At 44.8% G+C, this 144,179-nt stretch overlaps 2 protein-coding genes and 1 long non-coding RNA gene across 3 annotated transcripts in view; 1 reads left to right on the forward strand and 2 right to left on the reverse strand.

The window, feature by feature from the left end:
• itih2 (inter-alpha-trypsin inhibitor heavy chain 2) overlaps nt 1-5,634 on the reverse strand; it is a 73,372-nt gene extending 67,738 nt beyond the window's left edge. The window contains exons 1-2 of the mRNA XM_078234767.1: nt 5,620-5,634; nt 4,771-4,943 (exon numbers count right to left, since the gene is read on the reverse strand). Coding sequence (XP_078090893.1) covers nt 4,771-4,943; nt 5,620-5,634 — 188 coding nt within the window. The remainder of the gene's footprint in view (nt 1-4,770; nt 4,944-5,619) is intronic.
• A 977-nt stretch (nt 5,635-6,611) lies between these two features.
• On the reverse strand, nt 6,612-21,495 carry LOC144507592 (uncharacterized). Its single transcript, XR_013500121.1, has 3 exons — nt 21,293-21,495; nt 19,968-20,045; nt 6,612-6,650 (listed from the first exon to the last, which is right to left on the reverse strand). It is a non-coding gene; the product is annotated as an uncharacterized LOC144507592 (long non-coding RNA).
• A 27,336-nt stretch (nt 21,496-48,831) lies between these two features.
• Nucleotides 48,832-116,154, forward strand: itih5 (inter-alpha-trypsin inhibitor heavy chain 5). The gene is made up of 13 exons (XM_078235916.1): nt 48,832-48,956; nt 49,245-49,289; nt 59,844-60,007; nt 66,938-67,030; nt 71,238-71,485; nt 79,303-79,472; nt 80,999-81,115; nt 92,753-92,924; nt 95,940-96,785; nt 98,716-98,769; nt 104,506-104,622; nt 111,071-111,448; nt 114,490-116,154. Exons 1-13 carry the CDS (start codon nt 48,858-48,860, stop codon nt 114,846-114,848), a joined length of 2,862 nt encoding a protein of 953 aa, XP_078092042.1. The 5' UTR covers nt 48,832-48,857; the 3' UTR covers nt 114,849-116,154.
• The last annotated feature ends 28,025 nt before the right edge of the window (nt 116,155-144,179 follow it).

Here is a 144,179-nt window from a genome sequence, read left to right on the forward strand (position 1 = left end):
AGCCCACTTGCCCAATTGATCAAGACCCCGTTGCAATCGGAGATAACTTTCTTCCCTGTCCACTTTTCCACCAATCTTGGTGTCATCTGCAAACTTACTAACTATGCCTCCTATATTCTCATCCAAATCATTAATATAAATGACAAATAACAGTGGACCCAGCACTGATCGCTGAGTAGATCATTAATTCCAGATTTTTTTATTGAATTCAAATTCCACCATCTACTGTGGCGGGATTCGAACCCAGGTCCCCAAAACATTAGCTGAGTTTCTGGGTTAATAGTGTAGCAATAACACCACTAGGCCATCACCTCCCCAAAATAGTGCCAATGGGAATTTATACATTCTCCTGGGAAGTCAGGCAGGGTCTCAGGTTAATGTCTCATCTGAAAGATGACAGCCACACTTCATTTACTCACGAGCCACTGAGAAAATGGCCTTCTTACTTTCCACCTCTTACCGTGGGAAGCATTTGGTTTGTGCTTAACATCTTTCTATGACAACATGGTTAAAATTGAGAACTCGTGGAATGGTAAAGCATGGTTGCAAATCTACATATGGTGCAAAGAATTTGAAATAAATTGATCTATGCGTGGCTGGTTTGCCTCTGATAGGCAGTGCTTTATATGGCTTTCAAAGGCACAATTTACACAGAAACTTAAATCTGAGCATTGGTTTCAGCTATAGCATGCTGACAGCTTTTCCTGCAGCTGTAGAATATGTAGCTTCTCATACAGGGCAGATGGTGATATAGCGGTAACATCACAGGACTAGTAATCCAGAGGACCAGGCTAATGCTCGAGGGACAAGGGTTCAAATCCCACCATGGCAGCTGATTGAATTTAAATTCAATTCATAAATCTGGAATAAAGTCTCAGTAATAGCAACCATGAAACTATCATTGGTTGTCGGAAAAATCCATCTGGCGGCACGGTGGCACAGTGATTAGCACTGCTGCCTCACAGCTCCAGGGACCCGGATTCGATTCCCGCCTTGGGTCACTGTCTGTGCGGAGTTTGCACATTCTCCCCGTGTCTGCGTGGGTTTCCTCCGGGTGCTCCGGTTTCCTCCCACAGTCCAAAGATGTGCGGGTTAGGTGGATTGGCCATGCTAAATTGCCCCTTAGTGTCCCGGGATGCGTGGGTTAGAGGGATTAGTGGGGTAAATATGTGGGATTGCAGGGATAGTGCCTGGGTGGGATTACTGTTGATGCTGACTCAATGGGCCGAATGGTCTCCTCCTGCACTGTGGGGATTCTATGATTCTATGGCCCATTAATGTCCTTTCAGGAAGGAACTCTGTCATCCTTACCTGGTCTGGCCAACATGTGAATTCCGATCCACAGTAATGCCTAACCAGCCTCAGGTTAAGAGCAATTAGGGACGGGAAACAAATGCCGTCTTATCAGCAATGCCCACATCCCATAAAATAATATTAAAACGTTTCCATTTGTTGATTTCCCTGACATTGGTATGCGTGCCAATGTCCTGATGAGTGCAAGATGAAAAGCTTCAACAAAGAAGGCCTTGCTTTTCAACAATATCAAGAAATAATTTTAGTTTGAAATTTCATTTAAAAATGCACTTCTATTAACTTAATAGCATTTAAAACTTTAAAAACGGGACATATTGAGCAGTCAAACACGAAAGTCAACAATGTAAAGAGCAACAACTCACATGAGCCAATAAGTACAAAAAGATGAAAGATGCAAAGTCCAGCCAATTCACAGAATACATCATTCCTTCTCAGTAAAATGCTCTTCACTGATCAAGGGCGCGATCTTACCGGCCGTTCACACCCCAGTGCCGCTGCGAGCGAGGGAGGTCAGAGAATTTGGCGCTCAGCCACATCGTCGTTCACTGCAGCGGGACTGGAAAATCCCACCGGCGTGAACAGCTGGAAAGTTCCATTCCAGATCTTTTTCAATAAATCATTACTTAAAAAACTTATTTTTAACTGAAGCTTTAATATATTACGGCTGCGGTTTATGATTAAATTGCCAACCGATATTAGATACACAGAGGGGTGAATTTGGTCATCACTGGTGAGGAATGGGCTCACAGTGAATCAGCCCTCTCTCTATTCGGCATTGCATTCAATTCTCTTTTCCAAATTTCCAACAATGCTGCCCACAGGTGGTTAAAGACTTTGGCTGGAATTGTACTCGCCCGCCCGCCATGGGAATCGGAGCAGGCGAGGGGAGGACCGTGGGAAGGTCCGTTGATCTCGGGCGAGATTTTACAGTTTCGCAACGAACGAGGCTGCAAAATCCCACCTTTTGATTTCTGAGCAGGCCTCAAAATGGGTGAGAACGGAGCCTTGCTTAACTATTAGGATTGGATTCTACGCTCATTGTAAGAACATAAGAACATAAGAAATAGGAGCAGGAGTAGGCCATCTGGCCCTTCGAGCCTGCCCCGCCATTCAACAAGATCATGGCTGATCTGAAGCGAATCAGTTCCACTTACCCGCCTGCTCCCCATAACCCCTAATTCCCTTATCGATCAGAAAACTATCTACCCGTGATTTAAACATATTCAACGAGGAAGCCTCCACCACTTCAATGGGCAGAGAATTCCAGAGATTCACAACCCTCTGAGAGAAGTTCCCCCTCAACTCTGTTCTGAACCGGCCCCCCTTATTTTGAGGCTGTGCCCTCTAGTTCTGGTTTCCCTTCTAAGTGGAAAGAATCTCTCCACCTCTACCCTATCCAGCCCCTTCATTATCTTATATGTCTCTATAAGATCACCCCTCATCCTTCTAAACTCCGAGTACAGACCCAATCTGTTTAATCTCTCCTCATAAGCCACACCCCTCATCTCCGGTATCAACCTGGTGAACCTTCTCTGCACTCCCTCCAAGGCCAATATATCCTTTCGCAAATAAGGGGACCAAAACTGCACACAGTACTCCAGTTGCGGCCTCACCAGTGCATTGTACAGTTGCAGCAAGACCTCCCTGCTTTTATATTCTATCCCCCTCGCGATAAAGGCCAACATTCCATTCGCCTTCTTGATCACCTGCTGCACCTGCAGACTGAGTTTTTGCGATTCGTGCACAAGGATCCCCAGGTCCCTCTGCACAGTCGCACGATGTAATTTTTCTCCATTTAAATAATATTCCAATTTACTATTATTTCTTCCAAAGTGGATAACCTCACATTTGCTAACGTTATATTCCATCTGCCAGATCCTCGCCCACTCGCTCAGCCTATCCAAATCTCTCTGCCCGGACATGATTTTCGTGGGCCAATAGCTGGGTGTGTGCAGCCGCTGCCGAGTGCGAAAGTGTCCTCAGAACCATTTTGTAGTTCTATTCATAAACGGCAAAACATTCGGGCATAATATCCCCACAAAGGCACCCAGCTACTGATGGCCACTGCAGGGACCTCCACTTCCTTTCCTCGTAGGATTACCTTTCTCCCCCCACCTGATCCACCATCCTGATCCAGGGATTGGACGTGAGCCAAAGGAAAAGTGGCCAGGCAAGAGGGAAAAGGGGACATGTCCTCTCTGTGTCCGATCCCACAAACCATACTGTCAGCTGACTCAGCCTGGTCACTGGCCGATTTTCTGCCCTCCCAAAGTGCTCAGGCTGTTTCAGAACTCTTGTGGGACCACATAGCAACACTGGCTTCTGCTGTCACTCTTGGGGTGACAACTAACTTCAGCCACTTGATCATCAGAGCAGTTTATAATTGGCCCCATGGACTCTCATGGGTCGATCTATCACATTCCTCCATGGCTGCATCAGCACAGGCTCCACACAGGGCTGCAATAATCCACATTAACTGCGGACCCCACATTTGAACCATAGATTCTAGTTGAGATGACAGTAGCAATGATACCTTTTTCCACACCACTATTTGGGTAGGGAGAGGAATATCCGATAATCCTATTTCTATTCAGTGACCCTCATGAAACATGTAGACATGCGGACTTTGGAAACAGTTGGGGCAAAGTTTGATCAGATTTCCAGCCAACCCCCCCTTTGTTCAGTCTTGCACATGAAGATAAATCATGGGCATTCATTTTAAGACTTGGGGAGCGTGCCTTTGTCAATCGATATCCCAGTGAGAAACTGTCAAGGAACATTGGGATAAAGTCCCCCTGAAGCATTTTTTATTCATGGGAAGCCCATCCCCAGTTTGCCTGTGGGCTGAGTGGCTTGCTCAGTCATTTCAAAGCCAACCACATTGCTGTGTAGGCCAGACCTGGTAGATTGGAATTGTAGATACGTGAAGCAGATGGATTTTTACAACAATCGACAATGGTTTCATAGTTATCATTACGTTTTTAATTCCAGCTTTTGTTGAATTCAAATTTCACTATCTGCCCAATCACTATCACTGTTTCACTATAGTCCAAAGGTGTGCGGGTGAGGTTGGTTGGCCATGCTAAATTGCCCCTTAGTGTCCCAAGATGTGTAGATTAGGGATTAGCAAGGTAAATACATGGGATTACAGGGATAGGGGCTGGGTGGGATTGTTGCTGGTGCAGACTCGATGGGCCAAATGGCCTTCTTCTGCACAGTAGGGATTCTATGATTCTATGGTGGTATTCGAACTTGGGTCCTTAGACCATTACCTTGGTGCCTGGATGACTAGTCCAGAAATAGAAACAGGTTGAAGAGCATCTGACAGAGAAAGGTTGAATACAGCTGAAGGATCTTACCCTGAGATTCTGAACATTTTGTGCACTAAGATCTGTTTGTGAAAGTAACCACCAGGAGCTGTTAAAATGGACAGTTTTTCTTGCTGTGAGTACTCACATTGTGAAATTTGAGATGTAGGCTCCATGTGGGATCTGTACGTTGAACGCCACATTCTGGGCACTCGATTCCTTGTTCACTACTTTAGTGCTGAAGACTGTTTCAGCAAAGCGTGAGGTGATAATGGACTTAACTTTATAACTGTGTATAGTGACATGCTCATCAATGGGATCCTGTTTGACAAAGCAAAGGGTTTTAACATTTGTCTGCAACTGGGGGCATTCATTTGTAAAATAAAGTAAGTGATTGCTGCCCAGAAACTTGTTGCCCAGGGTCAGTGATAGCACAAAGAAGATTAAGTGTAAAGCTTTTACATTTCTGGACAGTTCCCCTTGAGTGATATTATCTCTTCTCAGACCCGCTTTCCATGCATACTTTCTGAATGATTTGAACAACTAAAGCCAAATGTGGGCGTTTTTAGTGTTGTGGACTTCTACCTCATGGGCTAAAGTTGTCAAATCTTTTTGGCATCGGCTTACTGCTGTTGGCCACGGCAAGAGCTTTTCAACTCAACTGTCTGGCCTAGACTTGGAACTTGGTCTCAAAGGTCAAATAATAATCTGGTTTTTAAATGCCAGTGGATTTCTGGCTGATAATTTACACCAGTGAGTCAATTTCCTGTCAGTGCCAGAATGAGACTAAGCCTAAATTAACACCCTGCTTAACTTCCACATCCAGCTTCCTAATATTCCATGTGGAATCTGGGCAGGTAATGTTGGAAAATTGCATGAGCTGGATGGATGGGAAAGCCAGAGGGATCAGCTGCAGGCCACTTCCATGAGGTTCTGTGATTGAGGGCGTGGAGATAAGGCCACAGTGGGCGAGGTCTCAGATTGCCCAGAGCAATACTTCTCCTGGATCCATGACTGAAATGAAACATTAAAAAGAAATCTTCTGTGGCCCCTTCCAGCCCAAATACTCTTCGTTAAGTTACCCTAATGGGAAACTCACGCAAGCCTGTGCTGTAATTTCCTTTGTTCTTTCCAGAAGGATAGGGGGTTTTAGTTCAGATGGGCAGCATGGTCGATGCAGGCTTGGAGGGTTGAAGGGTCTGTTCCTGTGCTGTAATTTTCTTTGTTCTTTTGTTCACCCAGGGAAAATTGCAGTCAATTCCCAGTGCTGTGACCGAGACCAATTGCTTTTAGTTTGACCCAGTTTAACAGGGTAAAAAATGAACCTGTCAGGCCCTGTGCCTGCCTGGGTTTCCTCCGGCTGCTCCGGTTTCCTCCCACAGTCCGAAAGACGTGCTGGTTAGGTGACATTGGCCATGCTAAATTCTCTCTCGGTGTAAAAACAGGCACCGGAGTGTGGCGACTAGGGAATTTTCACAGTAACTTCATTGCAGTGTTAATGTAAGCCTACTTGTGACAATAATAAATAAACTTTAAACTGAGGGTGGGTAGATAAATTGGATAATTTTAACTGCCCACATGCTGGGTTTCCACATTCACCCAACCCTCTACTCATTTCTTCATCCATCAGAAATCTCCTCTGACCTCTGAAAGAGGCACATGGTATTTACAATGGAAATAATCAGTTACACTTACACAATTGGGGAGAAAATTATCTCAAAGAGCTATTTCATCTTATTCAATGGCTAATCAACCTTTCAATAAAGGACATGGGTGCACTGTAGGGATTCTACGATTCTGCGACAAATGATAGATGAGAGACAAGAAAATTTGTGAAATTTGTACATATAAATTATTTACAAAAGTGAAGTACCAGTAAAAGGAAAAATGTCAATAACCGACTAGTCATGCAAACATCACGATCAGTAGATAGATAATGGTTAAACTGGTCAGCAAATTCAAACACGACAGGATAACAAGAAAAGGTAATCCCACCTCCTCCTCCTCTTTACTGCTGCCATCGCTCCTCTGTAAAAATACAAAAGTAAAATGGTAAAACAATATTTGCCACACGTTTAGCAAATGTAACTCATTGATGCCATTATAGAATGCTGCCTAGAGCTGAAGCATGTATTAATTAATGGAAAAGGTACTTCATTAATTTGTTAACATTAGCAATGCTCAAAGTTAGGGAGCTATTACGATGTTTCAGTAATATTGCTGATGCAACTCTATGAATTAAAATGTGCAACTTTGAGCTCTTGATTCAAAGATCAAAGTTGACATTTGTATTCAGGCTCAGCTCAGTGGTGGGCCTTCAGCATCTTGGCCAGGCTCAGTTGTCAGAGGTCTCCTTTTCTGAAGCAGTTAAGTTAACCTCTCCGTTCATTTACCAGGACACGACTGTAGCAATGTATAAATATGTAACTGCTGGGTTGGGATGTATCATTTCTCAGCTAGTCTGTTGTTATATATTTAAGTGGTTGTGTGATTGCTTTAAGAGATGATCACATGATTTGATGGTGATGTCATTAGGGTGTTTCTTAGGCAGTTATTTAATTTCTGTTGGTATTCTGTGCAGAGAACAACATTTCAATAAAAAGCGTTACATTGAATTTACATGTGCAAACCACAGCTTTTTCTTTTTGCTTAAAACCCACAACCCCTAGAATAGTTAGAACATTATGATAAGAACATTGGCGACAAGGATAGGATTTTGTTTCATATAAGAACCTCGAGAAAAGATCCTCAGTAGAAGAGAAAACATTGATGGCGGAATCTTATGAGAATTTGGCAGAATATCAGTTCTGGTGAGGAAATTGGCATGGAGTTCTCCAGCTCCACAGGCCAGCTTTCTCTCCAGATCTTGAAACTTTGACTGCCTCAAGAAGAGCGGGCATAGTTAGTGCTGTCAGTCTGGCCAGGCGGGGACTCTTAGAGCCACAAAGCAGCTCCATCTTTTAAAAAAGATGCCCGATCATTGAAACAAAAATTAATCTCCCCTCCCTCCACCACGGAGGTATCTCCAGCCTTCTTCTGTGTCCCACCCTCGAGGTCATCCCTCGCATCCCCATCCCCTTCACCTGCCCAATCATCTCCAGCATCCCCCTCCCAATCATCCCCTCCATTTCCCCCCCTACCCCACCATCATCACAGGCATTCCCATCACTCTCTGAGTCTGCTCCCTACCGCCATGAATAAATGAGTCCCTGCACGTGTAGCTTCCCCTAGGGTCCACTCCTGGCACTGCCCCCGGCACAGGTTGGCACATTTAGTTTGGCACTGCCAAGTTTTGGCAGTGCCAACCTGGAAGTACCAACCCATGCCAGGGGCAGCGCCAAGGGCATTGCCAGAGCACTGCCCAGCCATGTCCCTCTCGCCCCTGTGGGCTATAGTGATCTTTGGGGAGGGGGGATCCGCTCAACAGGTTCACCTCAGTGAGGTATGAAAATCTCCTGAGGAGGAAAACTCTGGTGATGGGGGTGTTTAATTAGATATAAATTGATTTAAATATGCTAAAATCAGAATCTTGCCCATTATGGGCATAAACTTGGTTACGTTGTTGAGAAGTGGTATCAACAATCAGAAATTGCAATCTTCCCAGCGAGATTCCCGATTTCCGGGTTTCACCAGATCTTGAGCCGCCTCCAGCGATCTCTCAGACAGAGAGTGCGGGCTCAAGATCCCGCCCTGTGGGTTCTCACACGTTCATAGAATCATACAGTGCAGAAAGAGGCCATTAGGCCCATCGAGTCTGCATCGACCACAACCCCACCCAGACCCATTCCCCCATAACCCCAACATTTCAATAAAAAGCGTTACCTTGAATTTACATGTGCAAACCACAGCTTTTTCTTTTTGCTTAAAACCCACAACCCCTAGAATAGTTAGAACATTATGATAAGAACATTGGCGACAAGGATAGGGTTTTGTTTCATATAAGAACCTCGAGAAAAGATCCTCGGTAGAAGAGAAAACATTGATGGCGGAATCTTATGAGAATTTGGCAGAATATCAGTTCTGGTGAGGAAATTGGCATGGAATTCTCCAGCTCCACAGGTCAGCTTTCTCTCCGGATCTTGAAACTTTGACTGCCTCAAGAAGAGCGGGCATAGTTAGTGCTGTCAGTCTGGCCAGGTGGGGACTCTTAGAGCCACAAAGCAGCTCCATCTTTTAAAAAAGATGCCCGATCATTGAAACATTGAGACATTAAGGGCAATTTTAGCATGGCCAATTCACCTAACCCACACATCTTTGGACTGTGGGAAGAAACCGGAGCACCCGGAGGAAACCCACACAGACGCAGGGAGAACGTGCAAACTCCACACAGACAGTGACTCGAGGCCGGAATTGAACTCTGGTCCCTGGCGTTGTGAGGCAGCAGTGCTAACCACTGTGCCACCGTGCCGCCTTAATATTGAATGTTAAAAAGCAGGGGAAACATAGTAAGAGGATTAAAGATTTAAGTACCAGTGAAGGAAGACAAGAAAGAAAAAATAATTCTGTGTGGTTTTAGAGGGGAGTTTGTTCTGATCAGGGAAGGGTGAGATTCCAGGCAGTCTCTGGCATATTTGAAAAGAAGGGATGCTTTGGTGTACATTTAGGGCCATTAAAACAAAATACATCAAGTCAACGGTCTCTAGGGAAGACTGCAAAATATATACACTGAGCAGTCTTGAGTCCCTATCACCTTCAAGAGAAATAACAGGTCAATTAGGATCCACTTGTCCTTTCAAAGGAGAAAATGAATCACAGAGTTCCTTTGCCAAGCATTTTCAGTACTTTGTACAAGCGAACAACATTGCAAAGAATTGCTCATATCAACTTTTCTCTGTACAATAGGAAGTAAAACCTACAATTTGCTCCAGAACTTGATTCCTCCAGCAAAGCCAGGAACCACAACTTACAATGACTTGTCTGCACAATCCTATGACATACAATATCATCAATCAGAGTGCTATGCTAATGCTGATGCATTATCATACTTGCCTTTACCTATTGAGCAGCTGCCACCAATTAGTTTTGCTAATATTCTTTACTTTTCACAGTAGATGATTTGCCTGTGATGGCTTCTCAAGTTCAGAGACATACCTGAATTGATCCTGTGATGGGGAAGGTAATGGATTTGGTATTGAAGTGAACAATAGCTGGGATGAATCGTACACATCCTGATTTGAAACTGTGCCAAAAAAGCTTGAGTTGACCGTCCAAGGTGGATGTCTATTGTGGGGAATCTGAGTGATCAGTCCTCTGAGTCTGGGTGGAAGATTTCTTGAATAACTACATGAAGGACATCCTTGTGTAGTCCAGATGAAGGAATTAGAACTTAGTTATTTTTGGTGGCTGGGTCTGGATGCTCAGATTAAAGAAAAAATGGTACAATGTCCATCCGGTGCATGAATAAGAAATGCACTGCCGTTGCCCCCTCTACACCCTTGGGTGTGGTCTAAAATGCCATGGCAATGATTGCATGTAGACTTTGCTGGTCTATTTGAGGATTACATGTTCTTAGTCATAACTGATGGACACTCAAAGTGACCAAAAGTTGTTATCATGAGATCTACTACAACTGAACAAAAGTTTTGCAAGATTTGGTAAACTTGAACAGATTGTTAGCGATAATAATTCACAGTTTACTTCACAAGAGTTTGAGGATTATCTCAAAGTAAATGGTATTCAGCACAGAAAATCCACATCTGATCATCCGTTAACCAATAGAAATATTTGTACAATCCTTGAAACATTCTTTAAAAGCTTCAGGAGAGCAAGGTTCGTTATCACACCATGTGAGTATCTTTATGGCACACTACGACTAGCCAAGGTTCACTCGCATTACTACTCTTAAAGAGAAAGCTGAGAACTATATTTGATTTGTTATTACCTCTGAAAAATTCAGAGATAATAGAGCATCAACAATAATTTCATGTTGTGAGATGAGAGATGTAGGCAAAGCAATGCTCATTTCAACAAGGAGATCGAGTGTTCGTGTGTAATTACGCCACGAGTGAAAAATGGGTGCCAGCCATAATTTTAGCAAAAACAGGTCCAAATTCTTACATGGTTCAAATCGAAGATGAACTAATTTGGTGACGCCCTGCTGACCAGTTGTTGTCATCTTAAAATTATTTCTCAGAAACATCTTCAGAAGTACCAATTTCATTAATCCCTACTGTAGTGAATGCTGCTACGGGAGACTTAGATCTGAGTTGGCTGATGATTGTGTCTTAGTTGCTATGTCACGTGAGAGTGATGCAGGATTAGTTTCAAGAGACAAAGTGTCTACTAAAGTTCCAAATTATACTTCCAGACTCTAGGACAGACAATTCTAGAACGTCGTATACAACCAAAGAGAAATACACATCTTCCTGATTGGCTTTCTTATTGATTGTGTATAGTGAGTAATGACTGCATCTAGAATATTATTGATCCTACTGAGAACATCATAGTAATTTGTTGTCTTGACAACAGAAGTAAAGGGGGAGGGATATTATGTATTGAAGTAGTTGTTTGATTGCTTTAAGAGTTGATTTGATGGTGATGTCATTAGGATATTTCACAGGCTGATGTTTAGTTTCAGTTTGTATTCCGTGCAGAGAACAGCTTTTCAATAAACCTGTTGTGTGTTACTTTGAATCTATGTGCACAACCCACAGAATCCTTTTGTTTAAAACCCACAACACCTAAAATGGTTAGGGTATTATTGTTAAGCCTTTCAGTCGAGTAATAAAAGATGATGCAAGTCCAGCTTCTTCACAATTATATTCATCATGAAGAATCATATAATCATAAAATCCCTACAGTGCAGAAGGAGGCCATTTGGCCCATTGAGTCTGCACTGACTACAATCCCACCCAGGCCCTACCCCTAGAACCCTATGCATTTACCCTAGCTAGTCCCCATAACACTAAGGGGCAATTTTAGCATGGCCAATCCACCTAATCCACACATCTTTGGACTGTGGGAGGAAACTGGAGCACCCGGAGGAAACCAACGCAGACACGGGGAGAACGTGCAGATTCTGCACAGACAGTGACCCAAGCCGGGAATTGAACCCGGCTTCCTGGCGCTGTGAGGCAGCAGTGCTAACCACTGTGCCACTGTGCCGCACTGTGCCAACCTCTGGTTCGACAATAGACCATCAACAATCAACAATGCAGTTGATGTTGTCTACATGGACTTTAGCAAGGCCTTTGACAAGGTACCGCATGGTAGGTTGTTGCATAAGGTTAAATCTCACGAGATCCAGGATGAGGTATCTAAATGGATACAAAATTGACTTCTTGACAGAAGCCAGAGGGTGGTTGTAGAGGGTTGTTTTTCAAACTGGAGGTCTGTGACCAGCGGTGTGCCTCAAATACTGACTGAAATTTCTCAATATACTCAAACATGGCAATCTCTCTGGCCCACATAGGAAACAATTTAAGCCACTGTGCCTCACTCCTGGAACAGTATGTAGATAGCCCGACTAGAGAGGGGGCTATACTGGACCTAGTTCTGGGAAATGAGCCCGGTCAGGTCGTCAAAGTTTCGGTAGGAGAACATGTGGCAAATAGTGACCACAACTCTGTTAACTTTAGGATAGTAATGGACAAGGATGAGTGCTGTCCCACAGGCAGGGTGCTAAATTGGGGGAAGGCTAACTATAGCCGGATTAGGCAGGAATTGGTGGGCGTTGATTGGGAGAGGATGTTCGAGGGTAAGTCCGCGTCTGGCACGTGGGAGTCTTTTAAGGAACAATTGATAAGGCTGCAGGATAGGCATGTGCCTGTAAAAAGGAAAGATAGGAAAGGTAGGATTTGAGAGCCGTGGCTAACCAGGGAAATTGAGGATCTGATTAAAATGAAAAGGGAGGCGTACGTTCAGTCCAGGCAACAGAAAACAGATGGAGCTCTGGAGGAATACAGAGAGAGTAGGAAATAACTCAAATGGGGAGTTACAAGGGCAAAAAGAGGTCACGAGATGTTCTTGGCAGGCAGGATTAAGGAGAATCCTAGGGCATTCTATTCATACGTCAGGAACAAAAGAGTTGTCAGGGAGAAAATCGGACCTCTCAGGGACAAAGGAGGGGAATTATGCTTAGAACCCAAGGGAATAGGGGAGATCCTAAATGAATACTTTGCATCGGTATTCACGAAGGAGAGGGACGGGAGTGTCTCGGAGGGAGGTGTTGACCCGTTAGAGAAAATCTCCATTACAAGGGAGGAAGTGTTAGGTTTTTTAGGGAACATTAAAACTGACAAAGCCCCAGGGCCTGATGGTATCTATCCTAGGCTGCTCAGGGAGACGAGAGATGAAATTGTTGGGCCTCTGACGGAAATCTTTGTCGCTTCTTTAGACACAGGTGAGGTCCCTGAGGATTGGAGGAGAGCGAATGTGGTCCCGTTGTTTAAGAAGGGTAGCAGGGATAACCCGGAAAATTATAGGCCGGTGAGCTTGACGTCCGTGGTAGGGAAGTTGCTGGAGAGGATTCTTAGAGACAGGATGTATGCGCATTTAAAACGGAACAATCTCATTAGTGACAGACAGCATGGTTTTGTAGGCGGGAAGTCGTGCCTTACAAATTTGGGGGAGTTTTTGGAGGAAGTGACAAAAACGATCGACGAAGGAAGGGCCGTGGATGTCGTCTATATGGATTTCAGTAAGGCATTTGACAAAGTCCCACATGGCAGGTTGGTTAAGAAGGTTAAGGCTCAGGGGATACAAGGAGGAGTGGCTAGATGGGTGGAGTACTGGCTTGGCCATAGGAGACAGAGGGTAATGGTCGAAGAGTCTTTTTCCGGCTGGAGGTCTGTGACCAGTGGTGTTCCACAGGGCTCTGTACTGGGACCTCTGCTATTTGTGATATATATAAATGATTTGGAAGAAGGTGTAACTGGTGTTATCAGCAAGTGTGCGGATGACACAAAGGTGGCTGGACTTGCGGATAGCGATGAGCATTGTCGGGCAATACAGCAGGATATAGATAGGCTGGAAAATTGGGCGGAGAGGTGGCAGATGGAATTTAATCCAGATAAATGCGAAGTGATGCATTTTGGAAGAAATAATGTAGGGAGGAGTTATACAATAAATAGCAGAGTCATCAAGAGTATAGAAACACAGAGGGACCTAGGTGTGCAAGTCCACAAATCCTTGAAGGTGGCAACACAGGTGGAGAAGGTGGTGAAGAAGGCATATGGTATGCTTGCCTGTATAGGACGGGGTATAGAGTATAAAAGCTGGAGTCTGATGATGCAGCTGTATAGAACGCTGGTTAGGCCACATTTGGAGTACTGCGTCCAGTTCTGGTCGCCGCTCTACCAGAAGGACGTGGAGGCGTTAGAGAGAGTGCAGAGAAGGTTTACCAGGATGTTGCCCGATATGGAGGGTCTTAGCTATGAGGAGAGATTGGGTAAACTGGGGTTGTTCTCCCTGGAAAGACGGAGAATGAGGGGAGATCTAATAGAGGTGTACAAGATTATGAAGGGGATAGATAGGGTGAACGGTGGGAAGCTTTTTCCCAGATCAGAAGTGACGATCACAAAGGGTCACGGGCTCAAGGTGAGAGGGGCGAAGTATAACTCAGATATTAGAGGGATGTTTTTTACACAGAGGGTGGTGGGGGCCTGGAATGCGCTGCCAAGTAGGGTGGTGGAGGCAGACACGCTGACATAAGAACATAAGAACATAAGAAATAGGAGCAGGAGTAGGCCATCTAGCCCCTCGAGCCTGCCCCGCCATTCAATAAGATCATGGCTGATCTGACGTGGATCAGTACCACTTACCCGCCTGATCCCCATAACCCTTAATTCCCTTACCGCTCAGGAATCCGTCCATCCGCGCTTTAAACATATTCAGCGAGGTAGCCTCCACCACCTCAGTGGGCAGAGAATTCCAGAGATTCACCACCCTCTGGGAGAAGAAGTTCCTCCTCAACTCTGTCTTAAACCGACCCCCCTTTATTTTGAGGCTGTGTCCTCTAGTTTTAACTTCCTTACTAAGTGGAAAGAATCTCTCCGCCTCCACCCTATCCAGCCCCCGCATTATCTTATAAGTCTCCATAAGATCCCCCCTCATCCTTCTAAACTCCAACGAGTACAAACCCAATCTCCTCAGCCTCTCCTCATAATCCAAACCCCTCATCTCCGGTATCAACCTGGTGAACCTTCTCTGCACTCCCTCCAATGCCAATATATCCTTCCTCATATAAGGGGACCAATACTGCACACAGTATTCCAGCTGCGGCCTCACCAATGCCCTGTACAGGTGCATCAAGACATCCCTGCTTTTATATTCTATCCCCCTCGCGATATAGGCCAACATCCCATTTGCCTTCTTGATCACCTGTTGTACCTGCAGACTGGGCTTTTGCGTCTCATGCACAAGGACCCCCAGGTCCCTTTGCACGGTAGCATGTTTTAATTTGTTTCCATTGAGATAGTAATCCCATTTGTTATTATTTCCTCCAAAGTGTATAACCTCGCATTTATCAACGTTATACTCCATTTGCCATATCCTCGCCCACTCACTCAGCCTGTCCAAATCTCTCTGCAGATCTTCTCCGTCCTCCACACGATTCACTTTTCCACTTATCTTTGTGTCGTCTGCAAACTTCGTTACCCTACACTCCGTCCCCTCCTCCAGATCATCTATATAAATGGTAAACAGTTGCGGCCCGAGTACCGATCCCTGCGGCACGCCACTAGTTACCTTCCTCCAACCGGAAAAACACCCATTTATTCCGACTCTTTGCTTCCTGTCGGATAGCCAGTCCCCAATCCACTTTAACACACTACCCCCAACTCCGTGTGCCCTAATCTTCTTCAGCAGCCTTTTATGGGGCACCTTATCAAACGCCTTTTGGAAATCCAAAAACACCGCATCCACCGGTTCTCCTCCATCAACCGCCCTCGTCACATCTTCATAAAAATCCAACATGTTCGTCAAGCACGACTTTCCCCTCATGAATCCATGCTGCGTCTGATTGATCGAACCATTTCTATCCAGATGCCCTGCTATCTCCTCCTTAATAATGGATTCCAGCATTTTCCCTACTACAGACATCATTTAAGACTTAGCTGGATAGTCACATGAGCAGCCTGGGAATGGAGGGATACAAACGATTGGTCTAGTTGGACCAAGGAGCGGCACAGGCTTGGAGGGCCTGTGTTGTACTGTTCTTTGTTCTTTGTTCTTTTGTAAATATTAAGTTCTTAGAGATTCAAAAATCTTCAAATGTTAAATGGAACATTTTTCTCTTGTTTGTCCTTTCTCCCTCTCTTTTACTGCAAACTTTCTTTCCTTCTCTTTGTTTCTCTTTCTGTGCTGATTTGACTTTAATTTCTGCACTCACCCTCCTGCCCACCCACCCACACACACACATATATACACACACACCCTCACACACACACATATACACACACACACCCTCACACACACACGCACACACACACATATACACACACACACCCTCACACACACACATATACACACACACACCCTCACACACACACACACACATACATATACACACACACACCCTCACACACACACACCCTCACACACACACACACATACATACCCTCACACATACACACACATACACACACATACCCTCACACACACACACACAAACACACATACACACACACACACATACACACCCTCACACACACATACACACACATACCCTCACACACACACACATGCACACACCCTCACACATACACAAACACACATACACACACACACCCTCACACACGCATACACACACACACACGCATACACACACACACACACACACCCTCACACACACACCCTCACACACACACACACACGCTCACACACGCACACACACATACACACACACACACGCATGCACACACACACACACACGCGCACACACACTCGCACATACACACACACATGCATGCACACATGCACACGCACACATGCACGCACACGCACACAAATGCACACACACACGCGCGCACACGCGCACGCACACACACACACACACACACACACATACGCGCATGCACACACACGCAAACACACACACATGCACACACACATAGACATTCCATTGTTCCTTTCTCTATCCTTAAATCTCATCTTATTGGTTAAGGAGATTGACTGTTGAGCTGGGCACTCACTCGGAGATGCCCATTTGCCTCAGCCATTATTAGCTTGTACTCGGAAGTTACGGCACAAACTATGTTCATTCGAGTTGAAGACATGATGCACAACATGTGGGGGCTCACTTATTTTCTGATGATGCTGAGTTAAAACAAGCGAGTCGTTTTGGACTGTGGATTAATTTTAACAATGTGCAAACTTAATTCGCTCAGACCCTTTAACAGAAAAGAGAGGAGGCTTTCATTTCATCTCGTACAATTCCCATTCAATTCCTTATCTCTGAGATGCACAGTGTTCTCGCTCACTGTTGTAAAGAGCAAGATTTTATATTCGCATTTGACCTATTTCACCCCCACTCAATCTCTCCATCAGCAAGGCCGTGAACCCCCACTTATGTTTGATAAGTCACATCAGTCAACCAACAGTTAGACACATCGCAAAGTCCAAAAGCCAAAGTATTTGATACACACACAAAAGAGAAAAAGCAAAGTTATGCATCACTGAAATCGCAAAACTTTGCCTTTCTCTTTTCCTGAATGTAACAGAACTCAACAATCTCTCGCCGACCTACATCAGACAGAATTAAACATTGACAATTTGTATATTATCTGCAAATCAAAACTGACATTTTCTCTGCAATGAGGAATAAACTTTCTTAACACTGTTCCCATCCATCAAAACAAATCAAATGGTGGGGATTTTCAGATTTTAAAATACTTTCTCCCTAATAATAATTCATATTCATGATAGTCACTTAGGTCTCACTTTAGGCAAGTTAATAAAATAAAGATTTCTGTGTCCATAATGTTGGTTTGGCTCAGTTGACTGGACGGCTGGTCAGTGATGCAAAGCGACGCTAACAGCACGGATTCAATTCCCGTATCGGCTGAGGTTATTCATGAAGGCCCTGCCTTCTCAACCTTGCCCCTCGCCTGAGGTGTGGTGATCCTCAGGTTAAATCACTGTGGTCATCTGGGACTATGGCAACTTTACCTTAGAGCAGGATGGTGGCACAATGATCAGCACTACGGCCTTACACTCCGGGGACCCGGGTTCAATTCTGGTCTTGGGTGACTGTTTGTGTGGAGTTTGTATATTCTCCCTGTGTCTGTGTGGGTTTTCTCTGGGTGCTCTGGTAATATACTAATTAGCATGTCAAGATGTGTAGGTTAGGTTGATAGGCCATCTTAAATTACCCATCAGTGTTCAAAGATGTCTAGGTTAGGGGGATTGGGGTAAATAAGTGGGGTTATGGGATAAGCCTGGGTAAGAGTTGCTGCAGACTCGATGGGCTGAATGACCTCCTTCTGCACTCTGTAGGAATTCTACGAAAGTCAAAGCCATTCTGTTGGTTTTGGATAATGGAGTTTTTTCTCATTTGATACCCATTTCCCTCATCTCTTGGCGTGGCACAGTGGTTAGCACTGCTGCCTCACAGAGCATGGGTTTGATTCCTGGCTTGGATGACTGCCTGTATGGAGATGTATGTTCCCCTTTGTGTCTGTGTGGGTTTCCTTCGGGTGCTCCGGTTTCCTCCCACAGTCCAAAAGACGTGCTGCTTAGCTGGATTCGCCATGCTGAATTCTCCCTCAGTGTACCCAAACAGATGCCAGAGTGTGGCGACTGGGGGATTTTCACTGTAACATCATTGCAGTGTTAATGTCAGCCTATTTGTGACACTAATGTTTAAACTTTAAACTAATCTAAACAAACACTCCCCGAGGTTAGGTATTGAAAAGAACAAATGCAGAGTACAATACTTTTACTCTACCCTAATACTGTGCCTAATTGCATAAAATAGTTGTGAGAACTTTGGTTCATTTCCATTAGCACCCATCATCTTGCCTTTTAACATGGTTGGTAATTTGTACAAAGTTATGGTGACCTTTTTGTCTGCACTCACATCCGCTATGAACTAGATCCAGACTGCACACAATGTTGTTCAACCACATCACTCATTCACTGGGATACCAGAAGAGAAAATGCTGGAAAATCTCAGCAGGTCTGGCAGCATCTGTAAGGGGAGAAAAGAGCTGACGTTTCGAGTCCAGATGACCCACTGGGATACCAACAGCGTGTCAAAGGCCCGAAAGGTAAAAAGAACAGCACAGCTTCAAATTCACTGCTCGTCCCTTTGCTGAATAAGCAGATTGTAAAATTGTGTTCCAATGGAAAGAAAGAGTTCCATGTGTTATGTGTCAAGTGCACAGTGGTACAGTAGCTCTATTATCGGAACAGTAATCCAGAAGCTTGGACTAAAGATTGTGAAGACATGAGTTCAAGACCCGTCCTGATTTGAAATTCAGTTAATTAACTAAATCAGGAATGAACAGCTTCTTCCCTGCTGCCATCAGACTTTTGAATGGATCTACCATATATTAAGCTGATCTTTCTCTACACTCTAGCTATGACTGTAACATTACATTCTGCACCCTCTCCATTCCTTCTCCCCTATGTACTCTATGAACTGTGTGCTTTGTCTGTATAGCGTGCAAGAAACAATACTTTTCTCCGTATTCCAGTACATGTGACAATAATAAATCAAATTAAATCAAAGTGCTGCCATTAAATTACCTAAGCAGCCTCGGCTCAGTAGTAGCACTTATTATAAATCAAAGAAGAACAGGGGGAATTACCCTGGTGTATCGGCCAATGTTTATTCCTTAACCAAATTATTGAAAAAAGATCTATTCATTAACTCATTACTGTTTGTGGGAGTTTGCTGTGTGCAATTGGCTACTCTAATTCCCTACATTAGTTACCACCTCCGATGCTACTTCAATGGCTGTACGTTGCTCTGAGACATCCTAAGGATGTGAAGGATGCTACATCAATGTTAAGAATCAGCACCTTAAATAGAGCAGGAGGAAAGGGTTAAGAAAATTGAAAAGGTGAAAAAAAAACAACCATTACCCACAAACTAATAATCTGCTGTGGAAATGAATGTAATTTTAATCTTTAGTTCTTAGTGGACACCGGAGGGGAATGATTTCCCATGTTGCTGTGTATAAAACATCATAATTATATTCTTTCTCAAAGCTTTTACAAAGTTTCTGATGCAACTGAAGAGATTTCAACCATTCTTCTCCCCAGAGTCAGTGAAAATCTTTGAGCTGCATCAAATCTTTTTTTATCACCCTCCATTAGTGCAGGTATTGATTCAACCAGACAACTTTCAGGCACTGTACCAGTGAAGTATGTCGCTGTCAAAGCCAATGGATTTAACCATACCTTATGGCGTCTTTCATATCGGTTTATATTTGCAGGAGGACCATCTGTAATCTCATCCAATGCGGGAGCTCCAAGGTGCTGGTACATAAAGAAGTAAGTTTATTATTGAGGTCATTGAGGTCTAATGATGTAGATCCCTTATTAGTTAAGAACAAGTTTTATTAACAGATCTCCCCCAACACTGAGAGACCTTTGCACTCCTCAGATTGAAAATTAAGAAAATGCTCAATACTGGATCCCATGTTAAACTCCACAATCCTAAGTAATGAACAATGTAACATGATCCAATAACATGGATTTATTTAATTATTTTAGTATTTTGTTCCTGTTGTACAAAATACAGGGAATGGTAACATTACTGGGCGAGTAATCCAGAAGCAAGAACTGATGAGCGGCACAGTGGTTAGCACTGCTGCCTCACAGGGACCAGGGACCTGGGTTCGATTCCCGGTTTGGGTCACTGTCTGTGTAGAGTCTGCACGTTCTCCCCGTGTCTGTGTGGGTTTCCTCCGGGTGATCCGGTTCCTCCTCACAGGCGTGCCGGTTAGATGCGTTGGCCGTGCTAAATTCTCGCTCAGTGTACCCGAACAGGCGCCCGAGTGTAGCGACTAGGGGATTTTCACAGCAATTACATTACAGTGTTAGTGTAAGCCTACTTGTGACACCAATGAATAAACTTAAACTTTTTAAAAAACTGATGATCAATTGACATGCATTCAAACAACATTTGGGGAATGTAAATTCAACAAATTAACTAACATTTGGAATAAAAAGCTTGTCTCAGTAAGAGCAAGTATAAAACAATCAAATCTTCACAAAAAATCCAACTGGTTCACCCATGCCTTTTAGGGAAGGAAATCTGTTCTCCTTACATGGTCTGGCCTATATGTGACTACATAGAAGTGTGGTTGACTCTGAAATATCTCTAGCAAGCCTCTCAGTTGTAATTCAGAAAGTGGTTCATCATCTTCTCAAAGGCAGTTAGGGGTGGGTAATTAACTCAGCAACACCCAGAATTTGGGCATGAATACTTAAAAAGCTACGTTTGGAAAAATGACTCTAACCAAAGTGATAAAGGATACGTATGCAAGTGCTGAGAAACTCTGCATCCTCAGTTAAAGCAAAACATGGTTGGAGAAAAAAATCAATCTCCGTAACATAAAAAGAATTCAGATTTCAAATCACAGCAACACAATGGAACCTTTAATTCAGATATTCAGCTTGCAAAGTTTGATGAACAATGTTAATAATCAAATTCAAGCTTTTAAAAATGAGAAGCAAAGGCCAGGCAATGTGTCAACACTGCAATGGGCACTTACACTCACATCAGAAAAGTCACCGGCAATTATTTCAAGACTTTGTACTTCGGGCATGAGCAAGAGCCAGGCGAAGAGGACGAGGTGTTTCATGCTGCCTGCGGTGCCCGCGCTGATGGTGCCAACACCAGATACAAGGGCTGGCAGTTCACTTATAAATTCAGGCAAAACAACTGGAAAGGTTACATTTGAAGTCCCTTTCTGGACTCCGCTTAATACTTTGCCCTGAGCTGTGGTCAATATTTGAACTGGGTATGTTACCAAACCTGCAAATAAGGTGCAGAGGTTATGTAAACAGGATGATGTTCTCTGTAACGTTGGATTATAACCACTTTGGAACCTGATTGATTTTACTCCCTCCTCTTTTGCTTTGTAGACTCTTTGTTATCGCACTTGAATAGAAACTGGGGGGTTTGAAAAACATTAAAATTACAGCTATCAGAGAGGGAAGCCTACTCTACAGATATTAATAATGATGAAGCATGTCAAGTAATGAATAAAGAACGCAGTCAGAGCACAAGCAACTCACCATTGCTCATAAGCTGTTCTATTTGTTCAAGGCTCAGTTGGATTCTAGTTTAACTCCAATTAAATACGTTCTCAATGATGCTTTAATTTGTGACTATAAATATAAGTTTATGAAATCTGGAAAATTACCTCTCTGTGTAAATTTGGACTCCCTGATGCACAGATATGGAGGAAAATTGCTATAACAGTTAATTTGGCTGGATGGATCAAATGAGCCCCTTCTGCACTGCAGTGATTCGATGATTCTATGAGGCTATGAATTCATTCGCCGGAATTCTACCGCCCTGCCCACCACGGGAATCGGAGCAGGCAAGGAACAGACAATGGGAGGGCCGTTGACCTTGGGCGGGATTTTCCGGTCTCGGGTCGATCGAGGCCATAGAATCCCACCCACCGTCTCTACATTTCACTGAAAAAAAGTGTAATGATTTCCAATCGTTCCGTTAGTGATTTACCAGTGCCTCCCTGTGGGAGGCTTGGATTGATGACAGGTGCTGTTACAGATAAACTTGTGCGTTTAGTCATGTTAATTCTTTCAAGAGTTGAATCAATACTACATGTATTTGGGGAGTGAAGTCTCCTGAACCTGGATTAAAGCCAGTGTCCTGTTATCAACAGGCACCGGTGGCTGCTCAAAACAGGTTTCGATCCAATTTGCTTGATTTCCAATGTATATAGAAAGTTTGCTTTGACAGTGTCCTCCAGCACTACCATGTCTACCACTGACAAGGACAAGAGCAGCAACATGGTGGGAGTGCCATTATCTTTCACAAAAATACTCATTTTGCCATTTTTCACCATTTCTTCATTGTCTTTGGGTCAAAACCTTGCACCTGATGCCATCAAGGAGCACCTGATACCATCAAGGAGCACTATAGCCTTCAGGAGTGTAGTGAGTCAAGAAGAGGATTATCACTTTGAATACAACCTTGGCAACATCACCTACATCCCATTGAGAATTAAGAAAAATTGCATCCTAAAAAAAAACCTGTTGTAAGCAGGGATATTTGCCAATTGTTTCAATATTGACACAGGGAGATCTAGCATAGAAGTAGGGAAGTGTTGTTGCAACTGTATATTTCATTGGTGAGATTGCATCTGGAGTACTGCACACAGTTTTGGTCCCCTTACTTGAGGAAGGGCATAAATGCATTAAAGATGGTTCAGAGAAGATTTACTAGATTGATTCCAGGGGTGAAGAACTTGTTTTATGGAGAGAGATTGAGCAATTTATGTCTACACTCACTAGAGTTTAGAAGAATGAGGGGAGATCTAATTGAGGCATATAAGAGGTTAAATCAGATTGACAGGGTAGATACAGAGTGGATGTTTCCTCTTGTGGACATTCTAGAATGAGAGGCCATCGTTTCAAGCTAAGGGATGGCAGGTTTAAAACAGGAATGAAAAGGAATTAGAGTTGTGAATTTGCGGAATTCTCTACCCCAGAGTACAATGGACGCCAGAACATTAAACACATTGAAGGATGGGATGGATAGTTTTTAATTAGTAGCGGGATGAAGGGTTATGGGGAACGGACAGGAAAGCGGAGATGAAGTTGAGATGAGATCAGCCATGATCATAATGAATGGCAGAGCAGCTCGAGAGACTGAATTGCCTGCTTCTGCTCCTAGTTCTTATGTTCTTATGCAATGGTAATACCATCGAATGCCAAGGGGGAATAGTTATATTCTCTATTGTTGGAAATGGTCATTGCCTGGCACTTGTGTGGTGTGAATGTTACTTGTCACTGATCAACCCAAGCCAGGTCTTGCTGCATTTGGACATGAACTGCTTCAGTATCTGTGGAGTTGCTCATGATGCTGAACATTGTGCAGCCGTCAGCGAACATCCCGACTTCTGAGCTTATAATGGAAGAATGGTCAACGATGAAGCAGCTGAAGATGTTGGGTCAAGGACACTATTCTAAGGAACTCTTAAAGCAATATCCCAGAACTGAGATGATTGACCTCCAACCATCACAACCTCTGTGCCAGGAATGACTCTAACCAGTGGAGATTTTGTCCCTTGATTCACTTTGACCCCAGTTTTGCTCGGCTCCATCGTGCCACGTTCAGTTAAATGCTATCTTGATGTCAAAGGCAATGGGCGTAATCTTGTCACCCATTCATGCCATGCTCCCGCTGCAGAGAGGCCGGAGAATTTGGCGGCAAGCCAAATCTCCATTCACTGCAGCGGGATGGGAAAATCCTACCGGCGTGAACAGTGGTAAGATTCCGGCCAGTGAATCTCAGTTCTGCTGTTTTGCCCAAGTTTGAACCAAAGCTGTAATGAGGCCAAGAACTGATTGAAAGAGTACAAAGTCACAGGCATCCAGGACAAATGATAATAAAGCTCTTATTTCAATTGCAAAGCCCGGGTGAACAGGCAAGATCATGTAGAATAACACCATGGCTGAAAGATAGGAGAAACTCTAAGGTAAATGAGGAAATAATGATTCATGTGGAGTTTCAGTTTCTAAAACTTGCGAAGAAAGAAAGAAACATCAGGGGACAAAAGGGATGGAATTCTCCCATTTTGAGACAAAGGCTGGAATTCTCCGCCCGTGGCTGGGATTCTCCAGTCCCGCTGCAGTAAATGGAGTTTTGGTTGAGCGCCAAATTCTCCATTCTCATTGGCAGCAGTGGCGGGATGATTGAGATTGGAGAATTTGGCAAAGTGCAATGGTGGGCAACAGCTTTCCTGCTGCCCAGAATTTCCCACGCCAGATTCTGTGCTTGGAACCTCATTGACTATGCACAGGTGTGTGCCCCTCCGATTCACCTGGCAGGCTGGCAGTTGATTTCTCCACCTGTCCTCAGCTGGCGGGTTCAAAGGTCCCAGCGCCATGTTTAAATACCAATCCAACATCAGTCCTATCACTCCCTCCAGCCCACCTCTCTTCACCAGGCTGTGCAGGATGTCAGCAACATTTCTAACCTTAACTTTTTAACATAAATTTTAGACAACAAAGCCCCGCAAAAAGATCTGAACCAACCAGTTCAAGAGTGTTAGTGTTAACTACAAGCATTCAGGGATTAGGAGTAAAATCTTTCTGAAGTCTTTAGCTGGCGACGTTTAAAAGAATAACAGGACAAAGAAGAAATTGATGCTGGAACTCACAATCAAATGTGAAAGGCAGCCTGTTCCTCAATTCAACCACCCTTACCCCGAGCCCATCACTTGTGTCCATGCCCCACTTGGACTTCTACTCACCACATAGAACAATAGAATCATAGAATCCCTACAATGCAGAAGGAGGCCGTTTGGCCCATTGAGTCTACACCAACAGCAATCCCACCCAGGCCCTATCTTCGTAACCCCATTTATTTACCCTGCCAGTCCCCCTGACACTAAGGGGCAATTTAGCATGGCCAATCCACCTAACCCGCACATATTTGGATTGTGGGAGGAAACCGGAGCACCCAGAAGAAACCCACAGAAACACGGGGAGAATGTGCCAACTCGGAGAGGGATGTGTTGACTGGGAGTGTCTCGGAGGGGAGTGTTGAACCGTTGGAGAAAATCTCCATTACAAAGGAGGAAGTGTTAGGTTTGTTAGAGAATATAAAGACTGACAAATCCCCAGGGCCTGATGGAATCTATCCAAGGCTGCTCAGGGAGACGAGAGGTGAAATCGTTGGGCCTCTGACGCAAATCTTTGTCTCGTCACTGGACACAGGTGAGGTCCCAGAGGATTGGAGGATAGCCAATGTGGTCCCGTTATTTAAGAAGGGTAGGAAGGATAACCCGGGTAATTATAGGCTGGTGAGCTTGACGTCCGTGGTGGGGAAGTTGTTGGAGAAGATTCTTAAAGATAGGATGTATGCGCATTTAGAAAGGAATAAACTCATTAACGATAGTCAACATGGTTTTGTGAGGGGGAGGTCATGCCTCACGAACCTGGTGGTGTTTTTTGAAGAAGTGACCAAAATGGTTGACGAAGGAAGGGCCGTGGATGTTGTCTATATGGATTTTAGTAAAGCATTTGACAAAGTCCCTCATGGTAGGCTAGTGAAAAAGGTTGGATCCCATGGGATAAAGGGGGAGGTGGCTAGATGGGTGGAGAACTGGCTTGGTCATAGAAGACAGAGGGTGGTAGTGGAAGGGTCTTTTTCCGGCTGGAGGCCTGTGACTAGTGGTGTTCCGCAGGGCTCTGTATTGGGACCTCTGTTGTTTGTGATTTATATAAATGATCTGGAAGAAGGAGTAACTGGGGTGATCAGTAAGTTTGCGGACGACACAAAACTGGCAGGACTTGCAGATAGTGAGGAACATTGTCAGAGGCTACAGAAGGATATAGATAGGCTGGAAATTTGGGCAAGGAAATGGCAGATGGAGTTCAATCCTGATAAATGCGAAGTGATGCATTTTGGTGGGAATAATGTAGGGAGGAGCTACACGATAAATGGAAGAACCATAAAGGGTGTAGAGACGCAGAGGGACCTGGGTGTGCAAGTCCACAGATCTTTGAAGGTGACGTCACAGGTGGAGAAGGTGGTGAAGAAGGCATATGGCATGCTTGCCTTTATAGGACGGGGCATAGAGTATAAAAGTTGGGGTCTGATGTTGCAGATGTATAGAACGTTGGTTCGGCCGCATTTGGAATACTGCGTCCAGTTCTGGTCGCCACACTACCAGAAGGACGTGGAGGCTTTGGAGAGAGTACAGAGGAGGTTTACCAGGATGTTGCCTGGTATGGAGGGGCTTGGTTATGAGGAGAGATTGGGGAAACTGGGATTGTTCTCCTTGGAAAGACGGAGGATGAGGGGAGACTTAATAGAGGTGTATAAAATTATGAAAGGCATAGATAGGGTGAACGGTGGGAAGCTTTTCCCCGGGTCGGTGGTGACGTTCACGAGGGGTCATAGGTTCAAGGTGAAGGGGGGGAGGTTTAACACAGATATCAGAAGGACATATTTCACACAGAGGGTCGTGGGGGCCTGGAATGTGTTGCCGGGCAAGGTGGTGGAGGCGGACACACTGGGAACGTTTAAGACTTATCTAGACAGCTATATGAACGGAGTGGGAATGGAGGGATACAAAAGAGTGGTCTAGTTTGGACCAGGGAGCGGCGCGGGCTAATTGTTCCTGGTTTCTCGTTTCAAGGCTTCATTCTACAATCATCTTGCTGGTGCCAGTACAGAGTGAGACTGCGGATAGTTGGGAACCTGTCTCGGGGGCAGGGAATTCATATGGTGTTCGTGGAAGTGGAAATGACTAGGGTTGGGAAGCATTTTCCGATCGGGGCCATTGTGATCTCCTGGACTCGTTTCGATCGCCTCAGGGGGTCGGAGAGGAATTTCCCAGATTTTTTTTTCCCCATATTGGCCCTGGGGTTTTTCACTCTGGGTTTTCGCCTCTCCCTGGAGATCACATGGTCTGGAATGGGGGGGTGGGGGTAAGTTAATAGGTTGTAATGAACAAAGCATCGTAGCTGTGAGGGACAGCTCGGTGGATAGGATATTGGTATGTAGATAGGCTGGAAAATTGGGCGGGGATCCTGGATTCAGGATTCAATCCTGGACCGGGGAGCGGCGCGGGCTTGGAGGGCCGAAGGGCCTGTTCCTGTGCTGTATTGTTCTTTGTTCTTTTGTTCTTTGTCCACACAGTCAGTGACCCGAGGTTGGAATTGAACCCGGATCCCTGGCGCTGTGAGGCAGCAGTGCTAACCACTGTGCCACCCACATCTAGAGTCTTCATGCATCCTTTTCCAGTAAATGCTGTAGTGTCTCTTTGACCCCCTTGTTTGTCAGCTTTCCTCCCCTTGATCTTCCATCTGCTTTCCATTGTTCGTCTTCCTCATCCACCTCCCTGACCCTTGCCCTTCCCCACAATCCCCTCCTTCCACATTGCCCCTTCTGTCCACACTATCCCTTTGTCTTCTTCTGGCCACCATTGCCCTGGGCCTCACCTCACACTCCACCTTGGTCGAACCTTGCACCCTTGTTGTGGTGGCTGCGAGAATCCCACATCACAATGCTGTCCGGATAGGCACTGGTGTGTCGCACCAGGGGGAAAGGAGACCCCTGTGCTCCCCAGCCCCGGGCACTGATCCGAGACGGTGACACAGGAGGGTCCGTGGATCCACCAGCACGGTGCTGTCCGCGAAGATCAGCTCGGCATGGAGATGGAGAGCAGGAATCAGTCTGCCCCAGCAGAGTGGTGTACAGCATGTTAGGAGCAGCACTGCACTATGGCAGGAAGCTGGTGCACTCTCCTCACAGTTTGTTGTGAAGTGAGGACCGCTTTGTGCGCGTCACTCATTACCAACTGGGTGGGTTTTAGACCAACGTAATATCACGCTGACGTGACACAAGATTGGAATGTCTGACGGGCAGCTGTTTTAATGAATATTCCTGAAATGCAAATGAATGCAAATGATGTTCACATCACCAGCCAGTGTGAAGACCGACCCGTCATTAATCTGCCAGAGGAGAATTGCAACATAATTTTACGCTGGAAGGTTTCCGACTTTTTGGGCCAGATTCGCTGACCTCCTCCATCCCCACCCTGCTGCAAGTGCGAATGGAGAATTTGACATTCCAGCTTAAACTGGATAATACCACTAGGCAATCACTAGACTAGTAATCCAGAAACTCAGCTAAAGTTCTGGGGATCCGGGTTCGAATCCCACCACGGCAGATGGTGGAATTTGAATTCAATAGAAAATACCTGGAATTAAGAATCTACTGATGACCATGAAACCATTGTTGGAAAAACCCATCTGATTCACTAATATCCTTTAGGGAAGGAAATCTTACATGGTCTGGCCTACTTGTGGCTCCAGAGACACAGCAATATGGTTGACTCTCAACTGCCGTTGGGCAACTAGGGATGGGCAATAAATGCCGGCCAGCCAGTGATGCCCATGTCCCAAAAATTAATTTTAAAAATCCATTCACTTTTAGCGACACCGGAAGTTCTTAGCTGTGAATGGGAACGGAATGGGCGGTGCACGCGGGATGGGAAAGTGACGGCACGAAAGGATGGGAAAGGGTGGCACGGTAGCACAGCGGTTAGCACTGCTGCTTCACAGCTCCAGGGTCCTGGGTTCGATTCCCGGCTTGAGTCACTGTCTGTGTGGAGTTTGCACATTCTCCTCGTGTCTGTGTGGGTTTCCTCCGGGTGCTCCGGTTTCCTCCCACAGCCCAAAGATGTGCGGGTTAGGTTGATTGGCCATGCTAAAATTGCCCCTTAATGTTCTGAGATGCATAGTTTAGAGGGATTAGCGGGTAAATATGTAGGGATAAGGGAGTAGGGCCTGGGTGGGATTGTGGTCGGTGCAGACTCGATGGGCCAAATGGCTTCTTTCTGCACTGTAGGGATTCTATGATTCTATGACATGGTGGCTCAATGGTTAGCACTGCCGCCTCACAGCGTCAGGGACCCGGGTTTGATTCCTGGCTTGGACCACTGTCTGTGTGGAGTTTGCACGTTCTCCCCGTGTCTGCATGGACTTCCTCTGGATGCTCTGGTTTCCTCCCACAGTTCAAAGATCTGCAAGTTAGGTGGATTGGCCATGCTAAATTGCCCCTTAGTGTCAGGGGGACTAGCTAAGGTAAATGCATGGGGTTATGGGGATAGGGTCTGGGTGGGATTGTGGTCGGTGTAGACCCGATGGGCCAAGGCCTCCTTCTGAACTGTAGGATTCTATGATTCTATTCCATCCCAGAGAGTTCCACAATTGCAACATCCTAAAAACAGAGATTGGAACAGAAAATAATGAGATTTGATTTTGAAACAGCAAAGGTGGAATAAGAATGAAAAGTAATTGACGACGGAATATTTGTAGTTTAGGCAGAATGCCAGAGGCAAGTCCAGAGATGCTTTACCCATCACTAGAATACAAATTAGTAAATAAATCATTATTGACTTCTCAGTCCAGTCTAGTCAAATAGCTTTAGCGATATCTTATACCTCAATCGTTCTGATATTTGGACTGGAACCTGGAATTCTGCTGCACTCCCACTCTGTCAAAAGTGGTCTGACATTCAACTGGGACCGGTTATATGTACAAATGTTTTTTTAAACAGATTTTGTGCATGTCTGAGTCACTGAAGAATGCATCACACAACAGTGTAACAAATCAGTGTCATAATGATTCGTGCACCACTCTCTCATGATGTCTCTTTTGTACCACCGACAAGATGCACAGCAGGAATTCATCAAATCTCCTCAGACAACATGGCCACGATCTTACCAGCCGTTTACACCACACTGCACCGATGTTGGAGAATTTCGCGCTCAGCATAAGTCTCCGTTCACTGCAGCGGGATGGGAAAATCACACCGGCGTGAACTGCCGTAACACTACGGCCCATCTTCCAAACCCACGATCATGAACATCCAGAAGGACAAGGGCAGTGGACGCATTGGAACATGCATCAGTATATAAAGTAGGCAGTAGAATTCTCAAAGTACGTTAGGCAGTGTGTGGGGGGGAGGGGGGGGTCATCATGTAGTTTCCTGACTAGCGATCTGCAGGTTAATTTAATCCGTCATTCTCTTTGAGCTCACTCTCAATCTTTGCCTTGGAGTTTAGAAAAGAAAGATCGAAATGTAATAATGCTTTGGGTGATCTGGTGGTTGTGAGCAATGACAGTGCGGCCAATGACGTACTGTTGATTGGCGGTCACTGTTTCAGACAGGAAGCTCCCACAAACAACATGTGACCTTTACCAGCTGTTGTGACACTGGTTGACGGATAGCAGGGAAAGTTCCCCCACTGTGGTGAACCACTGTTACTACATGTATGTGCCTGGACACACCCATGCTGCACCTGGCCCGAGACTCCTCCCTTTCCACCTGGGACCCCTCCCTTTCCACCCAAAGTGGGGTATAAAGGTGATGGTCCCTCCTCCTTGCCTCAGTTCAGACCAGGTCAGCTACAAGGGTGTGCTCCTGTTCTCTGTGAATAAAAGCCTATTAGTTTTCTCTCACTCTCAGAAGTCTTCGCGTCGTAATTGATAGTGCATCACCCACCCTTCTAGAAGACAGTGGCAGCTGAAACCCCCCCCCTGAACACACACAACAGAGAGGGCTGAAGAAAAGATCAAAACCATCCCAAGGGTCATCTAGACTTGAAATGTTGGCTCTATTCTCTCTCAGTACGAAGTCTCACAACACCAGGTTAAATCACGAACTCGTGATTCCAAATAAACCTGTTGAACTTTAACCTGGTGTTGTGAAACTTCTTACGGTGCCCACCCCAGTCCAACGCCAACATCTCCACCTATTCTCTTCACAGACGCTGTCAGACCTGCTGAGATTTCCAGCATTTTCTGTTTTTGTTTCAGATCCCAGCATCCACGGTATTTTGCTTTTGCCATCCCCTATCCTGCCCGGTTCACTGCACTGGAATGGCATCCCCCTGGCTTCTCACTCCACCACCAGCGCCCACCGTCCTCCCAGTCACTGTTCAGTTTGACAGGGAACCCCAGTTGCTTTTTGCAATATTCAGGCTTTCTGTTGTACTGTCTGCAAATAGAAAGATTATTCTGCAGTAAAATAAATGTACTGTGCGTCCAGGTCATTTCTCTCTCTTCCCCACCCCTCTTGTTTAATAAGCCATGTTGAAAACTAACCGCCCAGCATTGCAACCTGGTGCTTCTAACAGGATGAAGCATGCCACCATTCCTCTCCCTGGAGCCATGTCGCAATCATTGCACTCAATCTGCATGACTGTAAGTCACAGCGCTTTGGTGGAAGCAGTCTGCACATTAACGTTTTAAAGTTTAAAGTTTATTTATTAGTGTCGCGAGTAGGCTAACATTAACACTGCAATGAAGTTACTGTGAAAATCCCCTGTTCGAGTACACTGAGGGAGAATTTGGCAAGGCCAATGCATTTAACCCACACGTCTTTCGGACTATGGGAGGAAACCGGAGCATCTAGCAAACACAGAGAGCCACAAGAGCTGGCATTATTACCCTGGGGAGCGTCTCCCATCTCTCAGATCTCAGTCATCCACCCACATTGCCTGGAGAACTCGGAGGCTGCTTATCCTCGAATCCTCCTTCCCCACCACTCTTCCTCTCCCTCCCCCCTCCACTCCAGCTGCATCAAGCTCGCAAACAATGCAATGATATGTTTTAGTGTTTCGAGAGAGGATAAACTGCCAGGAGATTCTTTTTTAATACGACCGAGCAGACAGTTTAATGTTTCAGCAGAAAGACGGCATTTCCTACAGTTCAGCGCTGCTCACTCATTATTTTGAGGCCCCTGTCATCTGTGCCAACGCACAAAGTGTTTCATTGTAAATCCACCCTTGATTTGATTTATTATTGTCACATGTATTAGTATACAGTGAAAAGTATTGTTTCTTGCATGCTATACAGACAAAGCATACCGTTCATAGATAAAGAAAGGATAGAGTGTAGAAAGTAGTGTTACAGTCATAGCTAGGGTGTAGAGAAAGATCAACTTAGTGCGAGGTAGGTCCATTCAAAAGTCTGATGGCAGCAGCGAAGAAGCTGTTCTTGAGTCGGTTGGTACATGTCCTCAGATTTTTGTATCTTTATCCTGTCAGAAGATGGAAGAGAGAATGTCTAGGGTGCGTGGGGTCCTTAATTATGCTGGCTGCTTTGCTGAGGCAGCGGGAAGTGTAGACAAAGTCAATGGATGGGAGGCTGGTTTGTGTGATGGATTGGGCTACATTCACGACCTTATGTAGTTTCTTGCAGTCTTGGGCAGAGCAGGAGCCATACCAAGCTGTGATACAACCAGAAAGAATGCTTTCTATGGTGCATCTGTAAAAAATCGGTGACACTCTTGCACCTATAGCAAAGTTCCATTTAAAATTTAGCTGTTGTATGTGGCCAACATTTCTATATAAGTTACTTGGTCATGCACTCACAGGTTTTGTTCTAGGGCGGGGGCGGGGGTGGTGGGGGTGGTGGTGGGGGTGCATGGTACCTTCCAGGCTGCTGTGTGCCTGCGCATCCAAGCAGCTTAACAGGAACTTTGACCCATTGTGCTGTTAGGTAAGGGGTTTTAGGATTTTGTCTCAGTGGCAGTAAAGAAATGGCGATATATTCCCAAGTCAGGATGATGTGTGACTTGGAGTGGAGCTTGCAGGTGATGGTATTTCCATGTGCCTGCTGTCCTTGTCCTTCTTGGTGGTAGAATTTGCGGATTTGCAAGGCACTGTCAAGGTTTATTGTAAATGAGAATCAAGGTGTGCCTGAGTATAGATGGAGAAGCACATGGCTGTTATGGAACCCACACGATTCTCCTCGCAGTTAAATGATTGGCAGGAATATCTGTTGGGTTTTGGAGTAAGTGTGCAACAGTGTTATTCTTCCAATCAGACAATGCTTAATGCCCATGTGTAGAAATGGAAATCTATCCGGGTATATCTGAATCCATGTGTGCCTCAACTCAACAGCTTCCCCTAGTCTGACAGGAATTCTCCGGTCTTGCACATCCCGGTACCAGCTCTGTCAGCTAGAAGAGGGAATTTGGCACTCAGTCAAATCTCCGTTCACAGCAGCAGGAGCGGAAAATCCCAGCCACGGGCGGGGTCAGAGAATTCTGGTCCAAAACCTATCAGTGTACTTCCTGCTTTCTATAATTTACCACTTACTTATCTGTAATAACTGGAGGCAACTTGATGTGGCTCCAGCAACAGAAAGGGTTTGTGAAACAATGATAACTATTTGCACTGCAGGGTCTGACGGGAATAGATCTGCTCCCTTCGCCTCCCTGGTTCCAACTGAACTCCTCCCAGTCATCAAGGCGCACGCCCTCACTCCTGATTGGCCCGGCTTCCCACGCTTCCGTTCCATTGGGTCCCTCCTGATCGCCTGGCCTGCCAAGGATTGTCCCTTAAAGGGTCCACATTATCACAGTATCTGATCTTAAATTTCTCCCTTGACTTCTGTGACTTATGATCGATTCTTTCCCTTGCTTGTTGCAATGTACGTCTGCATACAGCAAACCAGATAAACTTTCCCATGGGAGTATCAGGAAAAAATATCTGCAATGCATACAGTCTGGTTATCCCACTGAGGCAACAAAATGAAAGGAGTTCAAAGATGTAATGGCCCGGGTGTTGGACAAATACGAGTGGAAGTTAATGATTTTCTAAGTCTACCTCACTAGAAAATGCACAACAAGAATCAAAAGAGGCAAGCTGGTTTTCAAACTAGTTGTAAATCAGATCATATTTGTTTGGTTAGCTTACCCTACATTGATAACTTTTAATTTTTAATATTTCCTTTTAATTTTCAATATTTTAAAAGAAAACTAACATTAAAAGTGCATTTGATTATATCAGTGAAAATCTTTTGATTAGAAACTTAGAAACTAGAAGCAGGAGAAGGCCATTCGGCCCTTCGAGCCAGCTTCGCCATTCCTCTTGATCATGGCTGATCATTGAATTCAATATCCTGATCCCTCCTTCCTCTCCATATCCCTTGATCCCTTTAGCCCCAAGAGCTATATCTAATTTTTTCTTGAGGTGGTGATGCTGGCATTGGACTGGGATGGGCACAGGAAGAGGTCTCACAACACCAGGTTAAAGTCCAACAGGTTTATTTGGAATCACGAGCTTTTGGAGTGCTACTCCTTCATCTGATGAAGGAGCGGCACGGTAGCACAGTGGTTAGCACTGCTGCTTCACAGCTCCAGCGTCCCGGGTTCGATTCCCGGCTCGGGTCACTGTCTGTGTGGAGTTTGCACATTCTCCTCGTGTCTGCGTGGGTTTCATCTGGGTGCTCCGGTTTCCTCCCACAGTCCAAAGATGTGTGGGTTAGGTTGATTGGCCAGGTTAAAAATTGCCCCTTAGAGTCCTGGGATGCGTAGGTTAGAGGGATTAGTGGGTAAATATGTGGGGGTAGGGCCTGGGTGGGATTGTGGTCGGTGCAGACTCGATGGGCCGAATGGCCTCCTTCTGCACTGTAGGGTTTCTATGATTCTATGAAACCTGTTGGACTTTAACCTGGTCTTGTGAGACTTAATTTCTTCTTGAAATTAGACAACATTTTGGCCTCAACTACATTTGATGGTCGTGAATTCCACACATTCACCACCCTCTGGGTGAAGAAATGTCTCCTCACCTCAGTTCTAAAAGATTTACCCTTATCCTCAAACTATGACCCCTAGTTCTGAACTTCCCCCATCATTGGGAACATTCTTTCTGAATCTACCCTGTTTAACCCTGATAGAATTTTATAAGTTTCTATGCGATCCCATCTCACTCTTCTAGCTTCCAACCCTAATTTCCTATCACTGAGCATATCTGACTCAATTTAAGATACGCTTAAATCAGTCAAGGATACTATACATTGCTGGAATATTTCATTGAGGGTATCCCAAACGGTTTGACTACCTTAATTAGCGACTGTGCATTAATTTGTTTGTGAGAAATGCTGGAGTGATGAAACGTTCTTTAACCTGGCAAATGTAGATTTAGCATCTCTGGACTTCAGGGAGGCATTTGATAAGGTGCCGCACAGAAGGTTAATATACAAGGTAAGATCACATGGGCTTAGGGGTATTTATTTGCTTGGATAGAATACTGGTTAATAGACAGAAGGCAGAGAGTTGGGATAAATGAGTCTTTTATGGTTGGCAAGATGTAACTAGTGGGGTGACACAGGGCTCGGTCCTCGGGCCTCAACTATTCAAATCTGTGTTAATGATTTGGATACAGGGATAGAAGGTACTATAGCCAAATTGACACTAAAATAGGTGGGATAGTAAGTTGCAATGAGGAAATAAGAAAGGATTACAAATGGATATGGATAGATCAGGAGGGTAGGACAAAATGTGGCTGATGGAGTTCAACATGGATTAGTGTGATGTTATCTATTTTGGTCAGAAAAATGGAAAGGCGACTTATTATCTAAATGGAGAGAGACTTCAGCGTGCTTTGGTGCAGAGTGATCTAGGTGTCACAGAATACTGGTATGCAGGTACAGCAGGTAATAGAAAAAGCAAATGGAATTTTGGCATTTATAGCTAAAGCAATAGAATACAAAAGTAAGGAAGTGTTGCTGCAACTATACAACTCGTTGGTGAGACCACACCTGGAGTATTGTGTAAAGTTTTGGTCCCCTTATTTGAGGAGGGATGTAATAGCATTAGAGGCAGTTCAGAGGAAGTTCATTAGGTTGATTCCAGAGATGAGAGGTTTGTCTTATGAAGAGATTGAACAGTTTAGACCTATACCCTCTAAAGTTTAGAAGAATGAGAGGAGATCTAATTGAAGTATGTAAGATAATAACGGATATGGACAAAGTAAACTTAGAGTGGATGCTTCCTCTTGTGGGGCAATCTAGAACAAGAGGTGATAGTTTTAGGGTGAGGGGTAACACATTTAAAACAGAGATGAGGAGAAACTACTTCACTCAAAGGGTTGTGAATCTATGGAATTCATTGGGGGCGCCACGGTTGCACAGTGGTTAGCACTGCTGTCTCACAGTGCCAGGGACCAGGGTTTGATTCCCAGCCTCAGGTCACTGTCTGTGTGGAGTCTGCACGTTCTCCCCGTGTCTGTGTGGGTTTCCTCCGGGTGCTCCGGTTTCCTCCCACAGTCCGAAAGACGTGCTATTTAGGTGAATTGGCCGTGCAAAATTCTCCCTCAGTGTACCTGAACAGGTGCCGGAGTGTGGAGACTGAGGGATTTTCACAGTAACTTCATTGCAGTGTTAATCTCAGCCTACTTGTGAGACTAATAAATAAACTTTACTGGAATTCATTAGCTGGAAACAATTTCAGCTTCAGTAATTGTTGTTGTGTAACATCTCTGTTTAACTAATGCAAAAATATGAATTATCAGTAATCAGACAAAAAGAGTCATTGCAAAAATAACCATTCTGGTATAAAAGGTAATCCTGTGACAAGGTTAACACAGCTAGATACTGAGCAAAGTACTGAAAATGCAATTAATTTTATAGTTAATTGTTAAAGATAATGTTCCTCCTTCGATTCGATCGATTTCCCCTCTGTCCGGTCAAGGTTCAGTCATTTATCTTCCATCTTCTAGAATAGTGAGTGGCAGTCCTACTCAATGGAGTTCCAAGTGCAAATTCAAGAGGTTAATTTTCTGAACACTGGGTTTTATGAATGAATACTTTATCTACTAGAGTTGTAGACATAAGTTTAAGTTTATTTATAAGTGTCACAAGTAGGCTTACATTAACACTGCAATGAAGTTACTGCGTAAATCCCCGAGTCGCTACACTCCAGCACCTGTTCGGGTACACTGAATTTAGCACTTAACCCGCACATCTTTGGACTGTGGGAGGAAACCAGAGCACCCGGAGGAAACCCACACAGACATGGGGAGAACGTGCAAAACCCGCACAGATAGTGACCCAAGCCAGGAATCGAACTCGGTTCCCTGGCACAGTGAGGCAGCAATGCTAACCACTGTGCCACCATGCCGCCCATGGTGACCAGTGGGTTACCTGGAGATCATTACCATGAATCTATTATTTTTCCAGGGTTCATGCTGTAATGAGCATAAACTTCTGTAAACAACGTACATATATCTGTCTCGCCATCTGTTTATCTTTTAGCTTAGCAGCTCTTGTCTGTTTATTATTTTTAACACTGCTTCTATTACACGTTTATTTCCATGTTGGATGAAGATCAGTGTGAATGCATCAGTATGATTTGGGAATCAGTTGGTGATCTATTGCTTGGATGCACTGATGCGAAGAGATATGAAGCTATTTGTGGTCTCCCAGCTCTGGGCTTGTGTCGACTGGGTACAAAGCTGGATACGTTTAAAGAATGGAATCTTTTTACCATTGGGAGAATGGTAATGCCACGAGCTGCTATAACATTAAAATAGAATTGCCTGGGCAGCAATGCCTCTATGCTGTCACATGTGTGGGCACACGGTTATGCATACAATCTTTAATCACGTATATCATTTCCTTGGGAAATGGATAATCATCTGCACGGTGGCACAGTGCTTAGCACTGCTGCCTCACAGCGCCAGAGACCCGGGTTCAATTCTCGCCTTGGGCGACTGTGAGGATTCTGCACATTCTCCCCGTGTCTGTGTCAGTTTCCTCCGGGTGCCCCAGTTTCCTCTCACAATCCGAAAGATGTGTGGGTTAGGTTGATTGGCCATGATAAATTATGCCATCTTGTCAGGGGAATGAGCAGGGTAAATATGTGGGGTTACGGGGTTCGGGCCTGCGTGGGATTACTGACAGTTCAGGCTCGATGGGCCAAATGACCTCCTTCTGCACTGTAGGATTCTATGATCTAAGTTTCAGACTCTTCCAATTTGCCAAGAACACCTTCCAATGTGATACATGAGAATAACAGTGGCTTCTCAATTTGACTCTCATTCGCTTTTGCCTCCATTTGAAAACAAAACCGCTATGGTTATTATCTGCACAGAAGTTAACAGAAGTCCCTTTAGCTTGAACTGGTTCTTTTCGCTTGGTGTCTCTTTCTCGATTGATAAATAGCGACCCACCCTGTGTTTCCTCACCCTTTCCAGCATCAGCATTTCCCACATTGGAGGCAATGTTTACTTTGTGTGTGAGAGCGAAGCACTAAGCTGTTTCACTTCTTTCACCATTTTTATGAGATAAAACCCATTGAGCCACAGATGGATGGAGCACAGAAAGAGGCCATTCAGTCCGTCGTGTCTGCGCTGTTAATGTCGTGAAACCCCAGCGAGTTTCACCAATGCTTTCTTACGTCGCTGACGCTTTAGGCTTCTGTGCATGAACAATGCAAAGATCATTCGGCGCTAGAAATCCCAGTCTTTGGACATTCCTGCTGCAGGATTTAATGACCTGCAGCACCTTAAATAAATTATGACGTGAAAAATCATTTTGTATAAACTTCAGAAAGCGTGCCTAATTTACAAGTCTCTCAGAGTGTCATGGATCCCCAATGTTCACTCCACAATCAGGTGAGCTGCTGTTGAGAATCTATGCCAAATATTATTGCAGCACTAGATGGCGTGCTGCAGCAAGACAAGTAATCTGGAACTGTATCTGAATGACACGACATGAATCGGTCTGACCATTTGAGAAATATTTAAACAACTTATTTATTGCCTTTGAAAATATATCTAACGTCTAATTTTGCACCAATACTGAGATGACTGGAGAAGCACAAAACATCTTCTTTTGCAGAACACTTCATAGAATCATAGAATCCCTACAGTGCAGAAGGAGGCCATTTGGTCCATCAAGTCTGCACCGACCACAATCCCACCCAGGACCTATCCCCATATCCCCATGCATTTACCCTAGCTAGCTCCCCCCTGACACTCAGGGGCAATTTAGCATGGCCAATCCATCTAACCCACACATCTTTAGACTGTGTGAGGAAACCAGAGCACCCGGAGGAAACCCACGCAGACACGGGGAGAATGTGCAAACTCCACACAGACAGTGACCCAAACCGGGAATCGAACCCGGGTCCCTGGCGCTGTGAGGCAGCAGTGCTAACCACTGTGCCACCGTGCCACCCTTGTGTTGGGTAAGTGGAATATTTGTTAATCTTTAGGTGAAGATGGGATTGCTGACTCCCACCAATGAAAAGAAAAACTTCAAATGAAGCCAGCAGTGGAAACAAACAAATCAGTTAACAGCACCAGTAAGAGAAAGATGCAATTACAGATCCACTGATGAACTAAATATGGAGATCATTTCCCAGTCAATATGGAAACTAACAACCGTGCCCACTGTAGCTTAGTTGATTGCCCTAGCCCTTTATCTCTAGGTCAGAACATTGTGGGTTTGGTCCTGCTCCAAAGATTTGAGCTCAAAAATCTAGATTGACATTCAAGTGTTTTGCTGTTTTCTTTGGACAAACCAGATTCTCCGACCTCCAAGCCGCGTGTTTCCCGCTGGCAGGAGGTGGCGTGTTGTTTGCTTGCGGCAGGATCCTTTAGTCCTGTCACTGTCAATGGGAATTCCCATTGCCAGTGTCTGGAAGAAGACCAGGGGAGTTATCCCTGATGTCATGGTCCATATTCATCCCTCATGCCTCGTATCTCTTTAATAGATCACCTTTCTTATAAGTGTTGTCCATTAATTTTAAGGGTATCCCAACCTTCCTCAGTGTCCAACTGATGAGCCTCTAGCTCTGAAAATATTTTGCATCTGATCCTGTTTTTGATTGTGTTATATATTTAAATGGTTGCATGGTTACTTTAAGAGCTGATCACGTGATTTGATGGTGATGTCATTGGGGTTTTCGAGGCTCCTGGTTTTAGTTTCAGTTTGTACTCTGTACAGGCAACATCTCTTTCCATAAAATCTGTTGTTATTTATTGAATCTATGTGTGCAAACCTCATTGTTTCTCTTTGTTAAACCCCCCAACCCCTAACAAAGTTGGAACATCACAGGTAGGAAGCGATCAGACCTTACTTTTCATTTGGTAAGGTCATAACTTGTTGCCATACATCTACTTCACTTTTCCATAATCATAAGGTTCATATTCAGAGAACATTGTGGGAAATCATGGCTTCAGCCATTCTTCTTAAAAGTAACGTTTCTGTCAAAAAAACACATATTCCAATCGGCACCTTTAGGCAGCCATTTTCTGCTACCACGTCAAATGAATCCGAGCCAGACGGTGAAGAATGAAACAAGACGCAATTCTTTTCTTTGATAATAGGTTATATCACAGGATGCAGACTTGTTGACCTTTGCCTCCTAACTACTTGACCCAGATGATGCTATTTATACTCTATTAATAAAAGAAGAACAAAAAGATCAATAAAATAAATAAAATTGAGAGGTGACAGCCCATGGTGGGAATTTACCCTCGCCACTTGCCACGGGAATCCTAGCAGGCGGGGCAGGACAGTGCAAATGTCCGTTGACTTTGGACAGGATTTTCTAGTCTTGGGGAGAGCGCGGCTGGAAGATCCCACCCAAAATGTCAAAGGAAAGTTAACTAACGCAACCAAATAGTCATTACTGGGGCTGAGCTCTCTATATATGCATTCCAGGTCCTTAATCAAACAATGTTTGTCACCTGTGTATCTTCAGCAACACAATCAGCACACCATTAACAATGATCATGTTGCTCTTTGTGGGAGCTTGCTGTGCATAAATTGGCTACTGCATTAGCTACATTACAACAATGACTGCACTTCACAAATACTCCATTGACATTGAAGCTCTTTAGGATGGCCTGAGATCATGAAACGTTCTGACCTGATGTTTACATTTTACACTGTAAACCACTTACATCCAGAAGGACAAGGGCAGCAGATACATGGGAACACCGCCACCCGCAAGTTCCCTTCAAAGCCACTCACCTTCCCAACTTGGAAATATATCACCATTCCTTCAAAGTCGCTGGGTCAAAACCCTGGACATCCCTCCCCAGGAGCATTGTGGGTCAACCTACAGCAAGTGGACTGCAGTGTTTCAAGAAGGCAGCTCACCACCATCTTCGGGTGGCACGGTGGCACAGTGGTTAGCACTGCTGCCTCACAGCGCCAGGGACCCGGGTTCAATTCACGGCCTTGGGTCACTGTCTGTGGAGTTTATCCCCGTGCCTGCGTGGGTTTCCTCCGGGTGCTCCGGTTTCCTCCCACAGTCCAAAGGTGTGCGGGTTAGGTGGATTGGCCAATCAGGGAACCTCACAGGGAATATGTGAGGTTACAGGAATAAGGCCTGGGCGGGATTGTAGTCGGTGCAAACTTGATGGGCTGAATGGCCTCCTTCTGTATGCTTAGGGATTCTATGATTCTCAAGATCAACTAATGATGGGCAATAAACGCTGGCCAGCCAGCGACACCCATGTCCCACGATTGAATTTTAAAAAATATTAAATTGAATCCATCGTTACCTGTGCCAGCTCTTTGCCCGTGTCATCCAGAACTAATCTCACTGCTGCCATATCGTGCACCACTTTGGCTATTTATCCACTTTTTTCTCTTAAAAGATGCAATGGTCTCTGTCTCAGCCACTCTGTGTATAAAACAATCCAGGCTCCAAAAACGTGCTGTGTAAAGAAATTTCTTTAACCCCCTTAAGTGACAATTTCAAATTGACTGTCCCTCATCAATGGAGTCCCCAGTGCTTGTGCAAATCATTCATCAAGAAAGTGGCAGATTCAGGGTGAAGGAGCATCTCATGAGTCTGACGAAAAGAAATAGGGGAGGGAGGAGTGAGTGATGAGTAATAGTGAAAGGTATAAAAATGCTAATAACAATACTAATGGGTTCACTGGATTTTCTAATTCAGAAGGATGTTTACTGTACAATATCATGTCTCCTTCATAAATAAAACATAAATCTATGATTACAAAAGCAAAAAAACAGAGAATGCTGAAATATCTGAACGAATTATTCTTCATACGAATAAATTCCACCTGGAATATATCCGCTAACACACAACAGTCTGAAAGTTTTCTATTGTATTACCATTTATATGCACAGCTGGTTAAAAAAAAGTTCAATTTTACTGTCAGCATCTTTATTCCTTCACAGCATCTTTGAAATTCTTTATTAGAAAAAGGTACTTATCGCAAAAACTGATTAAAAGGAGACTCCAAAATAACTTATGTTTAATGCATTTGGTTTTCCCCGATATCTCGGAACAGCAATAATTCAGCTTTTAAAATCATTTTTATCTGCGTCGGAAAAAGTCAGTTTGAAAAACGTTCTTTTTTTCCCTCGTCTACTGAGAGCCACTATTAACCAGGCTGGATAAAGCAAGTAACACTCTTTTGTCACAAAGTAATGGTGTCAGAAGGCCATCTGCTACACAGGAAACAAAAAATATCAATGCACAATAGCCTCCTTTTAATTGGGAATTTCGTTTTTTTTAAAAAACTCTACCGTAACGCAGCTCTCCTTGTATTAAAGCAGATTTTCACTCTGTTTGAAATGAGGGAAGCAGTACAAATTTAAAACGCACGGACTCCAAGTTTCCTATCTGTTAGTCAGCAGCAGGTAACCCTCCTCTGACACCATTATCTGGTGCCTCAAGGTCATTAGCCCATCACCGACAGTTAATGTCTGCGCCCAGGTTAATGGAGAAAGCTTCTACTTTGAAAGTCATTTTAACTGAACAGAGGAAAATATTAAATAGAAATACTTGGAACTATATAATCAAGAAGTGTTAAGTGCAAATCATTAAATACAAGTTAGCAGCCTGGACGCAGCTTTTCACTTGCTTTAGATGACAAAGAATATTCAGAACTTCCCTCTTAATTTTGTGTTGCTTGTCTGAAGAATGAACCTTTGCAGGACTGAACAGTGTATGTGGCGCAGCTGCAAAATGAAGATTATAAATAGAGATATGAAGATGAACACTTTGCCAAGTGGCTGCTTTCATAACATAAAATCGGAGGAAGGAAATATTTATTTTAACTTAATGCCTTATCAGTAAAACTTCTCCAAATGCTTCACACCATAAATTACTCTTTGCAGTGCAATGATTTATGGAGGAGAATCATTTGGTGACAACAATGTTCCACAAAGAGCAGTGGGAGAATCAATGAGTCGTTATTACATTTGGACACTACTCATTGAGAATGGCACTCCAGCCTGGGCATTTGGTTCCTCATTCAGTTCTTCCCTGAAAGCTTTCACAGCCACCTAAAGAGGCAGACAGGAGATCGGTGCAGCATCTCACCCATTGCAGCATTCGCAGCGGTGCTGGTTCGGAGCATAGCCCTCGGTGTGCCGTTGTGTGCCTGTCTCCTGGGGCGGCACAGTGGCACAGTGGTGAGCACTGCTGCCTTACAGCTCCAGGAACCTCAGTTTGATTCCCGACTTGGGTCACTGCCTGTGTGGAGTTTGCACGTTCTCCCCGTGTCTGTGTGGGTTTCCCCCGGCTACTCCGGTTTCCTCCCACATTCTGAAAGACGTGCTGGTTAGGTGCATCGACCTGAACAGGCGCCGGAATGTGGCGACTAGGGGAATTTCACAGTAACTTCATTGCAATGTTAATGTAAGCCTTACATGTGATTAATAAATAAACTTTATATTGACAAGGAAGGCCCAGTCTCGATAAAGAGCAGTCACGCATCTGCAGTGTCCCAGACTATGTCAACAACATCAGGGTGGCAAAATATAAGGAAATGCTTCGTCAACTGTGCAATTGGTGTCTTAGAATCATGGAATCATACAGTGCAGAAGAGGTCCTTCAGCCCATCGAGTCTGCACTGTCACATCAGAAACACTGACCTTCCACAAGTGAGGCAATGGCCTAGTAGTGTTATTGCCAGACAATTAATCCAGAATGTTCTGGAGACCTGGGTTTGAATAGAGTCATAGAGGTTTACAGCATGGAAATAGGTCCTTCAGCCCAACTTGTCCATGCTGCCCCTTTTTTAACCACTAAGCAAGTCAATCTCGCCACGGCAGATGGTGGAATTTGAATTCAATAAAAATATCTGGAATTAAGAATCCATGAACCATTGTTGATTGTCGGAAAACCCATCTGGTTCACTAACACCCTTTAGGGAAGGAAATCTGCCATCCTTACTTGGTCTGGCCTACATGTGACTCCAGAGCCACAGCAATGTGGTTGACTCTCAACTGTCTTTGGGCAACTAGAGATGGGCAATAAATGCTGGCCAGCCAGTGACACCCATGTCCAATGAATGAAAAAGCTGAATCCCATTTACCAGCACAGGGCCCAGAGCCTTGAATGTTATGATGTGCCAAGTGCTCATCCAGATTTTTTTAAAGGATGTGAGGCAATCCGCCTCGACCACCCTCCCAGGCAACGCATTCCAGACCATCACCACCCTCGAGGTGAAAAGGTTCATCCTTAAAGGAAAATTTACCATACAGTCTTCACCTCTAAGTTAGTGTGAGTAATTTGGGACACAGTTATCCAGTTAGCAAAGTATTCAAAAATATTTGGAATATCTTGTGGTACAAGATGGTGGAAGCTGTGCATTTTTATGATTGTCCAATTAGATTTCCTTTGCTGCTGTTAATAATGATGGGAAACCAAGGCCAAAATTATGTCGACAACAATAAGCATTTTGGAAAATTGCTACTGAAATGCCTTCATTTACTCCGAGTTCTGTTTTCTGCAGCAACAAACTAAAATTCAGTTTTATCGGCAAGAACCAGAATCAGCTGTCTCTATATAACAATTAAATTAAATATAATTACATCAGTAAGTAAGTACTTCTTCCAGAAATTGCAAGTGGGATTTTCAGGCCACGCTCAACCCAAGACTGGAAAATCCCACTCGAGGTCAACAGACCTTTGCATGGTCCACTCCCACCTGCTATGGTTCCTGTGCCGGGGAGATGGGAAAATTCCGCTCTGCGAGCTTGTTTTGGTATTGTCCAAAGATGTGCGGGTTAGGTCGATTGACCATGCTAAATTGCCCCTTAGTGTCCAAAGATATGCATGTTAGATGGATTAGACATGGGAAATGCATGGAGTTATGAGGATAGGACAGGGGGTGGGCCTGGCTAAGGTGCTCTTTTGGAGAGTTGGTGCACACTCATTGGACTGAATGGCCTCCTGCATTGCAGGGATTCTATGGTTCTGTGGTAAATGTTATCAAATTCCAGGTATGGGCGGAACGATGGCACAGTGGTTAGCACTGCTGCCTCAGAGCGCCAGGGACCCGGGTTCAAATCCGGCCTTGGGCGGTTGTCTGTCTGAAGTTTGCACATTCTCCCCATGTCTGTGAGGGTTTCCTCCGGGTGCTCCGGTTTCCTCCCACAGTCCAAAGGTGTGCAGGTTAGGTGGATTCGCCATGCTAAATTGCCTTTGTGTAGGTTAGATGAATTAGCCAACGTAGATGTGTGGGGATGGTGTGGGGGAGAGGACCTTGGTGGGGTTATCTGTCAGAGAGGGTTGATCCAGACTTGATGGGCTGGGTGGCCTCCTTCTGCAATGTAGGGATTCTATGATTCTGTGGAAATTTCAATTGGGTCCAGCAAGGGGCTCAAATCCAGATGTGCACACTTAAAAATCCTCCAATTTGGATAGGGGGTGGCAATTTGCCAAATATTAACGATAGAGGGTTGGCAGCAGGAGAAATACTTAATACGATTAATGTTACCAGAGAGGCAGTGCTGGGTAGACTAATGGGACTGAAGGTGGACAAGTCCCCGGGTCCGGATGGAATGCATCCCAGGGTATTGAAAGAAATGTCAGAGGTAATAGTGGATGCGTTAGTGATTATTTATCAAAACTCGTTGCATTCTGGGGTAGTGCCGGTTGATTGGAAAACGGCTAATGTTACGCCGCTGTTTAAAAAAGGAAGGAGACAAAAGGCGGGTAACTATAGGCCGGTCAGCTTAACGTCTGTAGTAGGGAAAATGCTGGAATCCATTATTAAGGAGGAGATAGCAGGGCATCTGGATAGAAATGGTTCGATCAATCAGACGCAGCATGGATTCATGAGGGGAAAGTCGTGCTTGACGAACATGTTGGATTTTTATGAAGATGTGACGAGGGCGGTTGATGGAGGAGAACTGGTGGATGCGGTGTTTTTGGATTTCCAAAAGGCGTTTGATAAGGTGCCCCATAAAAGGCTGCTGAAGAAGATTAGGGCACACGGAGTTGGGGGTAGTGTGTTAAAGTGGATTGGGGACTGGCTATCCGACAGGAAGCAAAGAGTCGGAATAAATGGGTGTTTTTCCGGTTGGAGGAAGGTAACTAGTGGCGTGCCGCAGGGATCGGTACTCGGGCCGCAACTGTTTACCATTTATATAGATGATCTGGAGGAGGGGACGGAGTGTAGGGTAACGAAGTTTGCAGACGACACAAAGATAAGTGGAAAAGTGAATCGTGTGGAGGACGGAGAAGATCTGCAGAGAGATTTGGACAGGCTGAGTGAGTGGGCGAGGATATGGCAAATGGAGTATAACGTTGATAAATGCGAGGTTATACACTTTGGAGGAAATAATAACAAATGGGATTACTATCTCAATGGAAACAAATTAAAACATGCTACCGTGCAAAGGGACCTGGGGGTCCTTGTGCATGAGACGCAAAAGCCCAGTCTGCAGGTACAACAGGTGATCAAGAAGGCAAATGGGATGTTGGCCTATATTGCGAGGGGGATAGAATATAAAAGCAGGGATGTCTTGATGCACCTGTACAGGGCATTGGTGAGGCCGCAGCTGGAATACTGTGTGCAGTATTGGTCCCCTTATATGAGGAAGGATATATTGGCATTGGAGGGAGTGCAGAGAAGGTTCACCAGGTTGATACCGGAGATGAGGGGTTTGGATTATGAGGCGAGGCTGAGGAGATTGGGTTTGTACTCGGAGGTTAGAGGGATGAGGGGGGATCTTATGGAGACTTATAAGATAATGCGGGGGCTGGATAGGGTGGAGGCGGAGAGATTCTTTCCACTTAGTAAGGAAGTTAAAACTAGAGGACACAGCCTCAAAATAAAGGGGGGTCGGTTTAAGACAGAGTTGAGGAGGAACTTCTTCTCCCAGAGGGTGGTGAATCTCTGGAATTCTCTGCCCACTGAGGTGGTGGAGGCTACCTCACTGAATATGTTTAAAGCGCGGATGGATGGATTCCTGAGCGGTAAGGGAATTAAGGGTTATGGGGATCAGGCGGGTAAGTGGTACTGATCCACGTCAGATCAGCCATGATCTTATTGAATGGCGGGGCAGGCTCGAGGGGCTAGATGGCCTACTCCTGCTCCTATTTCTTATGTTCTTATGTTCTTAATTTATCCATTATCATTTCTATTTTTGCCTTGTGCATGCAAGGGACAGTTGACATTGCCCCATCTCATTTTCCCTCTTCTTGCTGCCCGTTTTTCAGACAAGGAACAGGTGGGCGGTAGTTGAGATTAGTCATGAAGGAGCATGAGATTACAAAGTGTCGTCTGAATTCACAGGCTGCAGTATAAGCTCAGCCTGCAACACCCGTTCTGGTTTCTGGGGATACACTCATACATTTTTCACCATCCTTTTGCAGATCCACCAAAGAATCATATCGCCCCAATAGGAGGCCACTCAGCCCATTACACCCATGGCAGCTCATTGAAATAGAATCATAGGATGGAATTTTCCTGTCCCGCCAGCCACAGGAAGTGTAGCGGACGGAGGCGGAACATGCAAAGGTCCGTTGACCTCAGGAGGGATTTTCTTGCCCAAAGAATCCCTACAGTGCAAAATGAGGCCATTTGGCCCATCAAATTTGCATTGACTCTCAGAAAAAGTATCTTACCCAGGCTCTTCCTTCCACTCTATCCCCATAACCGCATACATTTACCACGGTTAATCCCCCTAATCTACACATCTTGGGGCACTAAGGGGCAATTTAGCATGGCCAATCTACCTAACCCACACAGCTTTGGACTGTGGGAGGAAACTGGAGCACCCAGAGGAAACCCACGCAGACACGGTGAGAACGTGCAAATTCCACACAGTCACCCAAGGCAGGAATCGAACCTGGGTTCCTGGCGCTGTGAGGCAGCAGCGCTAACCATTGTGCCACCGCGCCACCTGATTAGTCCCATATCCACTTCATCCATTGGCATGCAAAATGGTATTTCCAAGCATATATATCCAAGTTAAAAAGGGAATCTTTAAAAAAAATCACAGAATCCCTACAGTACAGAAGGAAGCCATTCGGCCCATCAAGACTATACCAACCACAATCCCACCGAGGCCCTATTCCTGTAACCCCGTACGTTTACCCTGCTAGTCCCCCTGACACAAGGGTCAATTTATCATAGTCAATCAACCTAAGCCACACATCTTTGGACTGTGGGAGGAAACCAGAGCACCCGGAGGAAACTCGCGCAGACATGGGGCGAATGTGCAAACTCCACACCTACAGTGACCCGAGCTGGGAATCGAACCCGGGTCCCTGGCACTGTAAGGCAGCACTGCTAACCACTGTGCCACCTTGCCGCCCTAAACTTTTTGGACTGTACTTTAGGACAGAGAGTGGAGTAGATAATGGGCTGGACAGGGGGGGAGCCACCTCCAGTCAGTACAGCCGTGCCCCCCCCCCGCCACCCCTCCACACCACCCCCCCCTCCCCCCCCCTTCCCGCCCCCACCCCGCCGGAGGAGTCAGTCAGTCAGTCAGCTTGGGCTAAAGCAGACCAGCTTCACACTGCACAACATCAGCGAAGGGAAGCGGGACAATGAGGGTCTTACTCTTCTTATCATGTTCTTGTCTTGCTGTTTGGGGACAGGATCCCTGGGCTTTAATGGACGAAGCCGGCAGCTTTAACACAGATCCTGTAAGTGAATGCAGATTCAAATTAAATATCACAAGGCGTGAGAGTTTAGTGAAACAAGTAAGAACAACTGTGAGAAGCAAAAGAGCTGGATAAAAGACCAGCGATGAAAGGAAACTCTGAAAAAATCAGGAACATCCTACATTAAAATAGTGCAGTTTGTATTTTCTATTGCGTTATATCCTGTGCAGTTTATATAAAGTTTGGCAGCCAATGTTTCATTAAAGTGACACAAGAATTGGATTGTCTAAAATGAGACATGTTCTGATCGAATGTGTTTTATAATTTAAGGAGTTTCAGCGTCTTCCGAGGCAGATCGTGGTGTCACAGAGACTGGTAAGTCATTGAAACTTCATTTAGTTTGATTGTTGTAGCGAACTCGAATTGTGCAGGAATTTACATCCCCCGTGCGGCTTGTCGGTTTGCAGGGGGTGGGGAAGGGGGGGAATTTCTGACCTAGCGCTTTCAATTCGGACCTGCACCAACAAGACATCCACAACGTGGGGCTACAGGGCTGGTACCGAAACATTGCTCTACCTGCGTTGTTACATTTCTAGTTGGCGTTTTAGGATTTCTGTATTTCCCTTTGTCAATATCAGCGCCATCTGGTGTGTGATGCTAATTAAAAAATAAATTGCATTGGAATCCCTCAGACAATCGAAAGGGTTTCCGTATCATTAACTGCTTTTGAAGTAGAATCATAGAATTCACACCGAGGCTGCACCTACAACAATCCCACCCAGGTCCTATCCTCATGACCCCACATATCCACCCTGCTAATGCCCCTGACACTAAGGGGCAATTTAGCACGACCAATCTACCTAACCCGCACATCTTTGGAGTGTGGGGGAAAACCGGAGCACCCCGGAGGAAACCCACGCAGACACGGGGAGAATGTGCACACTCCGCACGGTCACCCGAAGCTGGAATTGAACTCAGGTCCCGGATGCTGTGAGGTGGCAGTGCTCACCACTCTGCCACCAAAGCACTGCTGTTTTGTCGGCGACCTTACAATTCGTGGTTTCTTCTGGGTTAAACCACAGCAGCTGGTGGAATTTAAATTCAGTAAATAACTCTGGAAAGGGCAACAGGGGTGGCAGAATTGCACTGATTTCTTACTGCACCAGGAGGTGGAGTTGCCAGTGTTGGACTGGAGTGGACGCAGTAGGAAACCTCACAACACCAGGTTAAAGTCCAACAGGTTTATTTGGAATCACAAGCTTTCGGAGCGCTGCTTCGTGACTCACCTGAGGAAGGAGCAGCGCTCCGAAAGCTCGTGATTCCAAATAAACCTGTTGGACTTTAAGCTGGTGTTGTGAGGCTTCTTACTGTCACTGCACCAGGGACCCGGGTTTGATTCTGGCCTTCGGTGACTTTCTGTGGAATTTGCACGTTCTCGTCATGTCTATATGGGTTTCCTCCGGATGCTCCGCTTTCCTCCCACAGTTCAAAAATGTGCAGGTTAGGTGGATTGACCATGTTAAATTGTTCCTTAGTGTCCCAAGATGTATGGGTTAGTGGGATTAGTGGGGTAAATATATGGGGTTACAGGGATAAGTCTTGGTTAAGATGCTCTGTCAGGCAGTCAGTGCAGACCCAATGGGCTGAATGGCCTCCTTCTACATTGTAGGGATTCTAAGTTATTATTCTAGGTCCTGTCTCAGAATTACTAGACTCCTGGAACTCCCTATCTAACATATGGGGACCGCTTCACCACAGGGATTGCAAATGTTCAAGATGGCAGCTCACCACCACCTTTTTGAGGGCAGCTAGGAATGAGTGACAATGGTCCTACGGTCATCTGGGACCATGGCGACTTTACCTTTATGTCAGTTGCCTCTCAGGTTCCCATTAATTCTTTCCGCTCCTAATGTAAACCTATGCCCTCCAGTTCTCGATTCCCAACCCTGGGAAAAAGACTGAGTGCATTCACCCTATCCACGCCTCTCGAATGTGTTCCGAATTCCACATTCCCACCTACCCTGATAAGCTTTGATTCTCTTGCCTAACAAGAATCTATCTACCTCCGGCTTAAAAATATTCAATGACGCCCCCCCCCGCTTCCTCCCCCCCCCCCCCCCCCCCCCCCCCCACCGCCATTGTCTTCTCAGCCAGAGTTTCAAATTCGCACATGCCTCTGAGAGAGAAGAAATCTCCTCATCTCTGTCCTAAAGGGACAGAGGACATCACTTTTCAGTCTTTTGGCTAGGATCAAGTGTCAGATCGAGCCCAAGATCGGGTGCAATACCTTATCTTGTCAGCTTAGATCTTGTCTGTCTCTCTTGAGGGGACCATGAATTGGATTCAATTGGATTTTGAATGTTGTTTTTGGAGCAAGCACGGGAATGGATTTGGGTTTGCCCGGTTCATTCTGATCATTGGCTATGTACCTTTAAGGATGGAGTAAAAATCTTTTAAAAATCTCTCTGCTAGAAGGGCAACCCTTAATTTAAAATAGTGCCCCCGAGTTCTGGACTCACTCACAAGTGGAAACATCCTTTCAACATCCACCTTGTCAATACCGTTCAGGATCTTATATACTTCAGTTAAGTCACCCCTCACTCTTCTAAGCGGCGGCACAATGGCACAGTGGTTAGCACTGCTCCCTCACAGTGCCAGGGACCCGGGTTCAATTCCTGGTTTGGGTCACTGTCTGTGCGAAGTCTGCACGTTCTCCCCGTGTCTGCATGGGTTTCCTTTGGGTGCTCCGGTTTCTTCCCCAAAGATGTGCTGGTTAGGTGCATTGGCCATGATAAATTCTCCCCCAGTGTACCTGAACAGGCGCCAGAGTGTGGCAGCTAGGGGACTTTCATTGCAGTGTTAATGTAAGCCTACTTGTGACATGAATAAATAAACTTAAAAGGTTAAACTCCAGTGAAAAAAAACTCAGTCTGTCCAACTTATCCTCATAAGACAACCCGCTCATTCCAGGTATCAATCTAGTAAACTTCCTGATGAGGGTAGGGCAGTGGATGTTGTCTACATGTACTTCAGTAAGGCCTTTGACAAGGTCCCTCATGGCAGACTGGTGAAGTCGCATGGGATCAGAGGTGAGCTGGCAAGGTGGATACAGACTGGCTTGGTCATAGAAGACAGAGGGTAGCTGTGAAAGGATGCTTTTCTGAATGGACGGCTGCGACAAGTGGAGTTCCTCAGGGATCAGTGCTGGGACCTCTGCTATTTGTAATATATATAAATGATTTGGAGGAAAATGTAACTGGTTTGATTAGTAAGTTTGTGAACGACACAAAGGTTGGTGGAGTTGCGGATAGTGATGAGGACCATCAGAGGATACAGCAGGATATACATCGGTTGGACACCGATAGAATAGAATTTTTTGAGGAGGTAACTAAGTGTGTTGATGAAGGTAGGGCAGTTGATGTCATATACATGGATTTTAGTAAAGCGTTTGATAAGGTCCCCCATGGTCGGCTTATGATGAAAGTGAGGAGGTGTGGGATAGAGGGAAAGTTGGCCGATTGGATAGGTAACTGGCTATCTGATCGAAGACAGAGGGTGGTGGTGGATGGAAAATTTTCGGACTGGAGGCAGGTTGCTAGCGGAGTGCCACAGGGATCAGTGCTTGGTCCTCTGCTCTTTGTGATTTTTATTAATGACTTAGAGGAGGGGGCTGAAGGGTGGATCAGTAAATTTGCTGATGACACCAAGATTGGTGGAGTAGTGGATGAGGTGGAGGGCTGTTGTAGACTGCAAAGAGACATAGATAGGATGCAAAGCTGGGCTGAAAAATGGCAGATGGAGTTTAACCTTGATAAATGTGAGGTGATTCATTTTGGTAGGACAAATTTAAATGTAGATTACAGGGTCAAAGGTAGGGTTCTGAAGACTGTGGAGGAACAGAGAGCTCTTGGGGTCCATATCCACAGATCTCTGAAGGTTGCCACTCCAGTGGATAGAGCTGTGAAGAAGGCCTATAGTGTGTTAGCTTTTATTAACAGGGGGTTGGAGTTTAAGAGCCGTGGGGTTATGCTGCAACTGTATAGGACCTTGGTGAGACCACATTTGGAATATTATGTGCAGTTCTGGTCACCTCACTAAGAAGGATGTGGAAGTGCTGGAAAGAGTGCAAAGGAGATTTACCAGGATGCTGCCTGGTTTGGAGGGTAGGTCTTATGAGGAAAGGTTGAGGGAGCTAGGGCTGTTCTCTCTGGAGCGGAGGAGGTTGAGGGGAGACTTAATAGAGGTTTATAAAATGATGAAGGGGATAGATAGAGTGAACGTTCAAAAACTATTTCCTCGGGTGGATGGAGCTATTACAAGGGGGCATAACTATAGGGTTCATGGTGGGAGATATAGGAAGGATGTCCGAGGTAGGTTCTTTACTCAGAGAGTGGTTGGGTGTGGAATGGACTGCCTGCAGTGATAGTGGAGTCAGACACTTTAGGAACATTTAAGTGGTTATTGGATAGGCACATGGAGCACACCAGGATGACAGGGAGTGGGATAGCTTGATCTTGGTTTCAGATAAAGCTCGGCACAACATCGTGGGCCGAAGGGCCTGTTCTGTGCTGTACTGTTCTATGTTCTATGTTCTATGAGACTTGGGTGGAGAGATGGCAGATGGAATCTAATCCGGACAAATGTGAGGTAATGCATTTTGGAAGGTCTAATACAAATAGGAGATATGCAGTAAATGGCAGAGGGATCTGGGTGTAGAGGTACACAGGTCACTGAAAGTGCCAATGTAGGTGGAGAAGTAGTCAAGAAGGCATACGGCATGCTTGCCTTCATCGGCCGGGGCATTGAGTTTAAAAATTGGCAAGTGATGTTGCAGCTTTATAGAACCTTAGTTAGGCCGCACTTGGAATATAGTGTTCAATTCTGGTCGCCACACTACCAGTAGGATGTGGAGGCTTTGGAGAGGGTACAGAAGAGATTTACCAGGATGTTGCCTGGTATGGAGGGCATTAGCTATGAGGAGAGGTTGGAGAAACTTGGTCTGTTCTCACTGGAATGGCGGAGGTTGAGGGGCGACCTGATAGAAGTCTACAAGATTATGAGAAGCATGGACAGAATGGATAGGCAGAAGCTTTTTCCCAGGATGGAAGAGTCAATTACTAGGGGGCATAGGTTTGAGGTGTGAGGGGCAAGGTTTAAAGGAGATGTACGAGGCAAGTTTTTTACACAGAGAGTGGTGGGTGCCTGAAACCCGCTGCCAGGGGAGGTAGTGGAAGCGGATTCAATCGTGACTTTTAAGAGGCATCTTGACAAGTACATGAATAGGATGGGAATAGAGGGATATGGTCCCCAGAAGGGTAGGGGGTTTTAGTACAGCCGGGCAGCATGGTCGGTGCAGGCTTGGAGGGCCGGAGGGCCTGTTCCTGTGCTGTAATTTTCTTTGTTCTTTGTTCCTGTGAATCACCCCTAGTGGTCATAAAAGTGCATTCATAATGCTGCCAAACAGGTTGGTTATCAGCCTGTAAATTCTTCCAATACATCTGATGTCTAGCAGTAAGAGTGAGAAAGTTTCCTGGGCCAATCCAATGGACGTCCATGGTCATCAACATCCTGTTAGTCCAATGCAGAGTCACCCAGACTTGAAATGTTGGTTCTATTCTCTCTCCACAGATGCTGTCAGACCTGCTGAGATTTTCCAGCATTTTCTGTTTCTGTTTTAGATTCCAGCCATCCACAGTAATTTGCTTTTACTCTGTTAGGTCATGATACCTGAAGGAGGAGAGGACAGTACTGAAGGAGTGCTGTACTGTTGGAGCACTCAGAATGAGATGCTAAACTAAGGTCCCATCAGCCTATTCAGCTGGATATAAAATATCTTATTTTGAGGGAGAGCAGGAGAACTCTCATTATTTATCCCTTTATCAAAATCACAACAGTTTGTGGGAACTTCTGTGTAAATTAGCTGCCATGTTTCCTCTAGAATGACGACAGCACCTCATTGGCTGTAGAGAGCTTTTAGAGATCTGGGATGGAATATTCCCATAACCGCCCACCTCGGGAATGATAGCAGGCTGGACACGGACCATGCAAAGGTCCACTGATCTCGGGCGTGATTTTCCAGTCTTGGGGTGAGCGCGGCCGGACAATCCCTCCCCTGGTGGTTGTGAAAAGTGCTCTAAAGTCCAATGTTCCCTCTACTAATCATGAATTGTTATTCATGTCTCATAGCATTCAAAATATGACCAGCTGGAACATGAAAAGAACCATTCAATGTGTCAAACTGGTTCATTCCGCAGTTTGGTTTCAAAACATCCTCCCTACTCAACCTTTCCGTTCACTGAGGGGAAGTTTGACAATCCTCTCTGACCTCAGAAGTAAATTGAGCGAAACGATCAAATTTCTAGCTGTCCTTATGTCATACATTCTTGATGGGTTACTCCCTTTTTCATGATATTTCCATGTTCCATGAATCTCAGGAACACTATTGACACAGACATTTCCTCATGTTCGATGGATCCGTAACTTGGGCAGCTTGGGCGGGGAGGGGGGTGGGGGGCAAAACAGGACCCTGTTGTGTGCTTGTGCTAAGGGCAAGTAAAAGTCACAAAATCAAAATCTGGCCTCTTTTTTTTGGTGTGGGATAATCATAAAGTTCCCTCACTTAATCACATTCAGAACACCTGTCTGTGCTGGTACCCATTGGAAATGATGGGATTATCCACCTTGTCTGGTTCCCGAACCTAGTAAGAAAAATGAAAAGGTACTCAACTTTGTGGGAGCTTCATAAGGTTTGTTTATTTCTCACATATAAATTTAAATGAAGAATACAGATTAAAATATTAGTCATTTGTTTTGAAAATATTCTGATTTCAACGACAAAGGAGCTTCATATCACATAGAATGAGGCCATTTGGCCCATCATGTTTGGGCCTACACTTTGAAGGAGATCTCCCATTCGCCCCAATGTCCTGCTTTTTCCACGAAGCTGAGCAAAGTTTTCCCCTTCAAGTATTGATCCAATTTACTGTTGTATAATCTCATACCACTCTTGCTTCTGAGTTGGAAAGCCCTGTTTCAAAAGCATTAGATGGTTGGATTTAAGTATGTCACTCAGTCACAGTCATGAACTGATGCTGTATTGACTGAGATGTCAGCCTCCAAACATTAAACTGACACTCTGTCTTACTGATAAACTTTATATTCCCAATTTGAAAAAGAGTAGAATGCTATCCCAGTTTCTTGGCCAATGAGCCTCCCTCGAAAAACATTAACTAGCTATTAGCTGTATCGCTGATGTGACCTTGTGCTCATCGTTAGGTTATCATAAACATATGAGAATGATTGAGCTATTTCCGAGAGATGTGCCTTATAAAGGCAGATCTTTGTTTTTTGTCCCTGAATTCATCCCATTCGACTGCAGGGACCTGATAGTGAAAAGATGGATGCTACTGGCCTGAATAGCATCCACTGGATGATTGACCCGGAGGGAGGGTGTCGATTGACCATCACGGGAGGGGCACTTGGCTGGCCCGTGTGTGGGGGTGGGAGGGTTGGCTTGCTCGTAGCGGGGAGAGGGCCAGCCAGCCTGTGCAGGGAGATGATCAGTCACGGAGGCCAGCGATAGCTGGGGGAAGGCAGTGACAAGTCTCTCCCTTCTGTGTCATTGCACAGAACAGAAAGATCTGCGCACACACAATTGCACCCTCTGCTGTGAGCTGCTGGCATTCGGGCGAGCTGAGGCACCGTGTCTTCCCCCTGCTGGCGGGAAACAGATCTTGCTTCATTTTTTGCTCAGATTGTGGTAAGATTGGATTTTTAACTCACCCAAAAAACCGGCGCAATTCCCTTCCGTTTTCACACTCATTCAGCTCTTAGGATTTTTTCAGTAAGATCGCTCCCAAAGACTCTGCTTCCACTGCCTTTGGAGGAAGACAATTTCTCATGACCTTCAGAGAGAAAAAATATTCTCCTCAGCTCTGTCTTAAATGAGCCACCCTTTTTTTAAACGGCGACCCCTTAGCCTGCTATCTTTTGATGTGGAGATGCTGGCATTGGACTGGGGTGGGCACAGTAGGAGTCTCACAACACCAGGTTAAAGTCCAACAGGTTTATTTGGAATCACAAGCTTTCTCCCGCTCACCTGGGGAAGGAGCAGCGCTCCGAAAGCTTGTGATTACAAATAAACCTGTTGGACTTTAACCTGGTGTTGTGAGACTTCTTACTGTCATCCTTTGTTATCCTTAACTAACAATAAAAGATCAACCTTGAAAGCTCCAGTTGCTCTTCCAACATCCTCAAGCTTTCGGGGAAGCGGTTTCTAGGTTTTGATGGCCTTTCGTGCAAGTGGATGGCGTCTGATTCAGCCACTGAATGGTGTCACTGCAAGGTGAAGATTGTGTCCCCATGTTCTAGGATCCATTCAAGAGGAATGAGCTTTTGCACATCTATCCTATCAAATCCCAAATTTAATGCATCTTGATCAAATCATCCTTGATGTTAGTGTACCTTTAGGAGGCTTTATAAATTCATGTTCACAGTTTTGGGTGATGTCATTGTCGGGAGGAGAAAAAACTATGTGCAGATCAGGTCACAGGGAGTTCATTTTCAGTTTTGTTTTGGCTGCAGTGTTAGAGGCAGTCTTAGAAGCAAGCTGGTAAAGAAGTCTTTCTCTCTCTCTGTTTTGCTTTGAAAATTTTACCAGTTATCTGAAAGCAAGGCTTGCAGTCATGCTGCAGTAAAGAATCTGTGCTTTGGTGTTTTGGGGAGCTGATTTGACTACAAACTGCTCTGAGTTTTCAAGATCATTTGAAATCAGCATTCAATCCAGGGCACTGGATTCCAGTATCATGTGAGCTTTAGCCTGTGCAGTGATAAATCTGTTTAAAGAGTTTTGTTTATTGGATATTAGTTTTGATTGGAACATCTGACATATATTGGTTTAGGGTTATAAAGTAGTTATTTTGTTTTCACTTGTAATTGATAAAAGTTATTGCTAATTTTCATTCCGCATATGTTAACTATATTCTTAAGGAAAATTTGTTTGATAAAAGCTCCCTAGTGGGTCATTTGAATCACACCTGACGTGAAGCATATCATGCTTATTATAACCAAATTCAAGATGCAAAACCTATGATTCAGGCGGGCTTCATAAAACACTTTGGAGTTTCTAACCTGAACCATAACACATCCCTCAATCTCCAGAATACCATTCCACAATTCTCACAATTGAATATAATCTGGTCCAAAGATTAAGGGCAGCTTCCTTATTTTAGATTGGTCAAGGATTTGCTTTAGAGTATAAGACCCTTGTCACAGGTTCCTCAGCCAAGGTAAGATAACCTTCTCTGCATTAAATCCCAACCATTGGATTTATTCCTTCTGGGTGAAATTGAATCAATGATTTCCTTGGGTGTAACTAAATTATATAATAAACTCACACAGGCTAAAGCCCATTATAAACCCACACTACTTAGCTCATCATTACCAATGTTGTGGAGGTAGATTGCCGATGTAAAGTCATACCTCACATTAATTATTTGACTGCAAGCATTTCTCATCCGTTCTTTCTCAAAATTAAATCCTCACAGCTAGAATTATTCATTCTGAAAACTGGCAAAGGTGTCAGGGTCTCTTTGGCAGCTCTCACTATCAGAATCACTCTCAATTAAGGAAAACATTCCATTGCATCTGCTCAGCTGAAATACTTTGCTTGGTCTTTACTATGGTGGCACAGTGTGGTTAGCACTGCTGCCTCACAGCGCTAGGGACCTGGGTTCGATTCCCGGCTTGGGATCACTGTCTGTGTGGAGTTTGCATGTTCTCCCCATATCTGCGTGGGTTTCCTCCCACAGTCCGGAATACGTGCTGGTTAGGTGCTTGGCCATGCTAAATTCGCCCTCAGTGTACCGAACAGGCATCAGAGTGCAGCGACTAGGGGATTTTCACAGTAACTTCATTGCAGTGTTAATGTAAGCCTACTTGTGACACTAATAAATAAACATAAAAAAATTCACCTGATGGTGGAGACTCAGTTGAATCAACTTTCTCTCGAACCTGTTAATGAAAGTGAAGACTATCTAAATTAATTCTGTTTTCTCTCTGTGTCCCAGTGAAGTGAGATGTGAATTAACTCACATTTTGCTAAAGACCATATCGCTGCAATACCAAGTTATCAAACCCACAAAGCGTGCATTAGAGAGCACCTGTAATAACAATTCTAAATGCTTAAATTAACACACTTAATTCCAGCCTTTAAATGCTGAATAATACAATAAAGGTGAACAGAAAAACCTTTATCTCAAGCTGCCATCACAGATAAGGATTTATAGAAAATCAAAACCCTCCAACTACAGGGCAGGCTTTAAGATTAGAGAAACACTCAAAAAATAGTGAATATATTTTTAACTCACTTGTAAAGAGAGGCTGATGGTTAAAAGGAAGGTAGATCAGAAGTAAAGTTAGAAGATGCCAGAAATGGGTGGCACAATGACACCGTGGTTGGCACTGCTGCCTCACAGCGCCAGGGACCCGGGTTCGATTCTGGCCTAGAGTCACTGTCTGTGTGAAGTTTACATGTTCTCCCCATGTCTGCGTGGGTTTCCTCTGGGTGCTCCAGTTTCCTCCCACAGTGCAGAGATGTGCAGGTGAGGTGGATTGACCATGGTAAATTGCCCCTTAGTGTCAGGGAGATTAGCAGAGTAAATACATGGGGTTTCGGGAATAGGGCCTGGGTGGGACTGTTGTCGGTGCAAACTCGATGGGCTGAATGGCCTCTTTCTGCACTGTAGGGATTCTGTGATTCTAAATACACAACAGGCTACCTGAAGAAATATCTTGATCCCGTAATGTGTTACCAATTTCTAACACGTTCCAGCCGAGAGAGATAATGAACAGAAACAATGTTTAATTTTATTGAGCAGGTTGTTTCAGGAAGCTAATGCTTGTGTTTTTGTTGTTTTTTCTCTTCTGCAGGACAGTAAACCCCACATGACAGATTTCATTGTCAAATCCACTATCTTTTCTCGCTATGCGTTCACAGCTGTTTCCTCCACAATGGTCAATCGGGCTCACAGACCCAAAGATGCGATTTTCCAAGTGCAAATCCCAGCCTCTGCCTTCATTTCCAACTTTACAATGTGGGTATCCACCAATCCTGGTTCTCAGGGGGGCAATGGTCTATTGAGAGTTTGTCACAGATTGTCCAGAGAGATCAATGAATGGGTGATTTGCAAAGTCAGATTTCACAGCGACAGAGCATTTTCCACCCGCGAGGTCTTCCTCCGCTCGAAACATTTTTTCCCGTTGAGTTTCAGAAAGTGTGAATTGAAAATGGATCAGGGAGGGAAACAGGGCAAGTTCCAAACAGATCCAAAGATGTGCGGGTTAGGTGGATTGGCCGTGCTAAATTGCCCCTCAGTGCCAGGGGGATTAGCTTGGGTAAATGCATGGGGGTAATGGGGATAGGGCCTGAGTGGGACTGTGGTTGGTGCAGACTCGATGGGCCAAATGGCCTCCTTCTGCACTGTAGGACTGCTGTCTCACAGCGCCAGAGACCTGGTTTCAATAAAACATGTAGTTACACAGACTCGATGGACAAGAGCTAATGCAAAGAGGGATAGCAGCAGGCACACTGTGATCTCTGGAAATATCTTTGCTTGAAAGCCTTTTCCAAACACCACACTTTCCAAGTTGTTAAAGGCAGTCAGCGAGAAGACGAAGAGGACGGACCCCAGGAATCCTCCGAGGATGGTGAGCCACTCTGTGCGGAGTCTACACATTCTCCCCGTGTCTGCGTGGGTTTCCTCCGGGTGCTCCGGTTTCCTCCCCCAGTCTGAAAGACGTGCTGATTAGGTGCATTGGCCATGCTAAATTCTCCTTCAGTGTACCCGAACAGACACCAGAGTGTGGCGACTGCGGGATTTTCACAGTAACTTCATTGCAGTGTTATTGTAAGCCTACTTATGACTAATAAATAATCTTTAATTTTTACTTTTAGGATTCTATGGTTAGAAACATAGAAAAACTATAGCACAAAACAGGCCTTTCGGCCCTACAAGTTGTGCCGAACATATCCCTACCCTCCATCCTATTAAGTCCCATGTACTCATCCAGGAGTCTCTTAAAAGACCCTATTGAGTTTGCCTCCACCCCCAATGACGGCCGCCGATTCCACTCGCCCACCACCCTCTGTGTGAAAAACTTCCCCCTAACGTTTCCCCTGTACCTACCCCCCAGCACATTAAACCTGTGTCCTCTCGTAGCAGCCATTTCCATCCTGGGAAAAAGCCTCTGAGAGTCCACCCGATCTATGCCTCTCAACATCTTATTTACCTCTATTAGGTCTCCTCTCATCCTACGTCTCTCCAAGGAGAAAAGACCGAGCTCCCTCAGCCTATCCTCATAAGGCATGCCACTCAATCCAGGCAACATCCTTGTAAATCTCCTCTGCACCCTTTCAATCTTTTCCACATCCTTCCTGTAATGAGGTTCTATGTGAGTAATAGTATATCTTCTTCACTAATCAGATAGGAGGATTTGGAAAGAAACAGCAGCAAAGCTGGAAGGAGAGAGTTTGACTGGATGATTCCAATATCAAATCAGTTACAGAAAGAAAAATATTGAGAGGGAAAGAAAGATTGTGGGGTTTGGGGAGGCGGGGGGCACGATTTTGCACCTGTGTTGGCCTTCTGTGAGAATGACGAAGCACGCTCTAAATATCTCAAGGGTCAGGAAATGCCTTGGGTGGGAGAGCCCTGAATGATTGTGCCATGGGGGTGCTGGGGGGCAAAGCCCCTAATGATTGTGCTGAGGGTGGTGGGGGGGAGAGCCCCAATGATTGTGCCGTGGGGGTGGGGGGGTAGAGCCCCCGACGATTTCACTATGGGGGTGGGGGGGGGGGGGGGGCAGGAGAGCTCCCTATGATTGTGCCATGATGGTGGAGGAGAGCCCCCCCCCCCCCCCGATTCCTTTGTGGTCAGGGGAGGTGGGAATGTATTAATTTGTTGATGATTTGGATGCCCTTTAAAGATGACGTCCCAATCTCTGTGGAGCCGGCCTTGCTGGCTCTATCAGGCCCTGCCCTGCCCGACTAATGGTGTAAATCACGCCCCCAGGCTTGCTTTTGTCAGAATGGCTCAAGGTCTGATCTGAAAACTGGGCAGTGCATCTGGAGAGCTACACGCCAGTTTTCAACCAGAGCCTGACACTCTAACAAATAATGGGAAAATTCCGCCCTGGAATATGAAAGAGAAAAGAAGAGGCAGATGAGGAAAAGTGATAAAACAATTTTGTTTAATTTAACTTTTGGAAATTTTAAAATCGCCATGATAAATTCAAAGCTTGAAGAAATGAAACTCCACACTTGTAAAAGCTGATTTGCAGTGCCAGAGAGGTTGCTTGGCGGTAATTAATTATCATCACATTGTTATTCTTACGCTATCAATTACTAGCCTTAATTATCTGCAATTAGTTCAGTTCATATCTTGTGCACAAATACAGCAACATCACAATGTTCAATGCATTTCAGTGATGAATCAGGCAGTAAGCTCCTGCTTTTCACAAAGATAATGGTGGACTGATGCAATTTGGACAGCACCCTTTACACGTAACCACATGTCAACCACTTGCCTGAAGTTTATATATTTTTATGCATAAGTAACGGTAAGCCCCGTCAGCCTTACTGTTACTTTGACGGGTAATTCGAGCCCATTATTTTGGATTGAACATAAGGATCATCTTCTCATTTAGTCTTATATTCACAAAATGAACTAGTTGTACATTAAGGAGACAAAACGACGCAGGATCTTCAGCAGAGAGTAAGTGCTTTCAATGTGAGATGCTTCCACCTAGTTCGGGGTGAAATAAATCCAACAAAAGCCATTTCAACTGAATAAGATAGATCTTTATTTATCTGTTCTCACTGTCAGATTTGCTGGAAATCCATCATTTTGGCTTTCCAAGCAGAAAAAGAGATATTGATCTGATGTGAACATTGGGAGATGGTGCTCCCCAGCGGGTAACTGTTACTGTTATAACATGCTCTGGCACTCTTAGCCCCAGATGTTAATTGGGAGGAATTAGTGAGACATTAAGTATTGGCTCACACACTGGATTTATTTTGTTACGGCTGACAGCAGGACCAAATTAGGATGGGAACTACTCGCAACTTGCATTAACTGAGTGTTTCCATGTTTGCCTTCAGTTCTGTAGCCAGCCATTGAGGGATTAGGAAAGATCTGACACAGCATTCCAAACCCAGATTTGACCTTACTTGGACCCATTTTGATCCATCCAGAGGCACAACCTTAACTGCATTTGATATTATTTCCCAGTCGCTGTCAAAATGAAAAGTTTGGCTAAAAATGAAGAGCGATTGTGAAGAAAAATATATTTCTGACTCTAATTCAATCCTACAAATCTTCTGACACTCAGAAGTTTCTATGAAACAGTCTGTGAATTGATCTATTCAGCTATGTATTGTATAATACATAGCTGGGTGGCACGGTGGCACAGTGGTTAGCATTGCTGTCTCACAGCACCAGGGATCCGGGTTCGATTCCAGTCTCGGGTCGCTGTCTGTGTGGAGTCTGCGCATTCTCCCCTTGTCTGTGTGGGTTTCCTCCGGGTGCTCTAGTTTCCTCCCACAATCCAAAGATGTGTGGGTTAATTGGCCATGTTAAATTGAGTATCAGGAAGATTAGCAGGGTAAATACTTGGGGTTACAGGGAGAGGGTAACCCTGGGTGGGATTATCGTCAGTGCAGGCCTATTGGGCCGAATGGCCTCCTTGTGCACTGTAGGGATTCTTCTTTGGTAATATTATGTTATGGCTCACTCAGTAACAGAGAAATCATGTAAGCAATCTGTACACTACACCCCGACAATGCAGAACATGCCTTATGTTTGGTTCAACAAGACAGTAGAAAGGCAAGGATTTCTTTTTAATTCTTTTCATGGGCTGTGAGATTTGCTGGCAAGGCCAACAGTTGTTGCCCATTCCTAATTGCCCCAGTGAAGGTGGTGGTGAGCCACCTTCTCGAACCACTGTAGTCTATCTGGTGTATGTGCACCCACAGTGCTGTTAGGAAGGAATGACAACAGAGTCCCAAGTCACGATGGTGGGCGGTTTGGAAGGGAACTTGCTGATGATGGTGCTGCCATGCCCTTGTCCTCCTGGGTGGTAGAGGTCGTGGATTTGGAAGGTGTTGTCGAAGGAGCCATGGCGTGTTGCTGCGGGGCATCCTGTAGATGGTACACTCAGCTGCCAGTGTGTGTTGCTGGTGGAAGGAATGAAGATGATGAATGGGGTGCTGATCAAGCAACAACTTTGTCCTGAATTTTGTCAAGCTCCTTGAGTGTTGGAGCCGCACTCCAGACAATATTTATTAATAAACGGATGGCAATTACTTCCTTTCCAACCATTTCTTTTGGAAATCATAGAATCCACAGTGCAGGAGGAGGCCATTTGGCCCATCGAGCTTGCATCGACAACGGTCCCACCCAAGTCCTAACTCTGTAACCCCACATATTTACCCCTCCTAGTTCCCCTGATACTAAGGGGCAATTTATCATGGCCAATAAATCTAACCCACATATCTTTGGAGTGTGGGAGGAAACCGGAGCACCCGATGGAAACTCACGCAGACACAGGGAGAACATGCAAACTCCACACAGACCCGAGGTGGGAATTGAACCCGGGTCGCTGGCTCTGTGAGGCAACAGTGATAACCACTGTGCCACCGTGCTGCCCTGCATCTTTAATGCTGTGTCCACAACTTTAAGAATGGAAAACTAACCTTAATACAGGTTTGATGGTGAGCTAACCATTTGTCAAAGCTAGGATGCTGGGAACACGAAGCAAGTGTGGAATACAAGGAAAGTAGAAAGAAACTTAAGCAAGGAGTAAGGAGGGTTAAAAGGGGTCATGAAAATGCATTGGCCAGCAGGATTAAGGAAAATCCCAAAGCTTTTTATACATATATAAAGAGCAAGAGGGTAACCAGGGAGAGGGTTGGCTCACTCAAGGACAAGGGAGGGAATCTATGCGTGGAGCCAGAGGAAATGGGCGAGGTAGTAAATGAGTACTTTGCGTCAGTATTCACCAAAGAGAAGGACTTGGTGGATGATGAGTCTGGGAAAGGATGTGTAGATAGTTTGAATCATGTTGAGATCAAAAAGGAGGCGGTATTGGGGTCCTTGAGAAACATTAAGGTAGATAAGTCCCCAGGGCCTGATGGGATATTCCCCAGAATACTGAGAGAGGCAAGGGAGGAAATTGCTGGGGCCTCGAGAGAAATCTTTGTATCCTCACTAGCTACAGGGGAGGTGCCAGAGGATTGGAGAATAGCCAATGTTGTTCCTTTGTTTAAGAAGGGGAGCAAGAATAATCCAGGTCTTTATAGGCCGGTGAGCCCTACATCAGTGGTAGGGAAATTATTGGAGAGGATTCTTCGAGACAGGATTTATTTCCACTTGGAAATAAGTGGATGTATTAGTGAGAGGCAACATGGTTTTGTGAAAGGGAGGTCGTGTCTCACGGACTTGATTGAGTTTTTCGAGGAAGTGACAAAGATGATTGATGAGGGTAGGGCATGTTGTCTACATGGACTTCAGTAAGGCGTTTGACAAGGTCCCTCATGGCAGACTGGTGCAGAAGCTGAAGTCGCATGGGATCAGAAGTGAGCTGACAAGGTGGATACAAAACTGGCTCGGTCAAAGAAGATAGAGGGTAGCAGTGGAAGGGTATGTTTCTGAATGGAGTGGCGTTCCTCAGGTATCAGTGCTGGGACCTTTGCTATTTGTAATATATATAAACGATTTGGAGGAAAATGTAACTGGTTTGATTCGTAAGTTTGCGGACGGCACAAAGGTTAATGGATTTGCGGATAGCGATGAGGACCATCAGAAGATACAGCAGGATATATATCGGTTGGAGACTTGGGCAGAGAGATGGCAGATGGAGTTTAATTTGGACAAATGTGAGGTAATGCATTTTGGAAGGTCTAATACAGATAGGTAATATACAGTAAATGGCAGAACCCTTAAGAGTATTGATAGGCAAAGGGATCTGGGTGTACAGGTACACAGGTCACTGAAAGTGGCAATGCAGGTGGAGAAGGTAGTCAAGGAGGCACACGGCATGCTTGTCTTCATTGGCCGGGGCATTGAGTTTAAAAATTGGCAAGTCATGTTACAGCTTTATAGAACCTTAGTTAGGCTGCACTTGGAATATAGTGTTCAATTCTGGTCGCCACACTACCAGTAGGATTTGGAGGCTTTGGAGAGGGTACAGAAAAGATTTACCAGGATGTTGCGTGGTATGGAGGGCATTAGCTATGAGGAGAGGTTGGAGAAATTTGGTTTGTTCTCATTGGAACGATGGAGGTTCAAGGGCGACCTGATAGAATTCTACAAGATTATGAGAGGCATGGACAAGTGTGGATAGTCAGAAGCTTTTTCCCAGGATGGAAGAGTCAATTACTAGGGGACACAGATTTAAGGTGCGAGGGGCAAGGTTTAAAGGAGATATACGAGGCAGATTCTTTACACAGAGAGTAGTGGATGCCTGGAACTCGCTGCCGGGGGAGGTAGTGGAAGCAGATACAGTAGTGATTTTTAAGGGGCATCTTAACAAATACATGAATAGGATGGGAATAGAGGGATATGGTCCCCGGAAGGGTAAGGGGGTATTAGTTGAGTCGGGCAGCATGGTCAGTGCAGGCTTGGAGGGCCGAAGGGCCTGTTCCTGTGCTGTAATTTTCTTTGTTCTTTTAACCTCAAATGGCAGTCATGCATGAGCACTTTGTTTCTTCACTTTGAATGAGTTACAAAGTGCAACTAATAGAATAGCATTTGATGAAAGGTATATTCCCCTGGCCTTGCTGTCAAACAGCCCCAATAACGCTCATTGTCTTATAACAAGATCTACAGTGACCTGTGAAACATTGGTCATTATTAAAATATGGAATGTAGCAAACCATTCTCACAACACTGACAGACCCAGAAAAGAAATGTCTGGACATTGCTGTGACTTAATTAACATTCAATCCGTGCTTTTGTCCCCTACAGGATCATTGGCAAAAAGGTACATCAGAGCGAGGTGACGAGCAAAGCTAAGAAATCCAAAGACAAAATAAAAGAACATTCTGAAAAAAATGATACGTAGGTATTCAATTCCTCACTCACCTGCACTCATATATGTAAAAGACCTCCAGGTAATGCAGGAGTTAAAAGTATCTAGCAGGTACTGATTAGCTGAGGTGATATGGAGATGCTGGCGTTGGACTGAGGTGGGCACAATAAGAAGTCTCTCATCACCACATCAAGTTTATCTGGAATCACCACACCAGGTTAAAGTCCAACAGGTTTATTTGGAATCATTGGAATTATTTCAAACCTGTTGGACTTTAACCTGGTGTGGTGATTCCAAATAAACTTGATTAGCTGAGGTGTAATTAAAACTTGTCAGTAATGTAATGCTGGTGGTTTACTGAGATAGTGGCTAGTTTTAAATAACAGCAAATGTCAGCAGCATCTCAGGATTCAGTCACAGTTATCCTGGGTGGAATTTTCCCATCCCCCCACCGTGGGAATCATAGCGGGCGGGACACAGATCATGCGAAGGTCTGTTGACCTCGGGCAGGATTTTCTGGTCTTGGGGTGAGCACAACTGGAAAATCCTTACAGCAAATACCGAAGGGCCTTTATTTGAAATAGTCCATTATTCAAAATAATTACTTCCACCTTAAAGAGAATGGTAGAAATGACAGGCATAACTGAACAGATGGAACACAATGGCTGGAACTCTACCATCTTGCCCGCCACAGAATCGGCGCAGGCGAGTGTCCGGCAATGGAAATCTCCGTTGACCTTGGGCATGAATTTCCAGTCTCGTCTGAGCGAGGCTGTAAAATCCCACCCAGCATGGAGGACCAATAAACTAAACTACACATTGTGATTTTGTCCCTGTGGTTCCCGTTTGGTGGATTGGCAGATGAGCTACTTGGGGGCGGGTGGAAGGAAAAGCCAATTGGTGGGTCATGTCTGTCTAAGTGGCTGATTGAAAATTGCCATTGCCAGAGGTTTGAAAGTAAAGAGACCTGGCTGGCCTTTCACATGGGGACAACATATTATTCCAACTGGACAGAGAGAAGAGGGCCTCCAAGAGTTCAAGACAGCAGACATCAATAGGGAGACAAGAGAAATTCCCAATTTGAATTACACTTGCGGCACAGAGTTTATAAAAACAACTTACATCAATAAAGCAACAAGCAAAACAAGCAAATCAAACTTCCTAATCGAACGTGTACTTAAAATGTCTGCCCCTCTGTACTTAATGTGAACTTGTTTATTACTGGACTTGTCAACACCAAGAATTATTTGTCTTCAGCTTTTAAATGAGCTATTCATTTTCTGGGACATTTCACTGTAATTTCAACAGTTGCTAGTCAAAGACATTGGTTAGCTGTGTGGAGAATCTTGGTTCATTGATGAGACAACAGAATGCCGTGTCAAGTGTCATTGGCCTCTTGCAGGTGATCTCAGTCACACAAGAGGAGAGTGTGCAGTGATGGGTAAAGGCTCATGGACAGAGTGAGTTCAGGGAAAGCCCAAAAGATTCCATCAGCATGTATTTATTTAATTTGTGACAGGACAAAATAAGTTATGAAGTAAATTTTATGAGATGGATATTAAAAGCCTGCAGATTTTAAGAGGATGTAAAGATTGAAGCAGATAGAGTGGGTGAGATTATCCAGCTGTGCATTCCCCAAGACTGGAAATTCCCACCCGAGCTCAACGGACCTTTAAATGGTCTGCCGAATTTTCAGTCTCGCTCGCTATGACTCCCGCAGCGGACAGGGTGGGAAATTTTCGGCCAGTGTTTCACAGGTTTGATGGAATAGAATGTGTTAGAATAGAAGCATTGTGACGAGTCAAGGTTTCAATGCAGTGAGGGATGGTATAGTTGGCGCTTGGGAGGAACAAGAGAGGAAAATTTAGAGGGAGATTTGGTTTTAATATAATCATAGAGGCAGCAGCGCTTACTACTGTGCCACCATGCAGCCCCATAATGCAGGTGGGCTAGCCTAGATGCACTTGCCTCTCTGGTGAATATTTATCTGTGAAATGATTCATCAAATGGTTGGGAGCAGGATGGCCTGGAGGAGATTTTTTATAATTCATTCATGGGCATTGCTGGCTGGACCAGCATTTATTGCCCATCCCCAATAGAAATCATAGAAATCATAGAAACCCTACAGTGCAGAAGGAGGCCATTCGGCCCATCGAGTCTGCACCGACCACAATCCCACCCAGGCCCCACCCCCCACATATTTACCCGCTAATCCCTCTAACCTACGCATCTCAGGACTCTAAGGGGCAATTTTTAACCTGGCCAATCAACCTAACCCGCACATCTTTGGACTGTGGGAGGAAACCGGAGCACCCGGAGGAAACCCACGCAGACACGAGGAGAATGTGCAAACTCCACACAGACAGTGATCCAAGCCGGGAAGCGAACCCAGGTCCCTGGAGCTGTGAAGCAGCAGTGCTAACCACTGTGCCACCGTGCCGCCCTTGAACTGAATGGTTTGCTAGGCCATTACAAAGGACTTTTCTTTTTTAAGAGTTAACCATATTGCTGTGGATCTGGAGGCACGTGTAGGCTGGAATCGTTAAGAATGGCAGAATTCCTTCCCTAATGGAGATTAGTGAACCAGATGGATTTTTACAACAATTGACAATTGTTTCACGGTCATATTAGACTTTTAATCCAGATTTTTCCAGATTCAACTTTCACCTATAGTGGGATATGAACCCAGAACTGGGTCACTGGATTACTAGTCCAGTGTCAATACCACTACGCCACCACCTCCCCGTGAGATTAATGTCCAAACACTAGAGAATCCTCAACACGATTCTATTTTGACTTTGTGAAAATATGAACTTTAAGATCAGTACAGCCAACATTCCCAAAGTATGTTCCACTCCTTTCTTGTATTTCTTGTAAATTCCTTATTCCCACCATGATTCCAACCAGATAATTTACACCAGTGTCACAGCACAGCTGAAAAATAAACATTTTTATTACCTCTGATGCTGAGCAGAGCAGCTGCAATACGATCCTCACTCAAATCCTGAACTTATGAAAAACCCCACTCCCTGAGGTAACATCTATTACAGCCTGGCCCGTGTGACTACACATCAACATATGATAACTCGGCAACTTGTCAGCTTTCTTTGGCTGAAAAGTAGTCCACCATTTAAAAATAAGGTTTGGGCTTTTTCAATGTCTCAGTGAGTTTATCCAGTGAGTGGCGAAGACACTCAGGTCAATAATCATAGAATCCCTACAGTACAGAAGGAGGCCATTCAGCCCACTAAGCCTGCACTGACAACAATCCCACCCAGACCCTACCCCTGTAACCCCACGTATTTACCTTTCTAATCCCCCTAAGGGGCAATTTAGCATGGCCAATCAACCTAACCTGCACAACTCTGGTCTGTGGGTGGAAACTGGAGCACCGGAGGAAACCCACGCAGATACAGGGAGAATGTGCAGACTTCACACAGACAGTGACCCAAACCGGGAATTGAACACGGGTCCCTGGTGCTGTGAGGCAGCAGTGCTAACCATTGGGCTACCGTGCCCCCAACTTTACCATCCAATTTCAGATGTGTGGCTGCAGGTGGGGAACATCAGCTGAGGGAGGACAAGATAAATTTTGGCAGTGAAACAGTCTCCCACGCTAAAAATGCTTACCACCATGTTGCTCCCAAGGCCAGTTGGCTGAGACACGTGTGTGTACCTCAGATTCATGGAAGTACACATAGAAAAGCTTCAACGCTTCCAGGGGAGGCGAAGAATGTCAGAAAAAATGTGAAAAACTTCAAACGAAACCTTGCATTAGGCTGGATTTAAATAATTTGGCAAGTGCTTATTAATGTCATTAATTATCCCACTGACATGTGTACAGAGACGGATGTCGCTTTGACCCCAGAGAAGTCTTTGCTCACCTTTTCAGTCTTTCTGCCATTTTGCTGACAAACATCGCTGACTTCTTTACGGTGGCTTTTCTTCTAAGTCATTAGTGATCCAATAGATTTTATTAGCAATGAAACTATCCCCAGATGTAAAATTGAGATGCAGAGGTCTGTAGGAGTGGCTATTCTGGAAATCATTAAATACAAAATGTACAGATTGTGATATGGTTCGTACAAATACACTTAAATTGTTGTGGTTATTTCACATGGTAACGCAAGATAATCACAACCAAAATCATTAATCATTTCATACTGCAATACTGGAAGACAATGGGAGGCTCGTGCATGGAACCTTCTAACATATTAATCTACTTTGTTCTGACAGGGACACTGAAGTGGAACTTTTCACCGTCACTGTAAGTTTGCCTGCGAGGACTAAAGGATTATTCCTCCTGACCTATGAAGAGATGTTGGAGAGGCGTCTGGGAAAGTACACACACGTGATCAGTGTCAGGCCGATGCAGATCATTCCTAAACTCCTGGTGGAGATTCACTTAATGGAGAATTTCGGAATCTCTTTCCTAGAAGTTGCACCCCTGAGAAACAGCAAGCAGATCAGTCAATCCACTGCAGGTACAGAAAATCAAAGAGGAACACTTATATTCCCGATGATAAATTTGCAATGAACAAGTTTGTTTTTTAATAGACAATGGATTTAGAATGCAAATTTAGTTTAATTATTGCATTTTGCCGTGATATCACCAATAACCTGATTGCTATCATACTTTTTAAAAAGTGTAATTTAATGGACTTTTTCACCTGTTATTTTATTCGCCTCTCTTTGTTTTCCATGACATTTCTGCCTTCAAATGCCTTGCACACAGCAGATACCCCTGGATTTTGATTGCAGGGAGCACTGGGGGATAATATAGCTTCATTAATTTTCCCACCCTTCTGCTGTGCAATGCTGCCTGTTATACCACAAGAGAAAAGCTGACACGAGTAGAGCTGTAAACCTCTGTCTATGTGCACTTAATAATGTGATGATACTGTGCCTTTAAGAAATGTATTTGTGTCATGTTTCTTGTACAGGATTTTTTTAGCAGTCAGTTCTATGTATTGATGCTACTTTGTCTATAACTGGCAGCCTACATGTTTATGCTGCAGAAGCACAATTGATCCTAATTGCTGGAATGTTTGTTTCAATATGGGCTAATGCAGTGTTGTTATTTTAGTCTTTTCCCTTTGAATTTTTCAGAATGGGGCTTGATTAGGTTGATTGACAGGAAAAGTCATGTGACTGGGCGGGGCTAGGCTCACAGAGTGAAAACAAGCTCAGTTGCTGTTTGGGGGCTGTAGAGAGAAGATGTTCTTTCTGTCTCTGAAGATTAGAGATTGGGACCTGCCAGAAAATAGGTCTCTTTCTCTGAAGTTAGATCTCTCTCTGGTGCCTGCTGTATGGGAGTCAGAGACAAGTGTCTGTCTGGATCTCTGTCCCGAGGTGTCAGGAGGCTGGAAACCTAGCATCCATGTGAACTAGATGTTTTTGTGCTAATTGATTCCGAAAAGGGATGTATGTCCATGGGGATATTACTTAAATTGAAACTATAGTGATGATTAGCTGTTAAGAATTAGAACATAGAACATAGAACAGTACAGCACAGAACAGGCCCTTCGGCCCACGATGTTGTGCCGAGCTTTATCTGAAACCAAGATCAAGCTATCCCACTCCCTATCATCCTGGTGTGCTCCATATGCCTATCCAATAACCACTTAAATGTTCCCAAAGTGTCTGACTCCACTATCACTGCAGGCAGTCCATTCTACACCCCAACCACTCTCTGCGTAAAGAACCTACCTCTGATATCCTTCCTGTATCTCCCACCACGAACCCTATAGTTATGCCCCCTTGTAATAGCTCCATCCACCTGAGGAAATAGTCTTTGAACGTTCACTCTATCTATCCCCTTCATCATTTTATAAACCTCTATTAAGTCTCCCCTCAGCCTCCTCCGCTCCAGAGAGAACAGCCCTAGCTCCCTCAACCTTTCCTCATAAGACCTACCCTCCAAATCAGGCAGCATCCTGGTAAATCTCCTCTGCACTCTTTCCAGCAATTGTACCTTGTCATGTTTAAGTATTTCCAGTGGTAAAAGTTATCCTAATTCTTTTTGTTATATTTTAACTGTGTTGTTAAGTAAAGTTTGTTTTCATAAAAACCTACCTAGTGGGTCAATGCAACCACACCTGGAGTGGAACACCTTATGTTCGCACTAATGCCAACATCAAAAATAGTTGGGGTCTGGGCTAACTTCATAATATACCTTGGAGTTTCTGATCTAGTCTATAACACTAGCTCTTGAGTGTTTGTGTTTTAATGCTCAGCAACACTGCGCCAACACTCTGCCTGCTACATTTCCAGGAATGTGTGAGAAAGAGAGCTAGTTGTTGTTATGATCCCAGTTGATGTTACCACTGAACAAGAAGGCCCCAGAATGGACCCTGGCTCAAAACTTTACTTTTATAGAAAACATGGATAGACAGAGCCACAGGACTACTAATTAGCTTTTAACAACATCAATTTTATTTATTAAACATGAGAAGTTTGACTATAATACAAGACCCCTTCATCCCATTTACAAATCTTCACAAATTACGCAGATTTTAAGAATAACACAGCTCACAAAGTGTATCTTATGCTCCAATGTTCTCAATAAATACATAGTCCCTGTAAACCAAAACACTAACTGCAGTCAGACACACCCCACTCTGAAACCGAGAGGTAGATGCCATCCAATCAAACTACTGTGAATTTCCCCTCAAATACCCCGCAGATGATTATCACATGAATATTTCCACACATCACTCTCGAAATAACACGCCTCAGACTCTTCTTCCAAATATGCTTTCTCTCAGCTGTTTTCAGCAAGGATCCACTGCCAGAATTTCCAACTCTCCTTTCAGTATTCCTCTGCCTTGAATTACCAGGTGCATTCAAGCTTCCACACATCTGTGTCGGTACAGACTTGGTGGGCCGAAGAGCCTGTTCCCCTGCAGTACTCTTCTTTGTTCTTTCAGGTACACAATCTCTCAGGTACTCAGCCATGCTAATAAACACTACTGCTTCACAGGCTGTACTAAGTTCAACAGCCTTAGGATTGCTTTAGATATCTGGCTTCTTGCTAGACAACTTCACTGGTCTGTACTTTTCATCATCTCTGCCTTTAACTTCAATAAACAAGATGTTGGTCCAATTTCAGTCCCTTTTGTCCCTTTGACTTCAAACATGCTGGGACCTCTCTTTTCATTCCTTGGTTTCGAGAGCAAATTGTTCTTTAGTTTCTAGGGCCCGCTTTCTTCCCATTTCTCCATTGACCTGTTCCTGCTTCTGGTAGAGCTGTGAGAGTTGCCTTTTCTCTCACTACCGAGCACTAACTGTCTTGAATCCAATTAAAACTAAATGGTTTCTCCAACTCAAAGCTGGCTCTGGTTGCTAAGCAACAGCTCAGTCCATCTTTACACTTGTTTCCTTTTCACGTCGTAAACTCTCAAATCATAATCATAAAGACATAATTTCAAATGAAACCAAAACCCCCATCGTTTAACCCGAATCTAACTAGAGTTTTAACCCTTTCTTGCTCAGAAACACTAAATTAAACACACTTAAATATATCCCATGTTTGAGATATTTGACAATACAAATATAGATTATTTAAAACTACCGCTGCTTCCTGCCAGCCATTTCCCCGGATCCATCCCAATACTCTCACCCCCACCCAAAGACCTACCTACCTGTTTGCTCAGCATCCAAGTTGGGCAATGCTGCAAAGGCCCCACCAATAGCATTGCAGCTCACCAGTTTTCTGTAGATATGAATTGAGGTCCAATTATTGGTGAGTGTCAATGGGCATGTGTTGGAGGTGTTGCATTCACCTCACATGAGTTTCTGATACACGATGAATTTCTTTACCTTGGAGGCCACATAATCTAGTATGAAGCTTCAGTGCAATGATGAGGGAAAGCTGCATTGTTAGAGGTGCCGTGGTGTCTCTCAGATTACACATTATTCATTTGCCTCTGTGGTCTTGCCGGGAGAGGTTCTCTCTTGCAAGAATCACAGCTGGGGATCATACATGATGGCCAAGTCGGTAGAACGGGTGGCTATTGAAGCCCCTTCGGTTCGGAGACAACAGTGGGATGCCCTTGGGTAGTGCCAGCTGGGCACCCTGGCCCAGCCCACTAGGTACCCTGACACTACCCACCGGGCACCCTGGAACTTCCCACCAGGCACCGAACAGTGCCAAGGGATGGGGCCTGAGTGGGTGGTGCCTACTTGGGGCGGAGCTAGATAGGGGGCAGCCAGTCAATGGTGGGGGGCGTGGAACCGCTGCCATTCTGCATTAGTGATTGGTGAGGGACTGAAAGGGATGATTGGGTCTGGCAATTGGGGGGGTCGGGCTGGCCATCAGGGGGTGGAGTCGGGTCGCTGATCAGCAGGAGCGAGGGGGGCCTGCCACTACTCTGCATTAGTGATTGGTGGGGAAGTGAGGGGGATGATTGGGTCTGACCGTTGGTGGGGTCAGGCTGGTGAGCGGGGAGAGCGAGAGGGGCCCACTGACACTCTGCATTGCGTTTAGTGAGGGGGGAGGGGAGAATTGGTCTGGGTCGGGGGGATTGCGTGTTCGATCTGTCTGGGTGGGTGGAGGGTTCGTGGGGATATATCGGTCCGGGTGGGTGGGAGGGGTTACGCTGGTAGATTGGCCCAGGCAGTTGGTGGGGTTGCGGTTGTATAAGGGCCCCCACAGTAGCTGGGGGTCATTGTGTTTGAGGCTGGATGAGTGCAGCAGAGGCAGAGTGACAGGCCTCTCTGCTGGAGACCTGTACATGCGCAATAGCGCCCTCTGCTGCTCTCAGCCAGTGTTCGGGCGATTTAAGCCCTGCCCCCTCCCTTACAGGCAAGAAACCCTTTCTGATGTTTTTTTAGTCAAAGTTGATAAGATAGCAGATTTGGACTTGCACAAAAAACGGATCAGAAACTTTCCCATTTTCACGGCTCGTCCGAAACTTAGAATGTTTTTCATAAGATTACCCTCTTTGCCATTATTTGGTAAGATTTCACCGTATATAAATGCAAGTTCTTTCTTTCTAGTATTCTAGATGGTTAGCTGGGAAATTGACTTGTGAGCCTGCCCTTAACAGCTCATTTGATTGAAAAGCAATCGCTTGTGTCGCAAATGTACTAATGTACTAATCTTAAAACACATTTCAAGCAGAGAAAATGAAAAGAAAGCAAGAAATGGTAGATAAATTTCTAATCTCATTAAACAGCTAACTAAACAGTGCACTGCACCAGAAAACGTAACTCATTTTGGGTCAATTAATACCTTTAAGAATGACTTAAATGCATATTGTTAGAAAAGTGGTTCAGGGTTATTGAGATGGTAATAAATCTATAATTCACAATGGAGTTGGAAGGTGATAGCAAGATTCTCGGATGGGAGGTTGAACGATTGAGGTAGTCAGATGTTGTGTAAGGTGATTGAATAACCTTGTCTCATTTTACGTTGTTCTTGCAAACATTTTTTAATGTTTTCAATATTTGTTCTTCTTTAACATGAGAGTAACGTAATTCAAGTTCTTTAGTGGTTGAAAATATTCACCATGGTTCCTGTGACCTTTATTGACTCATATCTTAATCCCTCTTTCTAAATTTACAGGCAGGAGGGGGTTTAATTTAAAACAGCCCTGATTTCTCCTCTCGCCATCCATCCATAAGCAGAAAGCTGTTTTGATTTTGATTTCCCCCTTTATAAGAGGTGACGCATTTCCCAACCCTTCAGTTTTGGCGTGATCTAATTTCTATTAATAACACCAGCACATACTGGGATAGGATAAACTCAGAGGGTTAGTTTATATTCACACAACCTCAAACACTAGAGGAGGGTTGCAACATAGACCCTCTTTCATTCATACAAAAGAGAGGAAAATAGAGAAATAAATATTTATAGAGCAATGGTCACAGAATTATTGTTTCACATGAGCCTTGAGCACAGAATCAGAGAATCAAATTCATTCACAGAGCCCAGCAGGTTGAAGACAGATGCCGGATAATTTTTACTTTCCCAGTAGCGATGACTTCCAGGATGGGGTAGGCGCATAGAAATGAATTAGCCTTGTCGGCAATGGTTTTGAATTTTAGAAGTTCCAGTTGAAATAGTGTAGATGGACCAGGCCTCCAAATGTGAACTGAGCTCCACCAGATGGCAGACTGATTGGAAATATAGCAGGACAGTGTAACTAGTTCTCCCAGCTAGGGGTCACATGGATCCCACCACTCGATTTTGGCTTTTCCTTTTTCTGTATTCTTAATATTGTTAATGTTTCAACCAATATGAATTTCAAAGAGGTTTTCAGGGTCCTTTGTCCTAGCAGACTGGTAGTCTCCGTTGGTCAGGCCTGGCTTAGGAAATGTAGATGACCTTTGTATAATACCCTTTGAATTTGACCTCAGGAGCCACAGGTGTCGTTATCATCTCTTCTGAGGTAAAGAGGTGTCAGCTTCTCTGATTATTTTTTACTCATTCAGAGGACGTGGGTGGGTTAGCATTTATTGCTCATCCCTAATTGCCTTTGAGCCGATTGGTTTGTTAGGCCATTTAAGAGTCAACCACATGTAGGCCAGACCAGGTAAGGGTGGCAGATTTCCTTCCCTAAAGGGCATGGGTGGCAATTCCCTAGCAGTGGGATGGGTGAGCCACGCAAATTGCCATTGACTTTGGCGGGACTGGAAGATCTGGCAGGCTGCTTACGGTGAGCTGCCTCTGCTGCGGGAAAACCCACTGCAGGAGAGGTGGGCAGCGGGGTGGGAGGGGGGGGGGGCGGAGGGAGGGAGGGGGGGAGGGAGGGAGGGGAGGCGGGGAGGGTGCGGTGTGGAAGGTTCCGGCATAGGTGTCTTTTATATGCATTATAGAAAATAATGGAAGGCCCATTGTTATGTCCCAGATGTGGATGTTTGTGAATAACTGCGCCAAAACCAGTTAGACACATGTCTAATTCATTTTCAGAAACAGTAACTACACTTCAAAGTAATTCAGTATATTTGTAGTGTTGTGGGGTACCCCAAGAGATGTACAGCAATTTGTGAAAAACAAGTTTCTCTTTGTTTTAATAGAGTTTGTTCATCTGTTAGAATTCCAGGTTTGAATACAATTGTTCTCCATTCCACCAGGTTGGACTAACTTTCTTTAGCAACCTATTAAATGCAACAAATGGAAGAGGAGGGGCTAGATTTTAACCATACTCAACCAGTGAGTTCCACTGTTGACTTACACACCCAAAGAGTGATGAGCCTGTGGAATTCATTACCACAGGAAGTAGTTGATGCTAAAACAACCGCAGAAGGCCGTGGAGGCCAGGCATTGAGTGTCTTTAAGACAGATATGGATAGGTTCTTGATTAATAAGGGGATCAGGGGAAAAGGCAGGAGAATGGGGATGAGAAAAATATCAGCCATGATTGAATGGCCGAGTGGCCTAATTCTGCTTCTATGTCTTATGGTCTTATTGAATGTATTCAAGGGGTGGCTAGATATAATGCTTGGAGGCGAACGGATCAAAGGTTATGGGGAGAAAGCAGGATTTGTCTCCTGAGCAGGACGATTAGCCATGATCGTGATGAATGGCAGAACAGGCTCGAAGGGCCGAATGGCCTCCTCCTGCTCCTCTCTTCTATGTTTCTATATCAATTTCATGAGGTGGCAGTCATCTTCTCTGCAGCCGATGAGAGTCCTTCAATAAGCATGAGAATCCTAGTTTGACAACATCATTGGGTAGCACTTGCAATTTTAACTTGCGATCCAACCATGAAACCAGCGACCAGAGAAGCCAAACTTTAGTGTGAAGAATAAGAACATGCATAAGGAGACAGAGATTATGGAATCAGACTCTTGGATCTTCAGGCAATGAGGAAACAAGGATTGAGAAAAAGAGTTGACGTCTTAGTTATCATTTAGAAAATAACCTTTACACAACCTTTGAAAGTATCTAATTTGACAAAGTATGTTCTAAAGCAGAGATGGTAAATGTTCACCTCTGCTGGGCTCAAAATTTTTTTCCAAGAGTCAAACAATTGTGTTTAATTTGGGCTGAAAATTGTACCTCAAATACATTGGTTTAAAAAGCTTCTTTAAAATACTTGTTGGTAAGAGTTGGTAAGCCTGTGAGAATTGTGCTAAATGGATGGAACATCTATCCACAACAGTTAAAAATTTTAATAGGATTTTGAAATGAAAAGTCAGATTATGGAATATGTAAGGTTAGATTTTATTTGGTATTGCATTAACATCCTCAAACCTTCTGATTTTATTTTGTAGAGCTGTGTTATTGTCATGCTGTTACACATTTCAAGTTACAAAGTGATTATTAAGTCTTCAGTGTTTGTCTCCTGTGCAGTTAAAGCCTCACCCCCACCATCCACCAAAATCAACCAGACCAGAACAACAGCCCACATTAGGTTTGCCCCGACTATTCTGCAGCAAGCTGGAATCAGTGAAACTGGAGTTCTGGGGGACTTCATTATGCGATACGATGTGAACAGAGAATTGGGAGTTGGTGAAATTCAGGTAGCTCTCTGAATTGTTTCCTTATTCTGTGTCCAGAGTATCCCAAGAGTATATGGCCTTATTTATAGAACACTCTCGGGAACCTACTTTTGACAAATTGCAGCATTATTATTAAGGACATAATTTAAATCAGATAACTTAATTTTAACTTGGGTTCACACGTTAAGTTGATGGTTTATGGATCTTAATGACGTACCTGTGTATTTTCCATCTGTAATATTTTGCCATAGCAGTTTTCCTTTGCATTCATTTTTAATTTATATTTCAAGCATCATGTATCCGTGTTTAATTCCCACCTGAGCCCTCAAACCACACATCCCCAGTCCATTCGAAAAGCCCAGCTCAGTAAAATCAAGTTGTCTTCACTTATGGTTTCTTTGCCACCTGTTTCTTCTGATCACTTTTTCCCCTCCCTAAAGTTATTGACCTCTTGTTGAAGTTTGGTACTTAGTGTTCCAGCCTCACTTTCTGTTAACCCATCCAGATGGACATTCTTCAGATGTGTCACAGTGAAGCCTGGAATCCCCACTTTCTGAGAAAATGTCCTAAAAATTACCCTATGTTTATTTATTATTGTCAACAAGTAGGCTTATTGTAACACTGCAATGAAGTTACTGTGAGAGCCCCCTAGTCGCCACACTCCGGCCCCTATTTGGGTACACTGAGGGAGCATTTAGCATGGCCAATGCACTTAACCAGCAGGTTGTGGGAAGAAACTGGAGCACCCAGGGGAAAACCACGCAGGCACAGGAAGAACATGCAAACTCCACACAGACAGTGACCCGAGGCTGGAATTGAACCCAGGTCCTTGGTGCTGTGAGGCGGCAGTGCTAATCACCGTGCCACCCCATCATCTACAGGATGCACTGCAGCAACTTGCCAAGCCTCCTTCAACACCACATACCAAATTAATGGCCTCTATCACTTAAAAGGACAAGGAGAACAGGTGCATGGTAACACCATCACATGGAAGTTTTCCTTCAAGTCGCACACCATGCTGACTTGGAAATCTATTATGTTCCTTCACTGTCGCTGAATCGAACTCCTGGAACTCCCTCCCTAATAGCACTGTGGTTGCTGTAGTTCAAGAGGGGTCCCACCATCACCTTCTCCAGGGGAATAAGGGATGGACAATAAGCACTAATCCTGACAGCTTTGTTCACATCCCATGAACAAATTGGAAAATAAACCTTCTACAAAATATAGGACTTAAAAGTAATCAGGGAGATGATCTGGATGCAGGTCCCACATGTTTAAAGCCATTGTTCAGTCCATTGTCACCCAGTCATCACCGCAGCGTTACTCGTGTTACAAACACAGCCAAACTGAAACATGGGGAGGAATTTTACAGGCCCTCCCACTGTGGGATTCTCCAGTCCTGCTGCAGTCAATGTGTTTTTGAATAGTTCACTGCAAATTCCAGCACTGCCCCCATTGCAACGGGGCTGTAAAATTCCACCCATTATATATTGCCTTTAACCATGTTGAGAGAAGAGGTCAGCTGATGGTATTATTTTCACTTTCAGGTTCAAAATGGATATTTTGTTCATTACTTTGCGCCCAAGGATCTTCCTCCAGTGCCGAAAAATGTGGTTTTTGTGATAGACACAAGCGGATCAATGGCGGGGAGAAAACTTAAACAGGTAGACATCTTTACTCTGCTAAAGGGATCAGTTTTACCATATTCAAATAATAGTTTGTCGATGTATGACGCTATCATCATTTATTATTATCATGGGTTAATCATAGAACCATAGGGATTTACAGCACAGTGAGACAACATTTCGCCTATTATGTTTTCACCAATTAATAGAATTATTCAGCCGAATCCAACTTTCCAGCTCATGGTCTGATGGTTATGACAATTCAAGTGAACATCCAAGTACTTTTTAAATGCAATGAGGCTAAAATGTCAAGCCACACTTTATTTTATTATTTATTTATTTGTGTCATAAGTAGGCTTACATTAACTGCAATTAAGTTACTGTGAAAATCGCCACATTCTGGCACCTGTTCAGGTACACTGAGAGAGAATTTAGCATGGCCAAGGCACCTAAACAGCATGTCTATAATCATTGGTTGTCGAGACATTTTTAGTCTTTTTGTTCCCTGCAGTTCATATGCCATACAGGAATTAGTAAATGAGTTTGATCTGTTAGCCATGGATCAACAACGGAACCATTGGCCTGGATATTGTCCAGGACCAGTTATATCGGTAAGAAACTAGCGTTTCAGAATGAAAACCCAGAACTCCACATGCGGTGGAGTTTCAACGGGAGTTTTAGCTCCATAGTGTGTGACTTCTGGCCCTGGCAGGTTCTTTGCTTGGAATTCAGTCTGATTGACAGGCTTAGTGTCCAGTCAGACAATGAGCACTCCGGAACAGGTTGCAGGATGAGGTCTGTCCGATCCTAACCCTGGTGAGGGACTGAAAGGGTCTGATCCCAGTGTTTCCATTCCTGATCCCAGGAGTGAGGACCTAATCTACCACCCCTTTGCATGGGGTGACGGGGTCTAATGCAGGGTGATGTGGAGGGTCGGGAGATGTAATGCTGCTAATCTTGGCCCACAAGCAGTGCTATAAAGGCATTTATCTTTTCCCAGTAGCTGTCCTCACCAGGCTTCAACTGTTGGGATTTACAAAATCTGGGAAACATAGTTATTTACAATAAGACCAGCTAAATCAGAGGCACACAGCCTTGTTAACATATTTTAATTGTCAGCTTATTCCTGAATTGTTCCTTGCCCAACTCTCATAAAACCGAGAGGTGTGCATATTGGGGTTAGGTTTCAGATTCCTAAAACTTTCAGCAGCCCCCCCGCCATCCCCCCCGCCCTCCACCCCCCCCCCCCCCCACTCACCCCCCACTCTGCAACCCAACTTTTGTTTTGCTAAATCTCATTCCCCTCTCCCCTCATTGACTTTGACAATCACTTGTTTTGGTTTTTATCCATTTGATGGAATCCAAACCAGTTAGTTCTACTTTGATACATTGGTGTGAATGTTTTTTTTATTCATTCGTGGGACATGGGCATCGTTGGCTGGCCAGCATTTATTGCCCATCCCTAGTTGCCCTTGAGAAGGTGGTGGTGAGCTGCCTTCTTGAATCGCTGCAGTCCATGTGATGTGAGTTGGCCCACAATGCCATTAGGGAGGAATTTCAAGGATTTTGACCCAATGACTGCGAAGGAACGTCAATAAATTTCCAAGTCAGGATGGTGAGTAGCTTGGAGGGAAACTTGCAGGTAGTGGTGTTCCTATGGATATGCTGCGTTGTCCTTCTCGATGGAAGTGGTCGTGGGTTTGGAAGGTGCGGTCTAAGGATGTTTGGTGAATTGCTGCAGTGCATCTTGTAGATGGTACACACCATGGTGGTGAGATATTGTCCTGAAGACTGACTCAGTATGAGGAAGATAGCTCTTGGTTGGCCTTTATACAAAGAGCGGGTACCAGGAATTAAACAACACAACTCACCATTAAATGTGAAAATGAGTTTCACATTTCCAAAGTTCATAGAATCAAAGAATCCCTACAGTACAGAAGGAGGCCATTCGGCTCTCTGAGTCTGCGTCAACCACAATCCCACCCAGGCCCTATCCCGGTAACCCCACAAATTTACCCTGCTAATCCCTCTGAAACTAAGGGGCAATTCAGCATGATCAATCAACCTAACCCGCACATCTTTGGACTGTGGGACTGTGGGAGGAAACTGGGGCACCCGGAAGAAAGCCATGTTGTTAAATATCACATCGCCTTGACGTCGTTCTTGTTTTCTTTCAGCTTTTTTTTGTACAAATGCTTAATGTGTCAAATATTTTTGTAGCTTCCAACATTGAATTTTGCTACTTATGCTGTCTTCAACATTTAAACAGGGAGAAACTTGGCATTTGTCTTTATCTCTGATTCCAGCCAAATAAACTGTCAACATTCTGTTGTACTTGGAAAGCTTTCAATTATAACTTTATATTTTTTTCTTCTTCAGCTACCAATAAGCTGTTACTGGCTAAACATTTGCGAAACAAAAAAAAATGGCTTGCTGAGGTGTCAGTCTTTACACTGTTCAACATACTTTCTTTGCAAGTGTATTTACCATTTCACCAAATTGTGTGATTCAAATGTTGCCATGTGCTGGTGAGCAGAAATTTATCCGCAGAACCTTGACACTTGAACAGAATGGGGGAGGCAATGACTTAGTGGTATTATCGCTAGACTATTCATCCAGAAACTCAGCTAATGTTCTGGGGACCCGGGTTCGAATCCCGCCATGGCAGATGGTGGAATTTGAATTCAATAAAAATATCTGGAATTAAGAATGGTGACTATGAAACCATTGCTGATTGTCGGAAAACAACCGATCTGGTTCACTCATGTCCTTTAGGGAAGGAAATCTGCCATCCTTACCTGGTCTGGCCTACATGTGACTCCAGAGCCACAGCAATGTGGTTGACTCTCAACTGCCCTCTGAAATGGCCTAGCAAGCCACTTAGTTCAAGGGCAACTAGGGATGGGCAATAAATGCTGGCCCAGACAGCGAATCTTTGCCATTGGAAAATTGTCAATCCTCATGCCAGAACATTGGCGTATACTTGAAGAATAATAACAAACCATTGTGACTCTTGCTTGGCAGGGGAAAATGTGGGTGACCAAGATGGAGAGGTCAGAATGTGTTTGAGAGTCTAAACTAATTTGGTGAGCTGCTGGGAGGTCAGGATCCCTCCCACAGACAGAATGGTGTTGTTTGGCAAAGTTGTATTTGATGTGCCCCATGTAGAGGAAACTACACCATAAGCAATGATTACAGTACACCACATTGGAGGTACATGCAAATTGCTGTGTCAAACGGGAGAAGTGTTTCGAACCATGGCTGATGATTTTGCAATTGTTGTGATTACATTTAAGTATCATGGGAATGTTTGCTGGTAGTTGGGATTGTGGCAGAATGACCGAGTTTATAAAGGAGGAGATGGTCCGTCTGGAAAATGAAAAGGACAGGAAACAGAAGATCTGGATTGTGATCACTTGTGTGGTGGTGAAAATGGAGAATGATTTTGTGAATGAGGACGCTGATTGAAGGGAGGCCTCTTGTTAATGTGAAAGATGGGTGAGAAGCTGGCCTTAGGAATGGTGCCGACATGGTCAAGAGCATTCTCGATTACAGGAGAAATTTCAGCAAAGGAAAATGTCATTTTTGAAACACTGGCGCCAAAGTAGAATCATCAGAGTGGGTAGATGGAAGATGAGAAGAAGTGTAATTGGAGAGAGAGTGGCACAGCGGTAATGTCACTGACCCTGTAATATAGAGGCCCAGGCTAATCCTTTGGGGCCATGAGTTCAAATTCCACCATAGCAGTTGGTGAAATTTGAATTCAATTAATAAAATCTGGAATTGAAAGCTAATCTCAGTAACGGTGACCATGACAACTATTGTCAAGTGTCGTAAAACCCCATTCTAGTTCAATAATGTCCTTTTGGGAAGGAAATCTTCCATCCTTACCTGGTCTGGCCTACATATGGACCAATTGATGGACACGTTGGCCAAGCCCAGCAGCAGCACCATGAGGAGGTCTCCCAAGCTACCTGCACCCCCGCATCCCCTCCCACCCCTGCCCCCCATCCCCCACTTTCCCCCACCCGCACCGAGGGGCCAAAAATTAACCAGAAATTAGGGAACAGCCCTTTCAGATAATGGACAATTGGCCGCAACCTCTCACGCTCTGAATAAATGTGAAATACTGACTTTTCCAGACTGCAGAAATTAGATGTGACCCCGACATGAAGTAGTTTAACTCGCTATTGTAGGGGATCACCACGTCCAACATCCTTCATGCCAAATCCCTGCATGCCATATTCAAGATGATATGTTAATTTATCACAGTTTTTTTTTTGCAATAAAAATAGCGCATTAAACATTTTTCATCCCAGCTATCAGAAACATTTCAATTACGTTAAATTGCTAACTCCTCAGAGTGAAATTCCCAGTGTCCTGAACTTCAAATTCCTCAGAGCCCATCTCTGACCCCAGACCTCCTGTCATTGACCTAATCATGGGAATATGAAATTCCGCCACCCTCCATTGGTCCAAAGTCTCATGGCACAATTCTCCATCCATTCATTTCTCTCAAACCAAAAGCCAAAACCCTGAGATTATCTTGTGAATTGGGAAAAAGAGAGGATCAGAGCAAGCCAGTTGACTGGCCGATTGATTCCACTGCTTGTTGACATTTTCTCAGCCATGACTCACATTCTCATAAACAGGGGACTATAAGAGAGGTCCATATGGGTGTCTGCTCATAAGGTCCATTGCTTAACAACCCGACAGCTGTTTCACCAATTTGGAAAATAAAATCGCTTAATTCAAGAAATTGAAAATATGACATTTGCAATATTTATGATCTCCAAATCAGAGCAGGGTAGTCATTGCGGCCAAGCTGATTTGAATTGATTGTCATTTTTAATAGGGATATAATTATAACCCAAACAGAAGCATCTGCAATAAGTAGTTTCGATGCACATTAAAAATGATGGCCGGATTTGAAATGATTATGTCTTGTAACCAGTGATGAAGATAATAGTCATTTTATTCTTTACATTAATATAATCATAACATGTTTTAATATTTCCCTTGCTGCATTTTAACATAACATTTCGCTTGTCATCCATAATCAAAATGTTACCAACTCTTAGCTCCTTTTACGATCATACAAATTATCCCTATTCATTGGGATTATCCTAATTCCCTCTAAAATTGCTTAAAACATTCTGCTTGTCCATTATATTAACACTTAAGCTTGACAAATGAGCACAGGTATTAACTGCAAAGCCTGTGTTATTTGCGGGTTGCTGAACATTAACTTTGGGGTTTATTCAATGAAGGGGGGGTGGGAGGGGGGAGTTTTCCCATCCTGCCTGCCACAGGAATCATAGCAGCGGGGGGGGGGGGGAGCGCGGCTGGAAAATCCCACCCTATGACTTTGATCAAATAAGTGTAAGTCATGTACCCTATCTACATAATGACCCAAGTCTTCAGATCAGGATTGGAACCTCGTTTCCTGACCCCAATCAGAAACCAATTCCACACTTACCTTCCCCTCATTTTTCTGGGCAATCTTCTGAGAGTCCTACTGAACTGACTCAGCACAGGAAGTCTCCGAGACATCAGCGAAGGTCGGGGAGTCTAAAACTAGAGGGCACAGGTTTGAGGTGAGAGGGGAGAGATACAAAAGTGTCCAGAGGAGCAATTTTTTCACACAGAGGGTGGTGAGTGTCTGGAACGAGCTGCCAGAGGTAGTAGTAGAGGCGGGTACAATTTTGTCTTTTAAAAAGCGTTTAGATAGTACATGGGTAAGATGGGTATAGAGGGATATGGGCCAAATGCTGGCAATTGGGATTAGTTTAGGGGTTTAAAAAGAAAGGGCGGCATGGACAATTTGGGCTGAAGGGCCTGTTTCCATGCTGTAAACCTCTATGACTCTATAATCTGCACAGTTGCCACATCCCCATTCCCAGCACCAGCTGCTGTTTTCCATGAAGCAAAGAGTTTAAATACCTTCAAGGTTGTTTGAGAAGTTCTGGAGAGAAGGTAAGTGGGTAAGGGGAGGGGGTCGATGGGTATGGGGACAAGGGGTAGAGTGGGCAAGGTAATTGGATGATGGGGAGGGGAGGATGAAAGGGGTAGGATGGCAGCTGGGTGAGGTGTTGATGTTGGATTAATTTGTGTCAGCAGGAGAGCTGGGGGTCCGGAAAGGGTCACGGGGGCTCAGAGAGGAGCTTGGTGGTGAGGCGAGTCAGTTGTGTTGGGTTTTAGGAGAGTTGGAAGGTGAGGAAGGAGTTAGACTATAAAAACAGAAAACGTGGAAAATCTCAGCAGGTCTGACAGCATCTGTGGAGAGAGAATAGAGCAAATGTTTCAAATGTTGGCTTTATTCTCTCTCCACCGATGCTGTCAGACCTGCTGAGATTTTCCAGCATTTTCTCTTTTTGTTTCAGATTCCAGCATCTGTAGTGTTTTGCTTTTATATTAAAGAGGTAGACTCTGTATTTTCTGTTTAACTCTTCCTGGGTAACTATCCGGGTAAATACACTGGAACTGTCCAAAGTTCAAACCTACAATCAGCAATTCCTGCAGTCATTGGAAGTTCTGGGTCAGTGTGTTTGTTTTGGATTGCTGAGGCTCACTTCTATATATTTTCTTTATAAATAAATCCAACTATTATTTTTAACCTGTATACACTGGTCTAATGACATGGAATTTTCTACCTTTGGATCCAGGAAACTATCCCACTGAGAAGGCCTGATCGCTGGCCTCCATCCCTCTGTCTGAACAATTTATTTGTATTAGAATTTGAAGATTATCTAAATGCCATTAGTGGACCCGGGACTGGAATCTCCGTGCCCACTTGCCTCTTCCCCCCCACCAGGAGTATTTCACTCCAGCAGAGTTTAGTATAGCTCCCCACTTGAGGGGAGCTGGCAGTCCAACCCTGCTGGAGTGAAGCAGGGGCAATCGAGGCAGTGCAAGCCTGGGCCCCCTGGCACTGTCCAAGGGGCAAGGTGCCAATGCCTAGGGGGCATCTTGGCACTGCCCATTGGGCATCGAGCAGGTGGGGGAAGCAGGGCCTGAATGGGAGGCAGGGCCATTGGGGGGCGTTCAGTGGGGGTGGGAGCTCCTGCTGCCACTCTGCATTTAGGATGAGTGACAGAGAGAGGGAGGCCAGTGATCGGGGCTGGCCTTCGGGGTGGGGGGGGGGTCAGCTTGCTGTGGGAGTTGGGGCTGCGGGTGGGGGTGGGGTGGGGGATCGGGGCTGCTGGAGTTGGGGGATGGGTTGGGACTGCCGGTGTGGGGAGGGGGGAGGGGCGCTGGGTAGGATTGGAGGGGGCGCTATTGGGAGATCAGGGCTGTGGGGGGGTAGGGGGGGGGAGACATCGAAGCGGGCTGGGTGCCGGGGGGGTAGCCGAGGCTGGCCCGGGCATGTTTGGGGGGCCAGCGATTGGGCCGTGGGGGGGGGGGGGGGCAGCGATTGGGCTCGTGGGGGGGGGCCAGCGATTGGGCCATGGGGGGCGGGTGTGGCAGGGGGGGGGGCCGCTCAGCCGGCATTGCGGGGGTTGCGGGGCTGACCAATGATTGAGGTGACCAGCAATCGGGAGGCCGACAGACAAGGGGCACTGCGCATGCGCCGACCTCGGTGCTGATAGATCGGTGCATGTGCAGTGACCCGCTCAGCACTATGCTGCCAGTCTCATCCACCCACTGAGTTTTGGACTGATTCGTGCTAGTGCACTCTGCGGTGTACAGATTGTGGGAGATTCATTCTGAAACTCCCACTGAAAAAAACAGTTTTTATGCGTATTCGACACTTAGAATTTTTGGGGGAGAATCGCCCCCCTTGTTTCCATGTGCTTCAGCGTAAGATCATTTACTGCATCTGAAACAATTTTGTATGAGTATTAAAGTGGAATCCCAATGGCAGCGTAGGTGTAATATGGACATTCTATTGGAAACTATCCCTCATTGTTGGGAGCACAGCAATATAAAATGTGTGTAGAAATGTGATACATCCCAATAGGTTTAATGGTCCATCAATATGTGTGTCCCTTTGCAATTTTGTCTTTAGGAAGTAGCTGTTTCCAATTAGAGGTTCAAAATTAAGGAAATGGCTAACTGTATAATGGATCCAAGATTGTTCCCTTGACATCATACATGCCATAAAGCGAAAGGAGAAACATAAGATGTTAGTATCAATACTTGTTGGCTTTCTCTAAATGTCTGTATTTCTGTGAATTCAAGACTCAAAACATTTTGGTGAATCAGGCTGAACTGGACTGGGGTTCTAATTAATTGCAGCTAGCGAGTGTAATTAATGTTCTCGGAACTGTACAATTAATATTCCTCTTGTAGGATCTGTCTTTCATTATAATTTCCTTCCCACTAAATCTGAAATTTATGCAGACTCATTGATTTATCAGAAGAAAATCCTCACAGATTTTTGAAAAATAAAATTCTAAACCGTGGGGTGGCACGGTAGCACAGCGGTTAGCACTGCTGCTTCACAGCTCCAGGGACCTGGGTTCGATTCCCGGCTCGGGTCACTGTCTGTGTGGAGTTTGCACATTCTCCTCGTGTCTGCGTGGGTTTCCTCTGGGTGCTCCGGTTTCCTCCCACACTCCAAAGATGTGCGGGTTAGGTTGATTGGCCATGCTAACAAAATTGCCCCTTAGTGTCCTGAGATGTGTAGGTTAGAGGGATTAGTGGGTAAAATATATGGGGGTAGGGCCTGGGTGGGATTGTGGTCGGTGCAGACTCGATGGGCTGAATGACCTTTTTCTGCACTGTAGGGTTTCTACGATTTCTATGAAACACCTTTCTGAAGATTTGCAATAACTAGATATTTTCTATATATATATATATAATTTTTTTTTCACAAAGCTCTGCCCACTATTAAACAATTTACTTGATAGAAGTGACAATTTTCTTTCCAAAAAGACCAAAATAGAAATAATAAAATAATAAATGTTGGAAATCTGAAATAAAAGCAGAAAATGCTGGAAATTCAAGGCGAAGTCTTCCACATCTGAGAAGAGGAAAGAAAGGTAACTCATTTCTGATGAAGGAGCTTCCTCTGCCTTCACAGATGTGGACAGACCTGCTAGCGTTTGCAGTGTTTTGTACTTTATAGCATATTAGTCGGTTCATTTTCAGCAGGCAACAGGTGGGGAGGTGATGGCCTACTGGTATTATTGCTAGACTATTAATCCAAAAACTCAGCTAATGTTCTGCTGACCTGGGTTCGAATCCCGCCACAGCAGATGGTGAAATTTGAATTCAATGAAAAATATTAAGAATCTACTAACCACTACAAAACCATTGTCGATTGTTGGAAAAAGCTATTTGGTTCACTAACGTTCTTTAGGGAAGGAAATCTGCCGTTCATACCTGGTCTGGCCTACATGTGACTCCAGGGCCTCGGCAATGTGGTTGACTCTCAACTGTCCTCGGGCAACTAGGAATGGGCAATAAATGCTGGCCAGCCAGTGACGCCAATGTCCCATGAATAAATTTTTAAAAACTGGAGTTAGTTTTAATTTGGAAATAAATTTTTTTGGGTGAGGCTTTTTTATATTATAGCCAGTGACCAAACCTGAGACCACTCTTTCCAGGGACTGACTGACTGACCGACTGACCGAAAGCAACAATCACCAGGAAACCTGGCAGCTCCAGCAATATCTGAAGAAAATCAGTAACTCGGCACATTTGAAAGAGAAAATACTTAAAATGTTCCCATCAGTTTGGAAAGAATATGTAGATGGAACTGGGCAGTGACTTGTAACATATGGCTCCAGGGATGAAGTGCCTTCAGTTACACGGCTAGCGGGGAGTCATTCTCTTTCGGAAGGAGAAGGTTGAGAAGAGGTGTGGTATAGATTTTCAAAACCGTGAGGCATCTAGATCGAGTGGAGAGGGAGAAACTGTTCCTTTTGGCAGAAGAGTTAAGAACCAGAGGGCATCAATTTCAAATGGTTGACAAAAGAACCAAAGACGACATGAGGGTCATTTTCTTATGCACCTAAAGAGAAAGATTTTGCAGGGTTAAGATGTAAAGGGTGGGGAGTGGGACTAGCTGATGTTCATGTACAGAGAGCTGGCATGAACATAACAGGCCAAATGCCCTCCTTCTGTGCTGGAGTCTTTCTATGATTCTGTGATAGTCTTGCCATTATATTTGACTGAAGTCCCCGTGACAATCTGCTTCCGTTGAGTAATTCAACGCTAGTGTCTACATCCTTTGACCACACTGTGCCTAATACATCAAGCCTCTTTGGAGATGGAATGCTTTTAATTTCAGGCACTCATTGGCAGTGTCACCCAGTGGCAGGTTAGAGACAGAAGATCTAAATGCTAAGTAAAACTCCCTCTACTCTGTCCTAACAACATGCTTGTTTCTCAATCCAATCTTTAGAAAACTACCCCCTACTGCATTAGCATGGTGTTATTTCCTTTTACCACAACTCATCTCAGAGGTATTGTCTGTGAGAAATTAGTCCGTGGCGGTATACTGTGGAGACTGCCATCTCGTTGGCCAAGGCTGGACTTGATGAAATGCATCGCAGGTTCCTTGTCAAGCCATGACCTAGCTGCAGAGTAGGTATAATGCAGGTAATGGGAACTGCCCTTCGAAAAGACCCATCACACACGAAGGGTCATCCTGACTCGAAATGTTGGCTCTATTCTCTCTCCACAGATGCTGTCAGACCTGCTGAATTTTCCAGCATTTTCTGTTTTTGTTTCAGATTCCAACATCTACAGTATTTTGCTTTGACACAAAGTTTGAGCTTGGGTTTAATAGCCGTGTAGATTACAGTTTCAGTATAATGTGAATCCAGGTTTATAAACATACCCCTGAGAAGACACTGGCACCTGCCTCAAATATGAAAATATGTGACTGGTTGGGAATGAGGTAAAGACATGTTGGGAGCAGAGATTCAGGCAGGGAAGAGTTTGGTTTGTCCCCTATAGTTTTTTTCCAGCTCATTCACAGAATGTGGGCATCACTGACAAGGCCAGCATTTAACTGCCATTGAGAAGGTGGTGGTGAGCCGCCTTCTTGAAGTGCTTGTTGGGAAATTTCCAGCAGTTTTAATATAATCGGGTGGCTTGCTGAACCATTACAGACAGTAGTTCACAGTTGCTATGGGTCTGAAGTCACATTCAGGCCAGACAGGGTAAGGAAGGCAGATTTCCTTGCTGCAAGGACATCAGAAACCAGGTGGGCTTTTCCTGACAATCTGGTAGTTTCATGGTCACCATTATTTTTGTTCTAATTTCCAGATACATCAAAGTAATTCACCAGATATAATTAAATTACTCAGCTGCTATGGTGATATTTGAACCTTGCCCCTGGAGTAGTAGTCCAGTAATATAACCACTATAGCACCACATAAATCACCTACAATGGGAGCAGCTGATGCTGCTACTGTGGAGTTTGCACGTTCTCCCCGTGTCTGTGTGTGTTTCCTCCGGGTGCTCCGGTTTTCTCCCACAGTCCAAAAGACGTGCTGGGTAGGTGCCATGCTAAATTCTCCCTCAGTGTACCCAAACGGGCCCCAGAGTGTGGCAACTAGTTGACTTTCACAGTAACTTCATTGCAATGTTAATGTAAGCCTACATGTGACAATAATAAATTTTAAAAGTGCATACTGTAATGAAACATTGTCTGCAGTAGAAACAAGTTTCATTTTTTTATGGTAAAAATGGCCCCCCACTAAGCGTTGTGCATATTTTCAGACGAAAGATGCCCTTTTCACCATCCTTAATGACCTTCGACCCACCGACCACTTCAATATCATCAACTTTTCCAGCCGGATCAAGGTCTGGCAAAGTGGAAAACTTGTCCCTGTCATCTGGGAGACTATAAGAGATGCCAAGAAGTACATCTACGCAATGTCACCTACAGGAGGTAAAAGAAACCGTCTATTATTTTCACTCTGAAGCTTCTGATCTCGAATAGAAAACCTTCTCTTTCGGTCTTTGTGATGTTGTTTGAATGGAAGCCTCCTTAGCATCAGTACTGAGCTTGTGTGGAGTTGTGTGGAACAGGATGTATATTACTTATACACCCTGTTCTGACGACAGAAAATCATTATAAGTTATCTGCATTACACCAGAAAATGTAGCGAGTGAAACACTTGACGATGGTTCCTGTCATGATAGAGACATGATGTGGAGATGCCTGGCTTTTGATGTGGCTTTTGCTACCAAATAAACCTGTTGGACTTTAACCTGGTGTTGTTAAACTTCTTAGTATGATAGAGACATCCAGGACAAATTATGAGTTGTTACTGATAATGGGTTAACTGCTAGAAGGGGTACTCATGGTTTCCACATCTTTGTACATTACACATTTTTTACAAAATCGGCGAGAGCTGTCAACAATTTCAACTTTCTTCAGAGGCTTTTTTTGCACACAATGTTTTTTAAATAGTTTTGTCAGAATGTTTCACACTCAGCACAGAGGCAGAAGTTGGGACGTCTTGATGAAGTTGTACAAGACATTGGTAAGGCCACACTTGGAATACTGTGTGCAATTCTGGTCACCCTATTATAGAAAGGATGTTAGTAAACGAGAAAGAGTGCAGAAAAGATTTACTAGGATGCTACCAGGACTTGATGGATTGAGTTATAAGGAGAGGCTGGATAGACTGGGACTTTTTTCTCTGGAGCGTAGGAGGCTGATGGGTGATCTTATAGAGGTCTATAAGATAATGAGAGGCCTAGATCAGCTAGTTAGTCAATATCTTTTCCCAAAGGTAGAGGAGTCTAAAACTAGAGGGCATAGGTTTAAGATGAGACGGGAAAGATACAAAAGTGTCCAGAGGAGCAATTTTTTCACACAGAGGGTGGTGAGTGTCTGGAACAAGCTGCCAGAGGTAGTAATAGAGGCGGGTACAATTTTGTCTTTTAAAAAGCATTTAGATAGTTACATGGGTACGATGGGTATAGAGGGATATGGGCCAAATGCGGGCAATTGGGGTTAGCTTAGGGGTAAAAAAAAAAGGGCGGCATGGACAAGTTGGGCTGAAGGGCCTGTTTCCATGCTGTAAACCTCCATGACTCTATGATTCTATTACTCTATAAGTGGGGAAAATCAGTCATGTGGATTGAGAGCTCGAGTTAGTGAGCAAGACTGGAGCTACACACACACTGGAAAAACCTTTGAGGATAAACTTGCTGACAGATAAACAGTTCCCTCAGTGTCCGGCCCGGCGAACGCCCCAAGCCAGTTGTTTGCTGGCAGCATGAGGGCTTAGTTTAAAAATAAATATAGAATCAGCGAATAATGAAGAGACCAATTTGTTTCTTTTAAGAACAGATTATAAATCCCTTCCACGAACACAATTCCTCCTTATATCCTGCCAGTTACAGTGACTGAAGTGGCCAGGAAGCTCTTGCTCTCGACTTCCCTTCCTCTCACTGATCAGGACTTCTGTTCCTGAGACTAACCACAGCGTTGTGGGGTTATATCTGCGTGTTCTCGGAGCTGGCTGAATTCCCACTCCAGCTCGCCTGCTCCTCACATAGAACCATAAAATCCCTACAGTGCAGAAGAGGACATTTGGTCCATCGCGTTGCACTGACTCTCTGGCCGGAATTTTACCATCCCTCTCATTACGGAATCGGAGTGGGCGAAGGCAGACAATACAAATCTCTGTTGACCTCGGGCGAGATTTTAAGGTTTTGGGATGAGCAAGGGCATAAAATCCCACCCTCTATCTTACCCAGGTCCTCTCCCTTGCTCTACCCCCATAACCCCACATATTAAGCATGGCCAATCCACCTGACCGACACATCTTTGGATTTTTTTCTATTCATTCGTGGGACATGGGTGTCACTGGCTGGGCCAGCATTTGTTGCCCTTCTCTAGTTGCCCGAGGGCAGTTGAGAGTCAACCACGTTGCTGTGGCTCTGGAGTCACATGTAGGCCAGACCAGATAAGGACAGCAAATTTCCTTCCCTCAAGGATATTTCCTATGGGAGGAAACCCGGAGGAAACCCACGCAGACACGGGGAGAACATGTTAGCTCCACACAGACAGTCACCCAAGATCAGAATCAACCCCGGGTCCCTGTCACTCTGAGGCAGCAGTGTTAACCACTGTGCCACACTGAAGTCCAATCCTTACTATGAAGATGAGGCCAGGGAGTTAGAATCTTACCAGGTCTTGGAATGCATGCCTGACATTTGTAACAGGCCTCTACATAAACCAATACCATCCCAAATTAAAGTTGTAATTTACATCCTTGTACTTCTCAATTATTTCATTTGCCAAATCTCTGAACATTAAAACAAAAAGCATTTGTGTAGGACTGATAACTCTTTCATCTGGAGGTCTACCTAGACACAGTGGGCCAAATGATCTCCTTGTGTGCTGTGAAACTCCAATGGTTCTAAGATGCTTCCAAAATGTTGTTTGTATTTCACTTAATTTTTAATTATTCTCTACCTTTTACCTCTTTATTGTCTTTCTTTATCTTTCTTCCCCCTCCCCCACTCTTCTCCCTATTTCATCTCCCCTCTCCTTATCTTTTCTTCCCGTTTGCTTCCCTTTTTTCTAATTTTACCTCTCTCCCATCCAACTCCCCTCTCCCCCCACATCTCCATCTGTCACAGTTTACCCTCTGATTTCAGCTTCTCTGCCGTTTGGCCATTCACACCTTCTATTCTCTCTATGGACTGCCATGAGCTGCCTTTCCCCTTGTTTGTGTGGCTATGTCTCATCTTTCATTCCCTCACCCTGCAGTATAAATATCTCCCATTTTCTCTGCCTTTTAACTTTGACAAAGTGTCATCTGGTCTCAAAACATCAGCTCTTTTCTCTCCTTACTGATGCTGCCAGTCCTGCTGAGATTTTCCAGCATTTTCTCTTTTGGTTTCAGATTCCAGTTTAGTTCAAAGTTCTTACTTTGCTTCCCAGATACCAACATAAATGATGCCATCCAGACCGCATCGAAGTTGTTGAAAGATTACATAGCTCAGCAGGACAAGAGTGTGCGGACGGTATCACTAATCATCTTCCTGACAGATGGGCGGCCAACCATTGCTGAAATTCAACCTCAAAAAATCCTAAACAACACGAAAAAGGCCGTTGAAAACAAGTTCTGCATCTTCACTTTGGGAATAGGAAGAGATGTGGATTACAGGCTCCTCCAGCGAATGGCACTGGAGAACTGTGGAGTAATGCGGAGAATCGATGAAGACTCGGATGCAAGCACCCAGCTAAAAGGTTTCTATGATGAGATTGGGACTCCACTCCTCTCGGACATTCGTGTGGATTATTCTGAGGATTCAGTGTCTTACGTGACGCAGAATTTCTTCACAAACTATTTCAATGGATCAGAGCTCGTGGTTGCTGGGAAGTTGACCAACAGCACTGCTGACAACTTGCACGTCCAAGTTACTGCAAGCACGAGTGACAAGCACCTCATGCTGGAGGCAGACGTGATTATTAATGATACCAGGAAAAGTTTAAATTACGCCAAGGATAGAGCTAAAATTGCCAAGTTGGTCCAAAGGGCGTGGAGCTATTTAACCATAAAAGAACTGCTGAGATCTCGACTGAAGAGTGGCAACCGCAGAGAGAAGAAAATTCTTTCAGACAAAGCAAGAAATCTGTCATTGGAATATCATTTTGTCACACCCCTCACTTCACTGAGTGTGAAGAGTTTAGATGAACAGAGCATTGGATCCACAGAGAATGTGATGAATGAATCTGAGTTGAAAAATGAGAGAACACAGAGTTTACAGAAAATAAATAAACCAGGTAAGGTGGAGTGCAGTGGTGTTGTCACATGAGTAGCAATCCAGAGACCCAGGATAACATCTCTGGGGACCTGAGTTCAAATCCCACCACAGCAGATGGTAAAAGGGAAATTTGATTTGATTTATTATTGTCAGATGTACTGGGATACAGTGAAAAGTGTTGTTTCTTGCGGGCTATACAGACAAGATATACTGTTCATAAAGTACAAAGGGGAAAAGGAAAAAGGAGAGAGTGCAGAATATAGTGTTGCAGTTACAGATAGAATGTAGAGAAAGATCAGGTTAATATATGATAGGACCATTCAAAAATCTAACAGCAGCAGGGAAGGAGCTGTTCTTGAGCAGGTTGGTACGTGACCTCAGACGTTTGTATTTTTTTCCCGACGGAAGAAGGTGGAAGAGAGAATGTCCAAGGTGCGTGGGTCCTTGATTATGCTGGCTGCTTTTCTGAGGCAGCGGGAAGTGTAGACAGCGTCAATGGATGGGAGGCTGGTTTGAGTGATGGACTGGGCTTCATTCACGACCCTTTGTAGTTTCTTGCGGTCTTAGTCAGAACAGGAGCCATACTAAGCTGTGATACAACCCAGAAAGGATGCTTTCTATGGTGCATCTGTACAAGTTGGTGAGAGTCATAGCAAACATGCCGATTCAGTAAATTCAATAAGAACTGGAATTAAAGTCTGATGCTGACCATGGAACCCTCATCGATTGTCATAAAAACCCATCTGGTTCACTAATGAACTTGAGGGAAGGTAATCTGTCATCCTGACCTGGTCTGGTCTGACTCCAGACCCACATCGGACCCTTGACTTGAGTGGAAACCGGAAAATCTCAGCAGTGGGAGGGGCCATAAAATTCCCCCCTTTGTTTTCTTTCACCTCCCACCATCGATGCTGAAAATCAAATCTTTACAGCCATGAGTATATTAGAATGTCATAATTCTACCTAAACATCACCTGTAAAGTTAGCCATTGTATATTAGAAGAATATATTTGGTTCTCACTCTTCACAATCTTGACTTTGAATTCTGCTCCCTTCCCAAAACCTGGATCAGTCAATCGGGGGGCAGTGACTCCCAGCCATTATTGACAAAATCTGTGTGTACAAGAGAGATGCATTGTGCAAGTTGTAATCTTCAAGTTTCTTTTGTGAAACTACAATAACTAGAGTACTTATCACAGCCCATATGACATGATCATTTGGCAGAAAGGATTCCTTCATTAGAAGATCAGTGGAAATGGAAGAAAAATAATAAAGGCGGTAGTGTACACTGTTTTTTCATATATTCCACTGATCTTCCAAAGGGAGATCAGGTCCTGTTCTGTCCAAGACCACAAGAGACTACAAAGAGTCGTGAACGAATCCCAATCCGTCACTCAAACTAACCTCCCATCCATTGACTCTGTTTACATTTCCCGCTGCCTCGGCAAAGCAGCCAGCATAGCCAAAGACCCTACGCACGCCGGACATTCTCTCTTCCACCTTTCTCTGTCGGGAAAAAGATACAAAAGTCTGAGGTCACGTACCAACCGACTCAAGAACAGCTTCTTTCCTGCTGCTGTCAGACTTCTGAATGGACTTACCTTGCATTAAGTTGATCTTTCTCTACGCCCTCGCTCTGATGGTAACACAATATTCTGCACCCTCTCCTTTCCTTCTCCCCTATGTACTCTTTGAACGGTATGTTTTGTTTCTATTGTGTGCAGGAAATAATACTTTTCACTGTATCCCAATACATGTGAGGATAATAAATCAAATCAAATTTTAAAAAACTACTGGTACAAAATGCCTCGGAGGTTCAGTACCTAAAGAGTTAAACAGCAATTACATGCTAACGTTTCATCAAAAGACATAGTCCAGTTAATTGCTAGATGTTATTCGGGAAGAACTAAGCTCAACAATTAGTTTAATACTGACATTTCTTTGTCTAGACAGCACTTCCTTACGAGAGAGAAAGAAAACAGTGGTGGTTTCAAAAACTTCAGGTAAGTGCTTCAGCTTTGAACCTCTTCACTAAAAGCCCTTGAACTGGTTATTGTAAACCACTGCTTCATGTTTCAATCAGGACAGAAATTATCGTGTCCACTGCAGTGTTACACCAGGCTGCTAATTACACAGGGTTTGCCTGTTTAACAAGAGGAGCATTTTCAGAGATGGTTAAAAAGCACACACCAGCTATTATCTGACTGACTGACTGACTGGACCAAATTGTTAAAATCTGAAAGAAACAAAAATTACAAGGGACCCTTTCTGCAGCTCGCTGATAAATCTTGAAATTATGTTGTGTGTGTATTCAGATTGGGATATTGAATGGAATCTTATGAATTCTTTTTGCTCGCTACTTAAATGGAATATAGTAGTGTAAAATATAATGTAGCATAATATCATCATAGAATCACAGAGTCCGTACAGTGCAGAAAGAGGCCTTTAGGCCCTTTAAGTCTGCCCCAACTCTCCAACAGAGCATCCCACCCAGGCCCTACCCCCATAACCCCACATATTAACCCCACTAATCCCGCTAACCTACACATCTTTGGATGCTGAGGGTGGAATTTTCCCGCCCCGCCCATCACGGGAATTGTAGTGGGGTGGGACACAGGCCATGCAAAGGTCCACAGGCGGGATTTTCCAGCCTTGGGGCGAGCACAGCCTGAAAATCCACCCTCAGGGTCAATTTAGCACGGCCAATCCACCTAACCTGCACATCTTCGGAGTGTGGGAGGAAACCGGGGCACCCAGAGGAATCCCACACAGACTTGAGGAGAATGTGCAAACTCCACACAGACAGTCGCCCAAGGCCAGAATTGAACTTGGGTCCCTGGTGCTGTGAGACAGCAGTGCTAACCACTGTGCCAGCCTATGTTATGCTGTTGTGTTATATTGCCACCGTAACATTATATTTTTGTGGTGAACCATCGTTGGTTCCCACTGGATAGTGCTGAGCCAGGGGCTGGCCAGTACTACAAGGATGTACATATGTTACTGTTGGGTTGTGCTATTGTTGCTGTTGGGGTTAGGGTGGGATTGTTACACCTCTGTACTGTAGTGTTGTGGCACATCCCAGTCGGGCTCCGCCTCCTGGGAGAGGTATAAGAGTCCCTGCTCTGGCCGGGACCCCTTCAGTCTGGGATAGTGTATATAAGTTCTGGTAGCTTCGTTACAGTAAATAAAAGCCTTTCATTTACTGAGCTTCAAGCCTCGTGTTTGAGTAGCGCATCAATTTTTTATATATATATTATATCAAGGCACAAGTTGACATCTCCATTAAAACACCGGACAGAACAATTGTACACGTGTATTAAACATTTGTACACTAATGAAGTTGACCTGTCTGCAAAGCTGTATTTGCAACTTTAGCCAAAGTTTCTTTCGTACCATTTGGTATGATATATAGGTTTTTTTACACTGTTGTAATAACTCCACGGAGGCGAAAGTCACGTCACTAAGTTACTTTATTTACACCATACATATGTACACAGCCAGCTCTCCAGTTGCTTCCTGCGACATTCCCTGGGAGTCTGACACGCGTGCTTTAAATAGGGAGCATGAGGCTCCCTGATTTAACCATCAATTAAGACTCATCAGGTAGTTCATACTCTCGCAAGCCAACCTCATTAGCCTGGCTGAAGTCATCACAACTGTGACCAAATTATTTTGGGGATGAGGCGTGTTGATGTGAACAGTAGCTGTGAATCAGAGATTGTGGCTTCCGATACAGTCAGCCAAAGTTTGAAGAATGCCAGGAACTGAAGTTTGAAAGATGTGACATTTTACTTTTGCCCTGGGGGGTGGGGGTCACAATGGAGATGGAGACTGAGACATGATGTCAAGGCATTCCAATAAAGGCAAGGGGCAGCTGAGTGGGAGGCAAGCTTCCATTCCCTTTGAAAGAGCGGGCGGGGAGGTGGGGGGAGATTGAAGGAAAATATTTGAAATGAAAGCTACTCAAGATGCAAGTGAATGCACCATAATATTTTCAATTAATTTTATACAATCCAGGGAGCTTCTTGCATGTCTGTGCTAAAGTCCTTCCACAGTTGACTGCTGGAGGGCCTGTGAGAGAGGCTGTGTGTGACTTGCGGAACTCATCTTTGCTTTGCTTCTGGCTTTTAGTTGACAGATCCACAAAACGTTGGCTGCCCAATTACATGTTCATAGCATAAAGAACCGCAGATATGAACTATTCTAGTCAGTGATCTAGCGTGAGAGTGTGTTATTCCAAGACCCAATCTTAGATTATGGGCCCGATTTTACCAAAACTTCGCGCCCATTTTCGGGCCGCGAAATCGTGGTAAAGTTGGGCGTCGGGCCTATACCGCGATCTGCACGCGATTCCAAACAGATCGCGGCTTTACCGACACCCGATTCAGGTGCGGGTCCGGCCCGTGCCCGAATCGGGTGGCCTGATGATTTAAATGCATTTGCATGTATTTAAATCGACTTAATGAACTGCGTGCCCAACTCTACCTCCAAATCCCACTTTACCGTCTTCTGGCCCGATCCGCGTCCGCGCTGTAATCGACCTGCCAAATAAAAGTCTAAAGTCGTTGCTGCAGCTTCCAAAGAGCGGGGTCAGAGACTCCAACGGCTCTCTGACCCAGCTCCTCCTCTGGTTGGGGGGGGGGGGGGTGGGGGTGGGGGGCGGGGTGGGAACCAGATCATCCTCTGGTTGGGGGGGTGGGAGGAGGGGGGGTGGGACCCAGATCATCCTCTGGTTGTGGGGGTGTCCACTGCCAGTCTGCGGCCGATCAGTGGGGAGGGAAGGGGAAGGGGGGTCCGCCGCCACTCTGCGGGTGATCCCTCCTCCCCACCGGAGGAACGAATCCCTCCTGCCGGAGTAGACGTGCGGCCATGCCACCCCACAAAACCTTCAGGATGAAGCGATTCCTCGCTAAGAAGATGAAGCAGAACCGGCCGATTCCACAGTGGATCAGCATTAAAACCGGCTACAAGATCAGTACAAGTCCAAGAGGAGACACTGGAGAAGGACCAAGCTGGGCCTGTAAAGGGATACACCATCACTGGTACACGACCAGCCACAGCCATCTCTCCCGCTCTCTTGCCCCTGCAGGGAAGAGTAATCTGTGGCTGGTAGTGTACCAGTGTCTCCTCTTGGACTTGTACTGATCTTGTTGCCGGTTTTCATGCAGATCCACTGTGGAATCGGCCGGTTCTGCTTGGTGAGGAATCGCTTCATCCTGAAGGTTTTGTGGGATGGCATGGCCGCACGTCCACTCTGGCAGGAGGGATTCGTTCCTCCGGTGGGGAGGAGGGATTGCCTGCAGAGTGGCGGCGGACCCCCCTGCCCCCTCCCTCCCCACCGATCGGCCGCAGACTGGCAGCGGATCTCCCCCGACCAGAGGATGATCTGGGTCCCACCCCCCTCCACCTCTCCCCCCCTCCCCCCCCCCTCCCCCCCCCCCCCCCTCCACCCCCAGAGGATGATCGTCAGAGAGCTGCTCTCTTCGCTTTCTGCTTTTTTTTTCTTTCACGCTCGGGCGCGCTCCGTCAGATTTTTAAAAAACTGCGCATGCGCAGTTCAGAGCTCCGATCGGTCCGCCAGCGCTAAGCCCCGCCCACAGTGCGGATCGGACCGGAGCCGGCAAAACGCGTATGGGCGCGCTGGAAAGAGGATTCCAGGTGCGGATCTATTTGATGCCCGGATTCGGCACTTAGACTCAAAATGGTAAAATCAGGCCCTATATGTTGATTTAATCCCTCTATCATTTTATTCTTGACCATGTCTGTCTCCGTTACACATCTGGGAGCTGCCTTACACTCTTTGGTTTGACATACCTCACATTGAATCTATTTCAGAGTTATCTGCGCTACAATATTAATATTCTAAATATAACAGCATGTGATCTCAAATGCCCTGGTATGCTTTAAGATTGCTGTTTATTTTTGTTCAAGTCTTGGTTTCATTTGAGAAACTCAAAGGGAGGTCAAAAAGATTGGCAACAGCAAAGATCAGGAAAACAGGACAGAGAGACAGTGCAGCAAAGGTTTACTAGGCTGATTCCTGGGATGGCAGGTCTGTCATTTGAGGAGAGACTAAGTCAGTCAGGATTATATTCACTGGAGCTTAGAAGAGTGAGAGGGGATCTTATAAAAACATATAAAAGGGTTAGACAGGGTAGATTCAGAAAGAATGTTTCTGATGGTGGCGGAATCCAGAACTAGGGGTCATAGTTTGAGGATAACGGGTAAACCTTTTAGGACTGAGGTGAGGAGAAATTTCTTCACCCAGAGGGTGTTTAATGTGTGGAATTCACTACCACAGAACGTAGTTGAGGCCAAAACGTGTGATTTCAAGAAAAAATTAGATATAGCTCTTGGGGCTAAAGGGATCAAGAGATATGGGGGGGAAGGGGGGGATCAGGATATTGAATTTAGTGATCAGCCATGATCAAAATGAATGGCGGAGCAGGCTCGAAGGGCTGAATGGCCTACTCTGCTTCCAGTTTCTAGAATGAGATTAATCAGCAAATAATGATTAGAGGACACTAACGCTGGATTGTTAAAAACTCTATAAATTATCAAAGCAAGGGACAACTGAGGGAAGTCAAAATTCCCAATCGTAAAACTGGTTCCGTTTCACAGAAGGTCTTTCCTCCCTTTCGGTCACTTGGATAGATTGAGGTTCTTTCATGTCTTTGGGCAGTTTTCTTTTAGTGTATCTTCACACACTTTTTTCCCGCTGGAGAAGGGGTGGACGGATTCCTTGGATTAAAGCAAATTACTGCGGATGATAGAATCTGAAACCAAAAGAGAAAACGCTGGAAAATCTCAGCAGGTCTGGCAGCGTGTGTAAGGAGAGTAAAGAGCTGACATTTCGAGCCCAGATGACCCTTGGTCAAAGCTTTGGTTAAAAAAAATGGTAAAAAATTGCAGCATGCTGCTTTGTAGAGGGACCTGGGTGTCCTTGTGCATGAATCACAAAAAGTTAGTTTGCAGGTGCAGCAGGTAATTAAGAAGGCAAATGGAATTTTGTCCTTCATTGCTAGGGGGATGGAGTTTAAAAACAGGGAGGTTATGTTGCAGCTGTATAAGGTGTTGGTGAGGCCACACCTGGAGTACTGTGTATAGTTTTGGTCTCCTGGCTTGAGAAAGGATATACTGGCACTGGAGGGGGTGCAGAGGAGATTCACTGGGTTGATTCTGGATTTGAGAGGGTTGGCCTATGATGAGAGACTGAGTAGAATTCAGAAGAATGAGGGAAGATTTTATAGAAACATGTCAGATTATGAAGGGAATAGATAAGATAGAAGCAGGGAAGTTGTTTCCACTGGCAGGTGAAACCAGAACTAGGGGGCATGGCCTCAAAATAAGGGGGAACAGATTTAGGACTGAGTTGAGGAGGAACTTCTTCACCCAAAGGGTTGTGAATCTGTGGAATTCCCTGCCCAGTGAAGCAGTTGAGGCTACCTCATTGAATGTCTTTAAGGCAAAGTGAAGGAATTAAGGGTTATGGTGAGCGGGCGGGTAAGTGGAGCTGAGTCCACGAAAAGATCAGCCATGATCTTATTGAATGGCGGAGCAGGCTCGAGGGGCCAGATCGCCTACTTCTGCTCCTAGTCCTTATGTTCTTATGTTCTTTTCGAAAAGTTGTTACCAATAATTGCAAACAAGTGAACTGAAGGTATTATTGCTCCAAACCTGTTTATTGTATTTACCAACTTAATGCCGTCCACATAAACTACTATTTGTTTGTTACGCAGCTGATGGTGATCCTCATTTTGTTGTTGATTTTCCTTTGAGCAAGCTGTCCGTATGCTTTAACATAGATGGTGAGCCAGGTAACATACTCCGACTCGTGTCTGATCAGGAGGGTTCAGGTAAGTAGCAAACTGAAAATGTTTTAAAAGCTTGGTTACTTATTGGTCATTGAGATCATGGGGCAAATATAGAAACATAGAAAAACTACAGCACAAACAGGCCCTTCGTCCCACAAGTTGTGCCGAACACATCCCTACCTTCTAGACCTACCTATAACCCTCCATCCTATTACGCTCCATGTACTCATCCAGGAGTCTCTTAAAAGACCCTATTGAGTTTGCCTCCACCACCACTGACGGCAGCCGATTTCACTCGCCCACCACCCTCTGTGTGAAAAACTTCCCCCTAACATCTCCCCTGTACCTACCCCCCAGCCCCCTAAACCTGTGTCCTCTCGTAGCAGACATTTCCACCCTGGGAAAAAGCCTCTGAGAGTCCACCTGATCTATGCCTCTCAACATCTTATACACCTCTATTAGGTCTCTTCTCATCCTTCGTCTCTCCAAGGAGAAAAGACCGAGCTCCCTCAGCCTATCCTCATAAGGCATGCCACTCAATCCAGGCAACATCCTTGTAAATCTCCTCTGCACCCTTTCAATCTTTTCCACATCCTTCCTACAGTGAGGCGACCAGAACTGAGCACAGTACTCCAAGTGGGGTCTGACGAGGGTCTTATATAGCTGCATCATTAACCCCGGACTCCTAAACTCAATCCCTCGATTGATAAAAATATGTGAGGTTACAGGGATAGGGCCTGGGTGAGATGCTCTGCCGGAGAGTCGGTGCAGACTCAATGGGCCAAATGGCCTCCTTCTGCTCTGTAGGGATTCTATGATGATTCTTTGAGATGCGAATCATAGAACCACAAAGCACAGAATGAGACTCTTTGGCCGACCATGTTTGTGTTCACTTGCTGATGGAGCTATCCATTTTAGACCATAAGATATAGGAGCAGAATTAGGCCATTTGGCCCATCAAGTCTGCTCTGCCATTCAATCATGGCTGTTATGATTCTCATCCCCATTCTCCTGCCTTCTCACCATAACCCTTGATCCGCCGTAACTATTGATCAAGACCTATCTATCTCTGTCCTGGCCTCCACAGCCCTCTGTGGCAATGAGTTCCACAGATTCACCACCCTCTGGCTGAAGAAACTCCCACTTCTCAGAAGATGTTGCTGCGCCGACTTCTCCCAGAATGCTCCAGTGAAGTCCCTCTGCCGCTTCTATTGGATTTTGAACCCACTCTTTCCTCAGCCCTTTAAATTATTTTCCTTTCACGTATTTATCCAGTTCTATGTTCTATGTATTTATCCAATTCTCTTTGAATGCTCCCAATGAATCTGCTTCCACCACCTGATCAGGCTACGTGTTCCAGATCACAGTCATACTCTGTTTAAAAATATATTTCCTAAATTTGCTGCTGGTTTTTTGCCAGTTACCTTAACTCTATCTCCAGTGACTGATCTTTCTCCCAGCAAACTGTCCCCCCATCTCTGTCAAATACCATTCATCATTTGAATAACTCTGTCAAATCTCCTTTTAACCTTGTCTGCTCTCTGTCTCCATATAAAGTCACTCATCTTAGTCTTTCTTTATTTTTCTTCCCCTCCCCCCAACTCTTTCCCCTGTTTTATCTCCCATTTTCTTACCTTTTCTCCCCCTTTGCTTCCCTTTTCCCCCCTTTTTTCTCAATTTTATTTCTCTCCCACCCATCTCCCCCCTCCCCCCACATCTTCATCTGCCACAGCTTACCCTCTGATTGCAGCTTCTCTGCCGTTTGGCCATTCACACCTCCTATTCTCTCAATGGACTGCCATTAGCAGCCTTTCCCCTGGTTTCTGCGGCTATGACTCATCTTTCATTCCCTCACCCTGCAGTATAAATATCTCCCACTTACTCTGCCTTTTAGCTTTGACAAAGGGTCATCTGGACTCGAAACGTCAGCTCTTTTTCTCTCCTTACAGATGCTGCTGACATTTTCCAGCATTTTCTCTTTTGGTTAAAGGCACTCATCCCTGGCAGCATTCTAATTAATCTCTTCTCTATCACCTCAATTGCTGACATCCTCCTCAATGTTCGGTGTCCAGGACTGAGCATAATGGCCAAGATTTTTCAAGGCCCGTTCGCCACAGATACGAATCCCCTTACAGCCGCTAACTCTCACAAGAGACCAAAGATGGGATTTGCACCTGCGGGAATTCCGAATGTGATGTTCCTGGGCCCTCCTCCCCCTTCAGGCTCTCATCCAGAAAGGGTGAGAATCTGTTTGGAATGCTGGCAAGATCACCTGCAACTGAAGGGAATCTTGCAATTGGCTTTGCAGGAACAGGAATGTTGCTGACAATCCCTCCTGCATTTCCTGGCTTTGCCTTTGCATCCCTTGCAACTGAGGGAGGGCCACCGTCTGCCCGAATCGTGGCTCATTCCTGCCTCCACCTAATGTGCGTCAGAAGCAGTGTGGTGCTCACCAAATAGTGACCCAGAATCCAGTCTGCCATGTTCGCTTTATCCACATTTGTATATTAAATTTAAAATACAGTTAATTTATTAGTGTCATAAATAGGCTTACATTAACACTGCAATCAAGTTACTGTGAAAATCCCCGAATTGCCACACTCTGGCCCCTGTTCAGGTATACTGAGGGAGAATTTAGCATGACCAATCCACCTAACCAGCACATCTTTCGGACAGTGGGAGGAAACCGGAGCACCCGGAGGAATCCCGCACAGACACGGGGAGAATGTGCAGACTCCGCACAGACAATCACCCAAGCCGGGAATTGAAGAGGGTCCCTGGCGCTGTGAGGCAGCAGTGCTAACTACTGTGTCACTGTGCCAGTTTTTCTATTGCCTCAACTTTTACCTGTGGATTCCTAAATCTTCTTTCATGGGTGGCACGGTAGCACAGTGGTTAGCACTGCTGCTTCACAGCTCCAGGGACCTGGGTTCGATTCCCGGCTTGGGTCACTGTCTGTGTGGAGTTTGCACATTCTCCTTGTGTCTGTGTGGGTTTCCTCCGGGTGCTCCGGTTTCCTCCCACAGTCCAAAGATGTGCGGGTTAGGTTGATTGGCCATGCTAAAAATTGCCTCTTAGAGTCCTGAGATGTGTAGGTTAGTGGGATTAGCGGGTAAATATGTAGGGATATGGGGGTAGATCTTGATCTTGGGTGGGATTGTGGTCGGCGCAGACTCGATGGGCCAAATGGCCTCTTTCTGCACTGTAGGGTTTCTATGATTCTATGTGAACGCCCAGCCTCCCCCCTGTTTGTTTCAAGCCATTGCCCTGATTCTGTTTTGTAAAAGTTCAGCATAACTTTCTTGCTCCCTTGCTTTTGTACTCTGTGAGCGGGATATTCCAGACGCGCTCGCCCTAAGGCTGGAAAACCCCACCCGAGGTCAACGGACTTTTGCACGGTCCGTATCCCGCCCGCTACGATTCTTGACATGGGCGGGTTGGGAAAATTCCGTCCTTGTCTGTATTAATACAGTCCAAAGATGTGCGGGTTAGGTTGATTGGCCATGCTAAAATTGCCCCTTAATGTCCTGAGATGCGTAGGTTAGAGGGATTAGCGGGTAAATGTGTAGGGATATGGGGGTAGGGCCTGGGTGGGATTGTGGTCGGTGCAGACTCGATGGGCCAGATGGCCTCTTTCTGCACTGTAGGGTTTCTATGATAATAAAGCTAACCATCCCATATGTTTTTTTCAGGCTTAACCTAGCCTGTCACCGTTAAAGATTTGTATTGATGTCTTCGCAAGTCTCTCTGTTGCTGCACTTCCTATAAAATTGTACCATTTAGTCCATAGAATCCCTACAGTGCAGAAGGAGGTCATTCAGCCCATCGAGTCTGCACTGATAACAATACCACCCAGGCCCTATCCTGGCAGCTGCACTTAATCCCCTTGACACTAAGAGGAAATCCCACCCAGACCTGTTCCCCTTAGCCCCAAGTATTTACCCTGCAACATCCCCTAATCTGTACATCTTGGGACACGAAGGAGGAATTTAGCATGGCCAATCTACCTAACCTGCACATTTTTGGAGTGTGGGTGGAAACCGGAGCACCCGTAGGAAACCCATGCAGACACAGGAGAACGTGCGGACTCAGAGCAGGCAGTACGCCGAGGCCAGAATCGAACCCGGGTCCCTGGTGCTGTGAGGCAGCAGTGAACCACTGTGCTACCGTGCCGCCTCTCTTCATCTTTCCTATCAAAATGTATCACTCTACGCTTCATTGCACCCATTGCATCTGCCCATTTCACCATCCTATAACCGCCTAAATTCCTGTATTCTCAAGTCACTAATAAACATTAAATAGACAATTTTCTTTCAATAATTTTGGTTTTCAGTGTCAGCACCAAGCATTCCAAACTCAGATAGTGAATGCTCAGTTCCGTTTCGAGTAAACTTCCTTCACTTCTGGCACAAAGTTTTGCCTTGGTCTTAACCGCAGAAGATTCTTTTTTGTAAGATATTTTCCAATTCCCTAACCATCCTTCTTTATAGTCTTTCTCTGGTAAATTACCAATTCTATGCCAAATAGTATCAATTTAAGATTAATTTTATCAAATGTATCGCGTGGACTCATATACCTTAGTAACTGGGTTGAAATTGCCCAATATCACTTTCACAAAAGCCCCTTATATAAAGCAGTGAGAGAATAGAGAACAGGATTCCACCCCACACCCCCCATACTAGGAACAAAGTAATGTGGCAATGCGTGGATGTATCCAATCCTCCAAATCAATTCATCTTTTCTGTAATAGGGCTTTATGTTTGTGCATAGACCTTTAACATAAAGAATAATGCAAGATTCTTCCTTGTTTCTAAAGAAGCATTATATATGTTCATATGGCAGTGGAAAAAGGTTCAACAGTGAAGTCTCTCTTTTATTGTAACAACATCACATTGCAAGTGTGACAAAATGCTGTTATTTCCATGTGAATTCCAACATCGTATTGACTGACATTTTGGAGGAAGGAAGATCAGATTCCTTTAAATAAATAGAAACATCGAAACTAGAAGCAGGGGAGGCCATTCGGCCCTTCGAATCGGCTCCACCATTCATCTTGACCACGGCTGATCATTGAATTCAATGTCCTGATCCCTCCTTCCCCCCATATCCCTTGATCCCTTTAGCCCCAAGAGCAAAATCTAATTTCTTCTTGAGCTCAGGCAACGTTTTGGCATTGACTACTTTCTGTGGTAGTAAATTCCACACATTCACCACCCTCTGGGTGAAGAGATTTCTCCTCACCTCAGTTCTAAAAGGTTTACCCCTTATCCTCAAACTATGATCACTAGATCTGGACTCCCCCACCACTGAGAACATTCTTTCTGAATCTACCCTGCCTAAGCCTGTTAGAATTTTATAAGTTTCTATGAGATCCCCTCTCACTCTTCTAAACTCGTGTGAATATAATCCTATCTAGGCCGGAGTTTTCTGGTTGTTCATGCTGGTGGGATCTGCTGGTCCTGCCAATGGCGCACCCCCGCTACGGGTTTCTAGGTGGCATGGGGTGAAGTTAACCCTTTGACAGTGGCGGGACCAGAACATCCCTCCGCTGTCCAACAGCACCCCATCTCCCGCCACACGAAACATGCCACGGGGAGCCCAGAGAATCCCATCCCCAGTCTCTGAATTTCTATGGGATTTGACTGATTGACTCAGGGATTGGTGGAACACGCAGAGATGGACCGAACAAGAATTTGGGACAACTTCTGTGGAAACCTAGGTTCATGCACGTTGAACAGTTCCCTCTATTTTTGAGAAATGTGTCAGCATTCTCCAGTATCATAGCACCAAGGCTTGAATTGGACTTATCAGGAAGTACACTCAAGTGGCAAAAGACTCCCCAATCATTTGGCTACACTTGCCAAACCTCAGGGGCTAAACATAATTGCTATAGGATTCAAAGTGGATTTCCTTCATCATTCCAGTTTTACTAGTTATTGGCCAGAAAAATATTTGTGTCCCTAAGATAGTAGTCAATCACATTGAACCAAAGGTAAAATGGGGAGGTGATGGCCTCGTGGTATTATTGCGAGACTATTAATCCAGAAACTCAGCTAATATTCTGGGAACCTAGATCCAAATCCCGCCATGACAGATAGAACTCGAATTCAATTAAAAAATATCTGGAATTAAGAATCTACTGATGACCATCAATCGATTGTCGAAAAAACCCATCTGGTTCACAAATGTCCTTTAGGGAAGGAAATCTGTCGTCCTTACCTGGTCTGGCCTACATGTGACTCTGGAGCCACAGCAATGTGGTTGACTCTCAACTGCCCTCCAAGGGCAGCTAGGGATGGGCAACAAATGCTGGCCAGCCAATGATACCCATATCCCTTGAATGAATGAAACAAAAAGATCTGTTGTCTGTTACTTTGGCACTGGCCATATTGAAAAGTGATTTTAAAAGTGAGTGTGGTTCATATGAATCTTCCTGCATGGTAATGATTTTAAAGTTGCGATGTCTAATAATATCTTCTGTTGCTGGCAGGAGTGACAGTTAATGGGCAGTTGATTGGATCTCCAGCACCTCCTAATGGACATAAGAAGCAGCGCACCTATTTCAGCGCCATCACCATCATTGTCAGTAAACCCTCCCGCTCCTATATTGAAATCACACCTCACAAGGTCATCTTTGACAGCCGAGATAGATTTATCTTATCGTGTGATAAAACCATAGAGGTGGAGAGTGAAGGCTTAGTGGTTTCCGTGACTGCTAAATCCAAGGTCACCGTGACAATACAGGAGTATACCTCCTTTGTCTTCCTGCTTCATCAATATAAGAATCCTGCCCCCTATCAGAGAGATCACCTGGGATTCTACATTCTCAACAGCAAGGGGCTCTCCCCCAATGCTCACGGACTCTTAGGTAAAGTGGCCTGCATTTTTTAAATAATATATTTGTGCCAGTGTGTGTTGTAATGATACTTTTAAAATCAAATTTAACAACGTTTCTTAAGCTATGCTATTACAGGTTACATCATACATTGACCATCTTAACAGACTAATTTTATGTTATGGGGCTATGGTAGTTTAGTCACGCTGTTACTCGACTAACCAGCTAGCGACTTGGTCTCATGATCAGGAGTTCTCAGCTCTCACACAATCTTACTGGTTCACTCCGCCTATCAGCCGGCAGGGAATGATGGTCAGATCTGTGTCATTATGTCGAACATTACTCACTCAACCAACAATAGCAAAAGGAAAATGGTCGCTTGCTGTTTGTGGGATCTTGCTGGCTTTTGTATTTCATTACATAGCGGTCAATGAATTAGAAACTAATTTGCTATTAGTGGAACAATTTCAGATGCTCCTGAAATAGCTCTTGTATAAATGCAAGTGTCTTGTTTTGAAATTGCCTTGTTCATGCCACTTTGAAAAGAGTTCAGATTGCATTGGTAAGAAGCCAGAAGTAACAAAACAAGGTGAAACTCTCTCATTCCAGTTAGAATTCAGCAGGGCTGGTAGAGAAATAACAAAAAATCCCTTTTTGTTTTCAGTAGCTTGCATCTTATGTCATTCATTCACAGGATATGGGCTAGGGTGGCATGGTGGCACAGTGGTTAACACTGCTGCCTCACAGCGCCAGGGGCCCGGGTTCGATTCCTGGCTTGGGTCACTGTCTGTGTGGAGTTTGCATATTCTCCCCATGTCTACGTGGGTTTCCTCTGGATGCTCTGGTTTCCTCCCACAGTCCAAAGATGTGCGGGTTAAGTGGATTGGCTGTGCTAAATTGTCCCTTCGTGTCAGCTGGGGTAAACACATGTGGTTATGGGGATAGGGCCTGGGTGGGATTGTGATCAGTGCAGATTCGATGGACTGAATGGCCTCCTTCTGCACTGTAGGATTCTATGACTCTATTTAACGTTTATCAGTCATCCCCTAAATGCCCTTAAGGGGAAGTCTTGTGGCTGGGTGGGTAGCACCCGTGTCTCTGAAGGTGAAGTCTGGGTTCAAATCCCACTCCAGGACTCATTGGTCATGGAAGGAGTCTTCGTGATGCCGCTAGGATGATGATCAGGTTGCTAACCCTTCTCCACTATTTTCAAATTGTGGGGGGGTAATAAAAGTGTATTAGGTGAAGATGCAAAACAAACAAATGCCCTTGATAAGGCGGCAGTGAGCTGTCTTCTCAACTATAGCTGAGCAGTGAGCTTGACTATTCCAGATGGAAATGAAGAGTAACCTGCATTGCTGCAATAAAGGCAAAATACTGCGGATGCTGGAATCTGAAACAAAAACAGAAACTGCTGGAAAACCTCAGCAAGTCTGACAGCATCTGTGAAGAGAGAATAGAGCCAACATTTCGAGTCTGGGTGACCCTTCATCAGAGCTGCATTGCTGGGTCTGGCGTCACATATAATCTGAATAAGGACAGCGGATTTTTCTTCCTTTAGAGAACAGTAGTGAACGTGATGGGTTCTTGCAACAATCCAGTAGTTTAATAGTCGCCATTACAGACACTCGCTTTTCATTCCAGGTATTATTTAATTAACATTCCCCCAGTATGGTTTCAACTCATTTTGCTGGGTCATGGGTCCAGGCCTCTGGATTGGGGCGGCATGTGGCCCAGTGGTTAGCACTGCTGCCTCACAGCGCCAGGGACCCGGGTTCGATTCCGGGCTTGGGTTACTGTCTTGGTGGAGTTTGCACGTTCTCACCATGTCTGCGTGGGTTTCCTCCAGGTGCTCCAGTTTCCTCTCACAGTCTGAAAGACGTGCTGGTTAGGCGCATTGACCCAAACAGGTGCGGGAGTGTGGCAACTAGGGGATTTTCACAGTAACTTCATTGCAGTGTTAATGTAAGCCTTACTTGTGACCAATAGATAAATAAACTTTAAAAAACTACTGGCCTAGTAATGTTACCGCACTGCCCTCATTTACAGGGCACAGAATTCAGCAGCAGGAATAGTGCTCAGGCAGCGTTCAGGTGGCTCACATTGCATTAATCATGGTGGCTTACCTTTCCTCACTGTAATGTCTTGAGTTTACACCCGCGGTTTCTCAATACAGGTGTAACTGAAGAAAATAGTCTGTAGTACTTTCCCAGAGCTCAGCAGGCAGACCCAATTTTTTATTTTATTCCCACGGACAACTGTGGCACATAGAAATTTGGCTTTCACGCACCCCTAGGATTCCATGTGGGAGGAGGGTTTGCATGAGTCACGCAAGCTAATAGCTAGTAAATGATACATTATGTAAACAGTAATACATGAAGCAGGGGTAAGTTACATTAGAGCGCTACACAGTCAACAGGATGTGTTGGCATCCAACCAGGAAGTCTGAAATACAGCCCTTTCCAAATATTTCCAGGCTGCACACACTAATGACAGCCGACTTCTGTTAAAGACAAAGCACAATTTGGGAACACCATTAAGGCAGCACGGTGGCACAGTGGTTAGCACTGCTGCCTCAGAGCGCCAGGGACCCAGGTTCAATTCCAGCCTCGGGTCACTGTCTGTGTGGAGTTTGTCTGTTCTCTCTGTGTCTGCGTGAGTTTCCTCCGGGTGCTCCGGTTTCCTCCTATGGTCCAAAGATGTGCAGGTTAGGTGGATTGGCTAAATTGTCCATTAGTGTCAGGGGGATTAGCAGGGTAAATAGGTGGTGTTACGGGAATAGGGCGTGGGTGAGATTGTGGTCGGTGCAGACTCGATGGGCTGAATGGCCTCCTTCTGCACTGTAGGGATTCTATTCTGTGAAAGGAGGGAAAAAGAAGGGAGAAAATTGAACAAAGGTTCGCTTCCCATTGGCTCTCAAGATCTGTAGGTGATTCTATGCCTTTCACTATTTCTCTGTATTTGCAGTGAAGTATTGATCTCCTATCACCAGTCCTGCTTTCAGATGGGTTAAAGTCTATGAATGGTAATGCATTTTCATACCAGACGTTATCATAACAATATTTCTCCTGCAGGCCAGTTCTTATACCAGGAGGTGCAAATCATTGAAACAGCTACAAGGACAACTGGACCAGCGAAACAGCAAAATCAGACAGGAGCTCAGGACGAAGGAAGTGGGAGGTCGAAGGGGTCGGTGATCATGCTAATTATTAAAGATCGAGTTGTGCCCGTGGTGAAAAAGCAAAGATGGATTTACAATGGGCAGCACCAGGTCGACTGCTGGTTTGCCAAAAGCAATGCCATTAATCTGATTGATGGAGCGTACAAAGATTATCTCGTGTCAAATCTCTTTGAGGCAACCACAAGCAGTGCAACTGAACTTCAATGGGCAGAACAGAACATAATGTCTATTTTTTTACCACCCTTTCCTTAAAAACTGTTGCAACGGCGATATTTAGTTGGCTTTTGCACAATCACAAATGTCATGCTTTGTCTCCTTGGTAACCACATGGTTTATAACATTTCACTGCAGATGTTCTCTTGAGTTTCCCATGGACAGAAAACATTTTAAAAGCTCAGTCTGTATCCAAGAATTTTTGCAGCCACAGTCCAAAGGATCTTTCTGCAAATGAGTGAACTGTTTCCCTCCAGGGACTCTCCTGAAAGGGGTTTGCTTTGTGGCTCTCGACAAAATAACCAGCCCTCACTGAAGGATGGGTATGAAAGACATTACATGTCTAAGCCCACTCATTACTGTGAGTCCTTTCCCCCACTTCCCTGCCACTTAGAGCCAGGTGCGGCTACATCAGATACTTCATTCAGAGACATGTTCCAAAAATATAAAGCTAGACTTTGCCAGACTAACTTTCCAACTGGATCTCCAAAGTAAAGTAAAGGACAAGTGGCCTTGAAAAGAACGATCAACAAGACTTGTGTAAGGGTTAGCAGGAGTCGATAACATATAAAGGGCTGTAGTAAAATGTATGCCTCGTAATTAGATATGGTGATATCTGGTACAGTCTCTTTAACACATTAATATAACTTTCCCTTATTCGCTGTTTAGCCATTTATTTTCAAAACCTCCATTAACAGTAAGGCTGAAGAAATTCATGCAGATGCAGTAAATGTTCATCTGCTTAAATTGCTAATCATAGAATCCCTACAATGCAGAAGGAGGCCATTGAGCCCATCGATCTGTACCGACCACAATCCCACCCAGGCCCTATTCCCGTAACCCCACATATTTACTCTGCTAATCCCCTGATACTAGGGTCAATTTAGCATGGCCAATCAGCCTAACCCGCACATCTTCAGACTGTGGGAGGAAACCGGAGCACCCGGAGAAAACCCACGCAGACACAGGGAGAATGTGCAAACTCCACACAGACTGGAATGGAACCAGGGACTCTGGTGCTGTAAGGCAGCAGTGCTAACCACTGTGCCACCGTGCTGCCCCAATTCCTAAGTTTATCGGTTAGAAGATACGGTTCATTGCCCTACAAGACTACCATTGAAAGAATGTTCCAAATACACAGCGGGTGTCGCTTCCATAGCATGTATGAAAAATGATTGATAAAAAGTCCAAGGGTAACTGAGAGCAGATTTTGATGATAGCTCTGTGTGAATTCAGTGGAATTTACCTTACAAAAGATGATGAAGCTGGTATATATGTTGTAAAAACAATAAAGTACAAGTCAGAGGATTGCCATATACCATAGAATTCTCTGATCAAACTATTACCTTGAATCTAGCTCTAATCATCCAAACTCAAAGGAGACAGTCAGCTGTGAGGTGACTGGCTATAGTGTCAGTGGAGTCAATAATGAGCAAATACTGAAGAATTTTAGACTTCTCAGCCTTGAGAGGTGGTGATGATGGTGTGACCTTATCTAAAATAGTGAACATCAGTAAAGTCAAATCCAAAACATGGCAGTAAAACAAGTGGAGAAAAGGTCAATTTGACGAAAGCAAACCTAGAACTGTTGTCAAGATGCACTTTTACACCAGTGGGATATTTCTCTGACCTATAGTATGGTGCTTGAGGAAGCATAACTTGGGATGCTGTAGGCATGTGGGCAGGCATTTTCCATTCATTACTTGAATCAACATCGGGGCAATATAATAAAAATACTAGAATAATTTAAAAACTATTGGACAGATTGATGGGGCACTGTACGAGTGGACAATGGGTCTGTGTGGAGTTTGCACCCTCTCCCCGTGTCTGCATGGGTTTTTTCCGGGTGCTCCAATTTCCTCCCACAGTCTAAAGATGTACGGGTTAGGTTGATTGGCCATGCTAAATTGACCCTAGTTTCGGGGGGATTAGCAGGGTAAATATGTGGGGTTACGGGAATAGGGTGGGTTTGTTGTCAGTGCAGACTCGATGGGCTGAATGACCCCCTTCTGTATTGTAGGGATTCTATGATTCTATGAAATGAGGGATGGACTGATTGAGTCATTGTATTTCTACCTCCTTGTGAGATGTCTCCAAAGCATTAATGAAGAATATGTGCCAAAGACACAGCAGGTAAACACCTGAATGGGCAAACTATTTTCCCACCAATTTCACCCTTTACTCAATGGAAACATTTTTTGGATTAAATTAGAAATCCATTTTCATTCAGGTGCACAGTTGCAGCAAGTTGAATATAAATATTATTGATTTACATCTAGATATAATATAGACATTTTCCCAGTGTTACCTTAGAAGGTGGAAGAAGCAGGTGCTGGGAGGAGCGATTCTTTCATACAAACCTGTCACCAAACCCATTTTGAGGGTTTTTGGTAAACATATAAGATTTCCATTTATTTTCTGATCTCTTGTACTTACAGAAACAGGAAATGTTCTGTTTATTTCATTATGAAAATGGGATGTGTGCTGCTCCAACAACATTCAAGAGGTTTAACAGTATTCCAGGATAGTGCAGCTCACTTGATCTGCACCCCAATCACCAGCTTAAATATTCGCTCCCTCCATCACTTGAACACAGTGGCTGCAGTCTTTACCATCAACAAGATGTACTTTCCAAACCAACGACCTCTGTCACCCAGAAGGGCAAAAGCAAGGTGTGCAGGGGGGCACAACCACATACAAGTTCCCTTCCAGGTCATTCATTCATGGAGCATGGGCGCCGCTGCTGGCCAGCACTTATTGCCCATCCCTTGTTGCCCTTTGAGGGCAGATGAGAGTCAACCACATTGCTGTGGTTCTGGAGTCACATGTAGGCCAGACCAGGTAAGGATGGCAGATTTCCTTCCATAAAGGACATTAGTGAACCAGGTGCGTTTTTACAACAATTGACAATGGTTTCATTGTCATCAGTAGATTCTTAATTACAGATATTTTTAATTGAATTTAAATTCCACCATTTGCTGTGGCAGGATTCAAACCTGGGTCCTCAGAACATTAACTGAGTTTCTGGATTAATAGTCTAGCGATAATACCATGAGTCTATTGCCTCCCCTTCACACCATCCTGTCTTCCAACTTTATCACTGTTCCTTCACACTCACTCGGATCAAGATCCTGGAACTCCCTGTGGAACACTTGTCAATATTTCTACACCATTCATAGAGTCATAGAGGTTTACGGCATGGAAACACGTCCTTCGGCCTAATTTGCCCATGCCGCCCCTTTTTTTAACCCCTAAGCTAGTCCCAATTGCCCGTGTTTGGCCCCTATCTCTCTGTACCCATCTTACCCATGTAACTGTCTAAACGCTTTTTAAAATTGTAACCGCCTCTACTACTACCTCTGGCAGCTTGTTCCAGACACTCACCACCCTCTGTGTGAAAAAATTGCCCCTCTGGACTCTTCTTCACCACTTTGTCCACTTGTGCCTCTACTTTCAAGTAGAACATGTACCCCTAGATCTCTTTGTTCTGTAACTCTCCCCAATGCCCTACCATTAACTGAGTAAGCCCTGCTCTGGTTCGATCGACCAAAATGCATCACCCCGCAATTATCTAAATTAAACTCCATCTGCCATTCATCAGCCCACTGGCCCAATTGATCAAGATCCCGTTGCAATCGGAGATAACCTTCTTCACTGTCCACTGTGCCACCAACCTTGGTGGCATCTGCAAACTTACTAACCATGCCTCCTAAATTCTCATCCAAATCATTAATATAAATGACAATATAATATAAATGACTGCAGCAGTTTAAGAAGGCAGCTCAACAACTCCAAGTCAAATAAAGTTTATTTATAAGTGTCACAAGTAGGCTTACATTAACACCACAATGAAGTTACTGTGAAAATCCACTAGTCACCACACTCCGGCGCTTGTTCGGGTACACTGAGGGGGAATTTAGCATAGCCAATGCACCTAACCAGCATGTCTTTCGGACTGTGGGAGGAAATCCACAGAGAACATGCAAACTCCGCACAGACAGTGACTCAAGCCAGGAATCGAACTCAGGTCCCTAGCGCTGTGAGGCAGCAGTGCTAACCACTGTGCTACCGTGCCGCTCACCTGTTCGTCACAAAAAGCCCACTAACAGTAACTGCACTCTAGGATGGAGTTTAATGGAATAATAATGATGGCTGTGATGGGTCATCATAATCCAGACTCTGCACAGACAATGGCCCAAGCTGGGAATCGAACCTGGGTCCCTGGCACTGTGAGGCAGCAGTGCTAACAGTGTGCCGCTGTGCCGCCCTAATGTATAAAATATCCAAGGCGCTTAATAGAGCAATATCAACAAAAATATCTTTGACATTTTGTGACACCGAGCCTTAAGAAAGAGAAATCAGGGAAGATGCCTCAAAGCTTGACCAAACGGAATGATCTTTAAGAGTATCTTCAAGGAGAGAGAGGTTGAGAGAGGGGGTTGCGGGAGAGAACTCCAGAGCTTTGGACTCAGGCAGCCGAAAGCACAGCCAGTAGCTGTGAAGCAATGGAAACCAGGGATACACAGAGGATTACAGAAATCCGAAAAGTTTGTCAGGCTAGAGGAGGTTACACAGATCGGGAGGGGCAAGGCTATGGAGGGATTTGAGAACCAGGATGAGGATTTTAAAATTAAGGTGTTGACAGGGATGATAAGTGAATGCGATTTGCAGTGAATTGATATACAGGCAACAGAAGTTGGGATGGGCACAGGTTTATATCAGATTGAAGATGGGAGGCTGGTAACAAAAGCGTGGGTGAGGGTTTCAGCAGCAGATGAGGCGGAGGAAGGTCGTAGTTGGGTGATGTTACAGAGCTGAAAATAGGCAGGCTTGATGAAGCTGTGCATATGTGATCAATAATTTAACTTGGGCACACTGAGATCACGAGCTGCTGTGCTCAGCTTAAGACAGTTAAGAAGGATGGAAATGGTGGGCAAGAACCAGGTTTTGTGGAGGGGACCAAAGCCAGTGGGTGGGGTTTTCCAGCTGCGCGCATCCCAAGACCAGAAATCCCCACCCGAGGTCAATGGACCTTTACACGGCCCGTCAAATTTTCTGTCCCACCCACCACGATCCCCGCAGTGGACGGGACCGGAAAATTCCGCCCAATGTCTTTAGTTTCCTCAATCTTTAGGCAGTGGGGGCATTTATGTTAATCCAATATTGAATGGCAGACATGCCGTGTGACAAACCTGAGATGGCTGGTGATCCAAGAAGGTTGTGATGGGATGGAGCTGAGTTTTGTTGGTAAGTGTGTGGAACCTCGCGTGCTTTTCAAAGATAAAACTGAGGGATGCAAGGAGATCAAATAACTATTATTGGGACTAATGGCAATTCCCAAAGAAGCAAATTAATATTTGACCACCAAACAGAAAAAAGTTGGGTGTTTGGAACCAGTGGAAATAAAGGGAGTCAGTCACAAAGTAGTTTGAATTTGCCATTCTTCACTGACATTCAATAAAGGCAAAAATAAAAGGAGATGGGGGTTTGGATTTTCCACACTAAAAAGCGCCTATGAATCCTTATTGGGACATCTACCAACCGTGGTACACCTTCGATCCCAGTTTCTTCTTCAAATCAGTGGCCTTTATATCTTATGTACGAATTCCCCAGTCTCTGCAGCCTCAAGAGGAGACAGAGATTGGCTGTGAGAACCTCCACACTGAAGATGAAAGTTTTGAAAAACTTATGGACTGCTATTTTGTGACCCCGCTCGGGTGAGGCTCGTAAACTCCCACCAGAGGCCAACAGAGAATTCCATTCTGCGAGCCTCACCAGCCCTGATTCTGGGGCAGGCCTGGTGGTAAAATTCTATCTCTTAACTCAAAAGCAGCATCCAAGCTTGAATATTCCATGAAAAATTCCAGCTTCCCCATCACCTGCCCATACCTGCCAATCATCCCAATGAAGCCCCACTCTGCAAAATCCCAGGGGAAAACAGCATTAGTTCAGATTAAAACCAACATTCTAGCCAGTAGAAACAATTAGGCTCCTGCAACAACAATACAGCATGCCGGTAGACACTACGGCACCAAGTCCATAAAAAGCTGCTACAACAGCTCCTGCATAAGAACATGGCTCACACTCTTGATGCTGCAATCAATTAATTTGTATAATGTAACCCATTTCTGAATTTAATTAATCTCCCATTTACCAGTCTCTGTGAGTTCACATCCTCCTGAAATCTGTTACAGTCCTCCTTATTGTTTCTGAGCTTTGTGGCACCTGCAAACTTTGGAATTGTGTCCTGCATGCCATTTTCCAGGTCATTAATATATATCAAAAAGGCACTGTTCCTAATTCAAAATACCATCAACTTGTTTTCGTTTTTGTAACAACTCAACTTACTACTTGCTCCCCCCCCCCCCTCCCCCCCACCCCTGCCCCACGCCTGAAGCTGTTTTATTCTTTCACGGGATGTGAGCATCACTAATAAGGTCAGCATTTGTTGCCCATCCCTAGTTGCCCTTTAACTGAGTGGCTTATTAGGCAACTTCAGAAGGCGCTTAAAAGTCAACCACATTGCTGTGGGTCTGGAGTTATATATAGGCCAGACCAGGTAAGAATGGCAGATTTCCTTCCCTAATTAAATGGGTTTTTATCACAAACAGCAACAGTTTCATGGACATCGTTTGACTTTTAATCCCTGATTTTTAGTCAATTCAAACTGGGGACGCCAGAGCATTACCCTGGGTTTCTGGATTACTAGTCCGGTGACAATACCACTGCACCATCACCTCCCATGTTGTTAATCTGTACAAAGAAGGCTTTAAATTATATCAGCCATGGGCTGCAAGGGTGCATTGACAGATTTCTTCCATTGCTTTAGCATTTGTTTCTGTGGTGCTCACCTCCATCAGCTTTAAATAACATGCCTGTATCTGAGGTTCAATGATGATTTACACTGAAATAGAACCTGGAACTAGAAGGTGGCATTCACTTCAATGAAAAACCTTTCAAAGTTTGTGTGTCTTCTGCTCTTCTTTCTAAATAGTCAACCTTCAGTTCCTTACCTTTTAAAATACCGTGGACACAAAGAGATAAAGACCTTTTCAACATATAAAGTGGCTTACTGTATATTGTTAGAGATCAGATCATAAACTCCAAAGTATATTATGAAGTTAGCCTCAACCCCAATTCCTTTTGATTTTGCATTAGTGTGAGCAATCCAGGTGTGATTCTATTAACCCCCTAGAAAGCCTTTATCAAAACAAAACAAGCCTTTATTTAACAACAGAGTTAAATTATAACAAAAAGAATTTGCATAAGTTTTACCAATTGAAATACTTAAACATGATGAGTTGTATATAGTTCCAAATTAAGCAATATCCCCATAGACATATATCCTTCTTCAGAATCAGTTAGCACAAAAACCCATATAGGCTCATGTGGATGCTAGATTTAAAGCTCTTCAACCCCTCTGGACAGATATACAGAAAGTCACCTGCCTTCAGACTCCCATACAGCAGCCTCCAGAGAAAGATCTATCTTCAAACTGCAGAACCTCAGATAAAGACACCTATTTTCTGGCAGATCCCAGTGTCCAATCTCCAAAGAGAGACAGCAAACTATTTCTCTCTAAAGATCCCAAACAGCAACTGAACTTGCATCTCTCTGTGAGCGTAGCCCCACCCAGTCACATGATTTTACTGTAAATCAACCTAATCAAACCCCACTCTGAAAATCCCCAGGAGAAACACAAAAACAACAGACCTGCATTAACCCAGATTAAAACAATCATTCCAGCAATTAAGATCAAGTATGCTGCTGCAGCATCAACATGTAGGCTGCTGGTTATAGACAAAGTGGTACCTGAATATAGAACTGACTCGTAGAAAAAATCCTGCACGAGATAGTTGGGAACCTGTCTCGGGGGCAGGGAATTCAGATGGTGTTCGTGGAAGTGGAAATGACTAGGGTTGGGAAGCATTTTCCGATCAGGGCCATTGTGATCTCCTGGACTCGTTTCGATCGCCTCAGGGGGTCGGAGAGGAATTTCCCAGATTTTTTTTCCCCATATTGGCCCTGGGGTTTTTCACTCTGGGTTTTTGCCTCTCCCTGGAGATCACATGGTCTGGAATGGGGGGGGGGTGGGGGTGAGTTAATAGGTTGTAATGAACAAAGCATCGTAGCTGTGAGGGACAGCTCGGTGGATAGGATATTGGTATGTAGATAGGCTGGAAAATTGGGCGGGGATCCTGGATTCAGGATTCAATCCTGGACCGGGGAGCGGCGCGGGCTTGGAGGGCCGAAGGGCCTGTTCCTGTGCTGTATTGTTCTTTGTTCTTTGTTCTTTGTTTGAGAAACATGACACAAATACACTCATTAAAGGCACAGTATTGTCACAATATGCTCATCAAAGTGCCTGAAATTAGAAATGGAATTAGAATCAGTGTGATGGTGCTAGCCATCAAAATCTACCCTAGTTCCATCTCCAGATACCCCCACTGTACAAGAGACATAGTAAGACATTCCTCAGCGTTGGAACAGTGTGTTTCAGGCTCATCACAACCCAGAACAAATCAGATTGTACCATTGTGAAATGTGTCTTCTGAGAAGTGCCAACATTTCACCTAAATCTTCAGCCGGATCTGCCAAATCCTCTGCTTGTTGTATTTTCTGGGCACCCCTTCCAGCAGAAGGATGAGCTATGTATTGAACAAAGTAATTGAAATAATAAAGTAAGACAAAAATGCTGAAACTTTGGGTTATTTATTCAGCCAGAGTCAAGGCATCTTCAGTCTTTATCTAACGTGTTCTCCAGCTGGCCTCTGTGTCAAAAGTAGAAAATGGCTGCATCCACCAGCACTGGCATCACTCGCCTTGATCTCAAACATTTCCAAATATCTCAATACAACACTGTCAGAAAGAATTTTCAGAGTGCCTTTCACAACCTTAGGATGTCTCAGAGCACTTTACACTCAGTGAGGTATTTTTTGAAGGGGAGCCACCATTACATGACAGCCAATTGTTGCACAGCAAGCTCCCACAAGCAACAATACGATAATAACCAAATAATCTGTTCATTATGACGTTAACGGAGGAATAAATATTCACCATGACTCTGGGGAATAACTCCCCTGCTCTTCTTGAAAATAGTCCGGTGGGATCTCTTACATCCACCTCGGAGAAACAGGCCATTTGCTTGGTACCTCATCCAAGCAGCCGCATATCTGAAAGTGCCGCTGTCTGGCAGATATACCCTGCACGGTCAGCCTAGGTGTCTGTGCCCAAGTCTCTGGAGTGGGATCTGGACCACCTGCATTAATAAAATGGCTTTAATGCAGAAAGACATCCCATGGAAGTGCAGAGAGTAAGGAAGTATTCAACAGAGAGTTTGACAAAGGCTTTTTTGAAGAGGCAAACTTGAGAAGAGTCAAACGGGATGGGGCTGGCTGGTGATATTTGGGGAGGGAACCAAGGTGATAGCCAAAACACTTGTAGAACAGAAATAGGGGGGTGTTGGTGTCAAAGTATTGGAGGGCATGAAAGAGAATTTAAGACTGCAGACATGGGATTATATACAATCTCCCCCAGCCCTGCCTCACAGCGACAAGGATCCAGGTTCGATTCCCGGTGTGGGTCACTGCCAGTCCGAAAGAAGTGCTGGTTATTTTCATTGGCCATGCTAAATTCTCCCTCGGTGTACCCGAACGGGCACCGGAGTGTGGCGACTCAGGGATTTTCACAGTAACTTCATTGCAGTGTTAATGTAAGCCTACTTGTGACTAATAAATAAACTTTAAACTTTAAAACCTGTGAATGCTCTGTGCTGCTGCTCTGACCTCTAACCTTACACCCAATCATTGGTATTAGCCCGCTTGATACCTCTGCCTCTCCACCCAATGTTTTCTGTCAATAACCCTGTAGAAACTCATTTCTCCTCTCAAGTTGCCCATTCACAGTTCACTGCAGATTCTGCTCCCTGTGTGGCACCAATTAGTGAACGTTTCTTATGTTAAAGGCAAGTTATTGAGTTTTTAAAGGATGTGAGGTAACCAACCTCGGCCACCCTCCCAGGCAGTACATTCCACCCCATCACCACCCCCTGGGTAAAAAAGCTTTTCCTCACATCCCCCCTGAGGGGCGACCTGATGGAAGTCTACAAGATTATGAGAGGCATGGACAGAGTGGATAGTCAGAAGCTTTTTCCCAGGGTGGAAGAGTCAATTACTAGGGGGCACAAGTTTAAGGTGTGAGGGGCAAGTTTTTTACACAGAGGTTGGAGGGTACCTGGAACTCGTTGCCGCGGGAGGTAGTGAAAGCGGATACGGTAGTGACTTTTAAGGGATGTCTGGGCAAATACATGAGTAGGATGGGAATAGAGGGATATGATCCCCGGAAGGGGGTTTTAGTTAAGTCGGGCAGCATGGTTGGTGCAGGCTTGGAGGGCCGAAGGGCCTTTTTCTGTGCTGTAATTTCCTTTGTTTTTTGTCTGTTCTTTGTAAACCTCCTGCCACTCACAACAAAGAACAAAGAAAATTACAGCACAGGGACAGGCCCTTCTGCACCGACCATGCTGCTCGACTGAACTAAAACCCCCTACCCTTCCAGGGATCATATCCTTCTATTCCCATCCTATTCACATATTTGTCCAGACGCCCCTTAAATGCACCTTGAACCTATGGCCCCTCATGACTGGCCTCTCATAGAAACATAGAAACTAGCAGCATGAGTAGGCCATTTGGCCCATCAAGTCTACTCTGCCATTCATTTTGATCATGGCTGATCATCGAATTCAATATCCCGATCCCCCTTCCCCCCACATCCCTTGATCCCTTTAGCCCCAAGAGCTATATCTAATTTCTTCTTGAAATCAGATAATGTTTTGGCCTCAACTACTTTCTGTGGTAGTGAATTCCACACATTCACCGCCCTCTAGGTAAAGAAATACCTCCTCACCTCAATTCTAAAAGGTTCACCCCTTATCCTCAAACTATGACCCCGATGCCAGTTTCTCACAAAACCTGAATTTCTTGGTGGAACTCTCTCAACAAAGTGTGGAAGAAAATTGCAACAGAATAGTTTTGAAAGCCAGCCTCGAAAATTATGGAATTTTCTGATGAAGTATATTTGGTGAGCTGCAAAAGTTTCCAGGTTCGATGCTTGCGAGTTCCAAAATCCGGGATAGCTTTTCTCAACATAAACAGATAATGTTTGCCTTTCAAAAGAAAATGTACTAAGGGATGAATAGACAATAAACTACTGACTTCCCAAAATGTTGTTGCTCTCCACGATAAGGTCATTAACGAATTGCTCTGTCACAGATATGTGCCACTTTCTACAGGACGAGATGAAGGAGGTGAATGTTTCAGAGACTGAGTGGAAATCTGTTTGCAGGAGTCAAGCGTTGTTGAACAGTGTTCAGATTTCGAGTTATTTACATGTGTTTAGTAGTCAGTGTACAATGAATTCATTGTCACGAGTTATCTGGCAGAGAAAATGGAAATTACATGCACACGATCTGGATGAAAACAAGATTTGTCTTTATGCAAATATCACCAGCACTTCCTCCCATCTACAATGTTGAAAGCGCAAACTTTGAAATCCACGCTTTCACTGCGTGTTTTTTTCCAATATCTAATTTAACATTAAAGAAGGTCAGAAAATTACAGCTGACGTTATCCATGAAAACAGAATCCATCTAAAGATTCTGATGAACTGCCTGTGCAGGATAAGGTTCTATTTCAGAATCACACATGCTTGCAAAGAAAAGTCCAAATGACTTTTGGCTTTTTCTGAATAACGAAAGACCTCAAGTTTCTTCATTTATGTTATTAACTGGGTTTCGCTGAGAGGTATAGAGACATAGAATCATAGAGCCATAGAGGTTTACAGCATGGAAACAGGCCCTTCGGCCCAACTTGTCCATGCCGCCCTTTTTTTAAAAAACCCCTAAGCTAATCCTGATCGCATTTGGCCCATATCCCTCTATACCCATCGTACCCATGTAACTATCTAAATGCTTTTTAAAAGACAAAATTGTACCCGCCTCTACTACTGCCTCTGGCAGCTTGTTCCAGACACTCACCACCCTCTGTGTGAAAAAATTGCCCCTCTGGACACTTTTGTATTTCTCCCCTCTCACCATAAATCTATGCCCTCTAATTTTGGGAAAATATATTGACTATCTAGCTGATCTGTGCCCCTCATTATTTTATAGACCTCTATAAGATCACCCCTCAGCCTCCTACGCTCCAGAGAAAAAAGTCCCAGTCTATCCAGCCTCTCCTTATAACTCAATCCATCAAGTAATAGTATCCCAGTAAATTGTTTCTGCACTCTTTCTAGTTTAATGATATCCTTTCTATAATAGGATGACCAGAATTGCACACAGTATTCCAAGTGTGGTCTTACCAATGTCTTGTACAACTTCAACAAGACTCCTGTATTCAATGTTCTGACCAATGAAACCAAGCATGCCGAATGCCTTCTTCACCATTCTGTCCACTTGTGACTCCACTTTCAAGGAGCTATGAACATATACCCCTAGATCTCTTTGTTCTGTAACTCTCCCCAACACCCTACCATTAACTGAGTAAGTCCTGCCCTGGTTCGATCTACCAAAATGCATCACCTCGCATTTGTCTAAATTAAACTCCATCTGCCATTCGTCACCCCACTGGCCCAATTGATCAAGATCCCATTGCAACTGGAGATAACTTTCTTCACTGTCCACTATGCCACCAATCTTAGTGTCATCTGCAAACTTACTAACCGTGCCTCCTACATTCTCATCCAAATCATTAATATAAATGACAAGTAACAGTGGACGCAGCACTGATCCCTGAGGCACAAAGCTGGCCACAGGCCTCCAGTTTGAAAAATAACCCTCTACAACCACCCTCTGGCTTCTGTCAAGAAGCCAATTTTGTATCCATTTCGATACCTCACCCTGGATCCCGTGAGCTTTAACATTATGCAACAACCTACCATACGGTACCTTGTCAAAGACCTTGCTAAAGTCCATGTAGACCACATCAACTGCACTGCCCTCATCTACCTTCTTGGTTACCCCTTCAAAAAACTCAATCAAATTTGTGAGACATGATTTTCCACTCACAAAGCCATGCTGACTGTCCCTAATCAGTCCTTGCGTCTCTAAATGCCTGTAGATCCTGTCTCTCAAAAACCATCCAACAATTTACCCACCATAGATGTGAGGCTCACTAGCAAACAGGTATATCCCCCTTTCAAACATGTATATCGTTTTGGATACTGTTGAGGGGGATAGCCTGTCAGGGGGAGATACCAGCAGCAGCCAGGCCTGTGACACCACAGCTGGTTCTGCTGTGGGACAGGGTCGGGCAAAGAGCAAGCGAGCAGTAGTAATAGGGGACTCACTAGTTAGAGGCACAGACAGGCATTTCTGTGGCCGCAATCGAGACTCCAGGATGGTGTGTTGCCTCCCTGGTGCCAGGGTCAAGGACTTCTCTGAGCGATTGCAGGACATTCTTAAGGGGGAGGGTGAGCAGCCAGAGGTGGTTGTACATATTGGTACCAACGACATAGGTAGGGAAAGGGATGAGGTCCTGAAATGTGAATATAGAGAGTTAGGCAGAAGGCTAATCTGCAGGACCCCGAAGGTAGTAATTTCAGGACTACTACCGGTGCCACGTGCTAGTGAGAGTATGAATAGGAGGATTAGGCAGATGAATGCCTGGCTTGAGAGCTGGTGCAGGGGGCAGGGATTTAGATTTTTGGATCATTGGGATCTTTTCTGGGGAAGGGCTGACCTGTTGAAGAGGGATGGGGTACACCTGAACTGGAGGGGGACTAACATCCTGGCGGGGAGATTTGCTAGAGCCACTCGGGAGTGTTTAAACTAGTTTGGCAGCGGGGTGGGATCCAAAGCAGAGGGAGGAGATTGCGGAGCCTTTGGCGATGATCTTTGCATCGTCGATGGAGACGGGAGAGGTTCCGGAGGATTGGAGGATTGCAGATGTGGTCCCTATATTCAAGAAAGGGAACAGGGACAGCCCGGGAAATTACCGACCGGTGAGTCTAACCTCAGTGGTTGGTAAGTTGATGGAGAGGATCCTGAGAGACAGGATTTATGATCATCTAGAGAAGTTTAGTATGATCAAAAGTAGTCAGCATGGCTTTGTCAAGGGCAGGTCGTGCCTTACGAGCCTGATTGAGTTCTTTGAAAATGTGACCAAACACATTGACGAAGGAAGAGCGGTGGATGTGGTCTATATGGACTTCAGCAAGGCGTTCGATAAGGTCCCCCATGCAAGACTTCTTGAGAAAGTGAGAGGGCATGGGATCCAAGGGGCTGTTGCCTTGTGGATCCAGAACTGGCTTGCCTGCAGAAGGCAGAGAGTGGCTGTGGAGGGGTCTTTCTCTGCATGGAGGTCAGTGACCAGTGGAGCGCCCCAGGGATCTGTTCTGGGACCCTTGCTGTTTGTCATTTTCATAAATGACCTGGATGAGGAAGTGGAGGGATGGGTTGGTAAGTTTGCTGACGACACCAAGGTAGGTGGTGTTGTGGATAGTTTGGAGGGATGTCAGAAGTTGCAGCGAGACATAGATAGAATGCAAGACTGGGCGGAGAAGTGGCAGATGGACTTCAACCCAGATAAGTGTGTAGTGATCCATTTGGGCAGATCCAATGGGATGAAGCAGCAGTATAATATGAAGGGTACCATTCTTAGCAGTGTAGAGGATCAGAAGGACCTTGGGGTCCGGGTCCATAGGACTCTTAAATCGGCCTCGCAGGTGGAGGATGCGGTCAAGAAGGCGTACGGCGTACTAGCCTTCATTAATCGAGGGATTGAGTTTAGGAGTCGGGAGATAATGCTGCAGCTTTATAGGACCCTGGTTAGACCCCACTTGGAGTACTGCGCGCAGTTCTGGTCACCTCATTACAGGAAAGATGTTGAAGCCATTGAAAGGGTGCAGAGGAGATTTACAAGGATGTTGCCTGGATTGGGGGGCATGCCTTATGAGGATAGGTTGAGGGAGCTTGGTCTCTTCTCCCTGGAGAGACGAAGGATGAGAGGTGACCTGATAGAGGTTTACAAGATGTTGAGAGGTCTGGATAGGGTAGACTCTCAGAGGCTATTTCCAAGGGCTGAAATGGTTGCTACGAGAGGACACAGGTTTAAGGTGCTGGGGGGTAGGTACAGAGGAGATGTCAGGGGTAAGTTTTTCACTCAGAGGGTGGTGGGTGAGTGGAATCGGCTGACGTCGGTGGTGGTGGAGGCAAACTCGTTGGGGTCTTTTAAGAGACTTCTGGATGAGTACATGGGATTTAATGGGATTGAGGGCTATAGATAGGCCTAGAGGTAGGGATATGATCAGCGCAACTTGTGGGCCGAAGGGCCTGTTTGTGCTGTGGCTTTCTATGTTCTATGTTCTATGAGACAGAAGAGAAGTTTGAGGACAGCACAGAAGTTAAAAAGAGCACATTAAGTAGTAAAGGCAGTGTCAGTAATCCTAGTACCAGACAGATCAGGCAAAAGCAAGACAGAGAGCAAGGGAAGTCCAGATTAAACTGCATGTATTTCAATGCAAGAGGCCTGACGGGCAAAGCAGATGAACTCAGGGCATGGATGGGTATGTGGGACTGGGATATTATAGCAATTACTGAAACATGGCTAAGGCAGCTCAATGTTCCAGGGTACAGATGCTATAGGAAAGATAGAACAGGAGGTAAGAGAGGAGGGGGAGTTGCACTTTTGATTCGGGAAAGCATCACGGCCGTACTGAGAGGGGATATATCCGAGGGTTCGGCCACTGAGTCTATATGGGTAGAACTGAGAAATAGAAGGGGTAAATCACTTTGATAGGGTTGTACTATAGGCCCCCAAACAGTCGGCGGGAAATTGAGGAGCAAATATGTAAGGAGATTACAGATAGCTCCAAGAAAACTAGGGTGGTAATAGTCCGAGATTTTAACTTTCCCAACATTGACTGGGACAGCCATAGTATTAGAGGGTTGGATGGAGAGAAATTTGTTGAGTGTATTCAGGAGGAATTTCTCATTCAGTATGTGGATGGCCCGACCAGAGAGGGGGCAAAACTTGACCTCTTCTTAGGAAATAAAGAAGGGCAGGTGACAGAAGTGTTAATGAGGGATCACTTTTGGACCAGTGACCATAATTCTATTGGTTTTAAGATAGCTATGGAGAATGATAGGTTTGGCCCAAAAGTTAAAATTCTAAATTGGGACAAGACCAATTTTGATGGTATCAGGCAGGAACTTTCAAAAGTTAATTGGGGCAGTCTGTGGGAAGGCAAAGGGACGTCTGGTAAGTGGCGTGCTTTCAAAAGTGTGTTCACCAGGATTCAGGGTAAACACATTCCTCTGAGAGTGAAGGGCAAGGCTGGCAGAATTAGGGAACCGTGGATGACTCGGGATATTGAGGCCCTGGTCAAGAAGAAGAAAGGCACATGACATGCATAGGCAGCTGGGGTCAAGTGAATCTTTTGAAGAGTATAGGGGCTGTAGGAGTAGAGTTAAGAGAGAAATCAGGAGGCCAAAAAGGGGGCACGAGATTGTTTTGGCAGATAAGGCAAAGGAGAATCCAAAGAGCTTCTACAAATACATAAAGGGCAAAAGAGTAACAAGGGAGAGAGTAGGGCCGCTTAAGGATCAACAAGGTCATCTATGTGCGGATCCACAAGAGATGGGTGAGATTCTAAATGAATATTTCTCATCAGTATTTATTGTTGAGAAAAGCATGGATGTTATGGAACTTGGGGAAATAAATAGTGATGTCTTGAGGAGTGTACATATTACAGAGAAGGAGGTGCTGGAAGTCTTAAAACGCATCAAGGTAGATAAATCCCTGGGACCTGATGAAGTGCTGGAATGGACATTGTGGGAGGCTGGGAAGGAAATTGCGGGTCCCCTAGCAGAGATATTTGAATCATCGATAGTCACGGGTGAGGTGCCTGAAGATTGGAGAGTGGCAAATGTTGTGCCTTTGTTTAAAAAGGGCTGCACTGTTCTTTGTGGATGATTACTCATCCACAAAGAACATCATTAGTCTCACACATGGAATCGTGTTCCAAATGTATTCGATTTGACAGTTTTGCTCTCGATTTTGAAATCATAGAATCATAGAACCATACAACGCAGAAGCAGCCCTTCAACCCATCGAGTCTGCACCAACGCATTAGAAACATCTGAACTCCCAACCAGTCCCATCTGCCAGCACTTGGCCCATAGCCCTGAATGTTATGATGTGCCAAGTGCTCAACCAGATACTTTTTAAAGGATGTGAAGGAACCCGCCTCGACCATTCTCCCAGGCAGCGCATTCCAGGCCGTCACCACCCTCTGGGTAAAAATATTTTTCCTCACATCGCCCCGAAACTTCCCGCCCTCACCTTGAACCTATGTCCCCTCGTGACTGACCCTTGGTAGAAACATAGAAACTAGAAGCAGGAGCAGGCCATTCGGCCCTTCGCTCCTGCTCATTTTGATCATTGCTGATGATTGAATTCAACATTCTGACCCTCCCTTCCTCCCATATCTCTTGATCCCTTTAGCCCCAAGAGCTGTATCGAATTCCTTCTTGAAATCAGACAACATTTTGGCCTCAACTACATTCTGTGGTAGTGAATTCCACACATTTGCTACCCTCTGGGTGAAGAAATTTCTCCTCACCTCAGTTCAAAAAGATTTATCCCTTATCCTCAAACTCTGATTCTGAGAGATTCTGAAAGATTCCAAAATCAAGACAGACATTTCACTGCAGTACTGAGGGAGTGCCACACTGTCAGAGGGTCAGTACTGAGGGAGTGCTGCATTCTCAGAGGGTCAGTACTGAGGGAGTGCCGCACTGTCACAAGGTCAGTACTGAGGGAGTGCTGCACTGTCAGAGAGTCAGTACTGAGGGAGTGCTGCACTGTCAGAGGGTCAGTACTGAGGGAGTGCCGCACTGTCACAAGGTCAGTACTGAGGGAGTGCCGCACTGTCAGAGGGTCAGTACTGAGGGAGTGCTGCACTGTCAGAGGGTCAGTACTGAGGGAGTGCCGCACTGTCACAAGGTCAGTACTGAGGGAGTGCTGCACTGTCAGAGGATCAGTACTGAGGGAGTGCCGCATTGTCTTAGGGTAAGTAATGAAGGAGTGCCGCACTGTCAGAGGGTCAGTACTGAGGGAGTGCCGCACTGTCAGAGGGTCGGCACTGAGGGAGTGCTGCACTGTCAGAGGGTCAGTGCTGAGGGAGTGCTGCATTGTCAGAGGGTCAGTGCTGAGAGAGTGCCGCATTGTCAGAGAGCCAGTACTGAAGAAGTGCTGCACTGTCAGAGGGTCAGTCCTGAGGGAGTGCTGCATTGTCAGAGGGTCAGTGCTGAGGGAGTGCTGCATTGTCAGAGGGTCAGTACTGAGAGAGTGCCGCACTGTCAGGGAGCCAGTACTGAAGAAGTGCTGCACTGTCAGAGAGCCAGTACTGAGGGAGCGCCGCACTATTAAAGATTCAGTACTGAAGGAGTGCTGCACTGTCAGAGATGCTGTGATTTGTATCAGAACATACGAACATACAAACAAGGATCAGGAGTAGGCCATTCAGCCCCTTGAGCCTATTTTGCCATTTAGTAAGAGCATAATGAGAGGTCACACGACACCAGGTTATAGTCCAACAGGTTTATTTGAAATCACAATCTTTTGGAGTGCTGCTCCTTCGTCAGGTGAAGTCGCAGAAGTGACGAAGGAGCAACATCGGCATCTCCACATAGTAACCTCAAACCTGCATCCCACCTACCCTCGATAAACCTTTCACCCCCTGGCTTATTAAGAAGCTGTCCATCTCTGCCTTAAAAGTATTCAAGAACTCTGCTTCCACAAGCTGTTCGAAAAGAGAGTCCAAAGATTCACGACCCTCCGAGAAGAAAAACTTTGCCTCATCTCCATTTTACATTGGCGGGCGACCCCTTATTTTTGAGCAGTGACCCTTAGTTGTAGATTTTCCCACGAGAGGAAACATCCTTCGCACATCCACCCCATTGAGACCCCTCTGGATCTTGTATGTTTCCCTCTCAGGGTGAAGGTAAACGATTCTTCAAAGAATAGCTGTGGAATTCTCGATGGTGTCCTGACCAATATTTACCCCTCAACTAACACCTAGAAATAAATTGCGTGGTCATTATCAATTGTTGTTTGTGGGAGCTTGCTGTCTGCAAATTAGAATTCACAGCGTCCCTACATTGCAGAAGGAGGCCATTCAGACCATCAAGTTTGCACCGACTCTCCCAGAAAGAGCATCTTACCCAGCCATTCCCTCCGCCCTATCCCCGTAACCCTGCACATTTATCATGGCTAATCCAGCTAACCTATATATCTTTGGACACTAAGGGGCAATTTAGCATGGCCAATCCGCCTAATCTGCCCATCTTCGGACACTAAGGAGAAATTTAGCATGGCCAATCCACCTAACCTGTGAGGCGGCACAGTGGCACAGTGGTTAGCACTGCTGCCTCACAGCACCAGGGGCCTGGGTTTGATTCCCAGCTTGGGTCACTGTTTGTGTGGATTCTGCATGTTCTCCCCATGTCTGTGTGGGTTTTCTCCGGGTGCTCCGGTTTCCTCCCACAGTCCAAAGATGTGCGGGTTAGATGAATTGGCCATGCTAAATTGCCCCTTAGTGTCAGGGGGACTAACTGGGGTAAATGCATGGGGTTATGGGGATAGGGCCTGGTTGGGATTGTGGTCAGTGCAGACTCGATGAGTCAAATGCCCTCCTTCTGCATTATAGGGATTTTATGTTTCTATGAACCCGCACATCTTTGGAAGGTGGGAGGAAACCCACGCAGACACGGGGAGAATGTGCAAACTCCACACAGACAGTAACGCAAGGCCGGAAGTGAACCCGGGTCCCTGGCACTGAGGCAGCAGTGCTAACCACTGTGCCACCACCCTGCCACCCCAAATTGGTTGCAGGTTTAAAGTTTTTAAATCAGTGTAACAAATAGGCTGACACTGCAATGAAGTAACTGTGAAAATCCCCTAGTCGCCACACTCTGATGCCTGTTCAGGTACACTGAGGGGGAATTTAGCAGGGCCAATGCATATCTTTTGGACTGTAGGAGGTTACCGGAGCACCCGGAGGAAGCCTACGCAGACATGGGGAGAACGTGCAGACTCCGCACAGACACTGACCCAAGTCGGGAATCAAACCCAGGACCCTAGCACTGTGAGACAGCAGTGCTAATCACTGTGTCACTGTGCCGCCCCATGACAACCGATGACTGCACTTCAAAGGTATTTCATTGGTTGTCAGGTGCTTTGGGATCTCCTATGTTTGTGAAAGATGCTGGATAAATGCAAGACTTTCTTTCCCACTTTCCTTTTCCCTCTTCCTTACAAATACATCTTTACACTTTGCACCCTTCTGACAAAATAAACAACAACTTATTTGCTCTGGGGTCCACGAGGAGAGCATCGCACCTACCTATCTGCCCTTTGTTTTACATGTTGGGGATAGAGAGAGAATACTTGTTTGCAAGAAGAAAAGTAAAGCAAGAATCTTATTCCTTTTAAGAGTTACTCTGATAATGCCCTTTCCTTTATACATGAGATCAAACAAATTCTAGTTTTTAAAACGTTTGTTCATGTGATGTGGGTGTCACTGGCTAGGCCCAGCATTTATTGCCCATCCCTGATTGCCCTTGAGAAGGTGGTGGTGAGCTGCCTTCTTGAACCACCTCAGTCCTGTGTTGTAGCTATTGAGGGTAGAGTTCGCAAGGGATGCAATTAGTCCTTTGGAATTCTTACTTCATGCCAACTTTGAGTAACATCTGCTAAATCTTCTTTCAGTTGTAAGGATTTTATTTCCTTCACTGTATTTATATATTAGGTCAAAAGTATGGGCTGGATTTTACACGGTGATGTATTGTTCATCCCCTGACAGAAAAGTCACTCTTGAGTCCACCTACTCAGAATCCAGCTGCCTCACAGCAAGGATTACTCTTGGAGAAGCTTTCCTTGATTCACCGTGGGGGCTTCAGCCCCCATCTGGGAGGATGGACCACCCCCAAGAGCTGCTGGACAATCTGATTGGCTGGCAGCTTTGTAGACCCAGCTGCACCAGGATTGATCAACAGCCATTGCTGGGACAACAGGCAGCCCCTGAGGGTAGATGTGTCATGGAGTTCAGACATTGGATAAGTCTGGGTTTTTTGGAAAGGCTGTCTTAAAAGAACAAAGGACGAAGAAAAGTACAGCACAGGAAGAGGCCGTTCGGCCCTTCAAACCCATGCCGATCATGATGCCCTTACTAAAATTTTTAAAAAACCTTCTGCCCTTACTCAGTCCATATCCTTCTATTCCCTTCCCATTCATGAACCCATTCAGATGCTTCTCAAATGTTGCTAATGTGCCTGCTTCTCCCACCTCCTCTGACAGCACTTTCGAGGCACCTACCACTTTCTGCAGAAAAACTTCCCCCCGGCACATCTCACTTAAACATTCTTTGACAAGCTTTGACATAACTTTGACAAAGGGTCGTCTGGACTCGAAAGGTCAGCTCTTTTCTCTCCTTGCAGATGCTGCCAAACCTGCTGAGATTTTCCAGCATTTTCTCTTTTGGTTTCACTTAAACATTCCCCCTCTCACTTTGAACCTATGCCCCCTTGTAATTGACACTTCCATCCTGGGTAAAAGCCTCTGACTATCCACCCTGTCTATGCCTCTAATAATGTTAAAGGCCTCTATCAGGTCTCCCCTCAGCCTTCGTCTTTCCAGTGAAGACAATCCTAGCTTATTCAGCCTCTCCTCATAGCCAACACCCTGGAGACCTGGCAACATCCTGGAGAACCTCCTTTGCACTCTTTCCAAAATTTCCACGTGCTTCTTGTAGTGTGGTGACCAGAACTTGGCAGACCCCTTGCAAGGGTAGGAAAAAGGAGTGGAGGGCTGGATTTTAGAAGCTGTGGTGAAGGATAAAGTGGGGGGGGGGGGGTAGTACGATCTTGTGGGTTGCCTCCCAAGGGTACAGGGGACCCCTTGCAGGAGGGATTGCCCTCTTCCTGACCGACAGCAGCCATACAGTGAAAGCTGTCACCTTGCCTCTTCCTTCTTCTGCCACATGTGACAAACTGACCACTTCAGGTCCTCAGTAGGCCCAAGGGTGACCAGGCTGCCTGGCATCTTTCCTGCCCACTGTAAGATGGGAGATGGGTTAGGGGTGGACAGGAAAGCTGTGGGAAGGCCAGCTTCTTAGTTTTTAAAGTCTCCGCACCCCCTGCCTGCACCCCTGACTTCAAATATACTGATAGAGGACCGTGAAATCCAGCCAAAGATTTGGCTTCACCAACTATCAAAACAACTCAAGATTCTTAAATCTACACACTGATGCCGGTGTATATGGGAAGGTTCATGTTGAAATAATTTAAATGAATGACCCTGATATTAATTAAGACCTTGTCACGACTTAATGGTATGACATGTCCCAATCCCTGTAGGGGGCCAGTAACCTTTAAAAAGAGTATTGAGTTCCCAGTGACTAACTTGAGGTTTTAACACTTTTACTGTAAAACTAAAATCAACATTGACTAAACATTATTCAGTAGGTAATTGATACTCAGTGTTAAAGAAAGTATGCAATAGCCTTTTTGTTCAGCTGTTGACCTTGCCATGTGGATTTCAATAGAACTTGACCTTGACCCCTTTATCCCCATGGTAACCGAGCCACGCAGGGCTGGCGCCATGCAAAACTAGTATCAGGTCACATGGACCACTTAATTACTTCATTATATCTCCAGAGACAGGGAATTATTTCCTGGCTGATCCCAGTCTCCAAACCCAGAGAGAGAAAGTGACACAAAGAAAGCTACCTCTCACCAAAGGTCCCAAGTAGCAACTGACTTGATTTCTCTGTGTAAGGCTAATCCTGCACAGTCACATGAATTTTGCCTGTCAATCAGCCTTTACCAAGCCCTACTCTGAAAAATCCAGGGGGAAACACTAAAATAACAGAACAGCATTAGCCCAGATTAAAACAAACAGTTCAGCAATTAAGATCAATCAATTGTGCTGCTGCTGTAACAACAGGGGCTGCTGGTTATAGACAAAGTGGCACTGTTAAAGAGACCTGACCGCTAAAAAAATCCTGCACAAGAAACATGACACAAATACATGTCTTAAAGGCACAGTATCATCACAATATGTATTCTGGGTTTAATTGGGTTGCTTTTGTCTCTTAGGATTTCTACCATCTAGACCCTAGACCAATATCAGGAGTGGGATCACTCACTGATTTTCTCCTGCCCTCAACAAGGGTAACTATGATATCCCTGCTGTTGCTTTGCTTGAGAGCATCCACTGGTATATACCAGGACTAACACTGAAACCTTCTTCGGATTACATAGAATTAGATGGAGAAGTCAGTTTAGAGGTCATTCACCCCCAACCAGTCCATGCCGGCCTCCAATATTGCTCCCATTCTTCCTCCATCTAACTCTATCAACGTAAGCTTGTTATCCCTTCACTCTCACCTGCTTTTCCAGCCTCCATTTAAATGTGAACATAGACATAGAACAGTATAGCACAGTACAGGCCCTTCGGCCCACGGTGTTGTGCCGAACTTTTTCTGAAACCAAGATCAAGCTTTCCCACTCCCTAACATTCTAGTGTGCTCCATGTGCCTATCCAATAACCGCTTGAAAGTTCCGAAAGTGTCCGACTCCACTATCACAGCAGGCAGTCCATTCCACACCCCAACCACTCTCTGAGTAAAGAACCTACCTCATACATCCCTCCTATATCTCCCACCATGAACCTTATAGTTATGCCCCCTAATAACAGCTACATCCACCTGAGGAAATAGTCTCTGAATGTCCACTCTATCTAGCTTCCTCAACCTTTACTCATAAGACCTACCCTCCAACCAGTCAGCATCCTGGTAAATCTCCTTTGCACTCTTTCCAGTGCTTCCACATCCTTCTTATAGTGAGGTGACCAGAACTGCACACAATAATCCAAATGTGGTCTCACCAAGGTCCTGTACAGTTGCAGCATAACCCCACGGCTCTTAAACTCCAACCCCCTGTTAATAAACACTAACACACTATAGGCCTTCTTCAGGGCTCTATCCACTTGAGTGGCAACCTTCAGAGATCTTTGGATATGAACCCCAAGATCTCTCTGTTCCTCCACATTCCTCAGAACCCTACCTTTGACCCTGTAATCTGCATTCAAATTTGTCCTACCAAAATGAATCACCTCGCACTTATCAGGGTTAAACTCCATCTGCCATTTTTCGGCCCAGCTCTGCATCCTATCAATGTCTCTTTGCAGCCTACAACAGCCCTCCACCTCATCCACTACTCCACCAATCTTGATGCCATCCGCAAATTTACTGATCCACCCTTCAGCCCCCGCCTCCAAGTCATTTATAAAAGTCACAAATAGCAGAGGACCCAGCACTATCTAGTTGATCTATGCCCCTCATTATTTTACAGACCTCTATAAGATCAGCCCTAAGTTTCCTACACGCTAGGGAAAAAAATTGCAGTCTATCCAGCCTCTCCTTATAACTCAAACCATCAAGTCCTGGTAGCATCCTAGTAAATCTTTTCTGCACTCTTTCCAGTTTAATAATATCCTTTCTATAATAGGGTGACCAGAACTGTACACAGTATTCCAAGTGTGGCCTTACCAATGTTTTGTACAACTTCAACAAGACGTCCCAACTCCTGTATTCAATGTTCTGACCAATGAAACCCAGAATGCTGAATGCCTTCTTCATCACTCTGTCCACCTGTGACTCCAATTACAAGGAACTATGAACATGTACCCCTAGATCTCTTTGTTCTATAACTCTCCCTAACACCCTACCATTAACTGAGTAAGTCCTGCTTTGGTTCGGTCTACCAAAATGCATCACCTTGTATTTATCTAAGTTAAACTCCATCTGCCATTCACCAGCCCAATTGATCAAGATCCCATTGCAATCCGAGATAACCTTCTTCACTGTCCACAATGCCACCAGTCTTGGTGTCATCTGCAAACTTACTAACCATGTCTCCTAAATTCTCATCAAAATCATTAATATAAATGACAAATAACAGTGGACCCAGCACTGACCCCTGAGGCACACCGCTGGTCACAGACCTCCAGTGTGAAAAACAATTCTCTACAACCACCCTCTGGCTTCTGTCATCAAGCCAATTTTGTATCCATTTGGCTACCTCACCCTGGATCCCGTGAGATTTGACCTTATGCAACAACCTACCATGCGATACCTTGTCAAAGGCCTTGCTAAAGTCCATGTAGACAACATCAACTGCACTGCCTCATCTACCTTCTTGGTTACCCCTTCAAAAACCTCAATCAAATTTGTGAGACATGATTTTTCACTCACAAAGTCATGCTGACTGTCCCTAATCAGTCCTTGCATCTCTAAATGCCTGTAGATCCTGTCTCTCAGAATAGCTTCTAACAACTTACCCACTACAGATGTGAGATTCACCGGCCTGTAGTTCCCAGGCTTTTGCCTGCAGCCCTTTTTAAATACTATATTTCAAGCGTGGCCTTACTAATGTTTTGAATGACTTCAACAAGGTGTCGCAACCCCTGTAGTCTACTCTATCAAAACCTTTCCTAATTTTAAAGACCTCTATCAGGTCACCCTTCTCTTTTCAACAAAGAACAAAGAAAATTACGGCACAGGAACAGTCCCTTCGGCCCTCCAAGCCTCCACTGACCATGCTGCCCCACTGAACTAAAACCCTTTACCCTTTTGAGGACCATATCCCTCCATTCCCATCCTATTCATGTATTTGTCAAGACGCCCCTTAAAAGTCATTATCGTATCCACTTCCACTACCTCCCCCGGCAGCGAGTTCCAGGCACCCACCACCCTCTGTGTAAAAAAACTTGCCTCGTACATTTCCTTTAAACCTGTGCCCCCAAGTAATTGACTCTTTCACCCTGGAAAAAAGCTTCCAGATCTGCATCGCTCAATGATTTAGCAGGTTTGCCCACTGGCTGACCAATATACAATAACCAATAACTTTGAATCCCTTCAATAACCAAACATGCGTTAAGAAGAAGTTAAATCAAACTCCATGACCTTTGATCTATATCTGCTGGCCAGTTCCAGACTCCCTGACTGAATCAGGAACTTGCAACTTTCATTTGGATTCTTTACACATCCACCATTTCCTGTTTGCTTGACACTTCTATCCAATTTATCCCTTGGAGGACAGTGCAAACGGCGGATTTGGCCGCACCAGCTAATATGATCCTTCTGTCTATTATTGACAATGCAGATTTTTAATTTCCTCACTCACATTTCTATGACATCCAATGCTCCTCACTTGCAGTCCTTTATTAGCTTATTCAATCATTCCAAAGCTTTTATTCTGAATCTCCTTATTTGATCCCTGACGTCTGAGAATTGTTCATCGGTACATATCTCGTGCATTTCTATTCTAGTCAGCGTTGTTATCCACTATGTGAGTGTATATTCCAAAGGGGCAGATGTGGTTAAAAAAAGATCCACAACACATTGGCATAGATTGTCATAGAATCGTACAGTGTAGAAGGAGGCCATTCAGCCCATCGAGTCTGCACCGACAACAATCCCACCCGAGCCCTATCCCCATTACCCCTCATATTTAACCCATGAATCCGTCTAACCTATGCCTCCTGGGAAACTAAGGGTCAACTTAGCACGGTCAATCCACCTAACCTGCACATCTTTGGACCGTGGGAGGAAACCGGAGCACCCAGAGGAAACCCACGCAGACACGGGGAGAACGTACAAACTCCACACAGACAGTGACCCAAGCCAGAAATCGAACCTGGGTCCCTGGAGCTGTGAGGCAGCAGTGCTAACCACTGTGTCATTGTGCTGCCCGTTCTGTGCACTTCTTTTGAAGGAACGGTTTGCTAAGATTTTTCTGATGCAGTGTGCTTTCTGTCAAATAAATGCTCTGAAAAAAACCTGACTCAGCCAGACTGGAAGGTGAGGCAGACAGGATCAGGCTAATTTACAACTGGGATTTTTAGGCCCCATGTTACCTTTAAGGGAAAGGTGGGTTTTACTGCCCTCTAGTGAATAATGGGAGTGTATGCATCGATGAGTTAAAAGAAGATTTGCAAATTGTTCGATCGGCTTGCACAGATTTGACTTATGAACAAATCAAATATTAAATACTATTACTTTAGGAATTGCGTCATAATTGTTTTAGGCTCTGTTTGGTTTTGCTTATGATGTCACTCTAAATTAGACATAGGGCGGGATTTTCCAGCCGCACTTTCCCCAAAACCGGAATGTCCCACCTGAGGTCAACGAGCCTTTGCATGGTCTGCCCCCACCAACCCCTTCCCCCTTACCCCCCCCCCCCCCCCCCCCCCCCGTCTATGATTCCCATGGCGGGTGGGATGGGAAAATTCCGCCCAAAGTGTCAGAAGAAGGAGCTCACACATTAGGTGTGACCCCCTCATTAATTAAGTCTCTTCTGAACTTAAAAGTGAATTGCATCACAGGCATTTTATAAAGGTTACACTGAACATCACAGTACAATCAACACACATGTGGGAACTAAAAGCAAAAAAAAAATCGGAAATTCAAAGACCAGAGAGGTAGCTTAAAGAGAAAGAAAGATAAATGTTTTGGCAAAGTTATTTCATTAGAGTAGACAGGCTCAGAGTGTAGAAGCCCCTTTGATTCGTCCATCATTGTGCAAGGAACAACTTCACTGCATTGAAGCTTGGTAGAAATCAGTGCTTTCATATCCAATGGCTCCAGTCTATTCAATGATTTTGTTGGACGTCTGAACCATGTCAAGGTTAAAGATAGAAGACAGCTGTCCACAATGTCATTTTTTGAAGTCACCATTCTGCAAATTAAGCAGGATAACCTCACGGTTAAGATAGGGAAAAGATATTTGATCCCTACATCAAGCGTTGCACAATAATGCTACCAGCAGCAATTTCCAATCTTAAACCATTGCAGAATGCGGCATATTATAACAATTCTTAAAATTAATGACACAAAACTATGTAGTGTAATCCTAATATTACTTGAAAAATTATACTACTGGGTTACAGATTTGTTAACTTAAAATAAAATCTCCTGTATTACATGTCTTCCTACATTGGATGGGTCATTCCAGTGGAAACGCATTATAAAAATATCATAAAAATGCCTTCAAATATTAACATTTTATTTTATTGACAAAAGAACTGATAAAGTAGATAAGAGATAATGATGATAAGTTGCGTCGCGTATGGATGGGGCGGTATTCCAATTAGTAATATGATTGACATTGGAATGGTTCGGGCTTCCTCAAGCAGATGTCAGCTTCCACGATGAGGTTGTTGAAGGTGTTGGTACTATTCAGTTTCTTTTTGGGAATGAAGATCATTTAAAAATCTAAATAGATTTTGGCCTAGTTACATTATGAAGGAAGCAACGTAATAAAAAAACTCCAGTTACTGCATTGCAAACAAAACACATCTGAAGGCAAATTTCTAGCCAAATTATTTCACTGGCATCTTTCTACAAGGCTTACTAACATCTGTTCAAGTCATAGAATTGACAATCTGTAGCAACTGGCAAATCACAGTGAGCTGACTCATTGTGAAACATTCCCATTACCTTAGCTCCAAAGAATTTTCCCCTTCTCATCATCCCGAATGGACCAGATCCATGGGCTGCGAAACCATTGATTATTGCGGGGCCTTCAGTCCAGCGAACTCACCCAGTCACTTTGACAGAGCTAGATTTGGGTTGGCAGCTATTATCAATCATTCCAAAGCTTTTATTCTGAATCTCCTTATTTGATCCCTGACGTCTAAGAATTGTTCATCGGTACATATCTCGTGCATTTCTATTCTAGTAAGTGTTGTTATCCGCTACGTGAGTGGATGTTCCAAAGGGGCAGATGTGGTAAAAAAAGATCCACAACACATTGGTATAGATTGTCATAGAATCATACAGTGTGGAAGGAGGCCATTCAGCCCATCAAGATGTTATCTTATGAACTGACTGCCCTTGGAGGATTGCATCTCCTTTCATCTTGCTGCCCCATGCTCTATGAATCTCATAATGAAAGAGCCCACGTGGTTTTCTATCAACTTTCACATGACAATATTTCAACTGAAAGCTTGCCAATTTCACTGGAAACTGGAATGGGTGGAATTGAAACGGGATAAAAGATTTGTCAATAGACAGACTAATCTAGAAATGTAGTGAAAGCTGAACAACAACACCAAAAGAAACCTCTAACTGCAGCCTTATAACTAGGATGGCAATTAAAATATGTTTTTTGCAGTGAAATTTGAGAATTAATAATTTTAGGGGACTGGTCTTGAGTATACAGTAGAAACTGTCCCCTTCACAGCCTCTAAGTTATCACACTGCATGTTCAATATCCAGGACTGGATGAGCAGAAATTTGCTCCAACTA

Source organism: Mustelus asterias, chromosome 19 (genome assembly GCF_964213995.1).
Source record: "Mustelus asterias chromosome 19, sMusAst1.hap1.1, whole genome shotgun sequence".
Lineage (NCBI taxonomy): Eukaryota > Metazoa > Chordata > Chondrichthyes > Carcharhiniformes > Triakidae > Mustelus > Mustelus asterias.

What these genes read in the sequence shown, in the direction of transcription:
- itih5 (XM_078235916.1), top strand. Translation starts at nt 48,858, where the DNA reads ATGAGGGTCTTACTCTTCTTATCATGTTCTTGTCTTGCTGTTTGGGGA. An exon ending in TCGTGGTGTCACAGAGACTG is followed by an intron (nt 49,290 to 59,843) that starts GTAAGTCATTGA and finishes TCTCTTCTGCAG; the next exon opens with GACAGTAAACCCCACATGAC. An exon ending in CATTCTGAAAAAAATGATAC is followed by an intron (nt 67,031 to 71,237) that starts GTAGGTATTCAA and finishes TTGTTCTGACAG; the next exon opens with GGACACTGAAGTGGAACTTT.